Below are 142894 nucleotides of genomic sequence, written 5' to 3' on the forward strand. Positions count from 1 at the left end.
CATTTGACCATTTCATTTCAGAGAGCCCCCAGTCCATTACATTTCAGGCCAGCATTGCACCATTTCATCATTTCATTTCACAGAGTCCCCAGTCCATTTCATTTCAGGCCAGCATTGCACCATTTGATCATTTCATTTCAGAGAGCCCCCATACCGTTTCATTTCAGGCCAGCATTGCACCATTTGACCATTTCATTTCAGAGAGCCCCCAGTCCATTACATTTCAGGCCAGCATTGCACCATTTCATCATTTCATTTCACAGAGTCCCCAGTCCATTTCATTTCAGGCCAGCATTGCACCATTTGATCATTTCATTTCAGAGAGCCCCCATACCGTTTCATTTCAGGCCAGCATTGCACCATTTGATCATTTCATTTCAGAGAGCCCCCACTCCGTTTCATTTCTGGCCAGCATTGCACCATTTGATCATTTCATTTCAGAGAGCCCCCAGTCCATTTCAATTCTGGCCAGCATTGCACCATTTGATCATTTCATTTCAGAGAGCCCCCACACCGTTTCATTTCTGGCCAGCATTGCACCATTTGATCATTTCATTTCAGAGAGCCCCCATACCGTTTCATTTCAGGCCAGCATTGCACCATTTGATCATTTCATTTCAGAGAGCCCCCACAGCAGTTCATTTCAGTCCAGCATTGCACCATTTGATCATTTCATTCCAGAGAGCCCCCAGTCCATTTCAATTCAGGCCAGCATTGCACCATTTGATCATTTCATTTCAGAGAGCCCCCACACCGTTTCATTTCAGGCCAGCATTGCACCATTTGATCATTTCATTTCAGAGAGCCCCCATACCGTTTCATTTCAGGCCAGCATTGCACCATTTGATCATTTCATTTCAGAGAGCCCCCATAGCAGTTCATTTCAGTCCAGCATTGCACCATTTGATCATTTCATTCCAGAGAGCCCCCAGTCCATTTCAATTCTGGCCAGCATTGCACCATCTGATCATTTCATTTCAGAGAGCCCCCACACCGTTTCATTTCTGGCCAGCATTGCACCATTTGATCATTTCATTTCAGAGAGCCCCCACACCGTTTCATTTCAGGCCAGCATTGCACCATTTGATCATTTCATTTCAGAGAGCCCCCATACCGTTTCATTTCAGGCCAGCATTGCACCATTTGATCATTTCATTTCAGAGAGCCCCCACAGCAGTTCATTTCAGGCCAGCATTGCACCATCTGATCATTTCATTTCAGAGAGCCCCCACAGCAGTTCATTTCAGGCCAGCATTGCACCAATTGATCATTTCATTTCACAGAGCCCCCACTCCATTTCAATTCTGGCCAGCATTGCACCATTTGATCATTTCATTTCAGAGAGCCCCCAGTCCATTTCATTTCAGGCCAGCATTGCACCATTTGATCATTTCATTTCAGAGAGCCCCCACTCCGTTTCATTTCTGGCCAGCATTGCACCATTTGATCATTTCATTTCAGAGAGCCCCCAGTCCATTTCAATTCTGGCCAGCATTGCACCATTTGATCATTTCATTTCACAGAGCCCCCAGTCCATTTCATTTCAGGCCAGCATTGCACCATTTGATCATTTCATTTCAGAGAGCCCCCAGTCCATTTCATTTCAGGCCAGCATTGCACCATTTGATCATTTCATTTCAGAGAGCCCCCAGTCCATTTCATTTCAGGCCAGCATTGCACCATTTGATCATTTCATTTCAGAGAGCCCCCACTCCGTTTCATTTCTGGCCAGCATTGCACCATTTGATCATTTCATTTCAGAGAGCCCCCAGTCCATTTCATTTCAGGCCAGCATTGCACCATTTGATCATTTCATTTCAGAGAGCCCCCAGTCCATTTCATTTCAGGCCAGCATTGCACCATTTGATCATTTCATTGCAGAGAGCCCCCACACCGTTTCATTTCTGGCCAGCATTGCACCATTTGATCATTTCATTTCAGAGAGCCCCCATACCGTTTCATTTCAGGCCAGCATTGCACCATTTGATCATTTCATTTCAGAGAGCCCCCAGTCCATTTCATTTCAGGCCAGCATTGCACCATTTGATCATTTCATTGCAGAGAGCCCCCACACCATTTCATTTCTGGCCAGCATTGCACCATTTGATCATTTCATTTCAGAGAGCCCCCATACCGTTTCATTTCAGGCCAGCATTGCACCATTTGATCATTTCATTGCAGAGAGCCCCCACACCGTTTCATTTCTGGCCAGCATTGCACCATTTGATCATTTCATTTCAGAGAGCCCCCATACCGTTTCATTTCAGGCCAGCATTGCACCATTTGATCATTTCATTTCACAGAGCCCCCACTCCGTTTCATTTCTGGCCAGCATTGCACCATTTCATCATTTCATTTCAGAGAGCCCCCATACCGTTTCATTTCTGGCCAGCATTGCACCATTTGATCATTTCATTTCAGAGAGCCCCCATACCGTTTCATTTCTGGCCAGCATTGCACCATTTGATCATTTCATTTCAGAGAGCCCCCAGTCCATTTCAATTCTGGCCAGCATTGCACCATTTGATCATTTCATTTCAGAGAGCCCCCATACCGTTTCATTTCAGGCCAGCATTGCACCATTTGATCATTTCATTTCAGAGAGCCCCCATACCGTTTCATTTCAGGCCAGCATTGCACCATTTGATCATTTCATTTCACAGAGCCCCCACTCCGTTTCATTTCTGGCCAGCATTGCACCATTTCATCATTTCATTTCAGAGAGCCCCCATACCGTTTCATTTCAGGCCAGCATTGCACCATTTGATCATTTCATTTCAGAGAGCCCCCAGTCCATTTCATTTCAGGCCAGCATTGCACCATTTGATCATTTCATTGCAGAGAGCCCCCACACCGTTTCATTTCTGGCCAGCATTGCACCATTTGATCATTTCATTTCAGAGAGCCCCCAGTCCATTTCATTTCAGGCCAGCATTGCACCATTTGATCATTTCATTTCACAGAGCCCCCATACCGTTTCATTTCAGGCCAGCATTGCACCATTTGATCATTTCATTTCACAGAGCCCCCACTCCGTTTCATTTCAGGCCAGCATTGCACCATTTGATCATTTCATTGCAGAGAGCCCCCACACCGTTTCATTTCTGGCCAGCATTGCACCATTTGATCATTTCATTTCAGAGAGCCCCCATACCGTTTCATTTCAGGCCAGCATTGCACCATTTGATCATTTCATTTCACAGAGCCCCCATACCGTTTCATTTCAGGCCAGCATTGCACCATTTGATCATTTCATTTCACAGAGCCCCCACTCCGTTTCATTTCAGGCCAGCATTGCACCATTTGATCATTTCATTGCAGAGAGCCCCCACACCGTTTCATTTCTGGCCAGCATTGCACCATTTGATCATTTCATTTCAGAGAGCCCCCATACCGTTTCATTTCAGGCCAGCATTGCACCATTTGATCATTTCATTTCAGAGAGCCCCCAGTCCATTTCATTTCAGGCCAGCATTGCACCATTTGATCATTTCATTTCACAGAGCCCCCATACCGTTTCATTTCAGGCCAGCATTGCACCATTTGATCATTTCATTTCACAGAGCCCCCACTCCGTTTCATTTCAGGCCAGCATTGCACCATTTGATCATTTAATTTCAGAGAGCCCCCAGTCCATTTCAATTCTGGCCAGCATTGCACCATTTGATCATTTCATTTCAGAGAGCCCCCACTCCGTTTCATTTCAGGCCAGCATTGCACCATTTGATCATTTCATTTCAGAGAGCCCCCATACCGTTTCATTTCTGGCCAGCATTGCACCATTTCATCATTTCATTTCAGAGAGCCCCCATACCGTTTCATTTCAGGCCAGCATTGCACCATTTGATCATTTCATTTCAGAGAGCCCCCATACCGTTTCATTTCTGGCCAGCATTGCACCATTTCATCATTTCATTTCAGAGAGCCCCCATACCGTTTCATTTCAGGCCAGCATTGCACCATTTGATCATTTCATTTCAGAGAGCCCCCACTCCGTTTCATTTCTGGCCAGCATTGCACCATTTCATCATTTCATTTCAGAGAGCCCCCATACCGTTTCATTTCTGGCCAGCATTGCACCATTTGATCATTTCATTTCAGAGAGCCCCCATACCGTTTCATTTCTGGCCAGCATTGCACCATTTGATCATTTCATTTCAGAGAGCCCCCAGTCCATTTCAATTCTGGCCAGCATTGCACCATTTGATCATTTCATTTCAGAGAGCCCCCATACCGTTTCATTTCAGGCCAGCATTGCACCATTTGATCATTTCATTTCAGAGAGCCCCCAGTCCATTTCATTTCAGGCCAGCATTGCACCATTTGATCATTTCATTTCAGAGAGCCCCCACTCCGTTTCATTTCTGGCCAGCATTGCACCATTTGATCATTTCATTTCAGAGAGCCCCCAGTCCATTTCATTTCAGGCCAGCATTGCACCATTTGATCATTTCATTTCAGAGAGCCCCCACTCCGTTTCATTTCTGGCCAGCATTGCACCATTTGATCATTTCATTTCAGAGAGCCCCCAGTCCATTTCAATTCTGGCCAGCATTGCACCATTTGATCATTTCATTTCACAGAGCCCCCAGTCCATTTCATTTCAGGCCAGCATTGCACCATTTGATCATTTCATTTCAGAGAGCCCCCAGTCCATTTCATTTCAGGCCAGCATTGCACCATTTGATCATTTCATTTCAGAGAGCCCCCAGTCCATTTCATTTCAGGCCAGCATTGCACCATTTGATCATTTCATTTCAGAGAGCCCCCACTCCGTTTCATTTCTGGCCAGCATTGCACCATTTGATCATTTCATTTCAGAGAGCCCCCAGTCCATTTCAATTCTGGCCAGCATTGCACCATTTGATCATTTCATTTCAGAGAGCCCCCAGTCCATTTCATTTCAGGCCAGCATTGCACCATTTGATCATTTCATTTCAGAGAGCCCCCATACCGTTTCATTTCAGGCCAGCATTGCACCATTTGATCATTTAATTTCAGAGAGCCCCCAGTCCATTTCAATTCTGGCCAGCATTGCACCATTTGATCATTTCATTTCAGAGAGCCCCTATACCGTTTCATTTCAGGCCAGCATTGCACCATTTGATCATTTCATTTCAGAGAGCCCCCAGTCCATTTCATTTCAGGCCAGCATTGCACCATTTGATCATTTCATTTCAGAGAGCCCCCATACCGTTTCATTTCAGGCCAGCATTGCACCATTTGATCATTTCATTGCAGAGAGCCCCCACACCGTTTCATTTCTGGCCAGCATTGCACCATTTGATCATTTCATTTCAGAGAGCCCCCATACCGTTTCATTTCAGGCCAGCATTGCACCATTTGATCATTTCATTTCACAGAGCCCCCACTCCGTTTCATTTCTGGCCAGCATTGCACCATTTCATCATTTCATTTCAGAGAGCCCCCAGTCCATTTCATTTCAGGCCAGCATTGCACCATTTGATCATTTCATTTCAGAGAGCCCCCATACCGTTTCATTTCTGGCCAGCATTGCACCATTTGATCATTTCATTTCAGAGAGCCCCCATACCGTTTCATTTCAGGCCAGCATTGCACCATTTGATCATTTCATTTCAGAGAGCCCCCAGTCCATTTCATTTCAGGCCAGCATTGCACCATTTGATCATTTCATTGCAGAGAGCCCCCACACCGTTTCATTTCTGGCCAGCATTGCACCATTTGATCATTTCATTTCAGAGAGCCCCCATACCGTTTCATTTCAGGCCAGCATTGCACCATTTGATCATTTCATTTCACAGAGCCCCCACTCCGTTTCATTTCTGGCCAGCATTGCACCATTTCATCATTTCATTTCAGAGAGCCCCCAGTCCATTTCATTTCAGGCCAGCATTGCACCATTTGATCATTTCATTTCAGAGAGCCCCCATACCGTTTCATTTCTGGCCAGCATTGCACCATTTGATCATTTCATTTCAGAGAGCCCCCAGTCCATTTCAATTCTGGCCAGCATTGCACCATTTGATCATTTCATTTCAGAGAGCCCCCATACCGTTTCATTTCAGGCCAGCATTGCACCATTTGATCATTTCATTTCAGAGAGCCCCCAGTCCATTTCATTTCAGGCCAGCATTGCACCATTTGATCATTTCATTGCAGAGAGCCCCCATACCGTTTCATTTCAGGCCAGCATTGCACCATTTGATCATTTCATTTCAGAGAGCCCCCATACCGTTTCATTTCTGGCCAGCATTGCACCATTTGATCATTTCATTTCAGAGAGCCCCCATACCGTTTCATTTCTGGCCAGCATTGCACCATTTGATCATTTCATTTCAGAGAGCCCCCAGTCCATTTCATTTCAGGCCAGCATTGCACCATTTGATCATTTCATTGCAGAGAGCCCCCACACCGTTTCATTTCTGGCCAGCATTGCACCATTTGATCATTTCATTTCAGAGAGCCCCCATACCGTTTCATTTCAGGCCAGCATTGCACCATTTGATCATTTCATTTCACAGAGCCCCCACTCCGTTTCATTTCTGGCCAGCATTGCACCATTTCATCATTTCATTTCAGAGAGCCCCCAGTCCATTTCATTTCAGGCCAGCATTGCACCATTTGATCATTTCATTTCAGAGAGCCCCCATACCGTTTCATTTCAGGCCAGCATTGCACCATTTGATCATTTCATTTCAGAGAGCCCCCATACCGTTTCATTTCAGGCCAGCATTGCACCATTTGATCATTTCATTTCAGAGAGCCCCCACACCGTTTCATTTCTGGCCAGCATTGCACCATTTGATCATTTCATTTCAGAGAGCCCCCATACCGTTTCATTTCAGGCCAGCATTGCACCATTTGATCATTTCATTTCACAGAGCCCCCACTCCGTTTCATTTCTGGCCAGCATTGCACCATTTCATCATTTCATTTCAGAGAGCCCCCATACCGTTTCATTTCAGGCCAGCATTGCACCATTTGATCATTTCATTTCAGAGAGCCCCCACTCCGTTTCATTTCTGGCCAGCATTGCACCATTTGATCATTTCATTTCAGAGAGCCCCCATACCGTTTCAATTCTGGCCAGCATTGCACCATTTGATCATTTCATTTCAGAGAGCCCCCATACCGTTTCATTTCAGGCCAGCATTGCACCATTTGATCATTTCATTTCACAGAGCACCCATACTGTTTCATTTCAGGCCAGCATTGCACCATTTGATCATTTCATTTCACAGAGCACCCATACTGTTTCATTTCAGGCCAGCATTGCACCATTTGATCATTTCATTTCACAGAGCACCCATACTGTTTCATTTCAGGCCAGCATTGCACCATTTGATCATTTCATTTCACAGAGCACCCATACTGTTTCATTTCAGGCCAGCATTGCACCATTTGATCATTTCATTTCACAGAGCACCCATACTGTTTCATTTCAGGCCAGCATTGCACCATTTGATCATTTCATTTCACAGAGCACCCATACTGTTTCATTTCAGGCCAGCATTGCACCATTTGATCATTTCATTTCAGAGAGCCCCCACTCCGTTTCATTTCTGGCCAGCATTGCACCATTTAATCATTTCATTTCAGAGAGCCCCCACTCCATTTCAATTCTGGCCAGCATTGCACCATTTGATCATTTCATTTCAGAGAGCCCCCATACCGTTTCAATTCTGGCCAGCATTGCACCATTTGATCATTTCATTTCAGAGAGCCCCCAGTCCATTTCATTTCAGGCCAGCATTGCACCATTTGATCATTTCATTTCAGAGAGCCCCCATACCATTTCATTTCAGGCCAGCATTGCACCATTTGATCATTTCATTTCACAGAGCACCCATACTGTTTCATTTCAGGCCAGCATTGCACCATTTGATCATTTCATTCCAGAGAGCCCCCAGTCCATTTCATTTCAGGCCAGCATTGCACCATTTGATCATTTCATTTCACAGAGCCCCCAGTCCATTTCATTTCAGGCCAGCATTGCACCATTTGATCATTTCATTTCAGAGAGCCCCCATACTGTTTCATTTCTGGCCAGCATTGCACCATTTGATCATTTCATTTCAGAGAGCCCCCACACCGTTTCATTTCTGGCCAGCATTGCACCATTTGATCATTTCATTTCAGAGAGCCCCCATACCGTTTCATTTCAGGCCAGCATTGCACCATTTGATCATTTCATTTCACAGAGCCCCCACTCCGTTTCATTTCTGGCCAGCATTGCACCATTTCATCATTTCATTTCAGAGAGCCCCCAGTCCATTTCATTTCAGGCCAGCATTGCACCATTTGATCATTTCATTTCAGAGAGCCCCCATACCGTTTCATTTCTGGCCAGCATTGCACCATTTGATCATTTCATTTCAGAGAGCCCCCATACCATTTCATTTCAGGCCAGCATTGCACCATTTGATCATTTCATTTCAGAGAGCCCCCATACCATTTCATTTCAGGCCAGCATTGCACCATTTGATCATTTCATTTCAGAGAGCCCCCAGTCCATTTCATTTCAGGCCAGCATTGCACCATTTGATCATTTCATTTCAGAGAGCCCCCAGTCCATTTCAATTCTGGCCAGCATTGCACCATTTGATCATTTCATTTCAGAGAGGCCCCAGTCCATTTCATTTCAGGCCAGCATTGCACCCTTTGATCATTTCATTTCACAGAGCCCCCAGTCCATTTCATTTCTGGCCAGCATTGCACCATTTGATCATTTCATTTCACAGAGCCCCCAGTCCATTTCATTTCAGGCCAGCATTGCACCATTTGATCATTTCATTTCAGAGAGCCCCCAGTCCATTTCATTTCTGGCCAGCATTGCACCATTTGACCATTTCATTTCAGAGCGCCCCCATACTGTTTAAATTCTGGCCAGCATTGCACCATTTGATCATTTCATTTCAGAGAGCCCCCAGTCCATTTCATTTCAGGCCAGCATTGCACCATTTAATCATTTCATTTCAGAGAACCCCCAGTCCATTTCAATTCTGGCCAGCATTGCACCATTTGATCATTTCATTTCAGAGCCCCCACACTCCATTTCAATTCTGGCCAGCATTGCACCATTTGATCATTTCATTTCAGGCCAGCATTGCACCATTTGATCATTTCATTTCAGAGAGGCCCCATACCGTTTCATTTCAGGCCAGCATTGCACCATTTGATCATTTCATTTTAGAGAGCCCCCATACCGTTTCATTTCTGGCCAGCATTGCACCATTTGATCATTTCATTTCAGAGAGCCCCACTCCGTTTCATTTCTGGCCAGCATTGCACCATTTCACCTGGTCTCATTTCAGAGAGCCCCCATACCGTTTCATTTCAGGCCTGCATTGCACCATTTGATCATTTCATTTCAGAGAGCCCCCAGTCCATTTCATTTCTGGCCAGCATTGCACCATTTCACCTGGTCTCATTTCAGAGAGCCCCTACACCGTTTCATTTCAGGCCAGCATTGCACCATTTCACCTGGTCTCATTTCAGAGAGCCCCCACACCATTTCAATTCTGGCCAGCATTGCACCTTTTGATCATTTCATTTCAGAGAGCCCCCAGTCCATTTCATTTCAGGCCAGCATTGCACCATTTCACCTGGTCTCATTTCAGAGAGCCCCCATACTGTTTCATTTCAGGCCAGCATTGCACCATTTCACCTGGTCTCATTTCAGAGAGCCCCACACCAGTTCATTTCAGGCCAGCATTGCACCATTTCACCTGGTCTCATTTCAGAGAGCCCCCACATCGTTTCATTTCAGGCCAGCATTGCACCATTTCACCTCTTGTCATTTCAGAGGGCCCCCACACCACTTCATTTCAGGCCAGCATTGCAACATTTCACCTCTTGTCAGTCCAGAGAGCCCCCACAACCAGTTCATTTCAGGCCAGCATTGCTCCATTTCACCTGGTCTCATTTCAGAGAGCCCCACACCACTTCATTTCAGGCCAGCATTGCACCATTTCACCTGGTCTGATTTCAGAGAGCCCCACACCATTTCATTTCAGGCCAGCATTGCAACGTTTCGTCTTTTCGTTTCAGAGAGCCCCGCGTCGTTTCGTCAACAGAAAATCCTGCTAAAAATACCTGCTTTTTCTGTGGATAGTCAAGAGTATTACCAATTGCTACATAAGAAGCTTTGCAATTGCCCCCGTTGGATCTGTCCTGTTAAATACCAAGGCTTCCGTAATGTAAAAACGAATTCCAAATACGGTAACGCACGGCTTGAAAACATCTATGAAATGTGTAACGATTGCTCAGGAACGGGGGGTCTTCCTTTGTGCCGCGAGGGTCGTCGCTTTGCTTTGGGCTTTTTTACGTCATCTGGGATTTTTTGGCTCCTTAGTTTACATGCCGATAGGAACCGTTTTCCCCCTCGCCCGCCGATTGCGCAACACATACCCTACGACTGAAAACCGACTGAAAAAATAAAACAACTGTTTACATCGACAGGAAAGAATGGGATCGATTGCTAAGTAGATACTTCGCAGCCGCCGAGCCGAGCCGCGCCGAGCCGAGCCGCGCCGAGCCGAGCCGCGCCGAGCCGAGCCGCGCCGAGCCGAGCCGCGCCGAGCCGAGCCCAGCCGCGCCGAGCCCAGCCGCCGAGCCGAGCCCAGCCGCCGAGCCGAGCCGCGCCGCCGAGCCGAGCCGCGCCGCCGAGCCGAGCCGCGCCGCCGAGCCGAGCCGCGCCGCCGAGCCGAGCCGCGCCGCCGAGCCGAGCCGCGCCGCCGAGCCGAGCCGCGCCGCCGAGCCGAGCCGCGCCGCCGAGCCGAGCCGCGCCGCCGAGCCGAGCCGCGCCGCCGAGCCGAGCCGCGCCGCCGAGCCGAGCCGCGCCGCCGAGCCGAGCCGCGCCGCCGAGCCGAGCCGCGCCGCCGAGCCGAGCCGCGCCGCCGAGCCGAGCCGCGCCGCCGAGCCGAGCCGCGCCGCCGAGCCGAGCCGCGCCGCCGAGCCGAGCCGCGCCGCCGAGCCGAGCCGCGCCGCCGAGCCGAGCCGCGCCGCCGAGCCGAGCCGCGCCGCCGAGCCGAGCCGCGCCGCCGAGCCGAGCCGCGCCGCCGAGCCGAGCCGCGCCGCCGAGCCGAGCCGCGCCGCCGAGCCGAGCCGCGCCGCCGAGCCGAGCCGAGCCGCCCTTTTAGGGGAAGAAAACCCTCTCGTTTGCCTGAGAGCGCCGAGGCGACTCGCCCCGAGACTATAAATCCAACTACAATCCTCTCCTCTCTATAGACATATTCAGGAATGGTATTCATTGCGACGGTAAAGAGGCTCTGAAGTTACCCCCCCCCCCACCGGATCTCCTCTCTGAGATGCAAGTGATGCCGGAACGGAAAAGCGATTTGCGCGTAGAGCAAAGCCAATTTTGGCAACGTACCTACCAAAGGGGAATCGATTGAAAGCGGCGGACTTACGCTGAGCGGTCGGGGGGGCGTCTCTTGCCGCCGCGCGTGGGAAGCGCCCCGCCGGCCTCCGCTCGGCAGGTTTTCCGTTCCGAGAAAAACCAACCCGACGCCGAAACCGGTGAGTGTTCAAAAACCCTACAACGCAAAGGAAAATCCGTGAGCTGTTGTGTACTAGAGATACGCACTGTAAGTTTACGTCTTTCAGAACCCCATGCAGCGCATTTCAAAGCCTCTTTTCAGACAAATTAATACCAGACTGCTGCGCCTAGTTAAACAGCAGAGCTATGAAGTTGCAAGAGAGGGGTGTCAGGGTTAGCTGGCCTCTTAGGGATTTTAATCCCCTCCGAGAACGTGCAAGCGTTTCAAACGAGCTGCTACGTAAGAACCCCCGAGAGCGGCAGAGGCTGGCGCTTACCTGGAAGGGAGCCCGAGGAAACCGGGAAGAATCTGAGCGAGGAGCTGAGCCCCGCCAAGCCCCCAACGTGCCGGTTCCTTCCGCCTCGCCTCGGGGAGCCCCGCGCCGGTTCCGTCCGGTTCCGTTCGCCTCGGTTCGCCTCTCCTCGTCTCGGGGGGCCCCGCGGGTGAGCTGCCGCGGGGAGTTTGAGTCGCCGCCGGCTGAGGCGAGGAAAAATCTTTTCCTTCGCTGAAAGCGCTATGCCGACTCACCCTAAAACTGAAACTTTCCTGTTTACATGGATAGTAAAGAAGAGGGTCAATTGCTATATGAAAACCTTTGCAGTCTCCCCCATTGGAATGCTTAGTGGAACCCCCTGGTTCCACCCCGAGGGCTCTTACCTGTGGCAGCGATTTGCCTTTCTCCCTTGTGGGACGCCCCCTTAGGGCTTACACATTACCCCTTTCCCTTGCCAGCAGTCCTTTTCCTGCCTGAAGGCTCTTGTCTCTTCCTGGGGTGATCTGACTGAGTTAAAAGAGCTCTGCCTGAGAAGCCTCTAAGGGGGCGCCCGGAGAGGTCCTGCGCCTCGGCGGGCCCCGCGGCCCGACGGAGAGGGGTCCCGCCGCGGTCCTCGGAAACCGATCTGGGGGAAAAGACGAACGCCACGGCTCGGGTAACTGCCGGAGTTCTATAGGGCTCGCTACAGCCCTGGACGGCTGTGGGATCTCTCCTAAAGGTCTTGGAGCCGAGCGGTTTCACAAACTCACCTTACTTCTGTGAAAGAGGAGGTTGGACTATTTCCCAGAAGTCTGCTGCACGTTTTCCTGGTTTCTGCAGATAGTTTTCCTCCTTTTCTTACCAGCGACTTATGTGAAGTCTTAGGGCTTTTAATCCCCTCCTAGGACATTCAGGCGTATCGAACCTTCAGAGCACCTACACGGGAACCGCGGACAGCGACAGAGGCTGGCACTAACCTGGTGCGGAGCTCAGCCGGACGAAGGGAACCCACGGAAGCTAAAGGAAGACGAGCTGAGAGCAGACCTCGGCGGAGCCGGCTGGCGCCCGGGGGAGCCGAGCCCCGGCGCGCCTGGTGAGAGGCAGCCCGGCTGGGCGGAGCCGCCGTCTGTTCGGGGGAAGGAAATCCTCCGGCTTCACAGAGAGCCGAGCCGACTCGCCCTAAGACTGCCAATCTCTCCTGTTCATATAGGTAGTCAGGACTGGCACTAAGTGCCAGGTAACAAGGCTCTGAACTCACCCCCGCTGCGTCTCTTCCGTTACACACAAAGGCTGCTAGCAGGTAGAAGCCGATTGCAAGCAGAGCAAAGCAGTTTGAAAACAGAACTACGAAATGGGTCTCAAGGAATTAAAGAGGGGGAACCCTCCTCAGTGTGTGTTGGGGGGGGGGATCCTTTGTTTCTTTTGCCTTTATTCTTTGTCCTGAGGTTTCTTTGGGTTTTGGTCTCTTTAATTTGAATGGAAGTAACCTCTGAGGAGAGCCCAGCGAAGCCTCCCCCCACACACAGGGGTGAGAATCCCCTACCTGGTCAGTGCTGCCCCCGCTCTTAAGGGGCCTGCTAGCATCTAAGGTGGATCTGGGGGTATCAAAGGGGAATTCGGGCACACAGAGAGGTATATGGGGAGGCTCTGGAGGGGCTCCAAAAGGACCTTTCAGTTGGATCCAACTGAGGCCACCGCCACCAAGCCACGCCCCCCAAACTGAGGCCGCCGCCAAGCCAGCCCCTCCACCCACCCAAACACATAGGCCGCTGGCAAGACAAGCAACCCCCCCCCCCCCCCCCCAGCAACAGTAGCTGCCGCCAAGCCAGCCAAACCCCCACCCCAGCAACAGAAGCTGCCGCCGCCAAGCCGGCCACCCCCCAACCCCCCCCAAACCACAGAGGGCGCCACCACCAAGCCAGCCACCCCCAACCCCCACCCAATAACAGAGGCCGCCGCCAAACCAGCCACGCATCCCACCCACCCCAGTCACAACAGAGGCCGCCGCCACCAAGCCAGTCCCCCCCCCCCCCAACAGAGGCCACCGCCGCCAAGCCAGCCCCCCCCAACCACAGAGGCCACCGCCGCCAAGCCAGCCCCCCCCCAAACCACAGAGGCCACCGCCGCCAAGCCAAGCCAGCCCCCCCCCACGGCCCACCCAGTAACAGAGGCCGCTGCCAAAAAGCCAGCCACCCCCCACACACCCAAAAACATGGGCTGCCGCCAAATCAGCCACCACCCCTATCCCCCACCCAACAACAGAGGCCGCTGCCAAGGAGCCACGCATCCCACTCCCCGCCCAACAGAGGCCGCTGCTGCCAAGCCAGCCAAACCCCCAACCAACAAAAAATGCTGCTGCCACCAGGCAGCCAGCCCACCACCCCATAACAGAGGCCGCTGCTGCCAAGCCAGCCACCCCCCCACCCACCCAACGCCAACAGAGGCCACCGCCAAAAAGCCAGACACCACCCCCAACCACATAGGCCGCCGCTGCCAAGACAGCCACCCCCCCACTCCCCCACCCAATAACAGAGGCTGCCGCCAAACCAGCCACGCATCCCACCCCTCCCACCCAATAACAGAGGCCACCACCGCCAAGCCAGACACCCCCCCACTCCACCACCCAATAACAGGGGCCGCCACCAAGCCAAGCCAGCCCCCACCCCACGGCCCACCCAGTAACAGAGGCCACTGCCAAAAAGCCAGCCACCCCCCCTACCCACCCACAACCGAGGCCACCGCCAAAAAGCCAGCCACCCCCCCAACCAACCACAGACGCTGCTGCCGCCAAGCCAGCCAACCCCCCCCCACCCCAGCAACAGAAGCTGCCACTGCCGCACCAGCCACCCCTCAACCCCCCCAAACCACAGAGGGCACCGCCACCACGCCAGCCACCCCCCCAACCCCCACCCAATAACAGATGCTGACACCAAACCAGCCACGCATCCCACCCACCCCTGTCACAACAGAGGCCGCCACCGCGCCAGCCACAGCCCCCCCACCCAGCCACATAGGCCGCCGCCAAGACAAGCAACCACCCCATACCCCCCAGCAACAGAAGCTGCCGCCAAGCCAGCGACGCATCCCACCCCAGCAACAGAAGCTGCCGCCACCAAGCCGGCCATCCCCTAACCCCCCCAAAAAACAGAGGCCGCTGCCACCAAGCCAGCAAATTGCCCCACACCCCCCAGCAACAGAAGCTGCCGCCGCCAAGCCGGCCATCCACTAACCCCCCCAAAAACCAGAGGGCGCCACCACCACGCCAGCCACCCCCCCAACCCCCACCCAATAACAGAGGCCGCCGCCAAACCAGCCACGCATCCCACCCACCCCAGTCACAGAGGCCGCCGCCACCAAGCCAGTCCCCCCACACCCAACACAGGCCACCACCGCCAAGCCAGCCCCCCCCCCCCCCAACCACAGAGGGCACAGCCACCAAGCCAAGCCAGCATCCCCCCACGGCCCACCCAGTAACAGAGGCCGCCGCCAAAAAGCCAGCCACCCCACACACACCCAAAAACATGGGCTGCCACCAAACCAGCCAACACCCCTACCCCGTACCCAACAACAGAGGCCGCTGCCAAGGCAGCCACGCATCCCACCCCCCGCCCAACAGAGGCCGCGGCTGCCAAGCCAGCCAAACCCCCAACCAACAACAGACGCTGCCGCCGCCAAGGCAGCCGGCCCACCACCCCATAACAGAGGCCGTCGCTGCAAAGCCAGCCACCCCCCCACCCACCCAACACCAACAGAGGCTGCCGCCAAAAAGCCAGCCACCCCCCCCAACCACAGAGGACGCTGCCGCCAAGCCAGCAAATCCCCTCATGCCCCCCAGCAACAGAAGCTGCCGCCAAGCCAGCCAACCCCCCCTCCCCAGCAACAGAAGCGGACGCTGCCAAGCCAGGCAGCCCCCAAGCCCCCCAAAACACAGAGGCCGCCGCCACCAAGTCAGCCACAGCCCCCCCACCCAACCACATAGGCCGCCGCCGCCAAGACAGACACCCCCCCACTCCCCCACACCCCCAACCAATAACAGGGGCCGCCGCCAAGCCAAGCCAGCCCCCCCCCACGGCCCACCCAGTAACAGAGGCCACTGCCAAAAAGCCAGCCACCCCCCTACCCACCCACAACCAACAGAGGCCGCCGCCAAAAAGCCAGCCACCCCCCCAACCAACCACATAGGCCGCTGCCGCCAAGCCAGCCAACCCCCACACCACCCCAGCAACAGAAGCTGCCGTTGCTGCACCAGCCACCCCTCAACCCCCCCAAACCACAGAGGGCGCTGCCACCACGCCAGCCACCCCCCCAACCCCCACCCAATAACAGAGGCCGCCACCAAACCAGCCACGCATCCCACCCACCCCAGTCACAGCAGAGGCCGCCGCCACCAAGCCAGACACAGCCCCCCCACCCAGCCACACAGGCCGCCGCCAAGACAAGCAACCACCCCATGCCCCCCAGCAACAGAAGCTGCCGTCGCCAAGCTGGCCACCCCCCACCCCCCCCAAAAAACAGAGGCCACTGACAAGCCAGCCACGCATCCCACCCACCCCAGTCACAACAGAGGCCGCTGCTGCCAAGCCAGCCACCCCCCAGCCCCGCAACAGAAGCTGCCGCCACCAAGCCGGCCATCCCCTAACCCCCCCAAAAAACAGAGGCCGCTGCCACCAAGCCAGCAAATTGCCCCACACCCCCCAGCAACAGAAGCTGCCGCCGCCAAGCCGGCCACCCACTAACCCCCCCAAAAAACAGAGGGCGCTGCCACCAAGCCTGCCCCCCAAACTCCCACCCAATAACAATGGCCGCCGCCAAACCAGCCACGCATCCCACCCACCCACCCCAGTCACAACAGAGGCCACCGCCACCAAGCCAAGCCAGCACCCCCCCACGGCCCACCCAGTAACAGAGGCAACCGCCAAAAAGCCAGCCACCCCACACACACCCAAAAACATGGGCTGCCACCAAACCAGCCAACACCCCTACCCCCCACCCAACAACAGAGGCCGCTGCCAAGGCAGCCACGCATCCCACCCCCCGCCCAACAGAGGCCGCCGCTGCCAAGCCAGCCAAACCCCCAACCAACAACAGACGCTGCCGCCGCCAAGGCAGCCTGCCCACCACCCCATAACAGAGGCCGTCGCTGCAAAGCCAGCCACCCCCCCACCCACCCAACGCCAACAGAGGCCGCCGCCAAAAAGCCAGCCACCCCCCCAACCACAGAGGACGCTGCCGCCAAGCCAGCAAATCCCCTCATGCCCCCCAGCAACAGAAGCTGCCGCCGCCGCGCCAGCCACCCCCCAACCCCCCCAAACCACAGAGGACGCCGCCACCATGCCAGCCACCCCCCCAACCCCCACCCAATAACAGAGGCCGCCACCAAACCAGCCACGCATCCCACCCACCCCAGTCACAACAGAGGCCGCTGCCACCAAGCCAGTCCCCCCCCCTCCCAACACAGGCCACCGCCGCCAAGCCAGCCCCCCCCCCAACCACAAAGGCCACAGCCACCAAGCCAAGCCAGCCCCCCCCACAGCCCACCCAGTAACAGAGGCTGCCGCCAAAAAGCCAGCCACCCCACACACACCCAAACACATGGGCTGCCACCAAACCAGCCAACACTCCTACCCCCCACCCAACAACAGAGGCCGCTGCCAAGGCAGCCACGCATCCCACCCCCCGCCCAACAGAGGCTGCCGCTGCCAAGCCAGCCAAACCCCCAACCAACAAGACACTGCCGCCGCCAAGGCAGCCTGCCCACCACCCCATAACAGAGGCCGTCGCTGCAAAGCCAGCCACCCCCCCACCCACCCAACGCCAACAGAGGCCACCGCCAAAAAGCCAGCCACCCCCCCAACCACAGAGGACGCTGCCGCCAAGCCAGCAAATCCCCTCATGCCCCCCAGCAACAGAAGCTGCCGCCGCCGCGCCAGCCACCCCTCAACCCCCCCAAACTACAGAGGCCGCCACCAAGCCAGCCACAGCCCCCCCCACCTAGCCACATAGGCCGCCACCAAGACAAGCAACCACCCCATGCCCCCCAGCAACAGAAGCTGCCGCCAAGCCAGCGACGCATCCCACCCCAGCAACAGAAGCTGCCTTCGCCAAGCTGGCCACCCCCCACACCCCCCAAAACACAGAGGCGGCTGACAAGCCAGCCACGCATCCCACCCACCCCAGTCACAACAGAGGCCGCCGCTGCCAAGCCAGCCACCCCCCAGCCCTGCAACAGAAGCTGCCGCCACCAAGCCAGCCACCCCCTAACCCCCCCAAAAACCAGAGGGCGCTGCCACCAAGCCTACCCCCACCCAATAACAGAGGCCACCGCCAAAAAGCCAGCCACACCCCCACACCCAAAAACATGGGCTGCCGCCAAACCAGCCAACACCCCTACCCCACACACACAACAGAGGCCGCTGCCGAGGCAGCCACACATCCCACCCCCCACCCAACAGAGGCTGCCACTGCCATGCCAGCCAACCCCCCAAACAACAGACACTGCCACCACCAAGCCAGCCACCCCCCCACCCACCCAACACCAGAGACCGCCGCCAAAAAGCCAGCCACCCTCCCCAACCAACCACATAAGCCGCTGCCGCCAAGCCAGTCAACCCCCCCACCCCAGCAAGAGAAGCTGCCGCCCCCAAGCCAGGCGCCCCCAAAGCCCCCAAAAAAACAGAGGCCGCCGCCGCACCAGCGAATCCCCCCATACCCCCCAGCAACAGAAGCTGCTGCAGCCAGCCACCCCCCAACCCCCCCAAAAAATGGAGGGTGACGCCGCCAAGCCAGCGACCCCCCCATCCCCACCCAATAACAGAGGCCACCGCCAAACCAGCCACGCATCCCACCCCCCCAACCAATAACAGAGGCCACCGCCAGGCCAAGCCCCCCCCCCACACCCCACCCAATAACAGAAGCTGCCGCCAAAAAGCCAGCCACCCCCCCACACACACCCAAAAACATGGGCTGCCACCAAACCAGCCAACACCCCCCACCCAACAACAAAGGCTGTGGCCAAGCCAGCCACGCATCCCGCCCCCCACCCAACAGAAGCCGCCGCTGCCAAGCCGGCCAACCCCCCAACCAACAACAGACGCTGCTGCCGCCGCCAAGCCAGCCAACCCCCCCGCCCAATAACAGAGGCCGCCGCTGCCAAGCTGGCCAACCCCCCACACACACCAGAGGCTGCCAGCAAGCCAGCCCCCACTCCCCCCCCCCCAACTAACCCTAACCATCCAACTGAAGTGCCCCCAGGTGACCCTCCATTGGCTCCCACATGTCCCTGAATTCCTCTTTGATACCCCCCACACCCACCATAGATGCCCACAAACCCCCTGAAGTGGGGGGGGGACGCTGACCGGTCAGGGGGGGCATCTCCTCCGGGTGCGTGGGGAGCAACTCAGCTGGCCTCTCTTCAGAGGCCTTTCCATTCAAATTAAACAACTGAATATAAAACCAGTGGGGTCTCCTTTGTGTGTGTTGTGCGGTTTTAATTTGCCGCTCAGGGCCATTGGAAACCTTTTGGCGTACACGTTACTACTGCTCTGCAACCTCTGGAGGAACAGCATGGCTTTTCCTCCGCTACAATACCTCACGCTAATACTTACGTTTTGTCATGGGTTTCCGTCCCCTCCGGGAACGTTCGGGCAAGCAGTCCGCCGGCAGCGTTTGGGAGAGGCTGCCCCCGCCCCTCACTCGCCCGCTCCTCGGCTGTGTCGTCGCTGCAGCGATTTGACCCTTACCTGGGAGCTCAGAGCTTGGATGGTGTCGAGGCTGAGAATCTCTCTCCTGCTCCCCCCCTCCTCCCTCCCAACAGAGGGGGGAAAAAAAAAAAAGGAAAGGACCAAATCCAGCAAGAAATAATTTGGAGTCAGCTGGGAAGCAGAGAGTTTAGTAGAACACTCGCAAGCCCTCCACCCTGTCTTCAGAATGGGCGTTCACCCGCCACAAGCCACCCCTCCATTCCCCTCCCGCTCCCCTGTCACAGCCCTGTCATCCACTCTTGGCACGTGGTATTCGACTCCTCGAGGCGAGCCCCTGGTTATCCCGGCTCGTTCTCTCTCAGGGCAGTCTCTCTGGTGCTGGAACTGGGCAGGGATGTGGAGAAGAATCAGGAATCAGTCTGACTTTGAAAGGAAAAGAGGAAAAAAAAAAAATCAGGAACAGTCCATTGCTGCAGGGACAGCAGGAACAAGTACAGGTGGGATGACCCAGGAGCTCTGTGGGTTGCTGTGCAGTGCGTATGTTGAGTCCTGGACGCCAGGCTGGTGTTAAGCCAGGAGGGAAAGAGGTTAGACCGACTTCTAACTATTCGCACAGTGACTATAATGCATTGATGTGTGTTGCCCCCTCTGAGTTCATCCTCTCTCAGCCGGAGTCACATTCTGCTGCGGGATACGCTGAATGTCCCCAGTTTCCAACATGCTCCGCTAGGTGTGACCAAGCCTCTTGGCAGCAGCCGCCCCTGGGGTTGGTTTGCCCGGCGCTGGCAAGCCCTCCGCCCTGTTTTTGCAATGGTCTGTAACCCCCCCACAATTGCCCACCCCCACGTGGCATCGCGGTAGGAAAGACAGAGACAGCTGAGGGGCTGCCCTGCTTCTGATAGCCCCGACCCACGGACGCCCTTCTTGGTAGGGTTTGCGCCTTCGGGACGCAGCTGAGTTTTTGCTGCGCCTCTCTGTGAGAGCTGTTGCGTGGCTCTGCGTCTCCGAGCGTGTTCCCTGTTCCCCAGGATTTACTACGCCCCCATTGCCTTGCAGTCGGTGCATTTCTCCCTGGCCATCAACCAACCTCTAATGCCTGTTGCTCTCTAATTAAATCTTTCGATGGTTTCAGCTTTCTGAGCCTGTGTTCGTACGACTCCTGCTCAGGGCACCGCGAGAGAGACAAACCCTCCTTCTGTCCTGTGGTTCCGGGAAGGGTCCTGGCACTCGCAGGCAGGCACCAACGGGGTAGCGACTGTGAAGTGACATCAGCCTTGCTTGGTCGACCAAGTGGAAAGCAAAGAGTCAAACGGTAAGGAGTGGAGCAAAAAGCAAAGCTTAGCTCTCAGTTACTCACGTTGTAAAGCTGTGAGTAGGTTTCCCTGCACCCTAGAAAAACACTGCACAGGCATCTCATTTTTCTCTGGCATTCATTTAACTCGCAGAGCTGTGGGGGAGTTACTGGGAGACTTGGAAAGGCAGTGAGAGCACTAGGAAGGGAATTTGGAGTTACGGGGAGGAACACAAAGACGACAGGTGCCACGCTAGAAGAGCACTTACTGTTACCGGGAGAAGACCCCTCCTGACTCTTCCTGACTGCTGCTCGCCCCGGCCCTCCCGCTCGCTCGCTCGCCCCGGCCCGCCCGCCCGCTCGCCCCGGCCCGCCCGCCCGCTCGCTCGCTCGCTCGCCCCGGCCGGCCCGCCCGCCTGCCCGCCCGCTCGCTCGCCCCGGCCGGCCCGCTCGCCCCGGCCCGCCCGCTCGCCCGCCCCGGCCGGCCCGCCCGCCCGCTCGCCCCGGCCCCAGCCCCGGCCGGTAGTGCGCGAGTCCCCTGCCCCGTCGCGGCTCCCAAACGGTCCCGGCTCGGCTCCGGGAACCCCCCTGCAAGCAAAGCCAGAGTGCGGTCCTGCAGCTGCCAGAGGAAAGCCCCGGAGAGCTGTGGAGGCAGGCACTCACCTAGCACGGAGCGAGCAGGAACCCGATAGCCCCGGCGGGCCAGTGAGCGCCGTTTTAAAGCCGCCAGCCCCGTGCGCGCGAACAACCCTCGCTGCGACGCATGCGCTGAACCCATGGCAACGATCGCGACGCTATCGCCCTGGCGGGACTGGAGCCTCGCTGCGGCGCAGGAGTTGTACCCATGTCAGCGATCGAGTCAGGCTCTCTCTCCCTTTTCCCTTCTCCCCCTAACAACTTTCCAGCATTTCAAGCGTTCAGCGCGGTTCGCTGCAGCGCTGAGCGCCCTCGGGGCGGCACGCGCCGCGGCACGGCGGCGGTGCCGCCCGTGACGCACGCGGGGGCGGCCCTGAGCACTGCCCTGGGCGTGGGCAGCAGCTCGGCCCGGCCCCGTTCGGGATGTTTTGGCATTTAAATCGAAACCCTACACCGCGCGCAGGTAAAAGCCTCTGTTTATGATGGGTACGGCCGCAGGCTGTGCTTATAGCTCAAGCCCCTGTGTGACTTCATTACGATTCTCACAGCCTTTAAAACAGAGAGGGGAGACGGGGGGTCGTTTCCAAAGTTTTGTGACACAGCAGTCGCTCCAACTCCTCCCTCTCCAGCTGGAGAGGGTCTGCTCCACATCGCCTCTCACGGCACTGACGCTGTGAAATGTTCTGTGTTCCCCTCCGAGACTTGTCAGCGGTTTAGGGGGGTGCCCCCAGCCCTCACCTGCTCCTCTGCTGCAGCATCCCCCTGCCCCATGTCCGCCCAGAATCCCCCCGCTCCCTTTGATTCTCCCCCCAAAAGGCAGAATGTGAAGCAAACTGCCCGGCCAGCAGCTCGGTCCTTTCCTAGTCAGTTGTGTACACATCCCCTCTCCCCCCGAAGGGGAGCTCTGCTGCAGCAATGAAGGGGGGCAGGGAAGGGTCCCCCACAAACAGCTGCAGCTACTCCAGCCCCCGTGCTGCCGGCTGGTGGCTGCCCCACAGTGGGGAATGTGCCAGAGGTCGATGTCTCTCACACCCAGTTTGGGTTGGACCCCTGGGCAGCGATGCTCCACCCGAGGCCTCCATCGGAGGCCGCAGGCAGGTTCCTCGCTGCTGCCTTTGTGCCTCAGACGCAGCCGCCCTTGGATCCTCCTGAAGCCATGCAGCCTGCTGCGGTGCTCCGGTGCCCCACAGGCTACCCCGAAAGCTACTTCCTAGACTGACATGGAGCAGAAAGAGAGCAGAGTTTTCTCCTGCTAGGCACAGGAGACTCCCGTGTGGGAATGCATGCAGGGACCCCCCTGGTGCAGCAGGAATCATTTATTGGTGCAGCAGGAATCACTTACTGGTGCAGCAGGAATCATTTACTGGTGCAGCAGGAATCATTTATTGGTGCAACAGGAATCACTTACTAGTGCAGCAGGAATCATTTATTGGTGCAGCAGGAATCATTTATTGCTGCAGCAGGAATCACTTATTGGTGCAGCAGGAATCACTTACTGGTGCAGCAGGAATCATTTACTGGTGCAGCAGGAATCATTTATTGGTGCAGCAGGAATCACTTACTGGTGCAGCAGGAATCATTTATTGGTGCAGCAGGAATCATTTATTGCTGCAGCAGGAATCACTTATTGGTGCAGCAGGAGTCATTTATTGGTGCAGCAGGAATCACTTACTGGTGCAGCAGGAATCATTTATTGGTGCAGCAGGAATCATTTATTGCTGCAGCAGGAATCACTTACTGGTGCAGCAAGAATCATTTATTGGTGCAGCAGGAATCATTTATTGGTGCAGCAGGAATCATTTATTGCTGCAGCAGGAATCACTTATTGGTGCAGCAGGAATCACTTACTGGTGCAGCAGGAATCATTTACTGGTGCAGCAGGAATCATTTATTGCTGCAGCAGGAATCATTTATTGGTACAGAACAGGCAGTTTACAGAGGGGAAATCCAGCAGCCCGAGCACTTCCCTGGCACTCCTGCACCACTGCTGCTCTCTGAGTTTGCTCCATCGTTATCTTCATCCCGTATCAGGTTGATCTTCTCCAGCAGGGAGGCAAGCGTCCCCCTGCCTCACGCTTCAGGCTGTGTACTGCAGTCCGCTCTTTTTTATCACCAGGCCATCCTTCCAGTATCAGCAGCCTGTTGTTCTCCCTTGTCCTGAAACCCTCCTGGGACCCTTTCTGCTTTCCTACGCTCCCAGTGCCCTTCACCCCTCCCCCGGAGGCACTGCACAGAGCCGGCGCTCGGTCCCAGAGAGACTGTAGAGCACAGCTGGATGGAAGATGCACCGCAACACACCCAGCACTCCTTTCTCTGCAGGAACAAGCAACAACCTCTCGGCAAGACTCAAGATGCTTACACAAGTGGCTCCACGACGTGTCTCAGATCCATCTCACCTCATCACCTGACCTGTGGAGTCCTTGTGTGAGCCAGAAAGAGAACCAGCCTTGGCCAGGGAGAGCGAGAGCGTCTCTTTCCCCCCGGAGCGGACGGCGGCTTGCAGGCATCAGGGCTGCTCAGCAGCCTGCCAGGCGTCCAGGCCTGGGCTCTGAGAAGGAAAGGGGAAGGGAGAGGAGAAGAGGGGAAGGGAGGGGAGGGGAGGGGGCCTCAGGGATCGGCCAGTTCCAACCCCCCTGCCATGGGCAGGGATGCCTCACCCTGGATCGGGCTGCCCAGAGCCACCTCCAGCCTGGCCTCCAAATCGCCCAGGGGTGAGGCTACCACCACCTCCCTGGGCAACCTGTGCCAGAGCCTCACCACCCTGATGGGGAAGAGCTTCCTCCTGGCATCCAATCGGAACCTCCCCCCTTCTGGGTTTTGTTCCATGCCCCCCAGCCCTGTCACTCCCTGACACCCTTGAAGTCCCTCACCTGCCCCACTTCCCCTCTTCATCCCCTCAATCCATCGGCACCTGGGCTCAGCTGGAGTCTCCTCCCACCCCAGGTGTGGCCACCTGGCCCCTCCCACCCACTCCCCTATTTAATCCCCTCCCCCAGGAAGAGCAGCTCCCCTAGGATGAGCCTGCCTGGGCTGAGGATCCTCCTTGCATCCCTGGTGAGTGTCTCTGGTGCACGCTGAGTGATGGTGGTGGTGACAGAAGGTTGGGGTCCTGGCAGCCCCCTGGCTGTCAGGGCCAGGGGTGATGACCGCCCCAATCCCATCCAGGGGTGCTGGCTGGGGCTTCCTGCTGGGGCTGAGCTCCTCTGGGTGGTGTCCTGGCTGGTGAGGGCCTTGCCCCTGGTGCTGGGCTGGGGGCAGAAGTGGTGGTGGTGGTGATGGAGCAGGAGCTGTGATGCTAACCGCACGGCTCTGACCTGGAGGCCCCTGGAGTCTGCTCTCCTCCCTCCATAGCCCTCTGCTGCTGCTGTGCCTCATCTGCAGAGCCTCTCCTCCCCCTCACTGCCTCCCTCCAGAAAGAAGGGAAGGAGGGAACAGCCGTGAGGCAGATCTGGAACTGCTTCCCCTCACCTGTCAGCTCTGAGCAGGCAGCCCCCAGGAAGGGGTAGGGTGGGCAGGGAGAAGCACAATGCCGGCGAGAACAGCCAGGACAGGACTGCATCTCCCCCCCTGTGCTTCTGTTCAGGGGGGCAAATGCAGAGGGGGAAATAGTTCAGGCTGGCTGGGAAGCCTCTCTCACACCTCTGAAGAGGAGGAATCCCTGAGCAGAGAGACTGAGCAGGGAATCCCTGTCCTGAACACGCAGAAGCAGCACGAACCAGGCTGGGACGGGCCTTGGGGAGCGTCAGGTCCAACCTCCCACCCAGGGGAAGATGAAATAGGATGGGAAGAGAATTAATGAGGTTGGAAAAGGCCTCAGAGGTCCTCGAGTCCAACCTCCCACCCAGCCCCATCTGATCAACTCGACCATGGCACCAAGGGCCCCACCCAGGCCCCTCCTGGACATCTCCAGGGAGGGAGACTCCACCACACCCCCCTGGGCAGCACATCCCCAGGGCCAACCTCTCTTGCTGGGAAGAACTTCCTCCTCACCTCCAGCCTAAACCTCCCCTGGCACAGCTTGAGGCTGTGTCCTCTTGTTCTGGTGCTGGGTGCCTGGGAGGAGAGCCCAACCCCCACCTGGCTACGGCCTCCCTTCAGGTAGGTGTAGAGAGCAAGAAGGTCTCCCCTGAGCCTCCTCTTCTCCTGGCTAAGCAACCCCAGCTCCCTCAGCCTCTCCTCACAGGACTCTGTGCCCCAGCCCCCTGCCCAGGGCTCTGTGCCCCAGCCCCCTCCCCAGCCCTGCTGCCCTGCTCTGGACCCCTTCACCTGCACCCTGCTTACCGTGGCACCCCGCAGAAGGCTCTCTGGTGGAAGACTCCTGGGGGGATGGCTCCCAGCTGGTGAAGAGCATCTACAGCCCACACAGCTCCAGGCTTCTCAGGCTGTGCCTCTCTCTCTCCAGGAGTGAGGGCATCCTGTCCCCTAGGCAGGGAAGGAAACACAGCTGTGAAATCAGAGCAGTGGGGTCTGAGATCCCCAGGAGAACCCAAACTGAACCTTGGAGCTGGCCTCAGAGCTCCTCTGGGGGAAGCTGTCGCTGCTAGGAGCGCAGAGCCCCCCCGGCGCGGCTCAGCCCTCGGCCTCCTGGAGGCAGCACTCGCCGCTGCCCATCTGCAGTGCCGACCGTGACGCGCGGGGACAGCACTGAGCCACCAGGCGGCGGCACAGCTGCGCTGCTAACTGCTCGCGATGTGGCTGGGGGGGGCCCAGGGGGAGAGAGGGGTCCCGGGGGGGTCCCGGGGCTGCAGGGACGCCGAAAACCACAGTGAGACCTCCCCGAATCCTGCAGGACCCCAAAACCTCAAACCCCAGAGACCCCTAACCCTCACAGCCCCTCCCCAGCTCCTTTGGGACCCTCCAGAGGGCCCCCCCCAATTCCCCTTTCACGCCCCCGGGACCCCGGCGCCGGCATCCCCGGGAGCAGTGCCCATCCCACCTCCCCCCCTCTGCCCTCTCCCTTTTGAGGGTCCCTAAAGGACCGTGGGGGTCCTGAGGGGTCCCCAAGGGTCTGTCAGGGTCCTTGGCTGTCCGCAGGGTTCTGGGGGGGTCCGCAGGGTTCTGGGGGGGTCTGCAGGGGTCCCCTAGGGTCTGGAGGGATATGTGGGGGTCCCCAAGGGTCTGCAGGGGCCCGTAAGAGACCCCCGCGGACCCCTATGGACTCTTAAGGACCATTCCAGACCCCTGGGGACCCCCGCGGAGTCTGGCGGACCCCTGCAGACCCTTACGGACCTCCCAGAGCCCCCCCAGACCCAGCCCCTCCCCCCAATTCCCATCCCACCTTTTTCTGCCCTTCTGGGATCCCCTTCAGACCCTCCTGGGACCCCTCCCCAACCCTTAGGAGCCCCTCCTGGACCCCCTCAAACCCTTTTGACCCTCCCCCGCGCTCCCCCCCCAAAAACCATCCCCCTGGCCCTCCCCTCGCTGGGGTCCTCAGGGGTCCGCTGCAGCCAGCGAGCCAATGGGAGAACCCCAGGGGCTGCACCCCTGCCCCACCCCACGGGGACCCTGCCCCACGGATCCCCGCCCCCTAGCTCCTGGCCCTGCCCCCTAGCTCCTGGCCCCTCCCCTTCCTGCCCCCCGCCCCCCTCATTCACCGGCACCAGTTCGAGGCACTGGGAGCCGCTGGGAGGTACAGGGATGGGCTGGGAGGGGGATCAGGGGGACTGGGAGTGCTGGGAGGGGGACTGGGGGGGACTGGGAGCCCCTGGGGGGGTGGGGAGGGGGGACTGGGAGCACTGGTCCTAACCCCAACCCCCTAACCCCCTAAACCCTAACCCCTAACCCTCGGGTACTAACCCCACCCCCAAGCCCTGCCCCTAACCCCCCACCCTAACTCCCTAACCCCTAACCCCCTAACCGTTAACCCCAACCCCAACCCCCCCACCCTAACCCAACAGAATAGTTGCTTTTTTCAAAGTTTCATCCTACTTACTCCCTTACTTCAAAGAACTTACTTCTTTGTTAACTGCTTAATCTGTCAACGACTTAGATCTTACTAGTTCAAGTTTTCACACTTCACTCCTCTTACCAACAGAGATGACTTCATCAGGCCCAAATACGTCATACACAAGGATCAAGACACAATGATCTACAAACACAGCAAACCCTATCCTCACCACTGTCTTTTACAATATGCTTTAAAGGTATGTTACATCTTCTCTTGTCTAAGACGCTGAAAAATCCTAAGTTGTTTTATGTTAGCAAGATTCTCCTTGATCTATAAAGATAAAGCTGGCCAGGCTCCATCTCCATAAGTAAAGAAAAATCTTGCACGTAAACAGCAAAAGTGAAAAGGCTTCTTTGCCGGGTCAAAGGTGACATCTTGACTATTCACGGTTCTGCCCGGTATAAAATTGACCGTAACCTAACAATCCATCCTTACTCATCCTAACAATGCTGCTCTTTTGATACTTTGGTTTTGCTAAGGCACCGAGTCCTATAGATATTATCTTTGGCCTAATGTTGTTTGTTCTTCTTTCAAATTTCTCCTAGCTAAAACTTCCAGAATTCTTATATCCTCCATAAACTTTGTTAAATCACGCTTGAAACCGCACATGAAATGAAAGTTTGAGAATGTAGTATACTTTAGCCATTTTTTTGGGGGGGATGTAACACCTGAATTCTCCCTTGTTTTTTATAACCTAAAATGCAAATGTATTTTGTGTTATAATCAGACTAACTATTTAAAATTAATACAAACTGGTGAGTTAACATACAAGTCCATGACAACATATTCTCTAACCACACAACAATTAAGCAATTGTGATATTCAGTCCTAAGACACATAGCTTTATGGTACATTCTCCCGATTGATGCTTTTGACCTCAGATTATCGTAACAGACATTGTGACCTGTGTTAGGTAGGTCTGCTGATTTTCAGCTTCATGTGAAATGCTATTTGTCCCATCCTTGTGATTCTTGTGCTGTTGTTTGTTGAGATGATTGCGGTACTGCGTTGCAGAAGTGATGTTCCCGGGTGTTGACATGGGTTAGCTATTTTTTGCTGGCATTACTAAAACCTTAGTTATAAAATATGCATCCTTTTTGTTTTAATATATAATCCCTCTCTTAAAACGATTTTGAATACAAACAAAAAAAAAAATCTCATTCTATAATATCCCTATATCAAACTCTTATGCTAACACCAAAAATCTCTAAAGAACTGAAAGAACTATGTTAAAATTAAATTATCAAATCAATGTCTAAAAAGAAACTAATAAAAAGTTAGAGCTCTTTCAAAATGCCATGGCACGAAAAAAAAAAAAAGGTTTGAACCAAAAGTTAAAATTTGAACTCACAGAAAAACGAAAGTTTGAGCTCATTACTAAATGCTTATACCTTAGTACAATCACTAATTACTTAATACTTATAAATACTAAATACTTACTATTCATTATGCTTACAGGTAAAACAACTATTGAAAACAGAAAAAAAAAAAATCTCTAAAACACATCACAATCAGAAATAATGAAATAATGAAATAATCATTGTTGCTTTAAATCAGAACACAACTTTCATAGACTAGAGAGGTTATCAGAAGGGGGGGGGGAGAAATGGGGGGGGGGGAGGTGGCTGGCTAGCAAAGGCACCATAGGGACAAAGAGAGGGGGGGAAAAGGGGGGTGGGAAGAAAGCCACCGAATTCACACCAGCTGCCCTTCCAGGCAGCCTCCAGGTCAAATGTAGGATTCGCTGAAGGCATGGAGACTTCCATAGGAGGTGATAGCAGCAATTTTGAGCTACATTGATGTTTTTGAGCCTAAAACTCGAGGTGCTTGTAACAGATGCCACTGTCTCTTCTCCACTCCATATTGCTGGATGTCAGTGCATACAACTTGCAGCAGCAGTTCCTAAAGTACACAAAAGTATCTGGCAATCAGTGTTTCTTACAGGCTTCTAGGACAGTCATCTTCTCCCAAGTCATGCTTTTTGCCTAAAGTGTCCCTTCTGTCCACAATTGTGGTGGGTTTGGAAGGGTAAGGCCGAGAAGCCTCCTCCCTTCCCCCTTGTAAGGTAAAAGGGAAAAAAAAATTGAAGGGAAAGGAAAAAAAACATCACAAGCTGAATTAGCAAAGCAGTGGAGCTATATTTACAAAGCAATGTAAGGTATGCAGGGGAATGTTTACAAATTTACAATATCTACAATATATACAAAGATATACAACAGAGTAACACAGAAATGAGAGTAACCCCCCTCGGCAGAGAGGGGGTTCCCCACCTCCGCTCTCCCCTCTCTCCCCCCCCCTTCCCAGAGTGGGATAGAAAGAGAGAGAAAAGAGAGGAAAAAAAAAAATGTTAGAAGCAGTTTGTGTTAATTGGAAAGGAGTTAATACAGGCCTGGTATCTGGACTTCAAGGCCGAGGCCTTGGCAGAAAGCCCAGCACAGAGACAGAGCTGCTGCACCGTGGAAAGGCGGAAGCAAGACTGATAGAAAAGTCCTGGAAATGTCCAGTTCACTCCCAGTTCAGAAGGTGCTTCCTCCCACTCTTCCAATGAAATTAGTTTAGACTATTCCTTCCGTTTACCAGCTTCCGTCCACCATATTCCCTTTCTTAAGGGGGCAGCGTCAACCGGCCACAGTCCACCCCTTCTAAACAATTTCATTGGCTGTTCACACTGTCCATCCAATCCAAAATGATATTTACAGTTCGTGAGTAAAGTTCATAGTCCATTCCGGCTATGCTCAGATGTAGATGATTCAAAAGTCCAAGAAAATCAGAAAATGAGAAAAATGGAAAACAGTTCATTTCTTCACCGACGAAGCGAAGAAAAGGGAAACGGGGATTCTCAGGGTCTCTTAGTTGACTCAGGGCTCTCAGGGATCTCAGGGTTCGTGCACCGTAGATTCCTCGTTGATTCTTCCTTTGGACGCAATGTAGCTGTACAACAGTTTGAAATTAACCTCTTTCAGCTAAAGTTAAATTTCTTTGTGGAATACACTGAATTTCACCATTCTCTTGCATTACCCAATAAGTGTGACCCGGACCTTCAGCTGAAACCACCCCTCGGACAGGTTTAGCCTCTCCTGAGGGTGAAAATACCCAAACAGTTTTACCTAACAGATTCTTTTCTCTAACAACAGGAACTCTATCACCTTCTACTTTCCGTAGCAAATCTGAATGTGCAGGTCCAGCTTGGTTCACTGAACCTCTACTATTTACCAGCCAGGTTGCTTGTGCTAAATGTTTTTCCCGGTTTTTCAAAGATCCACCCCCCATGGCTTTAAGAGTGGTCTTCAACAAACCGTTGTAGCGTTCAATCTTCCCTGAAGCTGGTGCATAGTAGGGAATGTGGAATATCCACTCAATACCGTGCTCTTTTGCCCAGCTCTTTACAAGGTTGTTCTTGAAATGAGTTCCGTTGTCTGACTCGATCCTCTCTGGAGTTCCGTGTCTCCACAGGATCTGTCTCTCCAGACCGAGAATGGTGTTGCGTGCAGTTGCATGTGGAACTGGATAAGTTTCCAACCATCCAGTGTTTGCCTCTACCATAGTAAGCACGTATTGCTTACCAGAACGAGAATGTGGTAGAGTGATGTAGTCAATCTGCCAAGCTTCACCATACTTGTACTTGGACCATCTGTCACCATACCACAAGGGCTTAAGTCGTTTTGCCTGCTTAATAGCGGCACAAATGTCACAGTCATGGATGACTTGTGTGATAGCATCCATGGAAATGTCTATGGATCTGTCACGAGCCCATTGGTATGTCGCATCTCTGCCTTCATGTCCTGACGAATCGTGAGCCCACCGAGCTAAGAATATCTCACCTCGGTGTTTCCAGTCGAGATCAAGATTAGAGTCCATGTCTACTTGAGAAACTCTTGCAGCTAGATCTGCCTGATGGTTGTGTTGCTGTTCCTCAGTAGCTTTGCTCTTAGGAATGTGAGCATCGATGTGTCTCACTTTCACTGGAATTCTCTCGATTCGATCAGCAATGTCCTGCCATAGGTCGGCTGCCCAAATGGGTTTTCCTTTTCTCTGTCAACCACTCTTCTTCCAGTTCTTTAGCCAAACCCATAGAGCATTGGCTACCATCCATGAGTCGGTGTAGAGATAAAGCTTTGGCCATCTCTCACGTTGACCTACGTCGAGAGCTAGCTGGACAGCTTTTACCTCTGCGAACTGACTGGATTCTCCTTCTCCATCTTTCGCTTCTGCAACTCGGCGTGTTGGACTCCACACTGCAGACTTCCACCTTCGCTTGTTTCCAACAAGACGACAGGAACCGTCTGTGAACAAAGCGTATTTCTTTTCATCATCAGAGAGGTCATTGTAAGGAGGAGCTTCCTCAGCACGAGTTACTTTCTCCTCCGGAGGTTTAGCACAGTTGATACCTTCAGGCCAACTTGAGATCACCTCCACTAGACCAGGTCTTTCAAGATTTCCCATTCGAGCTCTCTGTGTTATCAGAGCCATCCACTTAGACCATGTTGAGTCTGTGGCATGATGTGGTGTGGAGCCTTTGCCTTTGAACATCCAATTCAAAACTGGTAATCTGGGAGCTAAGAGAAGTTGTGATTCAGTTCCAATCACTTCAGAAGATGCTTTCACTCCTTCATAGGCAGCTAAAATTTCTTTCTCTGTTGGAGTATAGTTAGCCTCTGAACCTCTGTAACCTCGACTCCAGAAACCAAGAGGTCGTCCACGTGTCTCACCTGGAGCTTTTTGCCACAAGCACCAGGTTGGACCATTGTCACTTGCAGCCGTGTACAAAATGTTCTTAATGTCTGGACCATCTCGGACGGGTCCCAGACCCATTGCTTGAATCACCTCTTGCTTTATCTGGTCAAAGGCTGCTTGTTGTTCAGGTCCCCAGTGGAAATGGTTTCTCTTTCCAGTCACATCATACAGAGGTTTCACAATCTGACTGTATCCAGGAATGTGCAGTCTCCAAAATCCCACTATCCCTAAGAAACGTAGGGTCTCTTGCTTGTTTGTGGGACTTGCCATGGTGGAGACTCTATTTACCACATCCACTGGAATGTGTCGACGTCCATCCTGCCAGCGCTCTCCCAGAAACTGAATCTCTGTGGTAGGTCCTTTCACCTTGTCTCGCTTGATGGCAAAACCTGCATTCAGAAGAATGTCAATGATTTTGTTACCTTTCTCGAAGACTTCCTCAGCAGTTTTACCCCAGACGATGATATCATCGATGAACTGGATGTGTTCTGGAGCACCGCCTTTCTCCAGAGCATCGTGGATCACTGCATGACAGATGCTTGAGCTGTGGATCCAGCCCATTGGCAGCCTGTTGAAAGTGTACTGGATTCCTCTCCAGGTGAAAGCAAACTGAGGCCTGCATTCTTCTGCTATGGGAATAGAGAAAAATGCATTAGCAATGTCTATGGTAGCATACCATTTGGCCTCTTTGGATTCCAGCTCATACTGTAGCTCCATCATGTCTGGTACTGCTGCACTCATAGGTGGTGTCACTTCATTCAGGGCTCGGTAGTCTACCGTCAGACGCCAGTCTCCATTCTGCTTCCGCACAGGCCACACTGGACTGTTGAAAGGCGAATGAGCTTTGCTGACGACTTTCTGACTCTCCAACTGACGAATCAGATTCTGAATGGGCAACAAAGAGTCACGGTTGGTTCTGTATTGTCTGTGATGCACAGTCTGAGAAGCAACCGGCAATTTAATGTCCTGTATCTTATGTTGTCCCACAACTGCAGATTCATCAGAAAGTTCAGGTCTGGCAGACAGCTTCAATTTTTGTCCATCAATTTCTATAGAAGCTACTCCAAAAGCCCATTTGTAACCTCTAGGGTCTTTGAAACGCCCTTCTCTCAGAAAATCAATTCCCAAAATACAAGGTGCGTCAGGTCCGGTCACAACTGTATGCTTCCTCCATTGTTTACCAGTTAAACTTATGTTAACCTCTACCTTACTTAACTCTTGAGATCCACCAGTGACTCCCAGAATAGTTATAGACTCTGATCCCTGATAATGTGATGGTATTATGGTGCACTGAGCTCCTGTGTCAACCAAGGCCCTGTACTTCTGAAATTGTGAAGTGCCAGGCCACTGGATGTACACATCCCAATAGATTCTATTATCTCTGTTATCCCTCTCCTCCCCCTGGCGGGAGGCAGGGCACCCCTAGTTATGGGGAACATGCGCACATGTGCATTGCACATAGTTTGCAGGGTTATAACTTTGCATGTTATAACTGGAGCCACTGTTGGAGCCATAAGAGTCGTTCTGGGGAACTGTGGAAGTAACAGCTACCCTTCTGGTATTGCTACCTTGGGTTCTGCCACTTTGCAATTCCCTCAGTCTCCTGAACAGATTAGAAGTTGGTTGGCCATCCCAGCGGTTCATGTTCTCACCAAACTGATCACGCAGAGTTATCCAAATAGTTCTACGTGATTGCCTTGGTGGTCTGTTTTGGAATGACCTGTTTTGGAATAACCTGTTTTGGAATGACCTCCTTGGAGGACGTGTATTCCTCACAGATGAAACTTGTATCCACCTGGAGGAAGAATTGAAATTATCCTTCTGTGCCAATTGGTATATGGAATCTTTCAGATCCTTCATGCAATTCTCAATTTTTCCAGACAGAGTTTCAATGGCTGAAACCAAAGAACCACGTGTCATGCTATCCTCCAATTGTCTCATTTGATCACTGAATTGGCCAACCGTAGGAGAAGCTCCACCATAACTTCTTGACACAATTCTGCTTGCCAGAATGTTTGTATAATTAGAAGGAGCAAGTTTGATGATCTTTTTAGCAAGACCAATACCCACAGGAATGTCGTCAGGATTCAGAGTTTCATGTTCACCATAGAGTAGCTCTCTAACAGCAAATTCTCTCAAGCGCTTAATTCCCTCATCTATGGTAGTCCAGGGTTTAGGGTTCCATGGAAGGTCATCGCGGGAAGGGTATCTCAGGGCAACCGCCATTAAAAGGCGTATCCACAGATTAACCTTACCGAGAGCTTCGCCTAGATGTCTATCTATTCCATTGTCCCTTGAGAGAGTTCCTAACTGAGCTGCTGACTTGTCTCCAACTGTTAGAGCTGAAGCACCTGTATCATAACACCTACTAAGCCAAGCTAGAACTGGCTCCTTATCTGCCCTGGTGAAATCTTTACGGACATTTCGCAATTCCTCCCGTGGTGATGAACAGTCTGTAATATCATCTTGTTCCTCATCTCCCTGAATTCTTTGTCCATATAATCCTGCTGTCATTCTCCTAAGGATCTCTTTAAGCTGAGAACCACCTTTGCCAGCTGCCTTCCTAACTTCATCTCTATCCTGCTTTGATCTCACTAGGTTAGCTAGATCTTTAAAACAAACCTTCTCTTCCTCCTGAGCAGGATCTTTTAGAGTAGAGGGCCCCTCACCAGGATCAGTCTCCTCCTCTTCTTCTCCATCTTTGGCCTTTCCACCTCTAGTCTTTAAAGGAGCCACCTTAACTGGAGCTGTGTTTGAATTTACAGCCACCTTAATAGAAGCTGACAGGTCCTGAGATAAATCAGCTGCTGGGGCAGTGACTTCCGGTCCCACCGAGGGAGTGGGCGGAAGTGATGTTGCTCCGTTAATGGTCGACGGAGAAGAAGAAGAAGGAGAAGGAGTAGGTGCCATGTTGATACCAGCCGATGCCCTTGGCTGCTTGCTAGAATCAGCAAAGTCATTTAGAGCTGCTTTACCAATTAACTTTTTAGCCTTCTTTTTAGCTGACACAGATTCTCCACAGTCCTCGTCACTAGATGACTCTGGGACTGATCGAGAGCCATGGCGTTTTCTTTTTGATCTAGTTTTAATAACAAAACAAGCTCTGGACACCTTTCTCTCCCGACACCAGGAATACAGAGAATACACATTAGTTATCACCAGCAGCACAATTATACACATGAAATAAATCACCTTTGGATCCCAGGCATCACCTAAAGTTACTCTTTCCTACGGTGGAATCTTAAAACCCTTTATCTCAAGTGGGAGAGTGGTGGAGGTAACATTCCTGTATCTCACTGGCCATAGGAAATTAATACATTTTCCATACCATAATTTAACTCTATACATAACCCACATATAAATTGTCCGCACCAAATATTTGCCCCGGTAATCCAAAATCAAACCCAAACAATATCTGTAAACCAGAGCCCCAAAAATTGAAAAGAATAATCGCTCCACAAACCACAATACCTTCATGTTTGCTAATTCAGCTAGAAAACACTAAATCAATCAAGTAATAAATTAAACTAATTATCTGCCGCACGTTGGGTACGCCAATAAAAAAATGTAGTGGGTTTGGAAGGGTAAGGCCGAGAAGCCTCCTCCCTTCCCCCTTGTAAGGTAAAAGGGAAAAAAAAATTGAAGGGAAAGGAAAAAAAAACTCACAAGCTGAATTAGCAAAGCAGTGGAGCTATATTTACAAAGCAATGTAAGGTATGCAGGGGAATGTTTACAAATTTACAATATCTACAATATATACAAAGATATACAACAGAGTAACACAGAAATGAGAGTAACCCCCCTCGGCAGAGAGGGGGTTCCCCACCTCCGCTCTCCCCTCTCTCCCCCCCCCTTCCCAGAGTGGGATAGAAAGAGAGAGAAAAGAGAGGAAAAAAAAAAAATGTTAGAAGCAGTTTGTGTTAATTGGAAAGGAGTTAATACAGGCCTGGTATCTGGACTTCAAGGCCTAGGCCTTGGCAGAAAGCCCAGCACAGAGACAGAGAGCTGCTGCACCGTGGAAAGGCGGAAGCAAGACATAGAAAAGTCCTGGAAATGTCCAGTTCACTCCCAGTTCAGAAGGTGCTTCCTCCCACTCTTCCAATGAAATTAGTTTAGACTATTCCTTCCGTTTACCAACTTCCGTCCACCATATTCCCTTTCTTAAGGAGGCAGCGTCAACCGGCCACAACAATTAAAACACATGGAAAAACTTTTAAGAGTTAGTGGGGGGGTGTCCAGCAGCAGGGGGGGAGTGGGCTGCTGTTGCTATTGGCCAGGTGCCAGTGACTGCAGCTCCACGGGAGCAGGTGAGCTTAGTGGCCATGGTGGGGGAGGGGGGCTGGGGGGCGTAGATGTCAAAGAGCTTTGTTCTGGTGAAATGGCATTACTATTCTAACAGCTTTATAATGCTCTGCTAATTGATCTAAAGAATCTTTAATTAGTCCCCGTGTTGTAAGGGAAGATGTAACAATTTTGTTTACTTTTGTTGCTGCCCTGAACGATGCCATCCCTCCCTGCTCCCATGTCTTTTCATTCTACTTTTTTTTTCCCTCCAAGATGTAAGTAAATGACTCTGAGTATCAAGTTATCTTCTTTTCTTCTTTGATTACCCATACGTGCTCCTCAACAGGAGGCACCGACCCTCAGTTTCCCCTGTCGCTTACCTCTGTCCGGGGTGACCATTAGTTGTAGTATCGATGTTTTACTTCGAGCAGTGCTTTTTGGGCCAGATGTAAGCAGCTGAAGACATTTATTACATTATACAGCAAAGTTATATAGTCTAATCAGAAGGCACACTTGGCACATCTCAATTGGGCATTTTCTACTGGCGTACGTGTAATTAAGGCATACAGTAGGTCGTAATAACAAAACTATTTTAACACGTCCAACCAAACTCTGCCCAGTTTCTCTCCTTCGGTTCCAAAGTGTTTACATTACTCTCAGAGTCAAAGGCAAAACATAGCTTTCTCTGACTCGAGCAAAGGCAAATCTTCCCCATAGTCTTCCAAAGCTATCCCAAAACACCTTCCCACATAATACTATTCTTCTACATCCACTTAAACAGGAGAGCTTCTGGAATGTAAAAGCAAATTCTAGGGAGAGCAAAACAGGGTTTCAAAGCAGAAATATAACATGTATCACATAAAAACAGTAGACCTTCCTTTTTGTCTGTCACGGGAGGGGGGGTTGCCCTTCTTTGTTTCTTTGGGGTTTTTTTCTTTTTGTTTCTTAGTTTTCAATACAAATGGAAAAACCTTCAAAGAGGGCCCCACTCAGCTGCTCCCCACACACAGGGGCAAGAGAAGCCCCTAACTGGTCAGTGTTGCCACCCCTCTTAAGGGGATCGGTTGGCACCTAAGGTGCACCTGGGGGTATCAAAGGGGAATTTGGGGGCACATAGAGGGATCAGGAGGGCCTCTGGAGAGTCTCCCAAAGGATTAGTTGGATATTTAGGGTTATTTGGACCCCCGCCACAAAGGCCACTACTGCAAAGCTTTCCCCCCACCACCACAACTAACCCTAACCATCCGACTAAAATACCCACAGGAGACCTTCCATTGGGCCCCACATGCCTCTATATTCCCCTTGACTTCCCATTCAAATTAAGAAACTAAAAATAAAACCAGTGATGTTTCTTTTGTGTGTCTTGTGGGGTTTTTTAGTTTGCAAATAAGAGTCATTTCAAAGCCTTTTTGTCATCCACATTACTACTGTTCTGCAATCTCTCGATTAAGAGCACAGCTTTTTCTCTGCTGGAATACCTCAGACTAACATTTTTTTCATGGGTTTTCATCCCCTCTGAGAGCATTCAGGCAGCTTTTTTGGGCAGCATCCCCCGCCCCTCACTCACCTGCTCCTCTCCTGCATCAGCACCCACCCCCATATGGTATCATGGAAGGAAAGAGACAGCTGAGGGGCTTTTTATCACCCTGACCCACGGACACCCTTCTGGGTAGGATTTGCACCTTCAGCACACAGCTGAGTTTTTGCTGCGCTTCCCTCCTCTGTGACAGCTGCTGCGCAGGTCTGCATCTCCAAGCGTGTCACACCTTCTGGGATTTACTACCCCAAAATCACCTTGCAGTTGGTGCATTTCTTGCTGGCAATCAAGCAATCTCTTCCATCTGTTGCTCTCATTGTTTTGTTTCAGCTTTCTGAGCCTGTGTCGGTACAAGTCCTTCTCAGGGCACCGCAAAAAGAGACAGACAGAGCTTCCTTTTCTCCAATAGTTCCAGGAAGATTTCTGGCATTCCTAGGCAAACACCGACAGAGTGACGGCTGTGAGGTGACATCAGCCTGGCACTGGAGCTGGGCATTCTGAGCAGATGAGGAACCCTGGGCAACACCTGCAGAGAAATCTTGGTTCCTCTGCAGAGAAGCACTGGCCTTAGAGACAAAGCTGTCTTTGATCTGGGCACCAGCTGCAGCCCAGAGTTCCAGGTATCTCTGGGTACAGTTGAGGCAGCAGCCGCCACCCCCACAGAGCCCCGCCAGCCGAACCCGGACACCCCCCGCCGGCCGCCACCTCCCCAAAGCCCCGCGCTGCCCCGCTGGCAGCCACCCCCAAAGCCCCGCGCAGCTCCAGCGGCTGCTATAGAGAAACCCCACAAAGCAGCAGAGACTAGCACTGACCTGGGACACAGAGGAGGAGCTCCGACCTCTACCAGCCACAACCCTGCACTGAGCCGTTTTAAAGCATCCGGCGCCATGTTGTTGAGGGCGGCGCTGCCACGCTGGGGGGGGCGGTGCCTGCGTTGTCACCTCACGCTCAGCTTTCCATGGGTTTTATTCCCCGCCAAGGCAACATGTTGAGTTCTGAGCACCTGAGGAGCCCTGGGGAACACCTCTACAGAAATGTTCCTCCAAGAGCTGTCAGAAAAACATTCGTTCCCCCAGCAGGCAGCTCTGGCTTCAGAGCAAAAGCCTTCTGTGATCATTCTGTTTAGCTCAGCACCAGCTGCAGCCGTCAGTATTACCAAACTACACAGTAATGGCCTCCTCCCGGTGCCCTCCCGGTCCCAACAGTTTCCTCCCACCAAAGGACTGGCAGAGAACTGGAAGCAACTGGGAAGAAACTGGGAGGGACTGGGAGGGCACGAGGTGGAATCTGGGAGGGAAGGAGGAGGAAACTGTCAGAGACTGAAAGAAAACTGGGAGGAAACTGGTAGAGACTGAGAGGTAGTGGAGGCTCAAGTGGGAGGCACTGGGGAGAACTGTGAGAGAGCTCCGAGGGAACTGGAAGGGACTGGGAACAACTGGGGAAAAAGTCCCAAAGAGGATCCTAAATGGGCCCAAATGGCCCCAAAGTAAACAGAGCCCAAACTGGGGCGATCTGGACCAATGGAGCCAGTGGAAGCACTTCCCACCTAAACTGTACTGACCAAAGGGAGCGCGGCTCTGCTTTCCCACTCCGGGAAATCTGCCACGCTGCAAGATGAGAAGGAGACTGGGAGGGATTGAGAGGAACTGGGAAAGGACTAGGAGAGACTGGGAGGGGACTGGGAGTGACGGGGATGGGACTGGGAGGAGACTGGGAGAGGATTGGGAGGGATGGGGATGGGGACAGGACTGAGAAGGGACTGGGAGAGACTTGGAAGGGACTGGAAGGAGATTGGGAAGGACCGGGAGGGACTGTGAGGAATTCCAAAGGGAATGGGAGGGAATGGGAAGGAAACGGGAGGAACTGGGATGGAAATTGGAAGGACTAGGGGTGACTGAGAAGGACTGGGAAAGAACTGGGAGGGACTGGGATACCACTGGGACCCTCACAAGTCTATGGCACCAGATGGGATCCATCCCAGGGCAGAGAGCTCTGGCAGATGAGCTCCTAGCCACTGTCCAACATTTGCCACCAGTCCTGCCCTAAAGGCTCGGGCCTTTAATCTAATCCTCAACAGCCACCAGTGACACCAGAATGGTGAGAAATGCCATTTCCCCAATAGATGGAGTCACCTGCTCAGACAGCAAAAAGCAGTCTCGGGGACAGGAGGCTCTTGGCAACAGCCAGCCTGCTCTTCTGACCCGAGTGCCACAGAAGGGTATAAGAGTAGATCACCTCGAAGGCCACCGCACGGACCGCAGAGGACATTCAGGTGCTCGTGCCTAACAGAAAAGATGTGTGAAAAGCAGGTGTTGCATCACTAACCTAATGTCCCTCTGTGACCAGGGGACCTTCATCCCAATCCCATCATGGGGTGGAAAAGATTTCCTGCTGGTCGCTGTAAGGCAGGACTTTAACGCTTTCCCTAGCAAGTTGCTCTGAAAAGAAAATGGGGAATGAGACTTGAAGGAGTAAGGAGGAGATGAAGAAGATGGACTGTAGCACAGGCCATCTCACCAGCTACAGACATTTTCCCCTGCCCATGTGCTCTGTGGACTAAGAAGAGTTCCCTTCTTTTGGCGTGAAAGCACTGGCTTCAATGAAAGAGCTGGCTCCTCCTGAAGGGCAAGTATGAATGGAGCTCTCAAAGTACCACACTTCAGAGCCTCCTACTTGCTAGCACTAAGACAACTGTTCATGTAGAACGACTGGCCACTCACTTCGACAAACCCCACAGAACTGGCTCCTATCAACTCTCCAGAAGACACTGCTGCACTAGCTTGGCTGCCTGACCGGCTCAGTTCAGGTGGCTTAGGATCTCACAGAGGGTACCACAATGTAGTGGTTTGAGCCTTAACTGAGAGTTAAAAGCTCAAATGGGGAAAAGGCTGAGAATCTCTTCCCCACTTCCCCCCCACCTCCTCCCTCCAAACAGGGAGAGGAGGGAAAAAAAAGGTAAGGAGCAAACCCACTAAGCAACAATCTGGAGTCAGCTTGGAAGTAGAGAGGCAAGTAATTTTTTTTTTTCCTTCAAAATATATATATATATATAGCAATAACAGGGAAAAAAGGTTCACAAGGGCAAGGAACAAAAATGGATGGGAGGGGGATAGAAAAAGAATAATACAAAACCAGTCTGTCTCTGAGAAGGCGCAGAGGCAGCAGGGAGAAGGATCAGGTCCGGCCACGTGGCTGAGGATCAGGGGAGCAGCTGCAGTAGCTCTCATCCAGCAGAGGCAGGAGCCAAAAAGGAGATCCAACAGCTATGAGGTCCTGCTTTTTTATACCCTTGCTGGGCAGGGAGGGGGAAGTGGAACATACTCAGCTCTCCTAGGGGGAGACGCCCTTCAGGGAGTGTAAAGTACCCGCAAGCCCTCCACCCTGCTTTCTTCTTTTGTTTTCAGAAAAAGGTGTTAACCCACCACAATCCACCCCTCTGTTCCACTTCCTCTCTCCTGCCACAGCCCCTTTATGTGATTTTGACACATGGTATTTGAATCCTTGGTGCAAGTCTCTTGCTATCCCGGCTTGCTCTCTCCCAGGGCAGTCTCTCTCTCTGCTGATGGTCACTGTAGGTGGTGCTTGAACTGGGCAGGCATGTGGAGAAGAATCAGGAATCAGTCTGTCTTTGAAAGGGAAAGGAAAAAGTCAGGAACAGTCTGTTGCTGTATGGACATAGGGAACAGTCCGTTGCTGTAGGGACATCAGGAACGGGTACAGGTGAGATGATGCTCTTTGGGTTGGTGTGCAGTGGGTACGTTGGGTCCTGGATGCTGGGCTGGTGTTAAACTAGGATGGAGAAACTTAGAACAACTTATAACTATTCACATAATTACATTGATGAGTGTTGCCTCCTCTGAGTTCATCCTCTCTCAGCCAGAGTCACGTTCTGCTGTGGGATACACTGAATGTCCCCAGTTTCTAACATAACCCAGTACGTGTGACCAGGCCCCTCAGCCGAGACCACCCCTCGGGTTGGTTTGCCCCCACCAGCAGCAGGGAAAACCCACACTGACTTCCCCAGCAGGTTCTTCTCAGCAATCACAGGAACTCCATCTCCATCCACTGTTTGCAGCAGGTCGGACTGGGCAGGACCAGCTCGGTTCACAGATCCTCTGCTGTTCATTAACCAAGTGGCTTGAGCTAGGTGCTTTTCCCAGTTCCTGAAGGTTCCACCCCCCATGGCTTTTAGGGTGGTCTTTAGCAAGCCATTGTAGCGCTCGACCTTCCCTGCAGCTGGTGCATGGTATGGGATGTGGTAAATCCACTCAATCCCATGTTCCTTTGCCCAGTCCCTTATGAGATGGTTCCTGAAGTGGGTTCCATTGTCTGATTCAATCCTCCCGGGGGTGCCGTGTCTCCACAGGATATGTCTCTCTAGGCCCAGGATGGTGTTGCGAGCAGTGGCATGAGGAACTGGATAGGTCTCCAGCCACCCTGTACTTGCCTCCACCATGGTCAGTACGTACTGCTTGCCACTGTGAGACCGAGGAAGGGTGATGTAGTCGATCTGCCAGGCCTCTCCATATTTATATTTCGACCATCTCCCCCCATACCACAGAGGCTTCATGCGCTTGGCCTGCTTGATGGCAGCACAGATGTCACACTCATGGATGACCTGTGAGATGGCCTCCATAGAGATGTCCACAGCTCTGTCCCGAGCCCACCGGTATGTGGCATCTCTCCCTTGGTGGCCAGAAGTGTCATGGGCCCAGCGAGCTAAGAACAGCTCACCCTTGTGTTCCCAGTCCAAGTCTATTTGGGAGATCTTAGCAGCCAGGTCTGCTTGGTGGTTGTGCTTGTGCTCCTCTGTGGCTCTGCTCTTGGGGATGTGTGCATCGATGTGCCGTACCGTGGTTGGCAGCCTGTCCAGGCGGGCGGCGATGTCTTGCCACAGGTCAGCGGCCCAAACAGGCTTCCCTTTTCTCTGCCACCCGTTCCTCCTCCATTCCTTCAGCCACCCCCACAAGGCGTTGGCTACCATCCAGGAGTCAGTGTAGAGGTACAGCACTGGCCAGTTCTCTCGTTCTGCTATATCCAGGGCCAGCTGGACAGCTTTTACCTCTGCATACTGACTGGATTCACCTTCTCCATCCCTTGCTTCTGCCACTTGCCTTGTTGGGCTCCAGACAGCTGCCTTCCATCTCCGCTTGCTTCCTACAAGCCGGCAGGACCCATCTGTAAATAAAGCATAGCCCTTCTCGTTGTCAGGGAGATCGTTATATGGGGGAGCCTCCTCAGCACGGGTCACTGTCTGCTCTGGTGGCATTCCAAAGTCAGCACCCTCTGGCCAGTTGGTGATCACTTCCACTATGCCAGGGTGTTCGAAGTTCCCCATCCGAGCTCGCTGAGTTATCAGGGCCATCCACTTACTCCAGGTAGCATCTGTGGCATGATGTGGGCTTGAGCCTCTCCCTTTGAACATCCAGGTCAGGACTGGAAGTCTCGGAGCTAGAAATAGAGGTGACTCAGTCCCAATTACCTCAGAGGCAGCCCGGACGCCCTCATAGGCAGCTAGGATTTCCTTCTCTGTCGCGGTGTAGTTGGCCTCAGAGCCTTTGTACCCCTTACTCCAGAAACCTAGGGGCCTGCCCCTGGTTTCACCAGGAGCCTTCTGCCACAAGCTCCATGTAGGACCATTCTCACCAGCCGCAGTGTACAGCACATTCTTGATCTCTGGCCCAGTTCGAACAGGTCCCAGAGCCATAGCATGGACCACCTCTCGTTTGATCTGGTCAAACGCCACCTGCTGCTCAGGTCCCCACACAAAATCATTTTTCTTCCTTGTTACATGGAAGAGAGGCTTCACAATTTGACTGTACCCGGGAATGTGCGTTTTCCAGAAGCCCACAAGCCCCAAAAACGACTGTGTCTCTTTCTTGTTCGTGGGCTGCACCATAGTGGCTACCCTGTTCACCACCTCCTGAGGGATGTGGCGACGGCCATCCTGCCATTGAACACCCAGGAACTGGATCTCCCTGGCAGGCCCTTTCACCTTGCTTCTCTTGATGGCAAAGCCAGCCTCCAGCAGGATGTCAATTATCCTCTTACCCTTCTGGTAAACTTCCTCTGCTGTCTCACCCCATACAATGATGTCATCAATGAACTGCAGATGCTCAGGAGCTCCACCTTTCTCCAAGGCAGTCTGGATCACCTCATGGCAGATGGTTGAGCTATGGACCCAGCCCTGAGGTAACCGATTCCATTGATACTGTGCTCCCCTCCAGGTGAAAGCAAACTGTGGCCGGCATTCTTCTGCAATGGGAATGGAGAAAAAGGCATTAGCAATGTCAATTGTGGCATACCACTTGGCCGCCTTCGATTCCAGCTCGTACTGGAGCTCCAGCATGTCTGGCACGGCAGCGCTGATCGGAGGAGTCACTTCATTCAGGCCACGGTAGTCCACAGTCAGTCTCCATTCCCCATTTGCCTTCCGCACTGGCCATATCGGGCTGTTGAAGGGGGAGTGAGCCTTGCTGATCACGCTATGGCTCTCCAGTCGTCGAATCAGTTGGTGTATGGGGTGCAGAGAGTCTCTGTTGGTCCTGTATTGCCTGCGATGTACTATGCGAGAGGCAATAGGTAACTTCAAATCCTGCACCTTATGGCTGCCCACTATGGAGGGGTCATCTGAGAGCTCGGGCATGGTGGACAGCTGTTCTTTGCCTGCAGTCTCCACAGCTGCCACCCCAAACGCCCACTTGTGCCCCCTAGGGTCCTTGAAGCATCCCTCCCGCAGAAAGTCAATGCCAAGAATGCAAGGTGCATCTGGACCAGTCACTATGTCGTGCTTTCCCCATTCATTCCCGGTCAGGCTTATCTCAGCTTGCAGTACAGTCAAGTCTTGTGAGCCTCCTGTGACTCCTTGAATGCTTATGGACTCAGCCCCTTTGTACCCCGATGGTATCAGGGTGCATTGGGCCCCTGTGTCCACCAGAGCTCGGTACTTCAGGGCTTCTGAAGTGCCAGGCCATTTCACGTACACATCCCAGTATACTCTGTTATCCCTGGCCTCCACCTGGCTGGAGGTAGGGCACCTCTAATGCTGGCGGCAATGTCCACACTTGTCACATGGTCCTGTGTTACTAGGGGAAGGGTCTCTTGAGCGAGAGCGACCACTCCAGGAAACTGGGGCAGCTCTTCTCCTAGATGAGTTATCCCCGTGGTGCCCACCTTGCAGTTCCCGCACCCTGTTCCAGAGGGCAGAGGTGGGTTGGCCATGCCAGGTGTCCATGTCCTCTCCATGGTCACAGAGGAACCTCCACAGAGACCCCCTTGACATTCCCCGATTGGCTTGGGGTGATCTCCTAGGGGAAGGTCGCCTGTTCCTGATTGCTGAAACCTGGACCCATTCTGAAGGAGAAGGGGAAAAGGAGGCATCGCTCCCCTTTTTCAGTTCAGACATGGAGGTCTTGATCTCTTTGACAATGTCTTTAGCCATAGTTTCTATGGCTGAGATCAGGAGTTTCTGATTTACGCTGTCCTCATGTTCCCTTAAATCATTGGCAAACTCACAGACAGTTTTAGGACTTCCATCCTGTCCAGTCAAGAGTATCCCTCCTAATGTGTGAGCATATTTCTGAGGAGCACTCTGGGTGAGTTTCTTTACAAAGGGCCGTCTCATGGGCACCTCATCTGGGTCCGAAGGGAGCTGGCCATCTCCATAAATTATTTCCATCACGGCCATCTGCCTCAGATACCGAATGCCCTGTTCCATAGTTGTCCATCTAACTGGGGCCCAGGGCAGGTCATCTCTTGAGCGGTACCGGCTCTTGATGGCGTTCAGAATCCGGGCCCAGAGAGTGTGTATTCCATCAAGTTTGGCTAACTCTTTGTCCAGACCAGCATCACGAGTCAGGGAGCCTAAAAGCTTTGTCTCCCTCTTATCCAGGTCCACTGTGTCCACCCCCTTGTCCCAGCATCTCAGGGCCCAGCTTAGTATTGGCTCACCCTCTTTCCTGGCGTAGTCCAGACGAGTTTGCCTTAGTTCCTTTCTGGGCAGCGATGTAACAGTTATTTCCTGGTCTGAATCATCTTCATCCACCGCTGGATTCTGTGAGGTGCTGGGGCCTGCTGAGATTCCTTCCTCACCATCCGTGCTTGGCGATGATTTTTGATTTCTTTTCCTGTGTGTGGTGACCGGTGCTAGAGAGACTGCATTGGCAGGAGCATCAGGGGTCAACTGTGGGACTGCTGGTGGTGGGGCAAACCCTTGTGCCTGGGGCTCAGGCTGAGAGCTGGCACAGTCATTACAACCCGACCCCTCCCTCTTTGTGTCTACAGAGTGCTTACAATGCCCACAGCAGACACGCCCCCAGTCATTAAAGAGCACAAAGGAGTGTGTTATCACCCTCCAAACAGCTCTTAATGGGTTAGCTAGTCCTCCACCCAACACGGTCCCAGCAAATGCCACTATAAGGATTACATTTAGGCATATGGAGCATATTGCAACGTAGAGCAATTTTCCATCACAGGCACTTTTATCTACACCATTGGTTTCATAACTTGCTTCAGGAAAGTTTCCTATGTTAGAAAAGTTACCACTGACAGTGAAATTCAATGGATTCAAGAGATACATGCCTAACTTAATTGGTAAAGTTTTTATCCACTTGATCAGCATCTCTATCATTAACCACACCACGTGGTAAGTTATTAATTTGTAGATGTGGGTCCAAAAGATCCAGCCAAAAGCCCATGAAAAGGCTTGGACCATCAGGTTCTTTAAAATTGCCATTTCTACTTCAAGCTCCTTTTTCAGAAAAAAAGTATTGCTTTCCCAATACAAGATCAATTTCCAAGCCCCACGTTGGAGGCGCCAAAAATTGTAGTGGTTTGAGCCTTAACTGAGAGTTAAAAGCTCAAATGGGGAAAAGGCTGAGAATCTCTTCCCCACTTCCCCCCCACCTCCTCCCTCCAAACAGGGAGAGGAGGGAAAAAAAAAAGGTAAGGAGCAAACCCACTAAGCAACAATCTGGAGTCAGCTTGGAAGTAGAGAGGCAAGTAATTTTTTTTTCCTTATATATATATATATAGCAATAACAGGGAAAAAAGGGTTCACAAGGGCAAGGAACAAAAATGGATGGGAGGGGGATAGAAAAAGAATAATACAAAACCAGTCTGTCTCTGAGGAGGCGCAGAGGCAGCAGGGAGAAGGATCAGGTCCGGCCACGTGGCTGAGGATCAGGAGAGCAGCTGCAGTAGCTCTCATCCAGCAGAGGCAGGAGCCAAAAAGGAGATCCAACAGCTATGAGGTCCTGCTTTTTTATACCCTTGCTGGGCAGGGAGGGGGAAGTGGAACAGACTCAGCTTTCCTAGGGGGGAGACGCCCTTCAGGGAGTGTAAAGTACCCGCAAGCCCTCCACCCTGTTTTCTTCTTTTGTTTTCAGAAAAAGGTGTTAACCCACCACAACCACAAACAGAGACAGACAAAGCTTCCTTTTCTCCAATAGTTCCAGGAAGATTTCTGGCACTCCTAGGCAAACACCAACAGAGTGACGGCTGTGAGGTGACATCAGCCTGGCACTGGAGCTGGGCATTCTGAGCAGATGAGGAACCCTGGGCAACACCTGCAGAGAAATCTTGGTTCCTCTGCAGAGAAGCACTGGCCTTAGAGACAAAGCTGTCTTTGATCTGGGCACCAGCTGCAGCCCAGAGTTCCAGGTATCTCTGGGTACAGTTGAGGCAGCAGCCGCCACCCCCACAGAGCCCCGCCAGCCGAACCCGGACACCCCCCGCCGGCCGCCACCTCCCCAAAGCCCCGCGCTGCCCCGCTGGCAGCCACCCCCAAAGCCCCGCGCAGCTCCAGCGGCTGCTATAGAGAAACCCCACAAAGCAGCAGAGACTAGCACTGACCTGGGACACAGAGGAGGAGCTCCGACCTCTACCAGCCACAACCCTGCACTGAGCCGTTTTAAAGCATCCGGCGCCATGTTGTTGAGGGCGGCGCTGCCACGCTGGGGGGGGCGGTGCCTGCGTTGTCACCTCACGCTCAGCTTTCCATGAGTTTTATTCCCCGCCAAGGCAACATGTTGAGTTCTGAGCACCTGAGGAGCCCTGGGGAACACCTCTACAGAAATGTTCCTCCAAGAGCTGTCAGAAAAACATTCGTTCCCCCAGCAGGCAGCTCTGGCTTCAGAGAAAAAGCCTTCTGTGATCATTCTGTTTAGCTCAGCACCAGCTGCAGCCGTCAGTATTACCAAACTACACAGTAATGGCCTCCTCCCGGTGCCCTCCCGGTCCCAACAGTTTCCTCCCACCAAAGGACTGGGAGAGAACTGGAAGCAACTGGGAAGAAACTGGGAGGGACTGGGAGGGCACGAGGTGGAATCTGGGAGGGAAGGAGGAGGAAACTGTCAGAGACTGAAAGAAAACTAGGAGGAAACTGGTAGAGACTAAGAGGTAGTGGAGGCTCAAGTGGGAGGCACTGGGGAGAACTGTGAGAGAGCTCCGAGGGAACTGGAAGGGACTGGGAACAACTGGGGAAAAAGTCCCAAAGAGGATCCTAAATGGGCCCAAATGGCCCCAAAGTAAACAGAGCCCAAACTGGGGCGATCTGGACCAATGGAGCCAGTGGAAGCACTTCCCACCTAAACTGTACTGACCAAAGGGAGCGTGGCTCTGCTTTCCCACTCCGGGAAATCTGCCACGCTGCAAGATGAGAAGGAGACTGGGAGGGATTGAGAGGAACTGGGAAAGGACTAGGAGAGACTGGGAGGGGACTGGGAGTGACGGGGATGGGACTGGGAGGAGACTGGGAGAGGATTGGGAGGAATGGGAATGGGGATGGGGACAGGACTGAGAAGGGACTGGGAGAGACTTGGAAGGGACTGGAAGGAGATTGGGAAGGACCGGGAGGGACTGTGAGGAATTCCAAAGGGAATGGGAGGGAATGGGAAGGAAACGGGAGGAACTGGGATGGAAATTGGAAGGACTAGAGCTGACTGAGAAGGACTGGGAAAGAACTGGGAGGGACTGAGATACCACTGGGACCCTCAGAAGTCTATGGCACCAGATGGGATCCATCCCAGGGCAGAGAGCTCTGGCAGATGAGCACCTAGCCACTGTCCAACATTTGCCACCAGTCCTGCCCTAAAGGCTCGGGCCTTTGATCTAATCCTCAACAGCCACCAGTGACACCAGAATGGGGAGAAATGCCATTTCCCCAATAGATGGAGTCACCTGCTCAGACAGCAAAAAGCAGTCTCGGGGACAGGAGGCTCTTGGCAACAGCCAGCCTGCTCTTCTGACCCGAGTGCCACAGAAGGGTATAAGAGTAGATCACCTTGAAGGCCACCGCACGGACCGCAGAGGACATTCAGGTGCTCGTGCCTAACAGAAAAGATGTGTGAAAAGCAGGTGTTGCATCACTAACCTAATGTCCCTCTGTGACCAGGGGACCTTCATCCCAATCCCATCATGGGGTGGAAAAGATTTCCTGCTGGTCGCTGTAAGGCAGGACTTTAACGCTTTCCCTAGCAAGTTTCTCTGAAAAGAAAATGGGGAATGAGACTTGAAGGAGTAAGGAGGAGATGAAGAAGATGGACTGTAGCACAGGCCATCTCACCAGCTACAGACATTTTCCCCTGCCCATGTGCTCTGTGGACTAAGAAGAGTTCCCTTCTTTTGGCGTGAAAGCACTGGCTTCAATGAAAGAGCTGGCTCCTCCTGAAGGGCAAGTATGAATGGAGCTCTCAAAGTACCACACTTCAGAGCCTCCTACTTGCTAGCACTAAGACAACTGTTCATGTAGAACGACTGGCCACTCACTTCAACAAACCCCACAGAACTGGCTCCTATCAACTCTCCAGAAGACACTGCTGCACTAGCTTGGCTGCCTGACCGGCTCAGTTCAGGTGGCTTAGGATCTCACAGAGAGTACCACAAGAACTGAGTGCCGCAAGAAGGGGCCGCTTATTCGACCAATTTGATCAGCGGAATCCAACTTTATTGAGCATCAGACACATCTTATATACAGTCTGCTATAATTATGCCCACTTGGCAACATACTATTGGTTGCTCTCTAAAAGGTTACATCATTGTTTTCACAACTCGGTGGAATTCTTCTATCAGGTCTAATTGCTCTCTTCCCCAGATCTCGCCTCCTCCTTATCTTGCTTGCCTCCCATCTCAGAGGCAGCAGGACTTCAGCATACCAAGCAATCAGCACTTTCTCACATCTCTTACTCCGCCACTATATTATCACAGAGAATTCTTCAAGGCCTGAATTGCACAGGCGTTCCTGGGACCCAAGGCCCCTCTTGCTCAAAACAATCCTCAACAACTCAGGGGACTGCAATCTTTGCAGCTTCAACTTTCCTTCTCTGCTACTTCTTTTTTCAGATGGATTTTTTTTCAAAGGGACTGCTGGACAGCAGAACAGGATGGATGGCTGGGCCCCAAGAGCAGTGGGGAACAGAGTTAAACCCAGCTGGTGGCTGGCCCGGCAGAAGTGGTGTTCCCCAGCACACAGAGGTGAGAGAGTGTCCCCAGAGAAGGGCCACAAAGCTGGTGAAGGGTCTGGATAACAAGTCTTATGAGGAGTGGCTGAAGGAACTGGGACTGTTTAATCTGCAGAAGAGGAAGCTAAGGGAATTAAGGTGTGGTCTGGCTTCAGCTCTCAACTAGTTCCACGTTGAACAAGAACAGCTTGTACTCACAGAAGGCACTGGCTGCTTGGGTTCAAGGTTCCTGTAGAGCTCAGGCTATCTCTCTTCTTTAGTGAGGTCATTCTCTCACCTAGGCAGAGAGAAGAAAATGCAGCTATAAAATTAGACCACTGGAATCGTGAGACTCGTTCTGTGTGCAACTCCAGGAGAATCCAAACCTAACCTTGGAGCTGCCCTTAAGAGCTCCTCTTTGGAAAACTCTCGCTGCCGGGCCCCACAAACCCCACACCCTCTGTCAGCAAACCGGATGTACGAGCTGAAGAGTGTCAACAGAAACCGTACGTGGACAGCTCAGGAAAATCCTGCCAGTCCCAGCACACCAGACCTGGAATGATCAAAGAAAGTCTGTTAACAACTGTCTGTGTGTCTGCTCATAGCTTGAGGAGTAACAGAGCAGGAACAATTCTCAAAAGGTTTTCACTGCATTCCTAGGGCACTTGAAGGATTGCCCTGGCTGTAGTTAATACCTAGAAATTCCTATCAAAATCTTTGCAGCACAGCAAGGAAACTAAAACAACCAACAAAGCACAGACTACTTTATATTATCAAGCAGGAACTTGAAATCCTACTGGAATTGTGGGGTTTTTATGACAAATTGTGATGAATATACTGGTGATCTATGTTTAAAATTATAAGACTTAGAGTGCCCTGGGATTAAGGGTCAGGATCTTGTGAGGCCTGTTTTGAGAGCAAAGGGAAAGAAACATATCTTGCAGACTTGCAAGGATACTGTCTGGTTAGTTGGAGACATCACGGCTGAGGCGGAGCTTATCTTAAAGATAAACATTCAGACCTAGGAATTTGTTTTCTTCAGATAAGAAGCCTGCAAAATTGTGCACGTGAGAAAATGGATACATTGACCCTTACCACCCGAATGTGGGGAGAAGGGATTTGACCGCCTACTCTAAGACTCATTATCACATGCCTGCCTTCTGTTTAGCATAAGTTTGCTTATGTAGATGATGTAACTATAGAAGATGAAGAAAACTATTGTAAGGCTGCTGTGGAGGTGGAGTTTTGTCCCCTCTCAAGCCCAGCGCGCTGCTTTGCTTGCCTTTTATTGCACTTTATTCCCTTTTTATGATCTTTTAGTGCCAATAAAACTGTTACCAAAAACTTTTACCTGGAGTCATCTATAACGCAAATTATTCCTGTTCTTTTTTCCTTCTTTTGGTGTCGTACCACCTAGTACACATTCACCACCTAACCGAACGTCACAGTTGTGATTCAAAGCCAAGCAAGACAAAGTGTATCGAGGGAAAGAAAAGAGAGAGAAAGCTAAAGAGTTCTCCTCCTCTTCACTTTTCCCCTTGAGAGATCCAACACTACAGGAAGGCAGGCCTGAATTTCATGAGCTCTGGGATTCAGATGAGCTCGGGAAATCATTTGGTTTGCACTTCACGGCTGTACACACACAGCTGTGTTCAGCTGTAGAACAACCTCCTTGCAACATGAAATACAGGCTTCCGAAACTGGAGCGTCTGTCCCACTGAGACTTCCACGACCCTGTGTCCAAACCCTACTGACATGTCAATTCAATTGTTCACAGCTTTTACCACAGGTCACTCTTAGCACCTGAGTTTCTGAGCCTAGATGAGACATCCTGCTGTCTGGCTCTGAGCTCAGGAGAACATGCCAAGCTGCTGGCTACCTGCAGACATCACATTGCTAGGACTGAATTGGCTCACCTTTATCTTTCCAACAGGCAGCGCCTCTCTGAATGCTGGATTCACATGAGTGTGCCTAAGGCAGATGACACAAGCAGGCTCTGTGGCCGGCACAGCCCTGAGGGCACTCGCCAGCTAGCAAACAAGCATCACACAGCAGGATGTGGGGGGAAGACAACTGGAAGGGGGAAAGTGAGAAAACTCAGGGGTAGGAATAATAGTAATACCAATAATAAGAGCAATAATAACAATAGCAGAAGTCCTAAGGAGGATAAGGAATGGAAATTAAGGCTATTGCTCACCATCAGCTGAGTGAGGTCAATCCAGTCCTGGAGAGTAGTCCACCGGCCAACCTGCCCTCCAGTCTTCTGGCTGAGCATGTGACATAGCCTTGCTAAATTAGAAAATCCTTGCTGAATATGCAATGCGCTCAGTGGGAATTAAAACGTCCCTGCATTATCAACGCTGTTTGCAGCACAAACCCAAACCCAAACCCACCCCGAGACACCCCAGCTCCCACGGGAGCCTGCAGAGACCTCCCAAAGGGTCCGTCGGAGGTGCCCAGCTGCCTCTCCACGACCCTTGATCCTTTCAGATGGCCCCACCAGAACTTTACATATCCCCAGACCCTTTTAGGTGCCCCCAGACCTCCTCCGTCACCCCCAAAAGCCCTGCCGATGGCCCCAGACCACCTTCAGACGCCGGAAGGAACACACCTGGGAGTCCCGGGCCGGCAGCGACACCGGAAACCGCACTGCAAGCTCCCTGAATGCGCCAGGACCCCTTGCCCCGCCAAAGGACGGCGGTTCGCAGGCACCCTGGGGCACAGAACGGCATCATGCGCCGAATCAGGGCTCTCCGCGACCGGTCCGGCTCCAAAGCTGCTCTGCACGGCGCCCGCCCCCCCGGCCAGAAAAGCGGGGCGCAGCCCGCGAGGAGGGCGCGTGCGCGGGACCGGACCCGCTGCGGCGCAGGCGCCGTATCCATAGCGACCACCGGGACGCTGCCCCCCTGGCGCGAGCAGAGCCGGGCTAGGGCGTAGGCGCTGGATCCATAGCGACGCTCGAGTCAAGCTCTCCGCTCTCCGCTCTTCCCCTAAGAATTTTCGAGCATTCAGCGCAGTTAGGCTGCAGAAATTAGCTCCCCCGGGGCGGCACACGCCGCGGCACGGCAGCACTGGCCTTAGAGACAAAGCTGTCTTTGATCTGGGTACCAGCTGCAGCTCTCAGCAGTGCCTAGCTGCAGAGCAATGGCCTGCACCTTCATCCTGATCCAGGTGGAGAGAGAACTGCCAGGAACACAGCTTCTCTGCTACGGTTGCAGCATCCCCAGGGGCCGAGCGCAGCCTTGCTGTTAGTGAGGAACACAGCCCCTGTGAGAAGCTTCTGGGGTCAGGGGACAAACAAGGGGTTTTCCACACTGGAAACAAGGGAAGTCTCTTTGCCACCCCCTTTGCCACCACCCCTAACCCTAACCCCCTAACCCCAACCCCCTAACCCTACGTCTGCCGGCCCCTGCACCCTCACCCTGGTGCTGTCCACGACGCAAACCCTAAACCCCCTGACCACCACACTATCGTTAACCCCGACCCCAAACGCAATCCTCACCCGGACCCTAAGTTGCCCATCCGCCCCTTTGCCCATCCGCCCCTTCCCCAAATCTCCGCCTGAATAATCTCTCCTCCCTACCTCCATACTCACAAATGCTATTACTGGGCATTTAGAAAGCTTTAGCTAGCACCCCTGTCCTTCTCCTCACTTACCTGCAAAGGCTTCTAGCATGTAAAAACAAATTGCACATACTACAACACACAGTTTAGAAATATGCCATGTTCTTCCCTTAGGCAGGGGACCTTCCTTCATTTGTTTTCAGAAGGATGTTGCTACTTCCTTGCCCTGCTTTTGTTTCTTAGTTTATTAGTACTAGAAACCATATACGCATCCTACACCAAACCACAATGAAGTGCAACAAGGACTAATGCTGCAGATTCCGTGACTGGCCGTGCTCCCATTGACACCTTTCGCTTCGTCCGTCTCTGGCCACGCTCCTTGCAAAGACGTGGAACCGCAGATCGGGACTCCCGCTCGCTTCGTAGCTATTTTCTACGTCTCAGTCGTGCCCGCTCTCACTCGCACGCTCAAAGCATCAACAGAGTGTCAAACATAGGAGGAACCTCCCCTGCCTCCACACAAGCCCTCCTACAATTCATTACGTCCCTAAGGGACACAGGCTTTAGGACCAACACAGTCAGTTTACAAGGTTCAGTGGCAACACTGTCAGTTCACAGGGTTCAACAGCAACACCATGAGTTTACAGGTTTCAGCAGCAACACAGACCGTTTACAGAGTTCAGCGGCAACACTTTCACTTTACAGAGTACAACGGCAACACAGTCTGTTTACAGAGTTCAGCGGCGACACTGTCAGTTTACAGAGTTCAGCGGCGACACTGTCAGTTTACAGAGTTCAACCGCCACACAGTCAGTTTACAGAGTTCAACCGCCACACAGTCCACTTACAGAGTTTGGCGGCAACACAGTCCGCTTACAGAGTTCAACAGCAACACTGTCCGCTCACAGAGTTCGGCAGCAACACTTTCAGCTTACAGAGTTCAGCGGCAACACAGTAGACTTACAGAGTTCGGCGGCAGCACAGTCCGCTTACAGAGTTCAGCGGCAACGCTTTCAGTTTACAGAGTTCGGCGGCAACACAGTAGACTTACAGAGTTCGGCGGCAACGCTTTCAGTTTACAGAGTTCGGCGGCAACACGGTTTGTTACCGCTGAGCGTGGGAAGGAGCTTAGCCAGCTTCTGTTCAGATGGCTTTCCATTCTAATAAAAGACAGAAAACCAGACACGCCCAAGTCAGTGAATACTTAAAAACCCTACAACGCATGCAAAGGAAAAAGCGTTCCTTGCATATTAGACAGACATGCTGCAAGCTTACGTATTCCGCAACCCCGTGGAGCTCGTTTCAAAGCCCCTTTTCGGGCAGATGAATACCACACTTCCACACCTCTTAAACAAGAGGGCCTTGGAGTTGGAGGAGAGGGGTCAGGGTTAGCTGGCCTACTAGAGGTCATAATCCCCTCCAAGAACATACAGGCATTTCAAACCTTCTAGGTTGATACAGAAGAACCCCAGAGAGCAGAAGAGGCTTGGACTTACCTGGAGGGGAACCCAAGGACATCCAAAAAGCCGAGCAGAGAGCCGACCTCAACGGAGCCGCCGAGGGGAACTGAGCCCGGCCGAGCCCAGTCTAAAGTAGCCGGGCTTGACGGAGCCGACATCTGTCTAGGGAAAGAAAATGCTCTCTCTTTACTGACCAGTCCTACGCATACAATTACTAGCCACACACCCATTCACAACTTTCGCTTCGTCCGTCTCTGGCCACGCTCCTCACGAAGACGTGGAACTGCAGATCGGGACTCCCGCTCACTTCGTAGCTATTTTCTATGTCTCAGTCTTGCACACGTTCCCATTGACAACTTTCGCTTCGTCCGTCTCTGGCCACGCTCCTCGCAAAGACGTGGAACCGCAGATCGGGACTCCCGCTCGCTTCGTAGCTACTTTCTACGTCTCTGCCGTGCCTGCTCTCACCCACACGCTCAAACATCAACAGGGTGTCAAACATAGGAGGAACCTCCCCTGCCTCCACACAAGCCATCCTACAATTCATTACATCCCTAAGGGACACAGAGTTCGGCAGCCCCACAGTTTGTTAGCTTACAGCGTTCGGCAGCCCCACAGTGAGTTTACAGCGTTCGGCAGCAACACAGTTTGTTACCGCTGTGCATGGGAAGGAGCTCAGACAGCTTCTGTTCGGAAGGCTTTCCAGTCTAATAAAAGAAAGAAAAACAGACACGCCCAAATCAGTAAATATTTAATAACCCTACAACACACGCAAAGGAAAAAGCACTCCTTGTGTATGACACGGACACGCTGTAAGCTTACGTATTCCAGAACCCCGTGTAGCTCATTTCAAAGCCTCTTTTCAGACACATGAATACCACACTTCTACACCTCGTTAAACAAGAGAGCTAGAGAGTTGGAGGAGAGGGGTCAGGGTGACCTGGCCTCCTAGGGGTCTTAATCCCCTCCAAGACCATGCAGGCATTTCAAACATTCCAGGTTGATACAGAAGAACCCCAGAGAGCAGCAGAGGCATGGACTTACCTGGAGGGGAACCCAAGGACATCAAAAAAGCTGAGCAAAGAGCCAACCTTGGCAGAGCTTGGCACCACCAAGCCCCACCGAGCCCGGTCTAAAGTAGCCAGGCTTGACGGAGCCACCATCCTTCTAGGGAAAGAAAATTGTCTCTCTTTACTGACCGGTCCTACACATACAATTACTAGCCACACGCCCGTTGACAACTTTCGCTTCGTCCATCTCTGGCCACGCTCCTCGCGAAGACGTGGAACCACAGATCGGGACTCCCGCTCGCTTCGTAGCTATTTTCTACGTCTCAGTCGTGCCCGCTCTCACTCGCACGCTCAAAGCATCAACAGGGTGTCAACCATAGCAGGAACCGCCCCTGCCTCCACACAAGCCATCCTACAATTCATTACGTCCCTAAGGGACACAGGGTTTAGGACCAACACTGTCAGTTTACAAGGTTCAGCGGCAACACTGTCAGTTCACAGGGTTCAACAGCAACACCATGAGTTTACAGGTTTCAGCAGCAACACAGACCGTTTACAGAGTTCAGCGGCAACACTTTCACTTTACAGAGTTCAGCGGCAACACTTTCACTTTACAGAGTACAACGGCAACACTTTCACTTTACAGAGTACAACGGCAACAGTCTGTTTACACAGTTCAGCGGCGACACAGTCTGTTTACAGAGTTCAGCGGCGACACAGTCTGTTTACAGAGTTCAGCGGCGACACTGTCAGTTTACAGAGTTCAACTGCCACACAGTCCACTTACAGAGTTTGGCGGCAACACAGTCCGCTTACAGAGTTCAACAGCAACGCTGTCCGCTTACAGAGTTCGGCAGCAACACTTTCAGCTTACAGAGTTCGGCAGCAACACTTTCAGCTTACAGAGTTCGGCGGCAGCACAGTCCGCTTACAGAGTTCAGCGGCAACGCTTTCAGTTTACAGAGTTCGGCGGCAACACGGTTTGTTACCGCTGAGCGTGGGAAGGAGCTTAGCCAGCTTCTGTTCAGATGGCTTTCCATTCTAATAAAAGACAGAAAACCAGACACGCCCAAGTCAGAGAATACTTAAAAACCCTACAACGCACGCAAAGGAAAAAGCGTTCCTTGCATATTAGACAGACACGCTGCAAGCTTACGTATTCCGCAACCCCGTGGAGCTCGTTTCAAAGCCCCTTTTCGGGCAGATGAATACCACACTTCCACACCTCTTAAACAAGAGGGCCGTGGAGCTGGAGGAGAGGGGTCAGGGTTAGCTGGCCTACTAGGGGTCATAATCCCCTCCAAGAACATACAGGCATTTCAAACCTTCTAGGTTGATACAGAAGAACCCCAGAGAGCAGAAGAGGCTTGGACTTACCTGGAGGGGAACCCAAGGACATCCAAAAAGCCGAGCAGAGAGCCAACCTCAACGGAGCCGCCGAGGGGAACTGAGCCCGGCCGAGCCCAGTCTAAAGTAGCCGGGCTTGACGGAGCCGACATCTGTCTAGGGAAAGAAAATGCTCTCTCTTTACTGACCAGTCCTACACATACAATTACTAGCCACACACCCATTCACAACTTTCGCTTCGTCCGTCTCTGGCCACGCTCCTCGCGAAGACGTGGAACTGCAGATCGGGACTCCCGCTCGCTTCGTAGCTACTTTCTACGTCTCTGCCGTGCCTGCTCTCACCCACACGCTCAAATATCAACAGGGTGTCAAACATAGGAGGAACCTCCCCTGCCTCCACACAAGCCATCCTACAATTCATTACATCCCTAAGGGACACAGAGTTCGGCAGCCCCACAGTTTGTTAGCTTACAGCGTTCGGCAGCCCCACAGTGAGTTTACAGCGTTCGGCAGCAACACAGTTTGTTACCGCTGTGCATGGGAAGGAGCTCAGACAGCTTCTGTTCAGAAGGCTTTCCAGTCTAATAAAAGAAAGAAAAACAGACACGCCCAAATCAGTAAATATTTAATAACCCTACAACACACGCAAAGGAAAAAGCACTCCTTGTGTATGACACGGACACGCTGTAAGCTTACGTATTCCAGAACCCCGTGTAGCTCATTTCAAAGCCTCTTTTCAGACACATGAATACCACACTTCTACACCTCGTTAAACAAGAGAGCTAGAGAGTTGGAGGAGAGGGGTCAGGGTGACCTGGCCTCCTAGGGGTCTTAATCCCCTCCAAGACCATGCAGGCATTTCAAACATTCCAGGTTGATACAGAAGAACCCCAGAGAGCAGCAGAGGCATGGACTTACCTGGAGGGGAACCCAAGGACATCAAAAAAGCTGAGCAAAGAGCCAACCTTGGCAGAGCTTGGCACCACCAAGCCCCACCGAGCCCGGTCTAAAGTAGCCAGGCTTGACGGAGCCACCATCCTTCTAGGGAAAGAAAATTGTCTCTCTTTACTGACTGGTCCTACACATACAATTACTAGCCACACGCCCGTTGACAACTTTCGCTTCGTCCATCTCTGGCCACGCTCCTCGCGAAGACGTGGAACCACAGATCGGGACTCCCGCTCGCTTCATAGCTATTTTCTACGTCTCAGTCGTGCCCGCTCTCACTCGCACACTCAAAGCATCAACAGGGTGTCAACCATAGCAGGAACCTCCCCTGCCTCCACACAAGCCATCCTACAATTCATTACGTCCCTAAGGGACACAGGGTTTAGGACCAACACTGTCAGTTTACAAGGTTCAGCGGCAACACTGTCAGTTCACAGGGTTCAACAGCAACACCATGAGTTTACAGGTTTCAGCAGCAACACAGACCATTTACAGAGTTCAGCGGCAACACTTTCACTTTACAGAGTACAACGGCAACACTTTCACTTTACAGAGTACAACGGCAACACAGTCTGTTTACAGAGTTCAGCGGCGACACAGTCTGTTTACAGAGTTCAGCGGCAACACAGTCTGTTTACAGAGTTCAGCGGCGACACTGTCAGTTTACAGAGTTCAACTGCCACACAGTCCACTTACAGAGTTTGGCGGCAACACAGTCCGCTTACAGAGTTCAACAGCAACGCTGTCCGCTTACAGAGTTCGGCAGCAACACTTTCAGCTTACAGAGTTCGGCAGCAACACTTTCAGCTTACAGAGTTCGGCGGCAGCACAGTCCGCTTACAGAGTTCAGCGGCAACGCTTTCAGTTTACAGAGTTCGGCGGCAACATGGTTTGTTACCGCTGAGCGTGGGAAGGAGCTTAGCCAGCTTCTGTTCAGAAGGCTTTCCATTCTAATAAAAGACAGAAAACCAGACACGCCCAAGTCAGTGAATACTTAAAAACCCTACAACGCACGCAAAGGAAAAAGCGTTCCTTGCATATTAGACAGACACGCTGCAAGCTTACGTATTCCGCAACCCCGTGGAGCTCGTTTCAAAGCCCCTTTTCGGGCAGATGAATACCACACTTCCACACCTCTTAAACAAGAGGGCCGTGGAGCTGGAGGAGAGGGGTCAGGGTTAGCTGGCCTACTAGGGGTCATAATCCCCTCCAAGAACATACAGGCATTTCAAACCTTCTAGGTTGATACAGAAGAACCCCAGAGAGCAGAAGAGGCTTGGACTTACCTGGAGGGGAACCCAAGGACATCCAAAAAGCCGAGCAGAGAGCCAACCTCAACGGAGCCGCCGAGGGGAACTGAGCCCGGCCGAGCCCAGTCTAAAGTAGCCGGGCTTGACGGAGCCGACATCTGTCTAGGGAAAGAAAATGCTCTCTCTTTACTGACCAGTCCTACACATACAATTACTAGCCACACACCCATTCACAACTTTCGCTTCGTCCGTCTCTGGCCACGCTCCTCACGAAGACGTGGAACTGCAGATCGGGACTCCCGCTCGCTTCGTAGCTACTTTCTACGTCTCTGCCGTGCCTGCTCTCACCCACACGCTCAAACATCAACAGGGTGTCAAACATAGGAGGAACCTCCCCTGCCTCCACACAAGCCATTCTACAATTCATTACATCCCTAAGGGACACAGCGCTCGGCAGCCCCACAGTTTGTTAGCTTACAGCGTTCAGCAGCCCCACAGTTTGTTAGCTTACAGCGTTTGGCAGCCCCACAGTGAGTTTACAGCGTTCGGCAGCAACACAGTTTGTTACCGCTGTGCATGGGAAGGAGCTCAGACAGCTTCTGTTCGGAAGGCTTTCCAGTCTAATAAAAGAAAGAAAAACAGACACGCCCAAATCAGTAAATATTTGATAACCCTACAACACACGCAAAGGAAAAAGCACTCCTTGTGTATGACACGGACGCGCTGTAAGCTTACGTATTCCAGAACCCCATGTAGCTCATTTCAAAGCCTCTTTTCAGACACATGAATACCACACTTCTACACCTCGTTAAACAAGAGAGCTAGAGAGTTGGAGGAGAGGGGTCAGGGTGACCTGGCCTCCTACGGGTCTTAATCCCCTCCAAGACCATGCAGGCATTTCAAACATTCCAGGTTGATACAGAAGAACCCCAGAGAGCAGCAGAGGCATGGACTTACCTGGAGGGGAACCCAAGGACATCAAAAAAGCTGAGCAAAGAGCCAACCTTGGCAGAGCCTGGCACCACCAAGCCCCACCGAGCCCGGTCTAAAGTAGCCAGGCTTGACGGAGCCACCATCCTTCTAGGGAAAGAAAATTGTCTCTCTTTACTGACCGGTCCTACACATACAATTACTAGCCACACGCCCGTTGACAACTTTCGCTTCGTCCATCTCTGGCCACGCTCCTCGCGAAGACGTGGAACCACAGATCGGGACTCCCGCTCGCTTCGTAGCTATTTTCTACGTCTCAGTCGTGCCCGCTCTCACCCGCACGCTCAAAGCATCAACAGGGTGTCAAACATAGGAGGAACCTCCCCTGCTTCCACACAAGCCATCCCACAATTCATTACGTCCCTAAGGGACACAGGGTTTAGGACCAACACTGTCAGTTTACAAGGTTCAGCGGCAACACTGTCAGATCACAGGGTTCAACAGCAACACCATGAGTTTACAGGTTTCAGCAGCAACACAGACCGTTTACAGAGTTCAGCGGCGACACTGTCAGTTTACAGAGTTCAACTGCCACACAGTCCACTTACAGAGTTTGGCGGCAACACAGTCCGCTTACAGAGTTCAACAGCAACACTTTCAGCTTACAGAGTTCAGCGGCAACACAGTAGACTTACAGAGTTCGGCGGCAGCACAGTCCGCTTACAGAGTTCAGCGGCAACGCTTTCAGTTTACAGAGTTCGGCGGCAACACGGTTTGTTACCGCTGAGCGTGGGAAGGAGCTTAGCCAGCTTCTGTTCAGAAGGCTTTCCATTCTAATAAAAGACAGAAAACCAGACACGCCCAAGTCAGAGAATACTTAAAAACCCTACAACGCACGCAAAGGAAAAAGCGTTCCTTGCATATTAGACAGACACGCTGCAAGCTTACGTATTCCGCAACCCCGTGGAGCTCGTTTCAAAGCCCCTTTTCGGGCAGATGAATACCACACTTCCACACCTCTTAAACAAGAGGGCCGTGGAGTTGGAGGAGAGGGGTCAGGGTTAGCTGGCCTACTAGGGGTCATAATCCCCTCCAAGAACATACAGGCGTTTCAAACCTTCTAGGTTGATACAGAAGAACCCCAGAGAGCAGAAGAGGCTTGGACTTACCTGGAGGGGAACCCAAGGACATCCAAAAAGCCGAGCAGAGAGCCGACCTCAACGGAGCCGCCGAGGGGAACTGAGCCCGGCCGAGCCCAGTCTAAAGTAGCCGGGCTTGACGGAGCCGACATCCTTCTAGGGAAAGAAAATGCTCTCTCTTTACTGACCGGTCCTACACATGCAATTACTAGCCACACGCCCGTTGACAACTTTCGTCGTCCGTCTCTGGCCACGCTCCTCGCAAAGACGTGGAACCGCAGATCGGGACTCCCGCTCGCTTCGTAGGTATTTCCTACGTCTCAGTCTTGCACACGCTCCCATTCACAACTTTCACTTCGTCCGTCTCTGGCCACGCTCCTCACGAAGACGTGGAACCGCAGATCGGGACTCCCACTCGCTTCGTAGGTATTTCCTACGTCTCTGCCGTGCCCGCTCTCACCCACACGCTCAAACATCAACAGGGTGTCAAACATAGGAGGAACCTCCCCTGCCTCCACACAAGCCATCCTACAATTCATTACGTCCTTAAGGGACACAGAGTTCAGCAGCCGCACAGCTTGATAGCTTACAGAGTTCAGCAGCCGCACAGTTTGATAGCTTACAGAGTTCAGCAGCCACACAGTTAGTTTACAGAGTTCAGCAGCCGCACAGTTTGTTAGTTTACAGAGTTCGGCAGCCGCACAGTTTGATAGTTTACAGAGTTTGGCAGCCGCACAGTTTGATAGTTTACAGAGTTCGGCAGCCGCACAGTTTGATAGTTTACAGAGTTCGGCAGCAGCACAGTGAGTTTACAGCGTTCGGCAGCAACACAGTTTGTTACCGCTGTGCATGGGAAGGAGCTCAGACAGCTTCTGTTCGGAAGGCTTTCCATTCTAATAAAAGAAAGAAAAACAGACACGCCCAAATCAGTAAATATTTAATAACCCTACAACACACGCAAAGGAAAAAGCACTCCTTGTGTATGACACGGACACGCTGTAAGCTTACGTATTCCAGAACCCCGTGTAGCTCATTTCAAAGCCTCTTTTCAGACACATGAATACCACACTTCTACACATCGTTAAACAAGAGAGCTAGGGAGTTGGAGAAGAGGGGTCAGGGTGAGCTGGCCTCCTAGGGGTCTTAATCCCCTCCAAGACCATGCAGGCATTTCAAACATTCCAGGTTGATATAGAAGAACCCCAGAGAGCAGCAGAGGCTTGGACTTACCTGGAGGGGAACCCAAGGACATCAAAAAAGCTGAGCAAAGAGCCAACCTTGGCAGAGCTTGGCACCACCAAGAGGAGCTGAGCCCCACCAAGCCCGGTCTAAAGCAGCCAGGCTTGATGGAGCCACCATCCTTCTAGGGAAAGAAAAATGTCTCTCTTTACTGACCGGTCCTACACATACAATTATTAGCCACACACCCGTTGACAACTTTCGCTTCGTCCATCTCTGGCCACGCTCCTCACGAAGACGTGGAACCGCAGATCGGTACTCCTGCTCGCTTCGTAGCTATTTTCTACGTCTCGGTCTTGCACACGCTCCCCGCACGCTCATAACATCAGTGTCAAACATTTAAAGTACTCTGAGGAACTTCCCCTGATTCCACACAAACCATCCTACAATTCATTAAGATCTCAAGGGATCCATTTCACAGAGCGCACCATTGTTTCACAGAGCGCACCATTGTTTCACAGAGCGCACCGTTGTTTCACAGAGCGCACCGTTGTTTCACAGAGTGCACCGTTGTTTCACAGAGCGCACCGTTGTTTCACAGAGCGCACCGTTGTTTCACAGAGCGCACCGTATGAGCCGCCACAGGGAACCGAGACACGCTGCCCTCTAAGACAAAAAATCAAAGTGAAAAAAAAAAGCCCTCTCTTTATAGATAGCCAAGAATGGTATTAATTGCTATGACAAAAGGCTTTGAAATCACCCCCACTGGATCTCTTCCATTAGATGCAAAAACTTCTAGAGTTGTAGAAGCACATTCTAAGTAGAACAAAACGGATATTGCAGACATACCTATAAAAGGTGTATGAATTAAAAACCAGGGACCTTCCCTTGTGTGTAATCAGGAAGGCATTTGTCATTTTTTTTTTTAATTTGTCGTGGACTTACTTGCTCTTTTGTTTTTACTTTGAACGCAAAGCCCTCTGAACAGAGCCCAGCAAAGCTGCTTCCCCATGCACGAAGGCAGGAGAAGCCCCTAACTGGGCTGCCACAATACCTTTCAAGGGGTTCTGATGGCATCTGAGATAGCGCCGAGGAGCCGAGCCGCCGAGCCGAGGAGCCAAGCAGCCGAGCCGAGCAGCCGAGCCGAAGAGCCGAGCCGAGCCGAGCCCCGCACCATTTCACTTCAGAGGGCCCCGCACCATTTCACTTCACATCAGCATTGCAGCGCTTCATCATTGCAGAGAGCCCCACACCATTTCATTTCACTTCAGCATTGCACCATTTCATTTCAGAGAGCCCACCGTTCCATTTCAGGTCATCGTTTCATCATTTCATTTCACAGGGCCCCACACCCTTTCATTTCAGGTCAGCATTGCAGTATTTCAGCATTTCATTTCACAGAGCCCCACACCATTTCATTTCACTTCAGCATTGCAGCATTTCATTTCACAGAGCCCCACACCATTTCATTTCACGTCAGCATTGCAGCATTTCATTTCAGAGAGCCCACCGTTTCATTTCAGGACATCGTTTCATCATTTCATTTCACAGAGCCCCACACCATTTCATTTCACATCAGCATTGCAGCGCTTCATCATTGCAGAGAGCCCCACACCATTTCATTTCACTTCAGCATTGCACCATTTCATTTCAGAGAGCCCACCGTTTCATTTCAGGACATCGTTTCATCATTTCATTTCACAGAGCCCCACATCATTTCATTTCACATCAGCACTGCAGCGCTTCATCATTTCAGAGAGCCCCACACCATTTCATTTCACATCAGCATTGCAGCGCTTCATCATTGCAGAGAGCCCCACACCATTTCATTTCACTTCAGCATTGCACCATTTCATTTCAGAGAGCCCACCGTTTCATTTCAGGTCATCGTTTCATCATTTCATTTCACAGAGCCCCACACCATTTCATTTCACTTCAGCATTGCAGCATTTCATTTCACAGAGCCCCACACCATTTCATTTCACGTCAGCATTGCACCATTTCATTTCGGAAAGCCCACCGTTTCATTTCAGGACATCGTTTCATCATTTCATTTCACAGAGCCCCACACCATTTCATTTCACATCAGCATTGCAGCACTTCATCATTTCAGAGAGCCCCACACCATTTCATTTCAGGTCACCATTGCAGCATTTCACCTCTTTTCAGTTCAGAGAGCCCCACACCCTTTCATTTCAGGTCATCGTTTCATCTCGTGACGTCCCACACCTGAGCCGCCGCATGTCGTCTGTTTCTTAGTTTTTAAATAGAAACCCTTTTCCCCTCCAAACGCACACCAAAACCAAATAAAACAACAATGACCGGTCCTAAACACACAAATAGTGGCCACGCTCCCATTCACAAGTTTCACTTTTAGGTTCTTTTAGCAACTTCCTCTGCTTCCCCACAGACAATCCTACAATACATTACGTTGTTACGGGATCCCCCGATCCCACACGCTTTACCCTTATTCCTCTTTTCTGCCGAGGGGAGCCGAGCCGCCTCTCGCGTCTCTCAGAGCGCTGAGGCAACTCACCCCAAGACTAAAAATCGAACTGAAAATCTCTCCCCTTTATATTGATAGACAATAATGGTATTAATTGCAATTTGAAAAGGTTTTGAAGTCATCCCCACTGGACCTCCTCTATTAGATGCAAATGCTTCTGGAATGCAGAAGCAAATTCTAAAGTAGAGCAAAACAAATGTTGAGAACATACCTACAAAAGGTGTATCAATTAAAAACAGGGGACCTTCCTTTGTGTGTATCAAGGGACATCTGTCTTTATTATTTCTTGTTTTATTTGTTGTGGAATTATTTGTTCTTTGTTTTTAATTTGAATGGAAAGCCCTCTGAACAGAGCTTAGCAAAACTCCTTCCCCCATACACAAGGGCAACAGAGGCCCCTAAGTGGGCTGTTAACACGCCTTTTAAGGGGTTCTGATGGCAACTGAGGTGGGTCTGAGGGTATCACTGGAGAATTTGGGGCCATATGGAGGGATGTGGGGAGCCTCCAGAAGGCTCCAAGAGAATCTTTTAGTCGGACCTTTAGGGTTACTTGCCGACAGCCAACCACAACAACCAGAACAGCTACTACTACTACGGTGCCTGCCACCAGACAACCACAATCACGACAACCACCACCACCACAACAAATACTATGGCACCTGCCGCCAGCCAACCACAACCACCGCAACGGTGCCTGCTGCCAGCCAACCACAACCACGACAACCGCCAGAAAAACAGCAACTGCTACGGCGCCTGCCGCCAGCCAACCACAGCAACCACCAGAAAAACAGCAACTACTACGACGCCTGCCACCAGCCAACCACAACCACGACAAATACCAGAACAACGACGACTACTACGGCGCTTGCCGCCAGCCAACCACAACTAGCCCTAACCATCCCACTAGAATACCCACTGGAGACCCTCCATTGGCATCCACACGCCCCTAAATTCCCTTTGGGTAGCCCCACACCCACCACAGATGCACAGAGACCCCCTTAGGAGAGGTGGCAACACTGACCAGTTAGGGGGCTATCTCATGCTGCTGTGCATGGGAAGCACCTCAGCCGGCCTCTGTTCAGAAGGTTTTTCATTCAAATTAAAAAAAAAAAAAAAAAAAACACACACACAAACAAAAAAAACCACAAACAACCAAGCCAATGAATATTTAAAAATCCTAGAACACACACAAAGGAAAATCCATTCTTTGTGTATTATAGATATACACTGCAAGTTTACGTAACACAGAACCCCATGTAGCTCATTTCAAAGCCTCTTTTGAGACTAATTCTGTATTTCTACACCTCGTTAAACAGGACAGCTATGGAGTTGGAGGAGGGTCAGGGTTAGCTGGCCGCTTAGGGGTTTTAATCCCCTCCAAGAACATGCAGGCATTTCAAATGTTCCAGGCTGATACAGAAGAGCCCCAGAGAGCAGAGGAGGTTGACACTTACCTGAAGGAGAGCCCAAGGAAGCCAGAAAAAAGCTGAGCAAAGAGCCATCCTCAGCAGAGCCGGGCACCACCGAGGGGAGCTGAGTCCCACTGGGCTCAGTCTGAAGTAGCCAGGCTTGCAGAGCCACCATCCTTTCAGGGAAAGAAAATGCTCTCGCTTTGCTGAAAGGTCCTAAACATACAATTACTGGCCACGCTCACATTTAAAATTTTCACTTCGTGTGTCTCTGGCCATGCTTATCACAGAACTGCAGGTCAGGACTCCAACTCGCTTTGGAGATTTTTTCCTACATCTCAACCGTGCCCACGCTCAGCTGCACGCTCCACACAAACTACGTTTCTAACATTTTAAGGTCTTTTAGGAACTTCCCCTGGTTCCACGCAGATAACACTACGATACCTTAAGTTCTCAGGGGATCCCCCTGTTCCCATATGCTTGGCCCCAGCTTCCATTTTGTATAATGCAACACGGTACCACCTTTTCAGCATAGAAAATAAGCAAAAAGCCCTATTATACACACAAAAGAAAATCCACTCTGTATTACGGAAGCACACTGTATACTTATATATTTCAGAACCCCATGTAGCTCATTTCAAAGCCTCCTTTCATACAAATCAATACTATTCTTCTACATCTACTTGAACAGGAGAGCTATGGAGTTGGATGGATTGAGACTCCCTCTCGCTTCATAGTTTTTTGGGTTTTTTTTCCTTCTGTGTCTCGATCGTGCACACTCAGCCACACGCTCTAAACAAGGTTTCTAACATTAAGTTCCTTAGGGAACTATCCCTGCTTCCCCACGGACAATGTCTACAATACTTTAAGTTCTTAGAGGATCTGCCGACCCCATACACTTAACATCTGTAATACTTCAAGTTAAGCAGTACCTGTAATAAAAGAATAACAGAAACAATGCTTATACTACTTTTGGAACTCCCTGGTTCTGACCCAAGAGCTCTTTTACCTCGGACAGCAGTTTGCCTCTCCCGTGTAAGGGGTCCCGTTACAGCTTATGCATTGCCCCTTTCCCTTCAAAGCATACGTTTTTCTGCCTGGTGGCCCTTGTCCGTTCCTGCGATGACCTGAGAGAGTTTAAGGAGCTCTGCCCGAGAAGCCTCGGAGGGGGCACCCGGAGAGATCCCGTTCCTCGGCAGGTCCCGCTGCGGTGGCAAGAAAATGATCTGTGGAAAAAGACAAACTCCACAACTCAAATGAGTTGGAGTTTTACATGCTTTATTACAGTGCTGGACAGACGTGGGATCTCTCCTGAAGCCATGTGCCAAACAACTTCACATGCTCAGGTTATTTCTATAATACAGGAAGTGGTAGTGTTTCAGTGCCAGAAATCTACTGCCTTTTTTTGTGTTTTCTGTGGGTTACTACGTATGTTTTTCATCTTTTTTTTAAAATCAGTCACTTAACTATCCCTTGTTGTTATTTTGCTCCTTCGATGCTCACAGTTTACCATTCTTATTTCATATAAAAGGTTAATCTTTTCCCATGTTAATTCTTATTTTATACAAAAAGGTTAATTTTTCTTATCAGGCTCAACCAGCCTCCGTTCAGAGAGTTTTCCTTTCACATAAAAAACAATCGACAACAAAATCGATACGTTTTAAAAAGCCACTCTTTGCATATTATAGATACACACTGCACATTTATATATTTGAGAACCCCACGTACCCCATTTCAAAGCCTCCTTTCTTACAAATTAACACTGTAGTATAGATGTTTTACTTACTTTGAGCAGTGCTTTCTGGGCCAGATGTAAGCAGCTGAAGACATTTATTACATTATACAGCAAAGTTATATAGTCTAATCAGAAGGCACACGTGGCACATCTCAGTTGGGCATTTTCTACTGGCATACGTGTAATTAAGGCATACAGTAGGTCGTAACAACAAAACTATTTTAACACGTCCAACCAAACTCTGCCCAGTTTCTCTCCTTCGGTTCCAAAGTGTTTACATTACTCTCAGAGTCAAAGGCAAAACATAGCTTTCTCTGACTTGAGCAAAGGCAAATCTTCCCCGTAGTCTTCCAAAGCTATCCCAAAACACCTTCCCACATCATACTATTCTTCTACATCCACTTAAACAGGAGAGCTTCTGGAATGTAAAAGCAAATTCTAGGGAGAGCAAAACAGGGTTTCAAAGCATAAATATAACATGTGTATCACATAAAAACAGTAGACCTTCCTTTTTGTCTGTCATGGGAGGGGGGGGTTGCCCTTCTTTGTTCCTTTGGGGTTTTTTTCTTTTTGTTTCTTAGTTTTCAATACAAATGGAAAAACCTTCAAAGAGGGCCGCACTCAGCTGCTCCCCACACACAGGGGCAAGAGAAGCCCCTAACTGGTCAGTGTTGCCACCCCTCTTAAGGGGATCGGTTGGCACCTAAGGTGCACCTGGGGGTATCAAAGGGGAATTTGGGGGCACATAGAGGGATCAGGAGGGCCTCTGGAGAGTCTCCCAAAGGATTAGTTGGATATTTAGGGTTATTTGGACCCCCGCCACAAAGGCCACTACTGCAAAGCTTTCCCCCCACCACCACAACTAACCCTAACCATCCGACTAAAATACCCACAGGAGACCTTCCATTAGTCCCCACATGCCTCTATATTCCCCTTGACTTCCCATTCAAATTAAGAAACTAAAAATAAAACCAGTGATGTTTCTTTTGTGTGTCTTGTGGGGTTTTTTAGTTTGCAAATAAGAGTCATTTCAAAGCCTTTTTGCATCCACATTACTACTGTTCTGCAATCTCTCGATTAAGAGCACAGCTTTTTCTCTGCTGGAATACCTCACACTAACACTTAAATTTTTTTCATGGGTTTTCATCCCCTCTGAGAGCATTCAGGCAGCTTTTTTGGGCAGCATCCCCCGCCCCTCACTCACCTGCTCCTCTCCTGCATCAGCACCCACCCCCATGTGGTATCATGGAAGGAAAGAGAGACAGCTGAGGGGCTGCCCCGCTTTTTATCACCCCGACCCACGGATGCCCTTCTCAGTAGGATTTGCACCTTCAGCACGCAGCTGAGTTTTTGCTGCGCTTCCCTCCTCTGTGACAGCTGCTGCGCAGGTCTGCATCTCCAAGCGTGTCACACCTTCTGGGATTTACTACCCCATAATCACCTTGCAGTTGGTGCATTTCTTGCTGGCAATCAACCCATCTCTTCCATCTGTTGCTCTCATTGTTTTGTTTCAGCTTTCTGAGCCTGTGTCGGTACAAGTCCTTCTCAGGGCACTGCAAACAGAGACAGACAAAGCTTCCTTTTCTCCAATAGTTCCAGGAAGATTTCCGGCACTTCTAGGCAAGCACCGACAGAGTGACGGCTGTAAGGGGACATCAGCCTGGCACTGGAGCTGGGCATTCTGAGCAGATGAGGAACCCTGGGCAACACCTACAGAGAAATCTTGGTTTCTCTGCAGAGAAGCACTGGCCTTAGAGACAAAGCTGTCTTTGATCTGGGCACCAGCTGCAGCTCCCAGCGGTGCCTAGCTGCAGAGCAATGGCCTGCACCTTCATCCTGATCCAGGTGGAGAGAGAACTGCCAGGAGCACAACTTCTCTGCTACGGTTGCAGCATCCCCAGGGGCCGAGCGCAGCCTTGCTGTTAGTGAGGAACACAGCCCCTGTGAGAAGCTCCTGGGGTCAGGGGACAAACAAGAGGTTGTCCACACTGGAAACAAGGGAAGTCTCTTTGCCACTCCCATTATACCCATCAGAGGACTTCTGCTTGCTTACCTACCTGCTCGGTTGGAGTCTACACTGGAAGAAGTTTCAGCTCCTCGGTAAAAGCGTGGACTGAGCAGTTTCTTTTTCAGCCTTTCCTTCCTGACTGACAGATCAAACCCTACCTGGAGCCCACACAAGCCAAGCAGGAGATCCCCTGCTAGGCTGGCAGGGCGAGGCTGTACCGTCGCAGCAGCCGTAGCCCTTGTGCCGACCGTGTCGCTGCTGCACGTCTTGCTTGCTCGGTTAATGAAGTGGAAAGCAAAGAGTCAATCTGTAAAGAATAAAGCAAAAAGCAAAGAACAGATCTCAGTTACTCACATTGTAAAGCTCTGAGGAGGTTAGCATGCATTCAATAAAAATACCACAAAATCATTTGTTCTCCCTTCAGCGTTCATTTAACTCACAGAGCTGTGAACTGATGCTGTCCCAAAACACACACTCAGCATCTGGTGGTACTTGGAGCACCAAGAAGAGAGTTTGGCATGCTGGGAGAATACTTCCCCACTGAGGGAAGATCTGGGGCCCCACTGGGAGACTTGGGAAGGCACTGGGAGCACTAGAAAAGGATTTTGGAGTTACTGGGAAGAAAAGGGAGAACACAGGGGCCATGCTGGGAGCAATCAGGAAAGCAGAATAGAATACAGACTTAACCAGGTTGCAAAAGACCTTCCAGAACACTGAGTCCAACCTATCACCCACCACCATCTAGTCAACCAAACCATGGTACTCAGTGCCTCATCCAGTCTTACTTTAAACACTTGCAGTGATGGTGACTCCATCACCTCCCAGGGCAGCTCATTCCTCATGAGTGCAACACAAAGCAGACTTACTTGTGGTCTTGTTCTCCAAAGCACAACGTATAGACTGCTCCTGATGTAGACATACACACACACCCCACATGTGGAGAACAGCAAGAGTCCTGCAGACAAGACTCCTAACAGGAGTGGGGAAACACTGGGTGTACTAGAAAAGAAAAAGAGATAAAGGGCCAATTCTGTTATCACTTACAGCTCCACACTTCCGTCATTATTGCATGCACTAGAAGCACAGAGTTACAGGTATCTCTAGGTACAGTTGAGGCAGCAGCCGCCACCCCCCCCAAAGCCCCGCGCTGCCCCGCCGGCCGCCGCCGCCGCGGCCAGCCCCCAAAGCCTCGCGCAGCCCCGCCTGGGGCCACCCCCACAAGCCCCGCGCAGCACCGCGGGTGGCCACCCCCCCAAAGCCCCGCGCAGCACCGCCGGCGGCCACCCCGCCAAGCCACGCGCAGCTCCAGCGGCTGCTATAGAGAAACCCCACAAAGCAGCAGAGACTAGCACTGACCTGGGACACAGCAGAAGAGCTCCAACCTCTACCAGCCACGACCCTGCACTGAGCCATTTTAAAGCATCCAGCGCCATGTTGTTGAGGGCGGTGCCACGCTGGGGGGTGGGGTTCAGGCTGGGGGGGGGCGATGTACGCTGAGGGGGCGGTGCCACGCTGGGGGGCGGTGCCACATGGGTGGAGGCGGTGCCGCGCTGGGGGAGGCGGTGCCGCGCTGGGGGAGGCGGTGCCGCGCTGGGGGAGGCGGTGCCGCGCTGGGAAGGGCGGTGCCGCGCTGGGAAGGGCGGTGCCACGCTGGGAAGGGCGGTGCCACGCTGGGGGGGGGGCGGTGCAACCCTGGGGGGGGGGGCGGTGCAATCCTGGGGGGGGGGGGGGCGGTGCCTGCTTTGTCACTTCACGCTCAGCTTTCCATGGGTTTTATTCCCCTCCAAGATTGTTGAGTTATGAGCAGCTGAGGAGCCCTGAGGAACACCTGTACAGAAATGTTCTTCCAAGAGCTGTCAGAAAAATGTGACTGAGAAGGACTGGGAAAGAACTGGGAGGGACTGGGATACCACTGGGACCCTCACAAGTCTATGGCACCAGATGGGATCCATCCCAGGGCAGAGAGCTCTGGCAGATGAGCTCCAAGCCACTGCCCAACATTTGCCACCAGTCCTGCATGACCACAGAGGTCCCAGGTGGCTGGAAGCTGCCAGTGTGATGCCATTCACGAGAAGGGCTGGAGGGAAGAACCTGGGAACTCCAGGCCTGTAAGCCTGACCTCAGTGCCTGGCAAGACTATGGAGCAGATCGTCCTGGGGGCAATCACAGCAAACCTGCAGGACGGGCAAGGGCTCAGGCCCAGCCAGCAAAGATTTGGTGGGAGGGGCAGGTCCTGCCTCACCAACCTGATCTCCTTCTATGCCCAGGTGACTGCCTGGTAGGTGTGGGGAAGGCTGTGGATGTAGTCTGCCTGGACTTCAGCAAGGCCGTTGACACTGTCTGCCACAACAACCACCTGGCCAAGCAGAACAGCCCACATCCTGGACAGGAGCACTCTGTGCTGGGTTAGGAACTGGCTGGAGTCCTGGGCCCAGAGAGTGGTGGTGAATGGTGCCACATGCAGCTGGCAGCCGGGCACTAGTGGTGTCCCCCAGGGATCAGTGCTGGGTCCCATCCTGTTCAATATCTGTATTGATGATCTGGATGAGGGGAGCGAGTCCATCATCAATAACTTTGCAGATGACACCAAGCTGGGGGCAGGAGTTGATCTGCTGGAAGGTAGGAGAGCTCAGCAGAGGGACCCTGACAGGCTGGACAGATGGGCAGAGTTTGGAAAGCATGCACGGACTCCCTGGTTGGTGAAGCAGGAATTGTTTAGTGGTACAGAACAAGCAGTGTATGTAGGAAAAATCAAGCAGGCTAAGCAATTCCCTGGCATTCTTGCACCACTGCTGCTAATTGAGTTTTCTCCTTTGATATGCAGCTCTCCATTATTATCTTCATCCCATATCAGGTTGAGCTTCTCCGGCACGGAGGCGAGCGTCCTTCTGTCTCGCGCTTCAGGCTGTTTACTGCAGTCAGCTCTTCTTTATCATCAGACCGTTCTTCCGTCGTCCGCAGCCTGTTGTTCTTTCCTGTCCTGAAACCTTCCATAGATACTTTCTGCTTTCCTCCAGGCAGAGTCCAAGGGCATGATATTGAACACATGCAAGTGCCAGGTTCTACACATTACCACAACAACCCCAGGCATTGCTACAGGCTGGGGTCAGACTAGCTGGAGAGGAACCAGGCTGGAAAGGGAGCGGTAAGGGAGTGGCAAAGGGCTGGGAGGGGCTCAGGACAGTACTGGGAGGTACTGGGAGGCTGTGGAAGGACTCTGGGGGGGAGGGTTACTGGGGGGGAGTGAGGAGGCACTGGGAAAATTCTAAGGGTTAACTGGGAGGTACTGGGAAGGGCTCTGAATGGCACTGGGAAGAACTCAGAGACTGTGGAAAGACTCTGGGGCAGTGTGGAGGGGCTGAGGGGGGCACTTGGGGTTATGAGGAGATACTCACAGTGCTCCCACTGCTCTCCCAGTTGTCTCCCAGTTGCTCCCAGTTGGGTTCCTGCTGCTTCCAGTTGTCTCCCATGGCTCCAGAACTGACTTCAGCTGCTGCAGGTATGGCTCCCAGTCCCTCCCAGTGCCTCTCAGCCCCTACCAGCTTCCTCCCAGACTGGGAAAGGACTGGGAGGCACTGGGAGGGGTTCAGGACAGTACTGGAAGGTACTGGGAGGCTGTGGAAGACCTGTGGTGGGGGTAAGGTTACGGGGGGGAGAGTAAGGGGACACTGGGAAAATTCTAAGGGTTAACTGGGAGGTACTGGGAAGGGCTCTACATGGCACTGGGAAGAACTCAGAGACTGTGGAAAGACTTTGGGGCGGTCTGGAGGGGCTCAGGGGGGCACTGGGGGTCATGGGGAGATACTCCCAGTGCTCTCCCAGTTGTCTCCCAGTTCCTCCCAGGGACCCCTAGTGCTCCCAGTTGGGTTCCTGCTGCTTCCAGTTGTGTCCCAGGGCTCCAGCAATGCCTCCAGCTGGTCCAGGCATGTCTCCCAGTGCCTCCTGGTCCCTACTGGTCTCCTCCCATACTGGGATAGGACTAGAAGGGATTGGGAGGTACTGGGAGGGACAGGAATAAACAGGGGGGGACTGGGAGGGGACTGGGAAGGGAGTGGGACAGTGTGGGAGGGGACTTGGAGGGACAGGGAGGGGACATAGTGGGAATGGACTGGGAGGCTGTAAAGGGCTGTGGGAGGGAAATGGGGGACTGAGGGGGGGTACTGGGAATTCCTGGGTCATGCTCCCAGTGCTCCCAGTTGTCTCCCAGTGGGGATGCTACTGCTTCCAATTGTCCACCAGGGCTCTTGCCAGGTAGTGCAGGTATGACTGGGAGGGGACTGGAAAGGGATGGGGAAGGCACTGGTTGGGGACTGTGAAGGGACTGGGATGGAATGGGAGGAACTGGGATGGACTGGGAGGGGCTGGGATGGACTGGGGGGGCACTGGGAAGAGACTGGGATGGGAGTGGGAAAGGACAGGGAGCAACTGGGTGCACTGGAATGGGAATGGGAGGGAACTGGGAGAGACTGGGAAGGACTGGGAGTGCACTGCGACGGGACTGGGAGGGGAGTGGGGAGCCAGTGGGAGGGGATTGGGAGGGAACTAAGAAGGGAATGGGAAAGGAAAAGAGTTGGAAGGGACTGGGAAGGGACAGGGAGGGGATTGGAAAACGACTGGGAGGGTACTGGAAAGGGCTCAGGACAATAGTGGGAAGGACTGGGAGGCTGTTAACAGCTCTGGAGGGGAATTGGGGGGGGCAGTGGGAGGCTGTGGAAGGATCTGGGGTAGGGAGGGTTACTGGGGGGGAGTGTGGGGGCACTGGGGAAGTCTAAGGGTTAACTGGGAGGTACTGGGAAGGGCTCTACATGGCACTGGAAAGAACTCAGAGACTGTGGAAAGACTTTGGGGCGGTCTGGAGGGGCTCAGGGGGGCACTGGGGGTCATGGGGAGATTCTCCCAGTTGTCTCCCAGTTCCTCCCAGGGACCCCTAGTACTCCCAGTTGGGTTTCTGCTGCTTCCAGTTGTGTCCCAGGGCTCCAGCAATGCCTCCAGCTGGTCCAGGTATGCCTCCCAGTGCCTCCTGGTCCCTACTGGTCTCCTCCCATACTGGGATAGGACTAGAAGGGATTGGGAGGTACTGGGAGAGACAGGAATAAACAGGGAGGGACTGGGAGGGGACTGGGAAGGGAGTGGGACAGTGTGGGAGGGGACGTGGAGGGACAGGGAGGGGACATAGTGGGAATGGACTGGGAGGCTGTAAAGGGCTGTGGAGGGAAATGGGGGACTGAGGGGGGTACTGGAAATTCCTGGGTCATGCTCCCAGTGCTCCCAGTTGTTTCCCAGTTGTCTCCCAGTGTTCCCAGTGGGGATGCTACTGTTTCCAATTGTCCACCAGGGCTCTTGCCAGGTAGTGCATGTATGACTGGGAGGGAACTGGAAAGGGATGGGGAAGGGACTGGTTGGGGACTGTGAAGGGACTTGAAGAGGACTGGGAGGGGCACTGGGAGGGGAGTGGGAGGGCCACTGGGCAGGACTGGGAGGGACTGGGGAGGAACTGGCAGGGACTGGCAAGGACTGGGAAGGGACTGAGAAAGGATTGGGAGGAAATGGGTTGAATGGGAGGGGATTGGGAAGGACTGGGGAAAACTAGGAAGGGACTAGTAGGGGACATGGAAGGGACTGGGATGGAATGGGAGGAACTGGGATGGACTGGGAGGGGCTGGGATGGACTGGGGGGGCACTGAGAAGAGACTGGGATGGGAGTGGGAAAGGACAGGGAGGAACTGGGTGTACTGGGATGGGAGTGGGAGGGAACCGGGAGAGACTGGGAAGGACTGGGAATGCAGTGCGACGGGACTGGGAGGGGAGTGGCAAGTGACTGGGAGGGGAGTGGGGAGCCAGTGGGAGGGAAATGGGAGGGAATTAAGAAGGGAATGGGAAGGGAAAAAAGTTGGAAGGGACTGGGAATGGAATGGGTAGGGAGTGTGAAGGGAGTGGGAAGGAACAGGGAGGGCACCGGGACAAACTGGGAGGGGACTGGCAATGGCACTGGGAGGACCTGAGTGAAATGGGAGGGGACTGAGAGGGAATGGGAGGAACTGGGAAGGATGGGGAGGGAACTATGAGGGGAATGGGAATGGACTGGGACAAACTGGGAGGGGACTGGTTGGGAAGTGGATGAACTGTGAAGGGACTGGGAAGTGACAGTGAAGGGACAGGAAGGGACTGGGAAGGGACAGGGAGGGCACTGGGACAAACTGGGAAGGGACTGGGGGGGGGGACTGGGAGGGGACTGCTTAGGCACTGGGATGGGAATGTAAAAGGGACAGGGAAAAGAGTTGGAAGGGACTGAGAAGGGACAGTGCGGGGAGTTTGAGGGACAGGGTGGACCAGGAGGGAATGGAAGGGACTGGGAGGGTGCTGGGAAGGGTCTGGAAAAAGCCTGGGAGAAACTGGGAGGGGACTTGGAGGGAACTGGGAGTGGACTGGGAGGGAATGGGAGGGCACTGGGAAGGACTGGGCAGACTGGGAGGGGACCGGGAGGGAATGGGTGGAACTGGGATGGAGTGGGAGGGAACTGGGAGGGCCTGGGAAGGGACAAGGAAGGGGAGTGGGAAGAGATTGGCACAAACTGGGAGGGGACTGGGAGGGAACTGGGAAGGGAAAAGGAGGGCAGTGCAAAGGGACTGGGAAGGGACAGGAAGGGACTGGGACGGGACTGGGAAGGGCCTGGGACAAATTGGGAGGGGACTTGGAGGGAACTGGGAGGACCCAGGAAGGGACAGGGAGGGGAGTGGGAAGGGACAGGGACGGGACAAGGAAGGGACAGGGAGGGGAGTGAGAGGGAGTGGGAGGGAGTGGGAGGGAACTGAGAAGGGAATGGGACGGGCCTGGAACTAAGTGGGAGGGGACTTGGAGGACCTGGGAGGGCACTTGGAAGGACTGGGAGGGCACCGGGAGGGAGTGGGAGGAAACTGGGAGTGCCTGGGAAGGGACTGGAAAGGGCCTGGGACAAATTGGAGGGGACTGGGATGGAACTGGGAAGGGAAAAGGAAGGGACAAGAAGGGTAGAAGGAGGGGACAAGGAGGGGACTGGGAGGGGAGTGGGAGGACAAGGAGGGTACTGAGAAGGGACAGGGACAAACTAGGAAGGGCCTGGAACGAAGTGGGAGGGGACTTGGAGGACCTGGGAGGGCACTTGGAAGGAATGGGAGGGGACCGGGAGGGAGTGGGAGGAAACTTGGAGGGCCTGGGAAGGGACTGGAAAGGGCCTGGGACAAACTGGGAGGGGACTGGGATGGAACTGGGAAGGGAAAAGGAAGGGACAGGGAGGGGACAAGGAGGGGACAAGGAGGGGAGTGAGAAGGGACTGGGAGGGGAGTGAGAAGGGACTGGGAGGGGAGTGAGAAGGGACTGGGACAAACTGGGAAGGGCCTGGAACTAAGTGGGAGGGGACTTGGAGGGAACTGGGAGGGAATGGGAGGGCCTGGGAAGGAACTGGAAAGGGCCTGGGAGGGACTGAGAAGGGACTGGGTAGGTCCTGGGACAAACTGGGAGGGAACTGGGAATGCACAAGGAAGGGCAGTGGGAAGGGACTGGGAGGGGATTGGGATGGGACTGGGAGGGACCTGAGAAGGGACTGGGACAAACTGGGAAGGGCCTGGGAAGGGCCTGGAACTAACTGGGAGGGGACTTGGAGGGAACTGGGAGGACCTGGGAGGGCACTGGGAAGGACCGGGAAGGAATGGGAGGGGGTGGGATGGAGTGGGAGGAAACTTGGAGGGCCTGGGAAGGGACTGGAAGAAACTGGGTGGACTGGGAGGGGACTGGAAGGGGACTGGGATGGAACAAGGAAGGGACAAGGAAGCGACACGGAGGCGACAAGAAAGGGACAAGGAAGCGACACGGAGGCGACAAGGAAGGGACAGGGAGGGGAGTGGGAAGGGACAGGGAGGGGAGTGGGAAGGGACAGGGAGGGGAGTGGGAAGGGAACTGAGAAGGGACAGGGAAGGGCCTAGAACTAAGTGGGAGGGGACTTGGAGGACCTGGGAGGGCACTTGGAAGAACTGGGAGGGGACCGGGAGGGAGTGGGAGGAAACTGGGAGGGCCTGGGAAGGGACTGGAAAGGGCCTAGGACAAACTGAGAGGGGACTGGGATTTAACTGGGAAGGGAAAAGGAAGAGACATGGAAAGGACAAGGAGAGGAGAAGGAGGAGACAAGGAGAACAAAGAGAGTACAAGGAGGGGAGTGGGAAGGGACTGGGAGGGGAGTGGGAAGGGACTGGGAGGACCTGGGAGGGCACTTGGAAGGACTGGGAGGGGACCGGGAGGGCCTGGGAAGGGACTGGGAGGAAATGGGTGGACTGGGAGGGGACTGGGAAGGGACAAGGAGGAGACAAGGAGGGAATTGGGGAGGGACGGAGGGGAGTGGGAAGGGACTGGGAAGGGACAGGGAGGGGATTAGGATGAGACTGGGACAAACTGGGAAGAGACTGGGACAAACTGGAAGGGGACAGGGAGGGAAGTGGGAGGGAACTGGAAGGGTAATGCAAAGGGACTGGGAGGGGAGTGGGAGAGACTGGGTGGAGTGGGATGGACTGGGATGGAACTGAGTAGGCACTGGGATAAACTTTGAAGGGACTGGGAAGGGCCTGGAACTAACTGGGAGGGGACTTGGAGGGAACTGGGAAGACCTGGGAGGGAATGGGAGGGAACGGGAGGGACTGGGAAGAGACGGGAAAGGGCCTGGGAGGAACTGGGTGGACTGGGAGGGGACTAGGACAAACTGGGAGGGGACTGGAAGGGAACTGGAAAGTAACAAGGAATGGACAGGGAGGGGAGTGGGAAGGGACTGGGAGGGGATTGGGAAGGGACTGGGACAAAGTGGGAAGGGACTGGGACACACTGGGAAGGGACTGGGACACACTGGGAGCAGACTTGGAGGGAAGTGGGAGGACCCGAGTGAAATGGGAGGGCACTGGGAGGGACTGGGAGGGCAGTGGGAAAGACTGGGTGACCACTGGAAAGGGAATGGGAAGAGACTGGGAGGGGCCTGGGAGGAACTGGGTGGACTGGGAGGGGACCGGGAGGGAATGGGAGGGACTGGTAGGAAACTGGGAGGACCAGGAAAGGGACTGGGACAAACTGGGAGGCGACTGGGAGGGCACTGGAAGGCTAATGGAAAGGGAGCGGGAGGGGAGTGAGAGGGTATTGGAAAGGGACTGGGAAGGGAGTGGGGGGGAGTGGGAGGGAATGGGTGGACTGGGTCAAACTGGGAAGGGACTGGGAAGGGCCTGGAACTAAGTGGGAAGGGACTTGGAGGGAACTGGGAGGGAATGGGAGGAATCTGGGAGGGCCTGGGAAGGGACTGGAGGAAGTGGGTGGACTGGAGGGGAATGGGATGGAGTGGGAGGACACTGGGAACGGCCTAGGAAGGCCCTGGAACTAAGTGGGAGGGGACTTGGAGGGAACTGGGAGGCAATGGGAGGGCCTGGGAAGGAACTGGAAAGGGCCTGGGAGGGACTGAGAAGGGACTGGGTAGGTCCTGGGACAAACTGGGAGGGAACTGGGAATGCACAAGGAAGGGCAGTGGGAAGGGACTGGGAGGGGATTGGGATGGGACTGGGAGGGACCTGAGAAGGGCCTGGGAAGGGCCTGGAACTAAGTGGGAGGGGACTTGGAGGGAACTGGGAGGACCTAGGAGGGCACTGGGAAGGACCGGGAAGGAATGGGAGGAAACTTGGAAGGCCTGGGAAGGGACTGGAAAGGGACTGGGAGAAACTGGGTGGACTGGGAGGGGACTGGAAGGGGACTGGGAAGGTCCTGGGACAAAATGGGAGGGGACTGGGATGGAACAAGGAAGGGACAAGGAAGCAACACGGAGGAGACAAGGAGGCGACAAGAAAGGGACAAGGAAGCAACACAGAGGCGACAGGGAAGCGACACGGAGGTGACAGGGAAGGGACAGGGAGGGGAGTGGGAAGGGACAGGGAGGGGAGTGGGAAGGGACAGGGAGGGGCCTGGAACTAAGTGGGAGGGGACTGGGATGGGAACGGGAAGGGAACTGGGAAGGGACCTGGGAAGGGAACGGGAAGGGAGTGGGAGGGAACTGGGAAGAGACTGGGACAAACTGGAAGGGGACTGGGAGGGAAGTGGGAGGGAACTGGAAGGGTAATGCAAAGGGACTGGGAGGGGAATGAGAAGGGACAGGGAGGGGAGTGGGAAGGGACAGGGAAGGGCCTGGAACTAAGTGGGAGGGGACTGGGATGGAACTGGGAAGGGAAAAGGAAGGGACATGGAAAGGACAAGGAGAGAAGAAGGAGGGAACAAGGAGAGGACAAGGAGAGGACAAGGAGGGGAGTGAGAAGGGACAGGGACAAACTGGGAAGGAAGGGCCAAGAACTAAGTGGGAGGGGACTTGGAGGACCTGGGAGGGCACTTGGAAGGACTGGGAGGGGACCGGGAGGGAGTGGGAGGAAACTTGGAGGGCCTGGGAAGGGACTGGAAAGGGACTGGGAGGAAATGGGTGGACTGGGAGGGGACTGGGAAGGGAACTGGGAAGGGAACGGGAAGGGAACGGGAAGGGACCTGGGAAGGGAGTGGGAGGGAACTGGGAAGAGACTGGGACAAACTGGAAGGGGACTGGGAGGGGACTGGGATGGAACAAGGAAGGGACAAGGAAGCAACACGGAGGAGACAAGGAGGCGACAAGAAAGGGACAAGGAAGCAACACAGAGGCGACAGGGAAGCGACACGGAGGTGACAGGGAAGGGACAGGGAGGGGAGTGGGAAGGGACAGGGAGGGGAGTGGGAAGGGACAGGGAGGGGAGTGGGAAGGGACAGGGAGGGGAGTGGGAAGGGACAGGGAGGGGCCTGGAACTAAGTGGGAGGGGACTGGGATGGACAGGGATGGGCTGGGATGGACAGGGAGGGGCTTGGAGGGACTGGGAGAGAATGGGAGGGGTCTGGAAGAGAATGGGAGGGGACTGGGAGTGCACTGGGAAGGGACTGGGAGTGCACTGGGAAGGGACTGGGAGTGCACTGGGAAGGGACTGGGAGGGGACAGGGAGGAAAGTGAGAATGGACTGGTAAGGGCCTGGGACAAACTGGGAGGGAACTGGGAGGGGAGTGGGAGGGACTGGGTGGACTGGGAGGGAATTGGGAGGGACAGGGCAGGACTGGGAGCTTGCTGGGAGGGACTGGAAAGGGCCTGGGCGAAACTGGGAGGGAACTGTGAAGAGACTGGGAAGGTATGGGGAGGGCACTGGGACGGACTGGGAGGGAACTGGGAAGGGACAGTGAGGGAGTGGGAGGGACTGGGTGGAACAGGAGGGAATGGGAGGGACTGGGATGGAGTGGGAGGGACTGGGAAGGGGCTGGGAAGGGACAGGGAGGGAACTGGGACAAAGTGGGAGGGGACTGGGAGTGCACTGGGAGGACCAGAGGGAAATGGGAGGGGACGGGGAGGGAATGGGAGGGCACTGGGAATGGACCAGGAGGGGACTGAGAGGGAATGGGAGGAACTGGGAATGACTGGGAGGGCACTGGGCAGACTGGGAGGGGACGGGGAGGGAATGGGAGGGGCTGGGATGGACAGGAATGGGGGGGGAGAGACTGGGAAGGACTGGGACGGAATGGGAGGGAACTGGGAAGGGAATGGGAAGGGACTGGGAGGGCCCGGGATGGAGTGGGATGGACTGGGATAGGACGGGGAAGGGACTGGGTGGGAATGGGATGGACTGGAAAGGACCTGGAGGGAACTGGCAAGGGACTAAGAAGAACTGGGAGGTAGTGGGAGAAATTGGGAGGGACTGGAAGGAAACTGGGAAGGGACTTGGCTGGGAATGGGAGAGTACTGCGAAGGGACTGGGATGCAGTGGGAAAGGACTGGGAATGAAACTGGGAAGGGACTGGGAAGGGACTGGGACAGTGTGGGAAGGGACTTGGTAGGGATAGCAAAGCGATTGTTACAGACTGGGACAAGCTGGGAGGGACAGGGACAAACAGGGAAGGGACTGGGAGAACACATTGCAGTACTGGGAGCCCTTGAGGGAGATCTTGGAGTTCCTGGGAGCACTGTTGTTGCTGCGAGGTCACCAAGAATAGGATCGGAGAGGTTTTACTGGCAGCACCGCGTGGGACAGGAGGTCACTCACTGCGTTCCTGGGAGCACTGGAGAGGGATTTTGCAGTTCCCGGGAGCACTGGCAGAGACTGGGAGGCGCTGGGTTCACCCTGGGATCGCTGGGCGAGTCTGGGGGCATTGGGGTCAGCCTGCAAGAGCTGGGAGAGACAGGAGAACAGCTCGTGAACTGGGAGCAGACTGCTCCTGACCGCGGCAAATCGACACCCACCCCCGCCCCCTCGCTGCTGCCCACCCCCAGACCCGTGGCAGAGTCCTGCAGCAGGGACAAAACAACTCCAGAGAGCAGCAGAGTCGACACTGAGCTGATGCGGAGCAGAGAAAGCAGAGGGGACGAGGGTTACGCTGGCTAGGTCAGAGCCGAGGGGGCGAGGGCGGCGCCATCTTGGGAAGGGCAGGCGCTGTCACGGGGAGGACGGCGCCATCTTGGGAAGGGCAGGCGCTGTCACGGGGAGGACGGCGCCATCTTGTGAAGGGCAGGCGCTGTCACGGGGAGGGCGGCGCCATCTTGGGAAGGGCAGGCGCTGTCACGGGGAGGGCGGCGCCATCTTGGGAAGGGCAGGCGCTGTCACGGGGAGGGCGACGCCGAAGGGAGCCGAGCCGAGCCGAGGAGCCGAAGGGAGCCGAGCCGAGCCGAGGAGCCGAAGGGAGCCGAGCCGAGCCGAGGAGCCGAAGGGAGCCGAGCCGAGCCGAGGAGCCGAAGGGAGCCGAGCCGAGCCGAGGAGCCGAAGGGAGCCGAGCCGAGCCGAGGAGCCGAAGGGAGCCGAGCCGAGCCGAGCCGAGGAGCCGAAGGGAGCCGAGCCGAGCCGAGGAGCCGAAGGGAGCCGAGCCGAGCCGAGGAGCCGAAGGGAGCCGAGCCGAGCCGAGGAGCCGAAGGGAGCCGAGCCGAGCCGAGGAGCCGAAGGGAGACGAGCCCAGCCGAGGCGCCGAAGGGAGCCGAGCCGAGCCGAGGAGCCGAAGGGAGCCGAGCCGAGCCGAGGAGCCGAAGGGAGCCCAGCCGACCCGAGCCGAGGAGCCGAAGGGAGCCGAGCCGAGCCGAGCCGAGGAGCCGAAGGGAGCCGAGCCGAGCCGAGGAGCCGAAGGGAGCCGAGCCGAGCCGAGGAGCCGAAGGGAGCCCAGCCGACCCGAGCCGAGGAGCCGAAGGGAGCCGAGCCGAGCCGAGCCGAGGAGCCGAAGGGAGCCGAGCCGAGCCGAGGAGCCGAAGGGAGCCGAGCCGAGCCGAGGAGCCGAAGGGAGCCGAGCCGAGCCGAGGAGCCGAAGGGAGCCGAGCCCAGCCGAGGCGCCGAAGGGAGCCGAGCCCAGCCGAGGCGCCGAAGGGAGCCGAGCCCAGCCGAGCCGCCGAAGGGAGCCGAGCCCAGCCGAGGCGCCGAAGGGAGCCGAGCCCAGCCGAGCCGCCGAAGGGAGCCGAGCCCAGCCGAGCCGCCGAAGGGAGCCGAGCCCAGCCGAGCCGCCGAAGGGAGCCGAGCCCAGCCGAGGGTTATATAAAAGGTTAATCTTTTCCCATGTTAATTCTTATTTTATACAGAACGGTTAATTTTTCCTATCAGGCTCAGCCAGCCTCTGTTCAGAGGGTTTTCCATTCACATAAAAAATAACCAATCGACAACAAAATCGATACTTTTAAAAAGCCACTCTTTGCATATGATAGATACACACTGCACATTTATATATTTGAGAACCCCACGTACCCCATTTCAAAGCCTCCCTTCTTACGAATTAACACTGTAGTATAGAGGTTTTACTTCGAGCAGTGCTTTCTGGGCCAGATGTAAGCAGCTGAAGACATTTATTACATTATACAGCAAAGTCATATAGTCTAATCAGAAGGCACACGTGGCACATCTCAGTTGGGCATTTTCTGCTGGCATACAATAGGTTGCAATGAAACTATTTTAACACATCCAACCTGTTATAAAATATGCATCCTTTTTTTTTTTAATATATATAATCCTTCTCTTAAAACGATTTTGAATACAAAGAAACAAAAATCTCATTCTATAATATCCCTATATCAAACTCTTATCCTAACACCTTAGTACCTTAGTACAATCACTAATTACTTAATACTTATAAACACTAAATACTTACTATTCATTATGCTTACAGGTAAAACAACTATTAAAAACAAAAAAAAAAATCTCTAAAACACATCACAATCAGAAATAATGAAATAATCATTGTTGCTTTAAATCAGAACACAACTTTCATAGACTAGAGAGGTTATCAGAAAGGGGGGGAGAAATGGGGGGGGGGAGGCGGCCGGCTAGCAAAGGCACCATAGGGACAAAGAGAGGGGGGGGAAAGGGGGGTGGGGAGAAAGCCACCGAATTCACACCAGCTGCCCTTCCAGGCATCCTCGAGGTCAAATGTAGGATTCCCTGAAGGCATGGAGACTTCCATAGGAGGCGATAGCAGCAATTTTGAGCTACATTGATGTTTTTGAGCCTAAAACTCAAGGTGCTTGTAGCAGATGCCACTGTCTCTTCTCCACTCCATATTGCTGGATGTCAGTGCATACAACTTACAGCAGCAGTTCCTAAAGTACACAAAAGTATCTGGCAATCAGTGTTTCTTACAGGCTTCTAGGACAGTCATCTTCTCCCAAGTCATGCTTTTTGCCTAAAGTGTCCCTTCTGTCCACAATTAAAACACATGGAAAAACTTTTAAGGGTTAGTGGGAGGGTGTCCAGCAGCAGGGGGGGAGTGGGCTGCTGTTGCTATTGGCCAGGTGCCAGTGACTGCAGCTCCAGGGGTGCAGGTGAGCTTAGTGGCCATGGTGGGGGAGAAGGGCTGGGGGGCGTAGATGTCAAAGAAGAGCTTTGTTCTGGTGAAATGGCATTACTATTGTAACAGCTTTATAATGCTCTGCTAATTGATCTAAAGAATCTTTAATTAGTCCCTGTGTTGTAAGGGAAGATGTAACAATTTTGTTTACTTTTGTTGCCGCCATCCCTCCCCGCTCCCATGTCTTTTCATTCTACATTGTTGCCCTTTTTTTTCCCTCCAAGATGTAAGTAAATGACTCTGAGTATCAAGTTATCTTCTTTTGTTCTTTCATTACCCATACGTGCTCCTCAACAGGAGGCACCGACGCTCAGTTTCCCCAGTCACTTACCTCTGTCCGGGGTGACCATTTGTTGTAGTATTGATGTTTTAATTACTTCGAGCAGTGCTTTCTGGGCCAGATGTAAGCAGCTGAAGACATTTATTACATTATACAGCAAAGTTATATAGTCTAATCAGAAGGCACACGTGGCACATCTCAGTTGGGCATTTTCTACTGGCATACGTGTAATTAAGGCATACAGTAGGTCGTAACAACAAAACTATTTTAACACGTCCAACCAAACTCTGCCCAGTTTCTCTCCTTCGGTTCCAAAGTGTTTACATTACTCTCAGAGTCAAAGGCAAAACATAGCTTTCTCTGACTCGAGCAAAGGCAAATCTTCCCCGTAGTCTTCCAAAGCTATCCCTTTATTAGAATAAACCTTTATTAGAATAAACCAAACCAGGTTGGAAGAGACCTTCAAGATCATCGTGTCCAACCCATCAACCAATCCAACCCACCCAAACAGCTAACCCATGGCACCAAGCACCCCGTCAAGTCTCCTTCTGAACACCTTCAATGACGGCGACTCCACCACCTCCCCGGGCAACCCATTCCATAGCGCAATCACTCTTTCTGTATAGAACTTCTTCCTAACATCCAACCTGAACCTCCCCTGGCGCAGCTTGAGACTGTGTCCTCTTGTTCTGGTACTGGGTGCCTGGGAGAAGAGACCATCATCAGCCTGTCTACAACCTCCCTTCAGGTAGTTGTAGAGAGTGATAAGGTCACCCCTAAGTCTCCTCTTCTCCAGGCTAAGCAGCCCCAGCTCCCTCAGCCTCTCCTCATAGGGCTTGTGTTCCAAACCCCTCACCAACTTTGTTGCTCTTCTCTGGACTCGTTCCAGCAAGTCAACATCCTTCCTAAACTGAGGAGCCCAGAACTGGACACAGTACTCGAGGTGTGGCCTAACCAGTGCAGTGTACAGGGGCAGAATGACCTCCCTGCTCCTGCTGGCCACACTGTTCTTGATGCAGGCCAGGATGCCATTGGCCCTCTTGGCTGCCTGGGCACACTGCAGGCTCATGTTAAGCCTACCATCAACCAGCACCCCCAGATCCCTCTCTGCCTGGCTGCTCTCTAGCCACTCTGACCCCAGCCTGTAGCACTGCATGGGGTTGTTGTGGCCAATGTGCAGAACCCGGCATTTGGATGTGTTAAATCTCATGCCGTTGGATTCTGCCCATCTGTCCAGCCTGTCCAGGTCTCTCTGCAGAGCCTCTCTACTCTCCAGCAGATCAACTCTTGCCCCCAGCTTGGTGTCGTCAGCAAATTTACTGATGATGGACTCAATGCCCTCATCCAGATCATCAATAAAGATGTTAAAGAGCACAGGGCCCAGCACTGATCCTTGGGGCACACCACTAGTGACTGGTTGCCAGCTGGATGTGGCACCATTCACCACCACTCTCTGGGCTCGGCCCTCCAGCCAGTTCCTAACCCATCGCAGTGTGCTCCCGTCCAAGCCATGGGCTGACAGCTTGGCCAGCAGTTTGCTATGGGGGACGGTGTCAAAGGCCTTGCTGAGGTCCAGGTAGACTACATCAACAGGCCTCCCCACATCCACCAGGCGGGTCACCTGATCATAGAAGGAGATCAGGTTGGTCAGGCAGGACCTGCCCTTCCTAAATCCATGCTGGCTAGGCCTGATCCCTTGGCCATCCTGTAAGTGTTGTGTTATTGAACTCAGGATGACCTGTTCCATGATCTTGCCTGGCACTGAGGTCAGGCTGACAGGCCTGTAATTCCCTGGCTCATCCAACCGGCCCTTCTTATGGATGGGCACCACGTTGGCCAGCTTCCAGTCCTCTGGGACCTCGCCAGTGAGCCAGGACTGCTGGAAAATTATGGAGAGTGGCTTGGCCAGCTCATCTGCCAGCTCTCTCAGCACCCTAGGATGACTCCCATCTGGTCCCATGGACTTGTGGGGATCCAAGCTGCTAAGGAGAGTTCCAACTACCGCCTCATGGAACATAGGGAAACTGTGCAGCTCCCTGGCTCCTTCTGCTAGCTCTGCAGACCAGCTGTCAGGAAGACGTTCTGCCCTTCTAGTAAAAATTGAGGCAAAGAAGGTGTTAAGTATCTCTGCCTTTTCCTTATCCTTGGTTACAATGTTCCCCTCCGTATCCACCAAGGAGTGGAGGTTTTCCTTCCCCTTCCTCTTACTATTAATGTATTTATAGAAGGACTTTTTGTTGTCCTTCACAGTAGAGGCCAGTTTAAGTTCCAAGTGTGCTTTTGCCTCCCTAATTCTCTTCCTACAAGACCTAGCAACATCCTTAAACATTCTGTGGGTTGCTTCCCCTCGCTTCCAAAGGTGATACACCCTCTTTTTTTCCCTCAGTTCCATTAAAAGTTCATGAACCATCCAGGCTGGCCGTCTGCCCCGGCGGCTCATCTTCTGGCACATTGGCACAGCCTGTCCCTGAGCCTTCAACAATTCTTCATTGAAGTAGGTCCAGCTCTCCTGGACCCCTTTATTATTGAGGGCTTTATCCCAAGGAACCCTCTGAATTAGTTCCTTGAGTAACCCAAAGTCTGCCCTCCGGAAGTCCAGAGTGGAGGTCTTCTTGCCGCCCCTCTTGGCTTGACCAAAAACCGAGAATTCAATTATCTCGTGGTCACTGGACCCCAAACACCCTCCAACCACCACATCACCCACCAGTCCTTCCCTGTTGGTGAAGAGGAGGTCAAGCATAGCCTTGCCCCTGGTAGGCTCTCGCAGCACCTGGGATAAGAAGCTGTCCTCCATGCATTCTAAAAACCTTCTAGACTGTCTCCTCTCTGCCGTGTTGAGTTCCCAGCAGATGTCAGGCAGGTTGAAGTCACCCACGAGAACAAGGTCCGGAGATCTTGAGACAGCCCTAAGCTGCCTATAGAATGCTTCGTCAACATCTTCCTCCTGGTTGGGTGGTCTATAACAGACTCCAACCAGGGTGTCTGCCCTGCTGGTCTTCCCTCTAATTCTTATCCACAAGCATTCAACCCGATCATCCCTAGCCTCCATCTCAATGGCATCTAGTGCCTTCCTGATGTAAAGGGCCACCCCTCCACCCCTTCTTCCTCGCCTGTCTCTCCTGAAGAGCTTGTAACCGTCAATTGCAGCGCTCCAGTCGTGTGAGTCGTCCCACCACGTCTCTGTGATGGCAACTATATCATAATTTTCCTGCTGCATCAAGGCTTCCAGCTCCTCCTGTTTGTTACCCATGCTTCGTGCATTAGTGTACATGCACTTCAGCTGGGCTGCTGGTTTCACCTCCAACTCTAGCTTGTCGCCCCCAGACTCTTGTCTGAGAGGACTCTCTTCAGCCCCTTCCCCCTTCGAAACTAGTTTAAAGCCCTGTCTATGAGACCTGCCAATTCCCTACCCAGGATTTTTTTATCTTTGGGGGACAGTCCGTTCTCATATACAGTGATCTTTCCCCTTCTCTGGGACAGATGTACTCTATCTGTTGCCAGCTGGCCTGGTGCAGTGGAAAGTTTCCCAATATCAAAAAACCCAAAATTCTTTTGACTGCACCAGCCTCTAAGCCACTTGTTAACTATAGCTGCTGACCTGTTCCTTACTGTATTCCCTCCTGCAGTTAAAGGTATTGATGAAAAAATTATTTGTGCCCCTGACCCCTCAACCAGGTCTCCCAGGGCCCTGAAGTCATCTTTGATAGCCCTGGGAGTTCTGGTTGCAACATCATCATTCCCTAACTGCATAACTAGTAAGGGGTAGTAGTCAGAGGGCTGTACCAGTTTAGGCAGCCTACTGGTAACATCATTAACTTGGGCTCCTGGCAGACAACAGAGTTCCCTATGAGATGGGTCAGGCCGACATATAGGGCCCTCCATTCCCCTCAGAAGGGAATCACCAATAACAACTACCCTCCTCTTTTTATTGAGGGAACAGGTCCTGATGCCAGCAGAAGACTGTTTGACCTTAGGCTGCTTTGCCTTAGGCTGTTTAATCTTAGGCTGCTTAGCTTTAGGGAGAACCCCAGATGGTGTGTCCTCCGGCATCAGGACCACCTCACCCTCAATTTCCAGTGCTCCATATCTGTTTTCTAAGAGCAGCGGGGAAGGTGAGGGGAGGCAAGGAGGTTTAACTTTGCGTCTTTTGAGAGTAACCTGCGTCCATTCACCTCTGCTTTTTGAATAACCAGCCTCTGCTGGGGGAGCCTGCAGAGCCTGCTTACTCCCATTCAACTCTTTCCTCTTCTGATTCTGATTCACCTCTTTCCTCCTTTGGTCCATCTCCTTCCTCCTCTGGTTCATCTCTTTCCTCCTCTGGTTCATCTCTTTCCTACATTTCCTTACATTTCTAAGGCTAGCAAACTTATCCCTCAGTCTGGCCACCATATTAAGTAGATAGTCAACCTGCTCACACCTTATACAAGAGTTGCCCCCACTACCCTGCGTCTCAAGGGCCAGGCTCCAGCATTCTCTACAGCCAGATACCTGGACAGCTACCTGCTTCTGTTCTACCTCCGTCTGGGTCGACACTGATTTTTTAAGGGAGATTTTGCTGCGAGTTACAACCATGGCTGTCCCTGGCCACAGCACCTACTGCCAATTTAAAAACAAAAACAAAAAAAAACAAAACAAAACAAAAAAAAAATGGGCGGCGCGTGAGCGTACAGGAGAATACGGGCTGCCCGACGAAGTGAACCCCCCGAGCCGCAGCACAGCCTTTTAAATTCAGCCGCTCCCGCCGCTGGGACCACGAGTCTGACCACGTGAAAGAGCGGCTGCTCCTTCCCCGCGGCTAAACTCGGCCGCGATGGCGATTCCCGCAGCCCGAAAAGGAGAGCAGCGGCTGGTCCCCAGCGGTTGCTGGTCTGGGTGCTGTCTCGAGGAAGCTGCCCGACGAAGTGAACCCCCCGAGCCGCAGCACAGCCTTTTAAATTCAGCCGCTCCCGCCGCTGGGACCACGAGTCTGACCACGTGAAAGAGCGGCTGCTCCTTCCCCGCGGCTAAACTCGGCAGCGATGGCGATTCCCGCAGCCCGAAAAGGAGAGCAGCGGCTGGTCCCCGGCGGTTGCTGGTCTGGGTGCTGTCTCGAGGAAGCTGCCCGACGAAGTGAACCCCCCGAGCCGCAGCACAGCCTTTTAAATTCAGCCGCTCCCGCCGCTGGGACCACGAGTCTGACCACGTGAAAGAGCGGCTGCTCCTTCCCTGTGGCTAAACTCGGCAGCGATGGCGATTCCCGCAGCCCGAAAAGGAGAGCAGCGGCTGGTCCCCGGCGGTTGCTGGTCTGGGTGCTGTCTCGAGGAAGCTGCCCGACGAAGTGAACCCCCCAAGCCGCAGCACAGCCTTTTAAATTCAGCCGCTCCCGCCGCTGGGACCACGAGTCTGACCACGTGAAAGAGCGGCTGCTCCTTCCCCGCGGCTAAACTCGGCAGCGATGGCGATTCCCGCAGCCCGAAAAGGAGAGCAGCGGCTGGTCCCCGGCGGTTGCTGGTCTGGGTGCTGTCTCGAGGAAGCTGCCCGACGAAGTGCAAAACACCTTCCCACATCATACTATTCTTCTACATCCACTTAAACAGGAGAGCTTCTGGAATGTAAAAGCAAATTCTAGGGAGAGCAAAACAGGGTTTCAAAGCATAAATATAACGTGTATCACATAAAAACAGTAGACCTTCCTTTTTGTCTGTCATGGGAGGGGGGGTTGCCCTTCTTTGTTTCTTTGGGGTTTTTTTCTTTTTGTTTCTTAGTTTTCAGTACAAATGGAAAAACCTTCAAAGAGGGCCGCACTCAGCTGCTCCCCACACACAGGGGCAAGAGAAGCCCCTAACTGGTCAGTGTTGCCACCCCTCTTAAGGGGATCGGTTGGCACCTAAGGTGCACCTGGGGGTATCAAAGGGGAATTTGGGGGCACATAGAGGGATCAGGAGGGCCTCTGGAGAGTCTCCCAAAGGATTAGTTGGATATTTAGGGTTATTTGGACCCCCGCCACAAAGGCCACTACTGCAAAGCTTTCCCCCCCACCACCACAACTAACCCTAACCATCCGACTAAAATACCCACAGGAGACCTTCCATTGGGCCCCACATGCCTCTATATTCCCCTTGACTTCCCATTCAAATTAAGAAACTAAAAATAAAACCAGTGATGTTACTTTTGTGTGTCTTGTGGGGTTTTTTAGTTTGCAAATAAGAGTCATTTCAAAGCCTTTTTGCATCCACATTACTACTGTTCTGCAATCTCTCGATTAAGAGCACAGCTTTTTCTCTGCTGGAATACCTCACACTAATACTTACTTTTTTTTCATGGGTTTTCATCCCCTCTGAGAGCATTCAGGCAGCTTTTTTGGGCAGCATCCCCCACCCCTCACTCACCTGCTCCTCTCCTGCATCATCACCCACCCCCATATGGTATCATGGAAGGAAAGAGACAGCTGATGGGCTTTTTATCACCCTGACCCACGGACACCCTTCTGGGTAGGATTTGCACCTTCAGCACACAGCTGAGTTTTTGCTGCGCTTCCCTCCTCTCTGACAGCTGCTGCGCAGGTCTGCATCTCCAAGCGTGTCACACCTTCTGGGATTTACTACCCCATAGTCACCTTGCAGTTGGTGCATTTCTTGCTGGCAATCAACCAATCTCTTCCATCTGTTGCTCTCATTGTTTTGTTTCTCTCAGGGCACCACAAACAGAGACAGACAAAGCTTCCTTTTCTCCAATAGTTCCAGGAAGATTTCTGGCACTCCTAGGCAAACACCGACAGAGTGACGGCTGTGAGGTGACATCAGCCTGGCACTGGAGCTGGGCATTCTGAGCAGATGAGGAACCCTGGGCAACACCTGCAGAGAAATCTTGGTTCCTCCACAGAGAAGCACTGGCCTTAGAGACAAAGCTGTCTTTGATCTGGGTACCAGCTGCAGCTCTCAGCAGTGCCCAGCTGCAGAGCAATGGCCTGCACCTTCATCCTGATCCAGGTGGAGAGAGAACTGCCAGGAACACAGCTTCTCTGCTTCGGTTGCAGCATCCCCATGGGCCGAGCGCAGCCTTGCTGTTAGTGAGGAACACAGCCCCTGTGAGAAGCTTCTGGGGTCAGGGGACAAACAAGAGGTTGTCCACACTGGAAACAAGGGAAGTCTCTTTGCCACCCCCTTTGCCTCCACCCTTAACCCTAATCCCCTAACCCCCTAACCCCAACCCTACGTCTGCCGGCCCCTGCACCCTCACCCTGGTGCCGTCCGCGACGCAAACCCTAAACCCCCTGACCACCACACTATCATTAACCCTGACCCCAAACGCAATCCTCACCCGGACCCTAAGTTGCCCATCCGCCCCTTCCCCTAATCTCCGCCTGAATAATCTCTCCTCCCTACCTCCCTACTCACAAATGCTATTACTGGGCATTTAGAAAGCTTTAGCTAGCACCCCTGTCCTTCTCCTCACTTACCTGCAAAGGCTTCTAGCATGTAAAAAAAATTGCACATACTACAACACACAGTTTAGAAATATGCCATGTTCTTCCCTTAGGCAGGGGACCTTCCTTCATTTGTTTTCAGAAGGCTGTTGCTACTTCCTTGCCCTGATTTTGTTTCTTAGTTTATTAGTACTAGAAACCATATACGCATCCTACACCAAACCACAATGAAGTGCAACAAGCACTAATGCTGCAGATTCCGTGACTGGCCGTGCTCCCATTGACACCTTTCGCTTCATCCGTCTCTGGCCACGCTCCTCACGAAGACGTGGAACCGCAGATCGGGACTCCCGCTCACTTCATAGGTATTATCTACGTCTCAGTCTTGCACACGCTCCCACTGACATCTTTCGCTTCGTCCGTCTCTGGCCACGCTCCTTGCAAAGACGTGGAACCACAGATCGGGACTCCCGCTCGCTTCGTAGCTATTTTCTACGTCTCAGTCGTGCCCGCTCTCACTCGCATGCTCAAAGCATCAACAGGGTGTCAAACATAGGAGGAACCTCCCCTGCCTCCACACAAGCCATCCTACAATTCATTACATCCCTAAGGGACACAGGGTTTAGGACCAACACTGTCAGTTTACACAGTTGAGCGGCAACACTGTCAGTTTACACAGTTGAGCGGCAACACCGTCAGTTTACACAGTTGAGCGGCGACACTGTCAGTTTACAGAGTTCAGCGGCGACACTGTCAGTTTACAGAGTTCAACCGCCACACAGTCCACTTACAGAGTTTGGCGGCAACACAGTCCGCTTACAGGGTTCAACAGCAACACTGTGCGCTTACAGAGTTCGGCAGCAACACTTTCAGCTTACAGAGTTCAGCGGCAACACAGTAGACTTACAGAGTTCGGCGGCAGCACAGTCCGCTTACAGAGTTCAGCGGCAACGTTTTCAGTTTACAGAGTTCGGAGGCAACACAGTAGACTTACAGAGTTCGGCGGCAGCACAGTCCGCTTACAGAGTTCAGCGGCAACGCTTTCAGTTTACAGAGTTCGGCGGCAACACGGTTTGTTACCGCTGAGCGTGGGAAGGAGCTTAGCCAGCTTCTGTTCAGAAGGCTTTCCATTCTAATAAAAGACAGAAAACCAGACACGCCCAAGTCAGTGAATACTTAAAAACCCTACAACGCACGCAAAGGAAAAAGCGTTCCTTGCATATTAGACAGACACGCTGCAAGCTTACGTATTCCGCAACCCCGTGGAGCTCGTTTCAAAGCCCCTTTTCGGGCAGATGAATACCACACTTCCACACCTCTTAAACAAGAGGGCCGTGGAGTTGGAGGAGAGGGGTCAGGGTTAGCTGGCCTACTAGGGGTCATAATCCCCTCCAAGAACATACAGGCGTTTCAAACCTTCTAGGTTGATACAGAAGAACCCCAGAGAGCAGAAGAGGCTTGGACTTACCTGGAGGGGAACCCAAGGACATCCAAAAAGCCGAGCAGAGAGCCGACCTCAACGGAGCCGCCGAGGGGAGCTGAGCCCGGCCGAGCCCAGTCTAAAGTAGCCGGGCTTGACGGAGCCGACATCCTTCTAGGGAAAGAAAATGCTCTCTCTTTACTGACCAGTCCTACACATACAATTACTAGCCACACACCCATTCACAACTTTCGCTTCGTCCGTCTCTGGCCACGCTCCTCGCGAAGACGTGGAACTGCAGATCGGGACTCCCGCTCACTTCGTAGCTATTTTCTACGTCTCAGTCTTGCACACGCTCCCATTGACAACTTTCGCTTCGTCCGTCTCTGGCCACGCTCCTCGCAAAGACGTGGAACCGCAGATCGGGACTCCCGCTCGCTTCGTAGCTACTTTCTACGTCTCTGCCGTGCCTGCTCTCACCCACACGCTCAAACATCAACAGGGTGTCAAACATAGGAGGAACCTCCCCTGCCTCCACACAAGCCATCCTACAATTCATTACATCCCTAAGGGACACAGAGTTCGGCAGCCCCGCAGTTTGTTAGCTTACAGCGTTCGGCAGCCCCACAGTTTGTTAGCTTACAGCGTTCGGCAGCCCCACAGTGAGTTTACAGCGTTCGGCAGCAACACAGTTTGTTACCGCTGTGCATGGGAAGGAGCTCAGACAGCTTCTGTTCGGAAGGCTTTCCATTCTAATAAAAGAAAGAAAAACAGACACGCCCAAATCAGTAAATATTTAATAACCCTACAACACACGCAAAGGAAAAAGCACTCCTTGTGTATGACACGGACGCGCTGTAAGCTTACGTATTCCAGAACCCCGTGTAGCTCATTTCAAAGCCTCTTTTCAGACACATGAATACCACACTTCTACACCTCGTTAAACAAGGGAGCTAGGGAGTTGGAGGAGAGGGGTCAGGGTGAGCGGGCCTCCTAGGGGTCTTAATCCCCTCCAAGACCATGCAGGCATTTCAAACATTCCAGGTTGATACAGAAGAACCCCAGAGAGCAGCAGAGGCATGGACTTACCTGGAGGGGAACCCAAGGACATCAAAAAAGCTGAGCAAAGAGCCAACCTCGGCAGAGCCTGGCACCACCAAGCCCCACCGAGCCCGGTCTAAAGTAGCCAGGCTTGACGGAGCCACCATCCTTCTAGGGAAAGAAAATTGTCTCTCTTTACTGACCGGTCCTACACATACAGTTACTAGCCACACGCCCGTTGACAACTTTCGCTTCGTCCGTCTCTGGCCACGCTCCTCGTGAAGACGTGGAACCACAGATCGGGACTCCCGCTCGCTTCGTAGCTATTTTCTACGTCTCAGTCGTGCCCGCTCTCACTCGCATGCTCAAAGCATCAACAGGGTGTCAAACATAGGAGGAACCTCCCCTGCCTCCACACAAGCCATCCTACAATTCATTACATCCCTAAGGGACACAGGGTTTAGGACCAACACTGTCAGTTTACACAGTTGAGCGGCAACACTGTCAGTTTACACAGTTGAGCGGCGACACTGTCAGTTTACAGAGTTCAGCGGCGACACTGTCAGTTTACACAGTTGAGCGGCAACACCGTCAGTTTACACAGTTGAGCGGCGACACCGTCAGTTTACAGAGTTCAGCGGCGACACTGTCAGTTTACAGAGTTCAACCGCCACACAGTCCACTTACAGAGTTTGGCGGCAACACAGTCCGCTTACAGGGTTCAACAGCAACACTGTGCGCTTACAGAGTTCGGCAGCAACACTTTCAGCTTACAGAGTTCAGCGGCAACACAGTAGACTTACAGAGTTCGGCGGCAGCACAGTCCGCTTACAGAGTTCAGCGGCAACGTTTTCAGTTTACAGAGTTCGGAGGCAACACAGTAGACTTACAGAGTTCGGCGGCAGCACAGTCCGCTTACAGAGTTCAGCGGCAACGCTTTCAGTTTACAGAGTTCGGCGGCAACACGGTTTGTTACCGCTGAGCGTGGGAAGGAGCTTAGCCAGCTTCTGTTCAGAAGGCTTTCCATTCTAATAAAAGACAGAAAACCAGACACGCCCAAGTCAGTGAATACTTAAAAACCCTACAACGCACGCAAAGGAAAAAGCGTTCCTTGCATATTAGACAGACACGCTGCAAGCTTACGTATTCCGCAACCCCGTGGAGCTCGTTTCAAAGCCCCTTTTCGGGCAGATGAATACCACACTTCCACACCTCTTAAACAAGAGGGCCGTGGAGTTGGAGGAGAGGGGTCAGGGTTAGCTGGCCTACTAGGGGTCATAATCCCCTCCAAGAACATACAGGCGTTTCAAACCTTCTAGGTTGATACAGAAGAACCCCAGAGAGCAGAAGAGGCTTGGACTTACCTGGAGGGGAACCCAAGGACATCCAAAAAGCCGAGCAGAGAGCCGACCTCAACGGAGCCGCCGAGGGGAGCTGAGCCCGGCCGAGCCCAGTCTAAAGTAGCCGGGCTTGACGGAGCCGACATCCTTCTAGGGAAAGAAAATGCTCTCTCTTTACTGACCAGTCCTACACATACAATTACTAGCCACACACCCATTCACAACTTTCGCTTCGTCCGTCTCTGGCCACGCTCCTCGCGAAGACGTGGAACTGCAGATCGGGACTCCCGCTCACTTCGTAGCTATTTTCTACGTCTCAGTCTTGCACACGCTCCCATTGACAACTTTCGCTTCGTCCGTCTCTGGCCACGCTCCTCGCAAAGACGTGGAACCGCAGATCGGGACTCCCGCTCGCTTCGTAGCTACTTTCTACGTCTCTGCCGTGCCTGCTCTCACCCACACGCTCAAACATCAACAGGGTGTCAAACATAGGAGGAACCTCCCCTGCCTCCACACAAGCCATCCTACAATTCATTACATCCCTAAGGGACACAGAGTTCGGCAGCCCCGCAGTTTGTTAGCTTACAGCGTTCGGCAGCCCCACAGTTTGTTAGCTTACAGCGTTCGGCAGCCCCACAGTGAGTTTACAGCGTTCGGCAGCAACACAGTTTGTTACCGCTGTGCATGGGAAGGAGCTCAGACAGCTTCTGTTCGGAAGGCTTTCCATTCTAATAAAAGAAAGAAAAACAGACACGCCCAAATCAGTAAATATTTAATAACCCTACAACACACGCAAAGGAAAAAGCACTCCTTGTGTATGACACGGACGCGCTGTAAGCTTACGTATTCCAGAACCCCGTGTAGCTCATTTCAAAGCCTCTTTTCAGACACATGAATACCACACTTCTACACCTCGTTAAACAAGGGAGCTAGGGAGTTGGAGGAGAGGGGTCAGGGTGAGCGGGCCTCCTAGGGGTCTTAATCCCCTCCAAGACCATGCAGGCATTTCAAACATTCCAGGTTGATACAGAAGAACCCCAGAGAGCAGCAGAGGCATGGACTTACCTGGAGGGGAACCCAAGGACATCAAAAAAGCTGAGCAAAGAGCCAACCTCGGCAGAGCCTGGCACCACCAAGCCCCACCGAGCCCGGTCTAAAGTAGCCAGGCTTGACGGAGCCACCATCCTTCTAGGGAAAGAAAATTGTCTCTCTTTACTGACCGGTCCTACACATACAGTTACTAGCCACACGCCCGTTGACAACTTTCGCTTCGTCCGTCTCTGGCCACGCTCCTCGTGAAGACGTGGAACCACAGATCGGGACTCCCGCTCGCTTCGTAGCTATTTTCTACGTCTCAGTCGTGCCCGCTCTCACTCGCATGCTCAAAGCATCAACAGGGTGTCAAACATAGGAGGAACCTCCCCTGCCTCCACACAAGCCATCCTACAATTCATTACATCCCTAAGGGACACAGGGTTTAGGACCAACACTGTCAGTTTACACAGTTGAGCGGCAACACTGTCAGTTTACACAGTTGAGCGGCGACACTGTCAGTTTACAGAGTTCAGCGGCGACACTGTCAGTTTACACAGTTGAGCGGCAACACCGTCAGTTTACACAGTTGAGCGGCGACACCGTCAGTTTACAGAGTTCAGCGGCGACACTGTCAGTTTACAGAGTTCAACCGCCACACAGTCCACTTACAGAGTTTGGCGGCAACACAGTCCGCTTACAGGGTTCAACAGCAACACTGTGCGCTTACAGAGTTCGGCAGCAACACTTTCAGCTTACAGAGTTCAGCGGCAACACAGTAGACTTACAGAGTTCGGCGGCAGCACAGTCCGCTTACAGAGTTCAGCGGCAACGTTTTCAGTTTACAGAGTTCGGAGGCAACACAGTAGACTTACAGAGTTCGGCGGCAGCACAGTCCGCTTACAGAGTTCAGCGGCAACGCTTTCAGTTTACAGAGTTCGGCGGCAACACGGTTTGTTACCGCTGAGCGTGGGAAGGAGCTTAGCCAGCTTCTGTTCAGAAGGCTTTCCATTCTAATAAAAGACAGAAAACCAGACACGCCCAAGTCAGTGAATACTTAAAAACCCTACAACGCACGCAAAGGAAAAAGCGTTCCTTGCATATTAGACAGACACGCTGCAAGCTTACGTATTCCGCAACCCCGTGGAGCTCGTTTCAAAGCCCCTTTTCGGGCAGATGAATACCACACTTCCACACCTCTTAAACAAGAGGGCCGTGGAGTTGGAGGAGAGGGGTCAGGGTTAGCTGGCCTACTAGGGGTCATAATCCCCTCCAAGAACATACAGGCGTTTCAAACCTTCTAGGTTGATACAGAAGAACCCCAGAGAGCAGAAGAGGCTTGGACTTACCTGGAGGGGAACCCAAGGACATCCAAAAAGCCGAGCAGAGAGCCGACCTCAACGGAGCCGCCGAGGGGAGCTGAGCCCGGCCGAGCCCAGTCTAAAGTAGCCGGGCTTGACGGAGCCGACATCCTTCTAGGGAAAGAAAATGCTCTCTCTTTACTGACCAGTCCTACACATACAATTACTAGCCACACACCCATTCACAACTTTCGCTTCGTCCGTCTCTGGCCACGCTCCTCGCGAAGACGTGGAACTGCAGATCGGGACTCCCGCTCGCTTCGTAGCTATTTTCTACGTCTCAGTCTTGCACACGCTCCCATTGACAACTTTCGCTTCGTCCGTCTCTGGCCACGCTCCTCGCAAAGACGTGGAACCGCAGATCGGGACTCCCGCTCGCTTCGTAGCTACTTTCTACGTCTCTGCCGTGCCTGCTCTCACCCACACGCTCAAACATCAACAGGGTGTCAAACATAGGAGGAACCTCCCCTGCCTCCACACAAGCCATCCTACAATTCATTACATCCCTAAGGGACACAGAGTTCGGCAGCCCCGCAGTTTGTTAGCTTACAGCGTTCGGCAGCCCCACAGTTTGTTAGCTTACAGCGTTCGGCAGCCCCACAGTGAGTTTACAGCGTTCGGCAGCAACACAGTTTGTTACCGCTGTGCATGGGAAGGAGCTCAGACAGCTTCTGTTCGGAAGGCTTTCCATTCTAATAAAAGAAAGAAAAACAGACACGCCCAAATCAGTAAATATTTAATAACCCTACAACACACGCAAAGGAAAAAGCACTCCTTGTGTATGACACGGACGCGCTGTAAGCTTACGTATTCCAGAACCCCGTGTAGCTCATTTCAAAGCCTCTTTTCAGACACATGAATACCACACTTCTACACCTCGTTAAACAAGGGAGCTAGGGAGTTGGAGGAGAGGGGTCAGGGTGAGCGGGCCTCCTAGGGGTCTTAATCCCCTCCAAGACCATGCAGGCATTTCAAACATTCCAGGTTGATACAGAAGAACCCCAGAGAGCAGCAGAGGCATGGACTTACCTGGAGGGGAACCCAAGGACATCAAAAAAGCTGAGCAAAGAGCCAACCTCGGCAGAGCCTGGCACCACCAAGCCCCACCGAGCCCGGTCTAAAGTAGCCAGGCTTGACGGAGCCACCATCCTTCTAGGGAAAGAAAATTGTCTCTCTTTACTGACCGGTCCTACACATACAGTTACTAGCCACACGCCCGTTGACAACTTTCGCTTCGTCCGTCTCTGGCCACGCTCCTCGTGAAGACGTGGAACCACAGATCGGGACTCCCGCTCGCTTCGTAGCTATTTTCTACGTCTCAGTCGTGCCCGCTCTCACTCGCATGCTCAAAGCATCAACAGGGTGTCAAACATAGGAGGAACCTCCCCTGCCTCCACACAAGCCATCCTAAAATTCATTACATCCCTAAGGGACACAGGGTTTAGGACCAACACTGTCAGTTTACACAGTTGAGCGGCAACACTGTCAGTTTACACAGTTGAGCGGCGACACTGTCAGTTTACAGAGTTCAGCGGCGACACTGTCAGTTTACACAGTTGAGCGGCAACACCGTCAGTTTACACAGTTGAGCGGCGACACCGTCAGTTTACAGAGTTCAGCGGCGACACTGTCAGTTTACAGAGTTCAACCGCCACACAGTCCACTTACAGAGTTTGGCGGCAACACAGTCCGCTTACAGGGTTCAACAGCAACACTGCGCTTACAGAGTTCGGCAGCAACACTTTCAGCTTACAGAGTTCAGCGGCAACACAGTAGACTTACAGAGTTCGGCGGCAGCACAGTCCGCTTACAGAGTTCAGCGGCAACGTTTTCAGTTTACAGAGTTCGGAGGCAACACAGTAGACTTACAGAGTTCGGCGGCAGCACAGTCCGCTTACAGAGTTCAGCGGCAACGCTTTCAGTTTACAGAGTTCGGCGGCAACACGGTTTGTTACCGCTGAGCGTGGGAAGGAGCTTAGCCAGCTTCTGTTCAGAAGGCTTTCCATTCTAATAAAAGACAGAAAACCAGACACGCCCAAGTCAGTGAATACTTAAAAACCCTACAACGCACGCAAAGGAAAAAGCGTTCCTTGCATATTAGACAGACACGCTGCAAGCTTACGTATTCCGCAACCCCGTGGAGCTCGTTTCAAAGCCCCTTTTCGGGCAGATGAATACCACACTTCCACACCTCTTAAACAAGAGGGCCGTGGAGTTGGAGGAGAGGGGTCAGGGTTAGCTGGCCTACTAGGGGTCATAATCCCCTCCAAGAACATACAGGCGTTTCAAACCTTCTAGGTTGATACAGAAGAACCCCAGAGAGCAGAAGAGGCTTGGACTTACCTGGAGGGGAACCCAAGGACATCCAAAAAGCCGAGCAGAGAGCCGACCTCAACGGAGCCGCCGAGGGGAGCTGAGCCCGGCCGAGCCCAGTCTAAAGTAGCCGGGCTTGACAGAGCCGACATCCTTCTAGGGAAAGAAAATGCTCTCTCTTTACTGACCAGTCCTACACATACAATTACTAGCCACACACCCATTCACAACTTTCGCTTCGTCCGTCTCTGGCCACGCTCCTCGCGAAGACGTGGAACTGCAGATCGGGACTCCCGCTCGCTTCGTAGCTATTTTCTATGTCTCAGTCTTGCACACGCTCCCATTGACAACTTTCGCTTCGTCCATCTCTGGCCACGCTCCTCGCAAAGACGTGGAACCGCAGATCGGGACTCCCGCTCGCTTCGTAGCTACTTTCTACGTCTCTGCCGTGCCTGCTCTCACCCACACGCTCAAACATCAACAGGGTGTCAAACATAGGAGGAACCTCCCCTGCCTCCACACAAGCCATCCTACAATTCATTACATCCCTAAGGGACACAGAGTTCGGCAGCCCCGCAGTTTGTTAGCTTACAGCGTTCGGCAGCCCCACAGTTTGTTAGCTTACAGCGTTCGGCAGCCCCACAGTGAGTTTACAGCGTTCGGCAGCAACACAGTTTGTTACCGCTGTGCATGGGAAGGAGCTCAGACAGCTTCTGTTCGGAAGGCTTTCCATTCTAATAAAAGAAAGAAAAACAGACACGCCCAAATCAGTAAATATTTAATAACCCTACAACACACGCAAAGGAAAAAGCACTCCTTGTGTATGACACGGACGCGCTGTAAGCTTACGTATTCCAGAACCCCGTGTAGCTCATTTCAAAGCCTCTTTTCAGACACATGAATACCACACTTCTACACCTCGTTAAACAAGAGAGCTAGGGAGTTGGAGGAGAGGGGTCAGGGTGAGCGGGCCTCCTAGGGGTCTTAATCCCCTCCAAGACCATGCGGGCATTTCAAACATTCCAGGTTGATACAGAAGAACCCCAGAGAGCAGCAGAGGCATGGACTTACCTGGAGGGGAACCCAAGGACATCAAAAAAGCTGAGCAAAGAGCCAACCTCGGCAGAGCCTGGCACCACCAAGAGGAGCTGAGCCCCACCGAGCCCAGTCTAAAGTAGCCAGGCTTGATGCAGCCACCATCCTTCTAGGGAAAGAAAAATGTCTCTCTTTACTGACCGGTCCTACACATACAGTTACTAGCCACACACCCGTTGACAACTTTCGCTTCGTCCGTCTCTGGCCACGCTCCTCACGAAGACGTGGAACCGCAGATCGGGACTCCCACTCGCTTCGTAGCTATTTTCTACGTCTCAGTCTTGCACACACTCCCCGCACGCTCATAACATCAGTGTCAAACATTTAAAGTACTCTGAGGAACTTCCCCTGATTCCACACAAACCATCCTACAATTCATTAAGATCTCAAGGGATCCATTTCACAGAGCGCACCATTGTTTCACAGAGCGCACCATTGTTTCACAGAGCGCACCATTGTTTCACAGAGCGCACCATTGTTTCACAGAGCGCACCATTGTTTCACAGAGCGCACCATTGTTTCACAGAGCGCACCGCATGAGCCGCCACAGGGAACCGAGACACGCTGCCCCCTAAGACAAAAAATCAAAGTGAAAAAAAAAAAGCCCTCTCTTTATAGATAGTCAAGAATGGTATTAATTGCGATGACAAAAGGCTTTGAAATCACCCCCACTGGATCTCTTCCATTAGATGCAAAAACTTCTAAGTTTTAGAAGCACATTCTAAGTAGAACAAAACGGATATTGCAGACATACCTATAAAAGGTGTATGAATTAAAAACCAGGGACCTTCCCTTGTGTGTAATCAGGAAGGCATTTGTCATCTTTTTTTTTTTTTAATTTGTCGTGGACTTACTTGCTCTTTTGTTTTTATTTTGAACGCAAAGCCCTCTGAACAGAGCCCAGCAAAGCTGCTTCCCCATGCACGAAGGCAGGAGAAGCCCCTAACTGGGCTGCCACAATACCTTTCAAGGGGTTCTGATGGCATCTGAGATGGCGCCGAGGAGCCGAGCCGAGGAGCCGAGCCGAGGAGCCGAGCCGAGGAGCCGAGCCGAGCCGAGGAGCCGAGCCGAGGAGCCGAGCCGAGGAGCCAAGGAGCCGAGCCGAGCCGAGGAGCCGAGCCGAGGAGCCGAGCCGAGCCGAGGAGCCGAGCCTCTTTTCAGACAAATTAATACTGCGCTTCTACACCCAGTTGAACAGGAGATCTATGAAGTTGGAGGGGGCGGGTGACAGGGTTAGCTGGCCTCCTAGGGATTTTAATCCCCTCCAAGAACATGAAAGCATTTCCAACAAGCTGAGAGCAGCAGAGGCTGGCACTTACCTGGAAGGGAGTCCAAAGAAACCAGGAAAAATCTGAGCAAAGAGCTGACCTCAGCAGAGCCGGGAACCACCGTGGTGAGCTGAGCCCCACCGAGCAAGGTCTGAAGTAGCCCAGCCTGACAGAGCCACCATCCTTTTAGGCTCTCTCACTTTGCTGACTGGTCCTAGGCATGCAATTACTGGCCACACACCCATTTACAATTTTCATGTGTCTCTGGCCATGCTGTCACAGAGACATGGAACCACAGATCGTGACTCCAACTCAGTTAGTAGATTTTTCTCTACGTCTCCATTGTGCCCACACTCAACATTGCATTCCAGTTCACCATTTCAACATCTCACCTCTTCATTTCAGAGAACCCCTCACCATTGCAGCGTTTCAGCATTTCAATTCAGAGAGCCCCACGCCAGTTCTTTTCAGGTCAGCACTGAAGCATTTCATTTCAGAGAGCCCCACACCATTTCACTTCAGGTCAGCATTGCAGCATTTCACCTCTTTTCATTTCAGAGAGCCCCACACCATTTCACTTCAGGTCAGCATTGCAGCATTTCATTTCAGAGCGCCCCACACCATTTCATTTCAGGTCAGCATTGCAGCATTTCATTTCAGAGAACCCCACACCCTTTCATTTCAGGTCAGCATTGCAGCATTTCATTTCAGAGAGCCCCACACCATTTCATTTCAGGTCATCATTTCATTTCAGACAGCCCACCATTTCATTTCAGGACATCATTTCGTTTCAGAAAGCCCCGCACCATTTCATTTCACGTCAGCATTGGAGCAGTTCATCATTTCAGAGAGCCCCACACCATTTCATTTCAGGTCAGCATTGCAGCATTTCATTTCAGAGAGCCCCACACCGTTTCATTTCAGGTCATGATTGCAGCATTTCACCTCTTTTCAGTTCAGAGAGCCCCACACCCTTTCATTTCAGGTCAGCATTGCAGTATTTCAGCATTTCATTTCACAGAGCCCCACACCCTTTCATTTCAGGTCAGCATTGCAGTATTTCATTTCACAGAGCCCCACACCCTTTCATTTCAGGTCAGCATTGCAGCATTTCATTTCACAGAGCCCCACACCCTTTCATTTCAGGTCAGCATTGCAGCATTTCATTTCACAGAGCCCCACACCCTTTCATTTCAGGTCATCATTTCATTTCAGAGAGCCCCGCACCATTTCATTTCACAGAGCCCCGCACCATTTCATTTCACAGAACCCTGCACCATTTCATTTCACGTCAGCATTGCAGTGCTTCATCATTTCAGAGAGCCCCACACCATTTCATTTCAGGTCAGCATTGCAGCATTTCACCTCTTTTCAGTTCAGAGAGCCCCACACCCTTTCATTTCAGGTCAGCATTGCAGTATTTCAGCATTTCATTTCACAGAGCCCCACACCCTTTCATTTCAGGTCAGCATTGCAGCATTTCTTTTCACAGAGCCCCACACCCTTTCATTTCAGGTCAGCATTGCAGCATTTCATTTCACAGAGCCCCACACCCTTTCATTTCAGGTCATCATTTCATTTCAGAGAGCCCCGCACCATTTCATTTCACAGAGCCCCGCACCATTTCATTTCACAGAACCCCGCACCATTTCATTTCACGTCAGCATTGCAGCATTTCACCTCTTTTCAGTTCAGAGAGCCCCACAACCTTTCATTTCAGGTCAGCATTGCAGCATTTCACCTCTTTTCAGTTCAGAGAGCCCCACACCCTTTCATTTCAGGTCAGCATTGCAGTATTTCAGCATTTCATTTCACAGAGCCCCACACCCTTTCATTTCAGGTCACCATTGCAGCATTTCTTTTCACAGAGCCCCACACCCTTTCATTTCAGGTCAGCATTGCAGCATTTCATTTCAGAGAGACCCACACCCTTTCATTTCAGGTCAGCATTGCAGCATTTCATTTCAGAGAGCCCCGCACCATTTCATTTCAGAGATCCCCGCACCATTTCATTTCACATCAGCATTGCAGTGCTTCATCATTTCAGAGGGCCCCACACCATTTCATTTCACATCAGCATTGCAGTGCTTCATCATTTCAGAGAGCCCCACACCATTTCATTTCAGGTCATGATTGCAGCATTTCACCTCTTTTCAGTTCAGAGAGCCCCACACCCTTTCATTTCATGTCAGCATTGCAGTATTTCAGCATTTCATTTCACAGAGCCCCACACCCTTTCATTTCAGGTCAGCATTGCAGCATTTCATTTCAGAGAGCCCCACACCATTTCATTTCAGGTCATCATTTCATTTCAGAGAGCCCCGCACCATTTCATTTCATAGAGCCCCGCACCATTTCATTTCAGAGATCCCCGCACCATTTCATTTCACATCAGCATTGCAGTGCTTCATCATTTCAGAGAGCCCCACACCATTTCATTTCACGTCAGCATTGTAGTGCTTCATCATTTCAGAGAGCCCCACAGCATTTCATTTCAGGTCAGCATTGCAGCATTTCACCTCTTTTCAGTTCAGAGAGCCCCACACCCTTTCATTTCAGGTCAGCATTGCAGTATTTCAGCATTTCATTTCACAGAGCCCCACACCATTTCATTTCACTTCAGCATTGCAGCATTTCATTTCACAGAGCCCCACACCATTTCATTTCACGTCAGGATTGCAGCATTTCATTTCACAGAGCCCCACACCATTTCATTTCACATCAGCATTGCAGCGCTTCATCATTGCAGAGAGCCCCACACCATTTCATTTCACTTCAGCATTGGAGCGGTTCATCATTTCAGAGAGCCCCACACCATTTCATTCAGGTCAGCATTGCACCATTTCATTTCAGAGAGCCCACCGTTTCATTTCAGGTCATCGTTTCATCATTTCATTTCACAGGGCCCCACACCATTTCACTTCAGGTCACCATTGCAGCATTTCACCTCTTTTCAGTTCAGAGAGCCCCACACCATTTCATTTCAGGACAGCATTGCAGCATTTCATTTCAGAAAGCCAGCCGTTTCATTTCAGGACATCGTTTCATCATTTCATTTCACAGAGCCCCACATCATTTCATTTCACATCAGCACTGCAGCGCTTCATCATTTCAGAGAGCCCCACACCATTTCATTTCAGGTCACCATTGCACCATTTCACCTCTTTTCATTTCAGAGAGCCCCACACCGTTTCATTTCACTTCAGCATTGGAGCGGTTCATCATTTCAGAGAGCCCCACACTGTTTCCTTTCAGGTCAGCATTGCAGCATTTCATTTCAGAGAGCCCACCGTTTCATTTCAGGTCATCGTTTCATCATTTCATTTCACAGGGCCCCACACCCTTTCATTTCAGGTCAGCATTGCAGTATTTCAGCATTTCATTTCACAGAGCCCCACACCGTTTCATTTCACGTCAGCATTGCAGCATTTCATTTCAGAAAGCCCACCGTTTCATTTCAGGACATCGTTTCATCATTTCATTTCACAGAGCCCCACACCATTTCATTTCACATCAGCATTGCAGCGCTTCATCATTTCAGAGAGACCCACACCCTTTCATTTCAGGTCAGCATTGCAGTATTTCAGCATTTCATTTCACAGAGCCCCACACCATTTCATTTCAGGTCACCGTTGCAGCATTTCACCTCTTTTCATTTGAGGGCCCCACACCATTTCATTTGAGATCAGCATTGCACCATTTCACCTCTTTTCATTTCAGAGAGCCCCACACCGTTTCATTTCACGTCAGCATTGCAGCATTTCACCTCTTTTCATTTCAGAGAGCCCCACACCCTTTCATTTCAGGTCACCATTGCACCATTGCACCTCTTTTCATTTCAGAGAGCCCCACACCCTTTCATTTCAGGTTATCGTTTCATCTCGTGACATCCCACACCTGAGCCGCCACATGTCGTCTGTTTCTTAGTTTTTAAATAGAAACCCTTTTCCCCTCCAAACGCACACCAAAACCAAATAAAACAACAATGACCGGTCCTAAAACACACAAATAGTGGCCACGCTCCCATTCACAAGTTTCACTTTTAGGTTCTTTTAGCAACTTCCCCTGCTTCCCCACAGACAATCCTACAATACATTACGTTGTTACGGGATCCCCCGATCCCACACGCTTTACCCTTATTCCTCTTTTCCGCTGAGGGGAGCCGAGCCGCCTCTCGCGTCTCTCACAGCGCTGAGGCAACTCACCCCAAGACTAGAAATCGAACTGAAAATCTCTCCCCTTTATATTGATAGACAATAATGGTATTAATTGCTATTTGAAAAGGTTTTGAAGTCATCCCCACTGGACCTCCTCTATTAGATGCAAATGCTTCTGGAATGCAGAAGCAAATTCTAAAGTAGAGCAAAACAAATGTTGAGAACATACCTACAAAAGGTGTATCAATTAAAAACAGGGGACCTTCCTTTGTGTGTATCAAGGGACATCTGTCTTTATTATTTCTTGTTTTATTTGTTGTGGAATTATTTGTTCTTTGTTTTTAATTTGAATGGAAAGCCCTCTGAACAGAGCTTAGCAAAACTCCTTCCCCCATACACAAGGGCAACAGAGGCCCCTAAGTGGGCTGTTAACACGCCTTTTAAGGGGTTCTGATGGCAACTGAGGTGGGTCTGAGGGTATCACTGGAGAATTTGGGGCCATATGGAGGGATGTGGGGAGCCTCCAGAAGGCTCCAAGAGAATCTTTTAGTCGGACCTTTAGGGTTACTTGCCGACAGCCAACCACAACAACCAGAACAGCTACTACTACTACGGTGCCTGCCACCAGCCAACCACAACCACGACAACCACCACAACAACAACAAATACTATGGCACCTGCCACCAGCCAACCACAACCACCGCAATGGTGCCTGCCGCCAGCCAACCACAACCACGACAACTGCCAGAAAAACAGCAACTACTACAGCGCCTGCCACCAGCCAACCACAACCACAACAAACACCAGAACAACAATGACTACTACGGCGCTTGCCGCCAGCCAACCACAACTAGCCCTAATCATCCCACTAGAATACCCACTGGAGACCCTCCATTGGCATCCACACGCCCCTAAATTCCCTTTGGGTAGCCCCACACCCACCACAGATGCACACAGACCCCCTTAGGAGAGGTGGCAACACTGACCAGTTAGGGGGCTATCTCATGCTGCTGTGCATGGGAAGCGCCTCAGCCGGCCTCTGTTCAGAAGGTTTTTCATTTAAATTAGGAAAAAAAAAAAAAAAAAAAAAAAAAAAAAACCACACACAAACAAAAAAAAAACCACAAACAACCAAGCCAATGAATATTTAAAAATCCTAGAACACACACAAAGGAAAAGCCATTCTTTGTGTATTATAGATATACACTGCAAGTTTACGTAACACAGAACCCCATGTAGCTCATTTCAAAGCCTCTTTTGAGACTAATTCTGTATTTCTACACCTCATTAAACAGGACAGCTATGGAGTTGGAGGAGGGTCAGGGTTAGCTGGCCGCTTAGGGGTTTTAATCCCCTCCAAGAACATGCAGGCATTTCAAATGTTCCAGGCTGATACAGAAGAGCCCCAGAGAGCAGAGGAGGTTGACACTTACCTGGAGGAGAGCCCAAGGAAGCCAGAAAAAAGCTGAGCAAAGAGCCATCCTCAGCAGAGCCAGGCACCACCGAGGGGAGCTGAGTCCCACTGGGCTCAGTCTGAAGTAGCCAGGCTTGCAGAGCCACCATCCTTTCAGGGAAAGAAAATGCTCTCGCTTTGCTGAAAGGTCCTAAACGTACAATTACTGGCCACGCTCACATTTAAAATTTTCACTTCGTGTGTCTCTGGCCATGCTTATCACAGAACTGCATGTCAGGACTCCAACTCGCTTTGGAGATTTTTTTCTACATCTCAACCGTGCCCATGCTCAGCTGCACGCTCCACACAAACTACATTTCTAACATTTTAAGGTCTTTTAGGAACTTCCCCTGGTTCCACGCAGATAACGCTACGATACCTTAAGTTCTCAGGGGATCCCCCTGTTCCCATACGCTTGGCCCCAGCTTCCATTTTGTATAATGCAACACGGTACCACCTTTTCAGCATAGAAAATAAGCAAAAAGCCCTATTATACACACAAAAGAAAATCCACTCTGTATTACGGAAGCACACTGTATACTTACATATTTCAGAACCCCATGTAGCTCATTTCAAAGCCTCCTTTCATACAAATTAATACTATTCTTCTACATCTACTTGAACAGGAGAGCTATGGAGTTGGATGGATTGAGACTCCCTCTCGCTTCATAGTTTTTTGGTTTTTTTTTCCTTCTGTGTCTCGATCGTGCACACTCAGCCACACGCTCTAAACAAGGTTTCTAACATTAAGTTCCTTAGGGAACTATCCCTGCTTCCCCACGGACAATGTCTACAATACTTTAAGTTCTTAGAGGATCTGCCGACCCCATACGCTTAACATCTGTAATACTTCAAGTTAAGCAGTACCTGTAATAAAAGAATAACAGAAACAATGCTTATACTACTTTTGGAACTCCCTGGTTCCGACCCAAGAGCTCTTTTACCTTGGACAGCAATTTGCCTCTCCCGTGTAAGGGGTCCCGTTACAGCTTATGCATTGCCCCTTTCCCTTCAAAGCATACATTTTTCTGCCTGGTGGCCCTTGTCCGTTCCTGCGCTGACCTGAGAGAGTTTAAGGAGCTCTGCCCGAGAAGCCTCGGAGGGGGCACCCGGAGAGATCCCGTTCCTCGGCAGGTCCCGCTGCGGTGGCAAGAAAATGATCTGTGGAAAAAGACAAACTCCACAACTCAAATAAGTTGGAGTTTTACATGCTTTATTACAGTGCTGGACAGACGTGGGATCTCTCCTGAAGCCATGTGCCAAACAACTTCACATGCTCAGGTTATTTCTATAATACAGGAAGTGGTAGCGTTTCAGTGCCAGAAATCTATTGCCTTTTTTTGTGTTTTCTGTGGGTTACTGCGTATGTTTTTCATCTTTTTTTTAAAATCAGTCACTTAACTATCCCCTGTTGTTATTTTGCTCCTTTGATGCTCACAGTTTACCATTCTTATTTCATATAAAAGGTTAATCTTTTCCCATGTTAATTCTTATTTTATACAAAAAGGTTAATTTTTCTTATCAGGCTCAGCCAGCCTCCGTTCAGAGGGTTTTCCGTTCACATAAGAAACAATCGACAACAAAATCGATACGTTTTAAAAAGCCACTCTTTGCATATTATAGATACACGCTGCACATTTATATATTTGAGAACCCCACGTACCCCATTTCAAAGCCTCCTTTCTTACAAATTAACACTGTAGTATAGATGTTTTACTTACTTTGAGCAGTGCTTTCTGGGCCAGATGTAAGCAGCTGAAGACATTTATTACATTATACGGCAAATTTATATAGTCTAATCAGAAGGCACATGTGGCACATCTCAATTGGGCATTTTCTACTGGCATACGTGTAATTAAGGCATACAGTAGGTCGTAACAACAAAACTATTTTAACACGTCCAACCAAACTCTGCCCAGTTTCTCTCCTTCGGTTCCAACGTGTTTACATTACTCTCAGAGTCAAAGGCAAAACATAGCTTTCTCTGACTCGAGCAAAGGCAAATCTTCCCCATAGTCTTCCAAAGCTATCCCAAAACACCTTCCCACATCATACTATTCTTCTACATCCACTTAAACAGGAGAGCTTCTGGAATGTAAAAGCAAATTCTAGGGAGAGCAAAACAGGGTTTCAAAGCATAAATATAACATGTGTATCACATAAAAACAGTAGACCTTCCTTTTTGTCTGTCACGGGAGGGGGGGTTGCACTTCTTTGTTTCTTTGGGTTTTTTTTCTTTTTGTTTCTTAGTTTTCAATACAAATGGAAAAACCTTCAAAGAGGGCCGCACTCAGCTGCTCCCCACACACAGGGGCAAGAGAAGCCCCTAACTGGTCAGTGTTGCCACCCCTCTTAAGGGGATCGGTTGGCACCTAAGGTGCACCTGGGGGTATCAAAGGGGAATTTGGGGGCACATAGAGGGATCAGGAGGGCCTCTGGAGAGTCTCCCAAATGATTAGTTGGATATTTAGGGTTATTTGGACCCCCGCCACAAAGGCCACTACTGCAAAGCTTTCCCCCCACCACCACAACTAACCCTAACCATCCGACTAAAATACCCACAGGAGACCTTCCATTGGTCCCCACATGCCTCTATATTCCCCTTGACTTCCCATTCAAATTAAGAAACTAAAAATAAAACCAGTGATGTTTCTTTTGTGTGTCTTGTGGGGTTTTTTAGTTTGCAAATAAGAGTAATTTCAAAGCCTTTTTGCATCCACATTACTACTGTTCTGCAATCTCTCGATTAAGAGCACAGCTTTTTCTCTGCTGGAATACCTCAGACTAACATTTTTTTCATGGGTTTTCATCCCCTCTGAGAGCATTCAGGCAGCTTTTTTGGGCAGCATCCCCCGCCCCTCACTCACCTGCTCCTCTCCTGCATCAGCACCCACCCCCATGTGGTATCATGGAAGGAAAGAGAGACAGCTGAGGGGCTGCCCCGCTTTTTATCACCCTAACCCACGGATGCCCTTCTCAGTGGGATTTGCACCTTCAGCACACAGCTGAGTTTTTGCTGCGCTTCTCTTCTCTGTGACAGCTGCTGCGCAGGTCTGCATCTCCAAGCATGTCACACCTTCTGGGATTTACTACCCCATAGTCACCTTGCAGTTGGTGCATTTCTTGCTGGCAATCAAGCAATCTCTTCCATCTGTTGCTCTCATTGTTTTGTTTCAGCTTTCTGAGCCTGTGTCGGTACAAGTCCTTCTCAGGGCACTGCAAACAGAGACAGACAAAGCTTCCTTTTCTCCAATAGTTCCAGGAACATTTCCGGCACTTCTAGGCAAGCACCGACAGAGTGACGGCTGTGAGGGGACATCAGCCTGGCACTGGAGCTGGGCATTCTGAGCAGATGAGGAACCCTGGGCAACACCTACAGAGAAATCTTGGTTTCTCTGCAGAGAAGCACTGGCCATAGAGACAAAGCTGTCTTTGATCTGGGCACCAGCTGCAGCTCCCAGCGGTGCCTAGCTGCAGAGCAATGGCCTGCACCTTCATCCTGATCCAGGTGGAGAGAGAACTGCCAGGAGCACAACTTCTCTGCTACGGTTGCAGCATCCCCAAGGGCCGAGCGCAGCCTTGCTGTTAGTGAGGAACACAGTCCCTGTGAGAAGCTCCTGGGGTGAGGGGACAAACAAGAGCTTGTCCACACTGGAAACAAGGGAAGTCTCTTTGCCACTCCCATTATACCCATCAGAGGACTTCTGCTTGCTTACCTACCTGCTCGGTTGGAGTCTACACTGGAAGAAGTTTCAGCTCCTCGGTAAAAGCGTGGACTGAGCAGTTTCTTTTTCAGCCTTTCCTTCCTGACTGACAGATCAAACCCTACCTGGAGCCCACACAAGCCAAGCAGGAGATCCCCTGCTAGGCTGGCAGGGCGAGGCTGTACCGTCGCAGCAGCCGTAGCCCTTGTGCCGACCGTGTCGCTGCTGCACGTCTTGCTTGCTCGGTTAATGAAGTGGAAAGCAAAGAGTCAATCTGTAAAGAATAAAGCAAAAAGCAAAGAACAGATCTCAGTTACTCACATTGTAAAGCTGTGAGGAGGTTAGCATGCATTCAATAAAAATACCACAAAATCATTTGTTCTCCCTTCAGCGTTCATTTAACTCACAGAGCTGTGAACTGATGCTGTCCCAAAACACACACTCAGCATCTGGTGGTACTTGGAGCACCAAGAAGAGAGTTTGGCATGCTGGGAGAACACTTCCCCACTGAGGGAAGATCTGGGGCCCCACTGGGAGACTTGGGAAGGCACTGGGAGCACTAGAAAAGGATTTTGGAGTTACTGGGAAGAAGAGGGAGAACACAGGGGCCATGCTGGGAGCAATCGGGAAAGCAGAATAGAATACAGACTTAACCAGGTTGGAAAAGACCTTCCAGAACACTGAGTCCAACCTATCACCCACCACCATCTAGTCAACCAAACCATGGTACTCAGTGCCTCATCCAGTCTTACTTTAAACACTTGCAGTGATGGTGACTCCATCACCTCCCAGGGCAGCTCATTCCTCATGAGTGCAACACAAAGCAGACTTACTTGTGGTCTTGTTCTCCAAAGCACAACGTATAGACTGCTCCTGATGTAGACATACACACACATCCCACATGTGGAGAACAGCAAGAGTCCTGCAGACAAGACTCCTAACAGGAGTGGGGAAACACTGGGTGTACTAGAAAAGAAAAAGAGATAAAGGGCCAATTCTGTTATCACTTACAGCTCCACACTTCCGTCATTATTGCATGCACTAGAAGCACAGAGTTACAGGTATCTCTGGGTACAGTTGAGGCAGCAGCCGCCGCTCCCCCAAAGCCCCGCGCTGCCCCGCCGGCCGCCGCCGCCGCAGCCAGCCCCCAAAGCCTCGTGCAGCCCCGCCGGCAGCCACCCCCCCAAGCCCCGCGCAGCTCCAGACCCTGACAGGCTGGACAGATGGGCAGAGTTTGGAAAGCATGCACGGACTCCCTGGTTGGTGAAGCAGGAATTGTTTAGTGGTACAGAACAAGCAGTGTATGTGGGAAAAATCAAGCAGGCTAAGCAATTCCTTGGCATTCTTGCACCACTGCTGCTAATTGAGTTTTCTCCTTTGATATGCAGCTCTCCATTATTATCTTCATCCCATAGCAGGTTGAGCTTCTCCAGCACGGAGGCGAGCGTCCTTCTGTCTCACACTTCAGGCTGTTTACTGCAGTCAGCTCTTCTTTATCATCAGACTGTTCTTCCGTCGTCAGCAGCCTGTTGTTCTTTCCTGTCCTGAAACCTTCCATACATACTTTCTGTTTTATTTCAGGCAGAGTCCAAGGGCATGATATTGAACACATGCAAGTGCCAGGTTCTACACATTACCACAACAACCCCAGGCATTGCTACATGCTGGGGTCAGACTAGCTGGATAGGAACCGAACTCAGAGACTGTGGAAAGACTCTGGGGCAGTGTGGAGGGGCTGAGGGGGGCACTTGGGGTTATGAGGAGATACAGTGCTCCCACTGCTCTCCCAGTTGTCTCCCAGTTGCTCCCAGTTGGGTTCCTGCTGCTTCCAGTTGTCTCCCAGGGCTCCAGAACTGACTCCAGCTGCTGCAGGTATGGCTCCCAGTCCCTCCCAGTGCCTCTCAGCCCCTACCAGCTTCCTCCCAGACTGGGAAAGGACTGGGAAGCACTGGGAGGGGTTCAGGACAGTACTGGAAGGTACTGGGAGGCTGTGGAAGACCTCTGGTGGGGGGAAGGTTACGGGGGGGAGAGTAAGGGGACACTGGGAAAATTCTAAGGGTTAACTGGGAGGTACTGGGAAGGGCTCTACATGGCACTGGGAAGAACTCAGAGACTGTGGAAAGACTTTGGGGCGGTCTGGAGGGGCTCAGGGGGGCACTGGGGGTCATGGGGAGATACTCCCAGTGCTCTCCCAGTTGTCTCCCAGTTCCTCCCAGGGACCCCTAGTGCTCCCAGTTGGGTTCCCGCTGCTTCCAGTTGTGTCCCAGGGCTCCAGCAATGCCTCCAGCTGGTCCAGGTATGTCTCCCAGTGCCTCCTGGTCCCTACTGGTCTCCTCCCATACTGGGATAGGACTAGAAGGGATTGGGAGGTACTGGGAGGGACAGGAATAAACAGGGAGGGACTGGGAGGGGACTGGGAAGGGAGTGGGACAGTGTGGGAGGGGACTTGGAGGGACAGGGAGGGGACATAGTGGGAATGGACTGGGAGGCTGTAAAGGGCTGTGGGAGGGAAATGGGGGGCTGAGGGGGGGTACTGGGAATTCCTGGGTCATGCTCCCAGTGCTCCCAGTTGTCTCCCAGTGGGGATGCTACTGCTTCCAATTGTCCACCAGGGCTCTTGCCAGGTAGTGCAGGTATGACTGGGAGGGGACTGGAAAGGGATGGGGAAGGCACTGGTTGGGGACTGTGAAGGGACTGGGATGGAATGGGAGGAACTGGGATGGACTGGGAGGGGCTGGGATGGACTAAGGGGGCACTGGGAAGAGACTGGGATGGGAGTGGGAAAGGACAGGGAGCAACTGGGTGTAGTGGAATGGGAATGGGAGGGAACTGGGAGAGACTGGGAAGGACTGGGAGTGCACTGCGACGGGACTGGGAGGGGAGTGGGGAGCCAGTGGGAGGGGATTGGGAGGGAACTAAGAAGGGAATGGGAAAGGAAAAGAGTTGGAAGGGACTGGGAAGGGACAGGGAGGGGATTGGTAAGGGACTGGGATAGAGTGGGATGGATCAGGGAGGGAATTGGAAAACGACTGGGAGGGTACTGGAAAGGGCTCAGGACAATAGTGGGAAGGACTGGGAGGCTGTTAACAGCTCTGGAGGGGAATTGGGGGGGCAGTGGGAGGCTGTGGAAGGATCTGGGGTAGGGAGGGTTACGGGGGGGAGTGAGGGGGCACTGGGGAAGTCTAAGGGTTAACTGGGAGGTACTGGGACGGGCTCTACATGGCACTGGGAAGAACTCAGAGACTGTGGAAAGACTTTGGGGCGGTCTGGAGGGGCTCAGGGGGGCACTGGGGGTCATGGGGAGATTCTCCCAGTTGTCTCCCAGTTCCTCCCAGGGACCCCTAGTGCTCCCAGTTGGGTTTCTGCTGCTTCCAGTTGTGTCCCAGGGCTCCAGCAATGCCTCCAGCTGGTCCAGGTATGTCTCCCAGTGCCTCCTGGTCCCTATTGGTCTCCTCCCATACTGGGATAGGACTAGAAGGGATTGGGAGGTACTGGGAGGGACAGAAATAAACAGGGAGGGACTGGGAGGGGACTGGGAAGGGAGTGGGACAGTGTGGGAGGGGACATAGTGGGAATGGACTGGGAGGCTGTAAAGGGCTGTGGAGGGAAATGGGGGGCTGAGGGGGGTACTGGGAATTCCTGGGTCATGCTCCCAGTGCTCCCAGTTGTTTCCCAGTTGTCTCCCAGTGTTCCCAGTGGGGATGCTAGTGCTTCCAATTGTCCATCAGGGCTCTTGCCAGGTAGTGCATGTATGACTGGGAGGGAACTGGAAAGGGATGGGGAAGGGACTGGTTGGGGACTGTGAAGGGACTTGAAGAGGACTGGGAGGGGAGTGGGAAGGCCACTGGGCAGGACTGGGAGGGACTGGGGAGGAACTGGCAGGGACTGGCAAGGGACTGAGAAAGGATTGGGAGGAAATGGGTTGAATGGGAGGGGATTGGGAAGGACTGGGGAAAACTAGGAAGGGACTAGTAGGGGACATGGAAGGGACTGGGATGGAATGGGAGGAACTGGGATGGACTGGGAGGGGCTGGATTGGACTGGGGGGGCACTGAGAAGAGACTAGGATGGGAGTGGGAAAGGACAGGGAGGAACTGGGTGTACTGGGATGGGACTGGGAGGGAACTGGGAGAGACTGGGAAGGACTGGGAATGCAGTGCGACGGGACTGGGAGGGGAGTGGCAAGTGACTGGGAGGGGAGTGGGGAGCCAGTGGGAGGGAAATGGGAGGGAACTAAGAAGGGAATGGGAAGGGGAAAAAGTTGGAAGTGACTGGGAATGGAATGGGTAGGGAGTGTGAAGGGAGTGGGAAGGAACAGGGAGGGCACCGGGACAAACTGGGAGGGGACTGGCAATGGCACTGGGAGGACCTGAGTGAAATGGGAGGGGACTGAGAGGGAATGGGAGGAACTGGGAAGGATGGGGAGGGAACTATGAGGGGAATGGGAATGGACTGGGACAAACTGGGAGGGGACTGGTTGGGAAGTGGATGAACTGTGAAGGGACTGGGAAGTGACAGTGAAGGGACAGGAAGGGACTGGGAAGGGACAGGAAGGGCACTGGGACAAACTGGGAAGGGACTGGGGGGGGGACTGGGAGGGGACTGCTTAGGCACTGGGATGGGAATGTAAAAGGGACAGGGAATAGAGTTGGAAGGGACTGAGAAGGGACAGTGTGGGGAGTTTGAGGGACTGGGTGGACCAGGAGGGAATGGAAAGGACTGGGAGGGTACTGGGAAGGGTCTGGAAAAAGCCTGGGAGAAACTGGGAGGGGACTTGGAGGGAACTGGGAGTGGACTGGGAGGGAATGGGAGGGCACTGGGAAGGACTGGGCGGACTGGGAGGGGACCGGGAGGGAATGGGTGGAACTGGGATGGAGTGGGAGGGAACTGGGAGGGCCTGGGAAAGGACAAGGAAGGGGAGTGGGAAGAGATTGGCACAAACTGGGAGGGGACTGGGAGGGAACTGGGAAGGGAAAAGGAGGGCAGTGCAAAGGGACTGGGAAGGGACAGGAAGGGACTGGGACGGGACTGGGAAGGGCCTGGGACAAATTGGGAGGGGACTTGGAGGGAACTGGGAGGACCCAGGAAGGGACAGGGAGGGGAGTGGGAAGGGACAGGGACGGGAAAAGGAAGGGACAGGGAGGGGAGTGAGAGGGAGTGGGAGGGAACTGAGAAGGGAATGGGACGGGCCTGGAACTAAGTGGGAGGGGACTTGGAGGACCTGGGAGGGCACTTGGAAGGACTGGGAGGGCACCGGGAGGGAGTGGGAGGAAACTGGGAGTGCCTGGGAAGGGACTGGAAAGGGACTGGGACAAACTGGAGGGGACTGGGATGGAACTGGGAAGGGAAAAGGAAGGGACATGGAAGGGACAAGAAGGGTAGAAGGAGGGGACAAGGAGGGGACTGGGAGGGGAGTGGGAGGACAAGGAGGGTACTGAGAAGGGACAGGGACAAACTAGGAAGGGCCTGGAACGAAGTGGGAGGGGACTTGGAGGACCTGGGAGGGCACTTGGAAGGAATGGGAGGGGACCGGGAGGGAGTGGGAGGAAACTTGGAGGGCCTGGGAAGGGACTGGAAAGGGCCTGGGACAAACTGGGAGGGGACTGGGAGGGGACAAGGAGGGGACAAGGAGGGGACAAGGAGGGGACTGAGAAGGGACTGGGAGGGGAGTGAGAAGGGACTGGGAGGGGAGTGAGAAGGGACTGGGACAAACTGGGAAGGGCCTGGAACTAAGTGGGAGGGGACTTGGAGGACCTGGGAGGGCACTTGGAAGGACTGGGAGGGGACCAGGAGGGAGTGGGAGGAAACTTGGAGGGCCTGGGAAGGGACTGGAAAGGGACTGGGAGGAAATGGGTGGACTGAGAGGGGACTGGGAGGGAACTGGGAAGGGACAGGGAAGGGGCAGGGAAGGGATTGGGAAGGGACAGGGACAAACTGGGAAGGGACTGGGAGGGAAGTGTGGGGGAACTAGAAGGGTAATGCAAAGGGACTGGGAGGGGAGTGGGAGAGTCTGGGTGGAGTGGGATGGACTGGGATGGAACTGAGTAGGCACTGGGATAAACTTTGAAGGGACTGGGAAGGGCCTGGAACTAACTGGGAGGGGACTTGGAGGGAACTGGGAAGCGACTGGGACAAACTGGGAAGGGACAGGAAGGGAACTGGGAAGGGACAAGGAATGGACAGGGAGGGGACTGGGACAAACTGGGAGGGGACTGGAAGGGAACTGGGAAGTAACAAGGAATGGACAGGGAGGGGAGTGGGAAGGGACTAGGACAAACTGGGAAGGGACTGGGACACACTGGGAGCGGACTTGGACGGAAGTGGGAGGACCCGAGTGAAATGGGAGGGCACTGGGAGGGACTGGGAGGGCACTGGAAAGGGAATGGGAAGAGACTGGGAGGGGCCTGGGAGGAACTGGGTGGACTGGGAGGAGACCGGGAGGGAATGGGAGGGACTGGTAGGAAACTGGGAGGACCAGGAAAGGGACTGGGACAAACTGGGAGGCGACTGGGTGGGCACTGGAAGGCTAATGGGAAGGGAGTGGGAGGGGAGTGGGAGGGTAATGGAAAGGGACTGGGAAGGGAGTGGGGGGGGAGTGGGAGGGAATGGGTGGACTGGGATGGACTGGGTCAAACTGGGAAGGGACTGGGAAGGGCCTGGAACTAAGTGGGAGGGGACTTGGAGGGAACTGGGAGGGAATGGGAGGAGTCTGGGAGGGCCTGGGAATGGACTGGAAGAAGTGGGTGGACTGGAGGGGAATGGGAGGGAATGGGATGGAGTGGGAGGACACTGGGAACGGCCTGGGAAGGGCCTGGAACTAAGGGGGAGGGGACTTGGAGGGAACTGGGAGGGAATGGGAGGGCCTGGGAAGGAACTGGAAAGGGCCTGGGAGGGACTGAGAAGGGACTGGGTAGGTCCTGGGACAAACTGGGAGGGAACTGGGAATGCACAAGGAAGGGCAGTGGGAAGGGACTGGGAGGGGATTGGGAGGGACCTGAGAAAGGACTGGGACAAACTGGGAAGGGACTGGGAAGGCCCTGGAACTAAGTGGGAGGGGACTTGGAGGGAACTGGGAGGGAATGGGAGGAGTCTGGGAGGGCCTGGGAATGGACTGGAGGAAGTGGGTGGACTGGAGGGGAATGGGAGGGACTGGGATGGAGTGGGAGGACACTGGGAACGGCCTGGGAAGGGCCTGGAACTAAGGGGGAGGGGACTTGGAGGGAACTGGGAGGGAATGGGAGGGCCTGGGAAGGAACTGGAAAGGGCCTGGGAGGGACTGAGAAGGGACTGGGTAGGTCCTGGGACAAACTGGGAGGGAACTGGGAATGCACAAGGAAGGGCAGTGGGAAGGGACTGGGAGGGGATTGGGAGGGACCTGAGAAGGGACTGGGACAAACTGGGAAGGGACTGGGAAGGGCCTGGAACTAACTGGGAGGAGACTTGGAGGGAACTGGGAGGACCTGGGAGGGCACTGGGAAGGACCGGGAAGGAATGGGAGGGGGTGGGATGGAGTGGGAGGAAACTTGGAAGGCCTGGGAAGGGACTGGAAGAAACTGGGTGGACTGGGAGGGGACTGGAAGGGGACTGGGAAGGTCCTGGGACAAACTGGGAGGGGACTGGGATGGAACAAGGAAGGGACAAGGAAGCAACACGGAGGCGACAAGGAGGCGACAAGAAAGGGACAAGGAGGCGACAATAAAGGGACAAGGAGGCGACACGGAGGCGACAGGGAAGGGACAGGGAGGGGAGTGGGAAGGGACAGGGAGGGGAGTGGGAAGGGACAGGGAGGGGAGTGGGAAGGGACAGGGAGGGGAGTGGGAAGGGACAGGGAAGGGCCTGGAACTAAGTGGGAGGGGACTTGGAGGACCTGGGAGGGCACTTGGAAGAACTGGGAGGGGACCGGGAGGGAGTGGGAGGAAACTGGGAGGGCCTGGGAAGGGACTGGAAAGGGCCTAGGACAAACTGAGAGGGGACTGGGATTTAACTGGGAAGCGAAAAGGAAGAGACATGGAAAGGACAAGGAGAGGAGAAGGAGGAGACAAGGAGAACAAGGAGAGGACAAGGAGGGGAGTGGGAAGGGACTGGGAGGGGAGTGGGAAGGGACAGGGACAAACTGGGAAGGGCCTGGAACTAAGTGGGAGGGTACTTGGAGGACCTGGGAGGGCACTTGAAAGGACTGGGAGGGGACCGGGAGGGCCTGGGAAGGGACTGGAAAGGGACTGGGAGGAAATGGGTGGACTGGGAGGGGACTGGGAAGGGACAAGGAGGGGACAAGGAGGGAATTGGGGAGGGACGGAGGGGAGTGGGAAGGGACTGGGAAGGGACAGGGAGGGGATTGGGATGGGACTGGGACAAACTGGAAGGGGACTGGGAGGGAAGTGGGAGGGAACTGGAAGGGTAATGCAAAGGGACTGGGAGGGGAGTGGGAGAGACTGGGTGGAGTGGGATGGACTGGGATGAAACTGAGAAGGCACTGGGATAAACTTTGAAGGGACTGGGAAGGGCCTGGAACTAACTGGGAGGGGACTTGGAGGGAACTGGGAAGACCTGGGAGGGAATGGGAGGGAACGGGAGGGACTGGGAAGGGACGGGAAAGGGCCTGGGAGGAACTGGGTGGACTGGAAGGGGACTGGGACAAACTGGGAGGGGACTGGAAGGGAACTGGGAAGTAACAAGGAATGGACAGGGAGGGGAGTGGGAAGGGACTGGGAGGGGATTGGGAAGGGACTGGGACAAACTGGGAAGGGACTGGGACACACTGGGAGCAGACTTGGAGGGAAGTGGGAGGACCCGAGTGAAATGGGAGGGCACTGGGAGGGACTGGGAGGGCACTGGGAAAGACTGGGTGGCCACTGGAAAGGGAATGGGAAGAGACTGGGAGGGGCCTGGGAGGAACTGGGTGGACTGGGAGGGGACCAGGAGGAAATGGGAGGGACTGGTAGGAAACTGGGAGGGCCAGGAAAGGGACTGGGACAAACTGGGAGGCGACTGGGAGGGCACTGGAAGGCTAATGGAAAGGGAGCGGGAGGGGAGTGAGAGGGTATTGGAAAGGGACTGGGAAGGGAGTGGGGGGAGAGTGGGAGGGAATGGGTGGACTGGGATAGACTGGGTCAAACTGGGAAGGGACTGGGAAGGCCCTGGAACTAAGTGGGAGGGGACTTGGAGGGAACTGGGAGGGAATGGGAGGGCCTGGGAAGGAACTGGAAAGGGCCTGGGAGGGACTGAGAAGGTCCTGGGACAAACTGGGAGGGAACTGGGAATGCACAAGGAAGGGCAGTGGGAAGGGACTGGGAGGGGATTGGGATGGGACTGGGAGGGACCTGAGAAGGGACTGGGACAAACTGGGAAGGGACTGGGAAGGGCCTGGAATTCACTGGGAGGGGACTTGGAGGGCACTGTGAATGACCAGGAAGGAATGGGAGGGGCTGGGATGGAGTGGGAGCAAACTTGGAGGGCCTGGAAGGGGACTGGAAAGGGCCTGGGAGGAACTGGGTGGACTGGGAGGGGACTGGGACAAACTGGGAGGGGACTGGAAGGGAACTGGGAAGTAACAAGGAATGGACAGGGAGGGGAGTGGGAAGGGACTGGGAGGGGATTGGGAAGGGACTGGGACACACTGGGAGCAGACTTGGAGGGAAGTGGGAGGACCCGAGTGAAATGGGAGGGCACTGGGAGGGACTGGGAGGGCACTGGGAAAGACTGGGTGACCACTGGAAAGGGAATGGGAGGGGCCTGGGAGGAACTGGGTGGACTGGGAGGAGACCGGGAGGGAATGGGAGGGACTGGTAGGAAACTGGGAGGACCAGGAAAGGGACTGGGACAAACTGGGAGGCGACTGGGAGGGCACTGGAAGGCTAATGGGAAGGGAGTGGGAGGGGAGTGGGAGGGTAATGGAAAGGGACTGGAAAGGGAGTGGGGGGGGAGTGGGGGGGAATGGGTGGACTGGGTCAAACTGGGAAGGGACTGGGAAGGGCCTGGAACTAAGTGGGAGGGGACTTGGAGGGAACTGGGAGGGAATGGGAGGAATCTGGGAGGGCCTGGGAAGGGACTGGAGGAAGTGGGTGGACTGGAGGGGAATGGGAGGGACTGGGATGGAGTGGGAGGACACTGGGAACGGCCTGGGAAGGGCCTGGAACTAAGGGGGAGGGGACTTGGAGGGAACTGGGAGGGAATGGGAGGGCCTGGGAAGGAACTGGAAAGGGCCTGGGAGGGACTGAGAAGGGACTGGGTAGGTCCTGGGACAAACTGGGAGGGAACTGGGAATGCACAAGGAAGGGCAGTGGGAAGGGACTGGGAGGGGATTGGGATGGGACTGGAGTGACCTGAGAAGGGACTGGGACAAACTGGGAAGGGACTGGGAAGGGCCTGGAACTAACTGGGAGGGGACTTGGAGGGAACTGGGAGGACCTAGGAGGGCACTGGGAAGGACCGGGAAGGAATGGGAGGGGGTGGGATGGAGTGGGAGGAAACTTGGAAGGCCTGGGAAGGGACTGGAAAGGGACTGGGAGAAACTGGGTGGACTGGGAGGGGACTGGAAGGGGACTGGGAAGGTCCTGGGACAAACTGGGAGGGGACTGGGATGGAACAAGGAAGGGACAAGGAAGCAACACGGAGGCAACAAGGAGGCGACAAGAAAGGGAAAAGGAAGCGACACGGAGGCGACAAGGAAAGGACAGGGAGGGGAGTGGGAAGGGACAGGGAGGGGAGTGGGAAGGGACAGGGAGGGGAGTGGGAAGGGACAGGGAGGGGAGTGGGAAGGGACAGGGAGGGGAGTGGGAAGGGACAGGGAGGGAGCGGGAGGGAGCGGGAGGGAGCGGGAGGGAACTGAGAAGGGACAGGGAAGGGCCTGGAACTAAGTGGGAGGGGACTGGGATGGAACTGGGAAGGGAAAAGGAAGGGACATGGAAAGGACAAGGAGAGAAGAAGGAGGGAACAAGGAGAGGACAAGGAGGGGAGTGAGAAGGGACAGGGACAAACTGGGAAGTGCCAAGAACTAAGTGGGAGGGGACTTGGAGGACCTGGGAGGGCACTTGGAAGGACTGGGAGGGGACTGGGAGGGAGTGGGAGGAAACTTGGAGGGCCTGGGAAGGGACTGGGAGGAAATGGGTGGACTGGGAAGGGAACGGGAAGGGAACGGGAAGGGAGTGGGAGGGGACTGGGACAAACTGGAAGGGGACTGGGTGGGAAGTGGGAGGGAACTGGAAGGGTAATGCAAAGGGACTGAGAGGGGAGTGGGAGAGACTGGGTGGAGTGGGATGGACTGGGATGGAACTGAGTAGGCACTGGGATAAACTTTGAAGGGATTGGGAAGGGCCTGTGACAATCTGGGAGGGGACTTGGAGGGCACTGGCAGGGGACTGGGGGGGGACTGGAATGAGACAGAGAGAAACTGGGAGGGAACTCTGAAGGGACTGGGAACGGACAGTGAGGGCACTGGGACAAACTGGTAGGGGACCGGGAAGGCACTGGGAGGGGACTGGGATGGAACTAAGAAGGGACTGGGAAAGGCCTGGGACAGAGTGGGAGGAGACTGGGAGGGGATTGCGATGGGACTGGGAAGGAACTGGGAGGGGATGGCGTACTCTGCAAAGGGTATGGGAAGAGAGTGGGAGGGCCTGAGTAAAATGGGAGGGGATTGGGAAGGGACTGGGATGGATAGCGAGGGGCTTGTAGGGACTGGGAAGGACTGGGAAAGCACTGGGTGGGGAATGCGAAGGGACTGGGAGGGGACTGGGAAGGGCCTTAGAGGGCACTGGGAAGGGAATGGGAACAGACCAGGAGGGGACTGGGATGGACAGGGATGGGCTGGGATGGACAGGGAGGGGCTTGGAGGGACTGGAAGAGAATGGGAGGGGTCTGGAAGAGAATGGGAGGGGTCTGGGAGTGCACTGGGAAGGGACTGGGAGTGCACTGGGAAGGGACTGGGAGTGCACTGGGAAGGGACTGGGAGTGCACTGGGAAGGGACTGGGAAGGGACAGGGAGGAAAGTGAGAATGGACTGGTAAGGGCCTGGGACAAACTGGGAGGGAACTGGGAGGGGAGTGGGAGGGACTGGGTGGACTGGGAGGGAATTGGGAGGGACAGGGCAGGACTGGGAGCTTGCTGGGAGGGACTGGAAAGGGCCTGGGCGAAACTGGGAGGGAACTGTGAAGAGACTGGGAAGGTATGGGGAGGGCACTGGGACGGACTGGGAGGGAACTGAGAAGGGACAGTGAGGGGAGTGGGAGGGACTGGGTGGAACAGGAGGGAATGGGAGGGACTGGGATGGAGTGGGAGGGACTGGGAAGGGGCTGGGAAGGGACAGGGAGGGAAGTGGGACAAAGTGGGAGGGGACTGGGAGTGCACTGCGAGGACCAGAGTGAAATGGGAGGGGACGGGGAGGGAATGGGAGGGCACTGGGAATGGACCAGGAGGGGACTGAGAGGGAATGGGAGGAACTGGGAATGACTGGGAGGGCACTGGGCGGACTGGGAGGGGACGGGGAGGGAATGGGAGGGGCTGGGATGGACAGGAATGGGGGGGGAGAGACTGGGAAGGACTGGGACGGAATGGGAGGGAACTGGGAAGGGAATGGGAAGGGAATGGGAAGGGACTGGGAGGGCCCGGGATGGAGTGGGATGGACTGGGATAGGACGGAGAAGGGACTGGGTGGGAATGGGATGGACTGGAAAGGACCTGGAGGGGACTGGCAAGGGACTAAGAAGAATTGGGAGGTAGTGGGAGAAATTGGGAGGGACTGGAAGGGAACTGGGAAGGGACTTGGCTGGGAATGGGAGAGTACTGCGAAGGGACTGGGATGCAGTGGGAAAGGACTGGGAATGAAACTGGGAATGGACTGGGAAGGGACTGGGACAGTGAGGGAAGGGACTTGGTAGGGATAGCAAAGCGATTGTTACAGACTGGGACAAGCTGGGAGGGACAGGGACAAACTGGGAAGGGACTGGGAGAACACATTGCAGTACTGGGAGCCCTTGAGGGAGATCTTGGAGTTCCTGGGAGCACTGTTGTTGCTGCGAGGTCACCGAGAATGGGATCGGAGAGGTTTTACTGGCAGCACCGCGTGGGACAGGAGGTCACTCACTGCGTTCCTGGGAGGACTGGAGAGGGATTTTGCAGTTCCTGGGAGCACTGGCAGAGACTGGGAGGCGCTGGGTTCACCCTGGGATCGCTGGGCGAGTCTGGGGGCATTGGGGTCAGCCTGCAAGAGCTGGGAGAGACAGGAGAACAGCTCGTGAACTGGGAGCAGACTGCTCCCGACCGCGGCAAATCGACACCCACCCCCACCCCCCCCCTCGCTGCTGCCCACCCCCTGACCCGTGGCAGAATCCTGCAGCAGGGACAAAACAACTCCAGAGAGCAGCAGAGTCTACACTGAGATGATGCGGAGCGGAGAAAGCAGAGGGGACGAGGGTTACGCTGGCTAGGTCAGAGCCGAGGGGGCGAGGGCGGCGCCATTTTGGGAAGGGCAGGCGCCGTCACGGGGAGGGCGGCGCCATCTTGGGAAGGGCAGGCGCCGTCACGGGGAGGGCGGCGCCATCTTGGGAAGGGCAGGCGCCGAAGGGAGCCGAGCCGAGCCGAGGAGCCGAAGGGAGCCGAGCCGAGCCGAGGAGCCGAAGGGAGCCGAGCCGAGCCGAGGAGCCGAAGGGAGCCGAGCCGAGCCGAGGAGCCGAAGGGAGCCGAGCCGAGCCGAGGAGCCGAAGGGAGCCGAGCCGAGCCGAGGAGCCGAAGGGAGCCGAGCCGAGCCGAGGAGCCGAAGGGAGCCGAGCCGAGCCGAGGAGCCGAAGGGAGCCGAGCCGAGCCGAGGAGCCGAAGGGAGCCGAGCCGAGCCGAGGAGCCGAAGGGAGCCGAGCCGAGCCGAGGAGCCGAAGGGAGCCGAGCCGAGCCGAGGAGCCGAAGGGAGCCGAGCCGAGCCGAGGAGCCGAAGGGAGCCGAGCCGAGCCGAGGAGCCGAAGGGAGCCGAGCCGAGCCGAGGAGCCGAAGGGAGCCGAGCCGAGCCGAGGAGCCGAAGGGAGCCGAGCCGAGCCGAGGAGCCGAAGGGAGCCGAGCCGAGCCGAGGAGCCGAAGGGAGCCGAGCCGAGCCGAGGAGCCGAAGGGAGCCGAGCCGAGCCGAGGAGCCGAAGGGAGCCGAGCCCAGCCGAGGAGCCGAAGGGAGCCGAGCCCAGCCGAGGAGCCGAAGGGAGCCGAGCCCAGCCGAGGAGCCGAAGGGAGCCGAGCCCAGCCGAGGAGCCGAAGGGAGCCGAGCCCAGCCGAGGAGCCGAAGGGAGCCGAGCCCAGCCGAGCCGCCGAAGGGAGCCGAGCCCAGCCGAGCCGCCGAAGGGAGCCGAGCCCAGCCGAGCCGCCGAAGGGAGCCGAGCCCAGCCGAGCCGCCGAAGGGAGCCGAGCCCAGCCGAGCCGCCGAAGGGAGCCGAGCCCAGCCGAGCCGCCGAAGGGAGCCGAGCCCAGCCGAGCCGCCGAAGGGAGCCGAGCCCAGCCGAGCCGCCGAAGGGAGCCGAGCCCAGCCGAGCCGCCGAAGGGAGCCGAGCCCAGCCGAGCCGCCGAAGGGAGCCGAGCCCAGCCGAGCCGCCGAAGGGAGCCGAGCCCAGCCGAGCCGCCGAAGGGAGCCGAGCCCAGCCGAGCCGCCGAAGGGAGCCGAGCCCAGCCGAGCCGCCGAAGGGAGCCGAGCCCAGCCGAGCCGCCGAAGGGAGCCGAGCCCAGCCGAGCCGCCGAAGGGAGCCGAGCCCAGCCGAGCCGCCGAAGGTTATATAAAAGGTTAATCTTTTCCCATGTTAATTCTTATTTTATACAGAACGGTTAATTTTTCCTATCAGGCTCAGCCAGCCTCTGTTCAGAGGGTTTTCCATTCCCATAAAAAACAACCAATCGACAACAAAATCGATACGTTTTAAAAAGCCACTCTTTGCATATGATAGATACACACTGCACATACCCCATTTCAAAGCCTCCCTTCTTACCAATTAACACTGTAGTATAGAGGTTTTACTTCGAGCAGTGCTTTCTGGGCCAGATGTAAGCAGCTGAAGACATTTATTACATTATACAGCAAAGTCATATAGTCTAATCAGAAGGCACACGTGGCACATCTCAAATGGGCATTTTCTGCTGGCATACGTGTAATTAAGGCATACAATAGGTTGCAATAAAACTATTTTAACACATCCAACCTGTTATAAAATATGCATCTTTTTTTTTTTTTAATATATATAATCCTTCTCTTAAAACGATTTTGAATACAAAGAAACAAAAATCTCATTCTATAATATCCCTATATCAAACTCTTATCCTAACACCTTAGTACCTTAGTACAATCACTAATTACTTAATACTTATAAATACTAAATACTTACTATTCATTATGCTTACAGGTAAAACAACTATTAAAAACAAAAATAAATCTCTAAAACGCATCACAATCAGAAATAATGAAATAATCATTGTTGCTTTAAATCAGAACACAACTTTCATAGACTAGAGAGGTTATCAGAACGGGGGGGAGAAAGGGGGGGGGGGGGGAGGCGGCCGGCTAGCAAAGGCACCATAAGGACAAAGAGGGGGGGGGGCAAAAGGGGGGTGGGGAGGAAGCCACCGAATTCACACCAGCTGCCCTTCCAGGCAGCCTCCAGGTCAAATGTAGGATTCCCTGAAGGCATGGAGACTTCCATAGGAGGTAATAGCAGCAATTTTGAGCTACATTGATGTTTTTGAGCCTAAAACTCGAGGTGCTTGTAGCAGATGCCACTGTCTCTTCTCACTCCATATTGCTGGATGTCAGTGCATACAACTTACAGCAGCAGTTCCTAAAGTACACAAAAGTATCTGGCAATCAGTGTTTCTTACAGGCTTCTAGGACAGTCATCTTCTCCCAAGTCATGCTTTTTGCCTAAAGTGTCCCTTCTGTCCACAATTAAAACACATGGAAAAAACTTTTAAGAGTTAGTGGGGGGGTGTCCAGCAGCAGGGGGGGAGTGGGCTGCTGTTGCTATTGGCCAGGTGCCAGTGACTGCAGCTTCAGGGGTGCAGGTGAGCTTAGTGGCCATGGTGGGGGAGAGGGGCTGGGGGGCGTAGATGTCAAAGAAGAGCTTTGTTCTGGTGAAATGGCATTACTATTGTAACAGCTTTATAATGCTCTGCTAATTGATCTAAAGAATCTTTAATTAGTCCCTGTGTTGTAAGGGAAGATGTAACAATTTTGTTTACTTTTGTTGCCGCCATCCCTCCCCGCTCCCATGTCTTTTCATTCTACTTTTTTTTTCCCTCCAGGATGTAAGTAAATGACTCTGAGTATCAAGTTATCTTCTTTTGTTCTTTGATTACCCATACGTGCTCATCAACAGGAGGCACCGACCCTCAGTTTCCCCAGTCACTTACCTCTGTCCGGGGTGACCATTTGTTGTAGTATTGATGTTTTAATTACTTCGAGCAGTGCTTTCTGGACCAGATGTAAGCAGCTGAAGACATTTATTACATTATACAGCAAAGCTATATAGTCTAATCAGAAGGCACATGTGGCACATCTCAGTTGGGCATTTTCTACTGGCATACGTGTAATTAAGGCATACAGTAGGTCGTAACAACAAAACTATTTTAACACGTCCAACCAAACTCTGCCCAGTTTCTCTCCTTCGGTTCCAAAGTGTTTACATTACTCTCAGAGTCAAAGGCAAAACATAGCTTTCTCTGACTCGAGCAAAGGCAAATCTTCCCCATAGTCTTCCAAAGCTATCCCAAAACATCTTCCCACATAATACCATTCTTCTACATCCACTTAAACAGGAGAGCTTCTGGAATGTAAAAGCAAATTCTAGGGAGAGCAAAACAGGGTTTCAAAGCATAAATATAACATGTATCACATAAAAACAGTAGACCTTCCTTTTTGTCTGTCATGGGAGGGGGGGTTGCCCTTCTTTGTTTCTTTGGGGTTTTTTTCTTTTTGTTTCTTAGTTTTCAATACAAATGGAAAAACCTTCAAAGAGGGCCGCACTCAGCTGCTCCCCACACACAGGGGCAAGAGAAGCCCCTAACTGGTCAGTGTTGCCACCCCTCTTAAGGGGATCGGTTGGCACCTAAGGTGCACCTGGGGGTATCAAAGGGGAATTTGGGGGCACATAGAGGGATCAGGAGGGCCTCTGGAGAGTCTCCCAAATGATTAGTTGGATATTTAGGGTTATTTGGACCCCCGCCACAAAGGCCACTACTGCAAAGCTTTCCCCCCACCACCACAACTAACCCTAACCATCCGACTAAAATACCCACAGGAGACCTTCCATTGGTCCCCACATGCCTCTATATTCCCCTTGACTTCCCATTCAAATTAAGAAACTAAAAATAAAACCAGTGATGTTTCTTTTGTGTGTCTTGTGGGGTTTTTTAGTTTGCAAATAAGAGTAATTTCAAAGCCTTTTTGCATCCACATTACTATTGTTCTGCAATCTCTCGATTAAGAGCACAGCTTTTTCTCTGCTGGAATACCTCAGACTAACATTTTTTTCATGGTTTTCATCCCCTCTGAGAGCATTCAGGCAGCTTTTTTGGGCAGCATCCCCCGCCCCTCACTCACCTGCTCCTCTCCTGCATCATGACCCACCCCCATGTGGTATCATGGAAGGAAAGAGAGACAGCTGAGGGGCTGCCCTGCTTTTTATCGCGCTGGGGGAGGCGGCGCCGCGCTGGGGGAGGCGGCGCCGCGCTGGGGGAGGCGGCGCCGCGCTGGGGGAGGCGGCGCCGCGCTGGGGGAGGCGGCGCCGCGCTGGGGGAGGCGGCGCCGCGCTGGGGGAGGCGGCGCCGCGCTGGGGGAGGCGGCGCCGCGCTGGGGGAGGCGGCGCCGCGCTGGGGGAGGCGGCGCCGCGCTGGGGGAGGCGGCGCCGCGCTGGGGGAGGCGGCGCCGCGCTGGGGGAGGCGGCGCCGCGCTGGGGGAGGCGGCGCCGCGCTGGGGGAGGCGGCGCCGCGCTGGGGGAGGCGGCGCCGCGCTGGGGGAGGCGGCGCCGCGCTGGGGGAGGCGGCGCCGCGCTGGGGGAGGCGGCGCCGCGCTGGGGGAGGCGGCGCCGCGCTGGGGGAGGCGGCGCCGCGCTGGGGGAGGCGGCGCCGCGCTGGGGGAGGCGGCGCCGCGCTGGGGGAGGCGGCGCCGCGCTGGGGGAGGCGGCGCCGCGCTGGGGGAGGCGGCGCCGCGCTGGGGGAGGCGGCGCCGCGCTGGGGGAGGCGGCGCCGCGCTGGGGGAGGCGGCGCCGCGCTGGGGGAGGCGGCGCCGCGCTGGGGGAGGCGGCGCCGCGCTGGGGGAGGCGGCGCCGCGCTGGGGGAGGCGGCGCCGCGCTGGGGGAGGCGGCGCCGCGCTGGGGGAGGCGGCGCCGCGCTGGGGGAGGCGGCGCCGCGCTGGGGGAGGCGGCGCCGCGCTGGGGGAGGCGGCGCCGCGCTGGGGGAGGCGGCGCCGCGCTGGGGGAGGCGGCGCCGCGCTGGGGGAGGCGGCGCCGCGCTGGGGGAGGCGGCGCCGCGCTGGGGGAGGCGGCGCCTGCTTTGTCACCTCACGCTCAGCTTTCCATGGGTTTTATTCCCCTCCAAGACAACACGTTGAGTTCTGAGCAGCTGAGGAGCCCTGGGGAACACCTGTACAGAAATGTTCCTCCAAGAGCTGTCAGAAAAACGTTCGTTCCGCCAGCAGGCAGCTCTGGCTTCAGAGCAAAAGCCTTCTGTGATCATTCTGTTTAGCTCAGCACCAGCTGCAGCCGTCAGTATTACCAAACTACACAGTAATGGCCTCCTCCCGGTGCCCTCCCGGTCCCAACAGTTTCCTCCCACCAAAGGACTGGCAGAGAACTGGAAGCGACTGGGAAGAAACTGGGAGGGACTGGGAGGGCACGAGGTGGAATCTGGGAGGGAAGGAGGAGGAAACTGTCAGAGACTGAAAGAAAACTGGGAGGAAACTGGTAGAGACTAAGAGGTAGTGGAGGCTCAAGTGGGAGGCACTGGGGAGAACTGTGAGAGAGCTCCGAAGGAACTGGAAGGGACTGGGAACAACTGGGAAAAAAAGTCCCAAAGAGGACCCTAAATGGGCCCAAATGGCCCCAAAGTAAACAGAGCCCAAACTGGGGTGATCTGGACCAATGGAGCCAGTGGAAGCACTTCCCACCTAAACTGTACTGACCAAAGAGAGCGCGGCTCTGCTTTCCCACTCCGGGAAATCTGCCACGCTGCAAGATGAGAAGGAGACTGGGAGGGATTGAGAGGAACTGGGAAAGGACTAGGAGAGACTGGGAGGGGACTGGGAGTGACTGGGATGGGACTGGGAGGAGACTGGGAGAGGATTGGGAGGGATGGGGATGGGGACAGGACTGAGAAGGGACTGGGAGAGACTGGGAAGGGACTGGAAGGAGATTGGGAAGGACCGGGAGAGGAATGGGAGGGACTGTGAGGAATTCCAAAGGGAATGGGAGGGAATGGGAAGGAAACGGGAGGAACTGGGATGGAAGTTGGAAGGACTAGGGGTGACTGAGAAGGACTGGGAAAGAACTGGGAGGGACTGGGATACCACTGGGACCCTCACAAGTCTATGGCACCAGATGGGATCCATCCCAGGGCAGAGAGCTCTGGCAGATGAGCTCCAAGCCACTGTCCAACATTTGCCACCAGTCCTGCATGACCACAGAGGTCCCAGGTGGCTGGAAGCTGCCAGTGTGATGCCATTCACGAGAAGGGCTGGAGGGAAGAACCTGGGAACTCCAGGCCTGTAAGCCTGACCTCAGTGCCTGGCAAGACTATGGAGCAGATCGTCCTGGGGGCAATCACAGCAAACCTGCAGGATGGGCAAGGGCTCAGGCCCAGCCAGCAAAGATTTGGTGGGAGGGGCAGGTCCTGCCTCACTAACCTGATCTCCTTCTATGCCCAGGTGACTGCCTGGTAGGTGTGGGGAAGGCTGTGGATGTAGTCTGCCCGGACTTCAGCAAGGCCTTTGACACTGTCTGCCACAACAACCACCTGGCTGAGCTGACAGCCCACATCCTGGACAGGAGCACTCTGTGCTGGGTTAGGAACTGGCTGGAGTCCTGGGCCCAGAGAGTGGTGGTGAATGGTGCCACATGCAGCTGGCAGCCGGGCACTAGTGGTGTCCCCCAGGGATCAGTGCTGGGTCCCATCCTGTTCAATATCTGTATTGATGATCTGGATGAGGGGATCGAGTCCATCATCAATAACTTTGCAGATGACACCAAGCTGGGGGCAGGAGTTGATCTGCTGGAAGGTAGGAGAGCTCAGCAGAGGGACCCTGACAGGCTGGACAGATGGGCAGAGTTTGGAAAGCATGCATGGACTCCCTGGTTGGTGAAGCAGGAATTGTTTAGTGGTACAGAACAAGCAGTGTATGTAGGAAAAATCAAGCAGGCTAAGCAATTCCCTGGCATTCTTGCACCACTGCTGCTAATTGAGTTTTCTCCTTTGATATGCAGCTCTCCATTATTATCTTCATCCCATATCAGGTTGAGCTTCTCCAGCACGGAGGCGAGCGTCCTTCTGTCTCGCGCTTCAGGCTGTTTACTGCAGTCAGCTCTTCTTTATCATCAGACCATTCTTCCGTCGTCAGCAGCCTGTTGTTCTTTCCTGTCCTGAAACCTTTCATACATACTTTCTGCTTTCCTCCAGGCAGAGTCCAAGGGCATGATATTGAACACATCCAAGTGCCAGGTTCTACACATTACCACAACAACCCCAGGCATTGCTACAGGCTGGGGTCAGACTAGCTGGAGAGGAACCAGGCAGAAAGGGACCTGAGGGTGCTGGTTGACACCAGCTGAACATGAGCCAGCAGTGTGCCCAGGTGGCCAAGAAGGCCAAATACATCCTGGCCTGCATCAGGAACAGTGTGGCCAGCAGGAGCAGGGAGGTCATTCTGCCCTGTGCTCAGCACTGGTCAGGCCACACCTTGAGTTCTGGGTCCAGTTCCTGGGCCCCTCAGTTTAGGAAAGATGTTGAGATGCTGGAAGGTGTCCAGAGAAGGGCAACAAAGCTGGGGAGGGGTCTGGAGCATAGCCCTGTGAGGCAAGGCTGAGGGAGCTGGGGTTGCTTAGCCTGGAGAAGAGGAGGCTCAGGGGAGACCTTCTTGCTCTCTACAACTACCTGAGGGCAGATTGTAGCCAGGTAGGGTTTGGTCTGTTCACCCAGGCACCCAGTACCAGAACAAGAGGACACAGTCTCAGGCTGTGCCAGGGAAGGTTTAAGCTAGAGGTGAGGACAAAGTTCATCCCAGAAAGAGGAACTGGCCATTGGAATGTGCTGCCCAGGGAGGTGGTGGAGTCCCCATCCCTGGAGGTGTTCCAAAAAAGAACTGGATGTGGCACCTGGAGCCATGGTTTAATTGTGAGGAGGGGATAGGGATGCAGACATAGGAGGGAATTGATGAGATCTGAGGTCTCTTCAAACCTGGTTGATTATGTGAGACTGGGAGGTACTAGGAGGAACTGGGGGTTACTGGGAAGTACTAGAAGGTACTGGGAGGCTGTGGAAGGACTCTGGGGGTGGAGAGTTACTGGGGGGGAGTGAGGGGGCACTGGAGAACTATAAGGGTTAACTGGGAGGTACTGGGAAGGGCTCTGAATGGCACTGGGAAAAACTCAGAGACTGTGGAGAGACTTTGGGGCAGTCTGCAGGGGGTGAAGGGGTCACTGGGGGTTATGGGGAGATACTCACAGTGCTCCCAGTGCTCTCCCAGTTGTCTCCCAGTTCCTCCCAGTGCTCCCAGTTAGGTTCCTGATCCTTCCAGTTGTATCCCAGGGCTCCAGAACTGACTCCAGGTGCTGCAGGTATGGCTCCCAGTCCCTCCCAGTCCCTCCCAGTGCCTCTCAGCCCCTGCCAGCCTCCTCCCAGACTGGGAAAGGACTGGGAGGCACTGGGAGGGGCTCAGGACAGTAGTGGGAAGGACTGGGAGACTGTGGAAGGACTCTGGGGGGGAATTGGGGATGCTCAGTGGGGTACAGAGGGTCACTGGGAGGCTGTGGAAGGACTTCCTTGGTGGAACTGGGAGGGCTCAGGGGGGCACTGGGGGTTACTGGAAGGTACTGGGAGGTAGTGGGGAGTACTGGGAGGCTGTGAAAGGACTCTGGGAGGGGAGGGTTACTGTGGGGGGAGTGAGGGGGCACTGGGGAAGTCTAAGGGTTAACTGGGAGGTACTGGGAAGGGCTCTGAATGGCACTGGGAAGAACTCAGACTGTGGAAAGACTTTGGGGCGGTCTGGAGGGGCTCAGGGGGGCACTGGGGGTCATGGGGAGATACTCCCAGTGCTCTCCCAGTTGTCTCCCAGTTCCTCCCAGGGACCCCTAGTGCTCCCAGTTGGGTTCCCGCTGCTTCCAGTTGTGTCCCAGGGCTCCAGCAATGCCTCCAGCTGGTCCAGGTATGTCTCCCAGTGCCTCCTGGTCCCTACTGGTCTCCTCCCATACTGGGATAGGACTAGAAGGGATTGGGAGGTACTGGGAGGGACAGGAATAAACAGGGAGGGACTGGAAGGGAGTGGGACAGTGTGGGAGGGGACGTGGAGGGACAGGGAGGGGACATAGTGGGAATGGACTGGGAGGGACTGGCAGGGACTGGGAGGGGACTTTCACAGCTGTCTCCCACTTTTGTCCCAGTTGGGTTCCTGCTGCTTCCAGTTGTCTCCCAGGGCTCCAGGTCTGACTCCAGGTGCTGCAGGTATGGCTCCCAGACTCTCCCAGAAACTTCCAGCCCCTACCAGTCTCCTCCCAGACTGGGAAAGGTGTAGGAGAAAATGGGATGGACTGGGAGGCTGTAAAGGGCTGTGGGAGGGAAATGGGGGGCTGAGGGGGGGTACTGGGAATTCCTGGGTCACGCTCCCAGTGCTCCCAGTTGTTTCCCAGTTGTCTCCCAGTGGGGATGCTACTGCTTCCAATTGTCCACCAGGCTCTTGCCAGGTAGTGCAGGTAGAACTGGGAGGGGACTGGAAAGGGATGGGGAAGGGACTGGTTGGGGACTGTGAAGGGACTGGGATGGAATGGGAGGAACTGGGAGGGGCTGGGATGGACTAGGGGGGCACTGGGAAGAGACTGGGATGGGAGTGGGGAAGGACAGGGAGGAACTGGGTGTACTGGGATGGGAATGGGAGGGAACTGGGAGAGACTGGGAAGGACTGGGAGTGCACTGTGACGGGACTGGGAGGGGAGTGGGGAGCCAGTGGGAGGGGATTGGGAGGGAACTAAGAAGGGAATGGGAAGGGAAAAGAGTTGGAAGGGACTGGGATAGAGTGGGATGGATCAGGGAGGGAATTGGAAAGGGCTCAGGACAGTACTGTGAAGGACAGGGAGGCTGTTAAGGGCTCTGGGGGGGCACTGGGAGGTACTGGGAGGCTGTGAAAAGATCTGGGGGGGGAGGGTTACTGGGGGGAGTGAGGGGGCGCTGGAGAACTATAAGGGTTAACTGGGAGGTACTGGGAAGGGCTCTGAATGGCACTGGGAAGAACTCAGAGACTGTGGAATGACTCTGGAGGGGGTCTGGAGGAGCTCGGGGGCACTGGGGGTCATGAGGAGATACTCACAGTGCTCCCAGTGCTCTCCCAGTTCCTCCCAGTGCTCCCAGTTGAGTTCCTGCTGCTTCCAGTTGTCTCCCAGGGCTCCAAACTGACTCCAGGTGCTGCAGGTATGGCTCCCAGTCCTTCCCAGTGCCTCTCAGCCCCTGCCAGCTTCCTCCCAGACTGGGAAAGGACTGGGAGGCACTGGGAGGGTCTCAGGACACTACTGGGAAGGACTGGGCGGCTGTGGAAGGTCTCTGGAAGGGAGTTGGGGGGGCACTGGGAGGCTGTGGAAGGATCTGGGGCAGGGAGGGTTACTGGGGGAGAGTGAGGGGGCACTGGGAAAATTCTAAGGGTCAACTGGGAGGTACTGGGAAGGGCTCTGAATGGCACTGGGAAGAACTCAGAGACTCTGGAAAGACTTTGGGGAGGTCTGGAGGGGCTGAGGGGGGCACTGGGGGTTATGTGGAGATACTCACAGTGCTCACAGTGCTCTCCCAGTTGTTCCCAGTGCTCCCAGTTGAGTTCCTGCTGCTTCCAGTTGTCTCCCAGGGCTCCAGCAATGCCTCCAGCTGGTCCAGGTATGTCTCCCAGTGCCTCCTGGTCCCTACTGGTCTCCTCCCATACTGGGATAGGATTAGAAGGGATTGGGAGGTACTGGGAGGGACAGGAATAAACAGGGAGGGACTGGGAGGGGACTGGGAAGGGAGTGGGACAGTATGGTAGGGGACTTGGAGGGACAGGGAGGGGACATAGTGGGAATGGACTGGGAGGGACTGGCAGGGACTGGGATGGAGTGGGATGGGACAGTAAGGGGATTGGGAAGGGACAGGGAAGGGACAGGGAGGGGATTGGGATGGGACTGAGTGAACTGGGAAGGGAATGAAAGGGACTGGGATTGACAGGGAGGGCAGTGGTAGGGAATGGGAGGGATGGGAGGGGACTGGGAAGGAACTGGGAAGGGCCTGGGTCAAACTGGAAGGGGACTTGGAGGGAACTGGGAGGACCTGAGTGAAATTGGAGGGGACTGGGAGGGAGTGGGAGGAAACTGGGAGGGAATTGGTAGGGAACAGTGAAGGGACTAGGAGGGCACTGGAAGGGTAATGGAAAGGGAGTGGGAAAGGACAGGGAGGAACTGGGTGTAGTGGAATGGGAATGGGAGGGAACTGGGAGAGAATGGGAAGGACTGGGAGTGCACTGCGATGGGACTGGCTGGCCACGCCCCCTCCCAAATAAGGGAGGGAGAGTGAAACGGAGGAGGGCGGCTGGCCACACCCACAAAGGGAGGGCAGTGAAGAAGCGAGGTGGGGGGCTGGCCACGCCCCCCCCCAAATAAGGGAGGGAGGGAGTGAAGTGGAGGCGGGTGGCTGGCCATGCCCCCTCCCCCCACCAAGCTAAAAGGGGGAGGGAGCTTCTGGCGCGGTGCGGCCAATAGGAGGGAGGGGAAAGCGCAAAGGCGGGAAAGGGGTTAGGGGTGGGCGGCAAAAGGGGAGGGGAGGGCGGGAAAGGAATAAGGAAGGGGAAGGGAGGGGAGAGGAAGAGAGGGGGGACCAGTAGGTACCAGTATGTACCAGTATGGAGCCAGGGCTAGACCAGTCTGGACCGGTTTGGACCAGTCTGGACTGGTTTGGACCAGTTTGGACCAGTCTGGACCAGTTTGGACCAGTCTGCACCAGTCTGGACCGTTTTGGACCAGTTTGGAACAGTATGAATCAGTTTGGACCAGTGTAGACTGGTTTGGACCGGTTTGGACCAGTCTGGAGTGTTTTGGACCGGTTTGGACCAGTCTGGACCAGTTTCAAGCAGTTTTGACCGGTCCGGACCGGTTTGGACCGGTTTGGACCGGTCCGGACCGGCTTGGACCGGCTTGGACCGGTCCAGACCGGCTTGGACCGGTTTGGACCGGTCTGGACCGGCTTGGACCGGTCTGGACCGGTCTGGACTGGCTTGGACCGGTTTGGACCGGCTTGGACCGGTCTGGACCGGCTTGGACCGGTCTGGACCGGTTTGGACCGGCTTGGACCGGTCTGGACCGGCTTGGACCGGTCTGGACCGGCTTGGACTGGCTTGGACCGGTCTGGACCAGGCTGGACCGGTTTGGACCGGTCTGGACCGGCTTGGACCGGTTTGGACCGGTTTGGACCGGTCTGGACCGGCTTGGACCGGTTTGGACCGGTTTGGACCGGTTTGGACCGGTCTGGACCGGCTTGGACCGGTCTGGACCGGTCTGGACTGGCTTGGACCGGTTTGGACCGGCTTGGACCGGTCTGGACCGGTTTGGACCGGCTTGGACCGGTCTGGACCGGCTTGGACCGGCTTGGACCAGTCTGGACCGGCTTGGACCGGTTTGGACCGGTCTGGACCGGTCTGGACCAGTCTGGACCGGTTTGGACCGGTCTGGACCGGCTTGGACCGGTTTGGACCGGTTTGGACCGGTCTGGACCGGCTTGGACCGGTTTGGACCGGTCTGGACCGGTTTGGACCGGTCTGGACCAGCTTGGACCGGTCTGGACCGGTTTGGACCGGTTTGGACCGGTCTGGACCGGTCTGGACCGGCTTGGACCGGTTTGGACCGGTCTGGACCGGTCTGGACCGGCTTGGACCGGCTTGGACCGGTCTGGGCCGGCTTGGACCGCTTTGGACCGGTTTGGACCGGTCTGGACCGGCTTGGACCGGCTTGGACCGGTTTGGACCGGTCCGGACTGGTCTGGACCAGTCTGGACCGGCTTGGACCGGTTTGGACCGGTCTGGACTGGCTTGGACCGGTCTGGACCGGTTTGGACCAGTCTGGACGAGTCTGGACCAGTATCGAGCTTGGGTGGCCACTAATGAGCTACGGTGGCCACTAATGACCCCCCCCAGCCTCTCCCTCCCTCCCCTCCTCCTCCTCTCCCCTCCCGTTATCCCTTTCCCGCGCTCCCCGTGGCCCACGTGGCGCAGCCGGCCCCACTCCACTCTCTGACATCACCGCGCGGGGCAGCCCTGGTGCCCTCCTCCCCCCTCCCACCTGGGTGCTCCGCCCCCTTGCTCTGACGTAATCAGCAGCCATCGCCTCTCTGCCCCAGCTGCTCAGGCCACGCCCCCCGTGACATAGTCTGCGCTATTCCCCGCCCCCCCATAGCCATCCTGCTGCCCTCCTCCAGCCCCGCCCCCTCCTATAGCCATCCAATTGTCGCCCTCCAGCCCCGCCTCCAGTCCTCCAGTCCCACCTCCTGCAACCTCCCTCAGCCCTTTCCCCGCCCCCTCCATAGCCATCCTATTTCACTCAAACCCCGCCCCCTTGTGACGCAGATGCCCTCTCGTTCCCGCCCCCTCCCTTAGCCATTCTATTGCCGCCCTCTAGCCCCGCCTCCAGTCCTCCAGCCCCGCCCCCCATAGCCATCCTATTGCCTTCCTCAAGCCCCGCCTCCAGTGACGTTACCTGCGCGGTCTTCCCCGCTCCCCCTCCCCTCTAGCTCCCTTCCCACCCTTTCCCTTTCCTATCCCTCACAGCGCCGCCGCCGCTTTCTCTGCTCCCCGCCCCTCCTTTGCGTGGCCCCTAATCACGTGACGATCGCTGGGCGAATCTGGGTGCTGCGGGGTTCACCCTGGGATCGCTGGGCGAGTCTGGGGGCATTGGGGTCAGCCTGCAAGAGCTGGGAGAGACAGGAGAACAGCTCGTGAACTGGGAGCAGACTGCTCCCGACCACGGCAAATCGACACCCACCCCCCCTCGCTGCTGATGTTTCTTGCCCCCCCCCTCGCTGCTGCCCACCCCCAGACCCGTGGCAGAGTCCTGCAGCAGGGACAAAACAACTCCAGAGAGCAGCAGAGTCTACACTGAGCTGATGCGGAGCGGAGAAAGCAGAGGGGATGATAGTTACGCTGGCTAGGTCGAAGCCGAGAAGGCGAGGGCGGCGCCATCTTGGGAAGGGCAGGCGCTGTCACGGAGAGGGCAACGTCATCTTGGGAAGGGCAGGCGCTGTCACGGGGAGAGCGGTGCCGTCTTGGGAAGGGCAGGCGCTGTCACGGGGAGAGCGGTGCCGTCTTGATGCCCTCACTTCCGTCTACATGCCCCCAGACCTCCTTTCTCACCCTCTAAGGCCCTTGAGGTGCTCGCAGCTCGCCTTGAGATGCCGGGGGAGATGTGGCTGGGGGGTCCTGGGACTGCAGGACACCCAATACCGGAGTGAGACCACCCCAATCTTGCGGGACCCCAAACCCTGGAACCCCCAGAGACCTCTAACACAACACCACCACTCCCCGCCCCCTCAGCTGCTTCAGGACCCTCCAGAGACCCCCCCGGAGACCCTCCAGAGGCCGCCAGACACCTCTCGATGCCCACAAAGCCCCTCTAGACGCCCCAGAATACCTCTCTGCGCCTCCCTTCAGAGGCCACTCACACCCTTGGCAGCAGGCGACAGCAAGCAGTACCTGGCCGTGCCCACAAGGTGGGAGCAGTGAGCAGAAGAGTCAGGGGCGCTAGGGACACCGAGACTCCAGCAATGCCACACAGCAACCCACACGCTGTGGGGACCTGACACAGAGACCCCGAAACCACACTGAGGCACAGACCCCCCCACTCCTCCGTGACCCTCCAGACATGACCCAGGAGCCCCTCCAGAGGTCCCCAGACACCTCTAGATGCTCCCAGAACCCTTCACATGCCCCCAAATTCCCCTTTCATACCCCCAAGCCCACTTCAGATGACAGCAGACCCTCCTTAACAGGCCCCCAACGCTCAGCAGGTCCGGTGCTGCTGTGCCTCGGGAGCAGATCAGCTGGTCTCCCTGCAGAGCTTTTTCCATTCAATGAAAAAACAGCACACCACACACACACATGAAAGACAATCCACTGTTTTAATTGAGAGACAGTTGCTATTTCTGTTTCAAACCACACCCCACACCCCCCCGTGGCTCTGCTCAGGATGTGCTTTTCTCCTCTAGAAGCCTTTCTACAGAACAGAGGGGGGGCACGTCAAGGCCTTTCTGCACACAAATCACTGCCCTTCTGCAATCTCTCAATAAGCAGCACCGCTGTTCCTCGGCTGGAACACCTCACACTCACTCTTACACTTTCCCGGGGCTTTCCCTCCCCTCCAAGAACGTCCTGGCATTTCAAACATTTGGCATTTCAGGTCTGCAAGCAGCCTTTGTGGGAGGCTGCCCTCACCCCTCCCTCACTGCTCCTCTGCTGTATCCTCGCCCACCCCCCTGTGGCATCACAGAAGGAAAGACAGCCGAGCGGCTACGCTCCTGTTCTTTTTATCACCCCGAGCCGGGGACAGCCTTCTGGGCAAGGTTTGCAGCTTCAGCACACAGCTGAGCTTTGCTCTCACCCATTAAACCCTTTGGTGGTTTCAGCTTCCCGAGGATGTGTCGGCACAAGTCCTTGTCGGGGCACCGCAAACAGGGAGAGACAAAGCTCCGAGATCCAGGAAGAGGACGGCTGAGCAGACACTTCTAAAAGAGAGAAACTTCATCAGCTGAACCTCACACTTCTCCCAGCTTTGCAACAGCAAAGAACTTTGTGAACAACACAGTGGTGCTCCTCAGGAGGTCACCAGCTTGCAAGTTACAGGAGAAATAAAAACCTTTTTATTACAGAAGCACTGGCAAAAATTTACGGACAGGAACAGCAGACGAGGAAATTCTGCAATTGAGCTAACGATAGACATCAGGCCTAGGATCTGGCTACCCTGACAAAGGATGCCAACAGGACAGAGTGAGGCCTCAGCAGCACTCCCAAAAAGCCCCACAGAGAGCCACAGGCTCTGGCCCGTGCCCCACCTACGGGTCGGCCCTCCTGGCAGCAGCGCAACACCACCTCTTCAGGAGCCCAGGGACTGACCTCAGCCCCCT

General features: G+C 53.7%; 1 protein-coding gene and 3 long non-coding RNA genes across 4 annotated transcripts; all 4 read right to left on the minus strand.

Moving 5' to 3' along the window:
- Window positions 1–11277: 11277 nt before the first annotated feature.
- Window positions 11278–13494, minus strand: LOC137459597 (uncharacterized). Its single transcript, XR_010992411.1, has 5 exons — window positions 12753–13494; window positions 12546–12676; window positions 12180–12421; window positions 11800–12068; window positions 11278–11519 (listed from the first exon to the last, which is right to left on the minus strand). It is a non-coding gene; the product is annotated as an uncharacterized lncRNA (long non-coding RNA).
- Window positions 13495–50744: 37250 nt separating this feature from the next.
- On the minus strand, window positions 50745–52717 carry LOC137459598 (uncharacterized). Its single transcript, XR_010992412.1, has 3 exons — window positions 52539–52717; window positions 52258–52414; window positions 50745–50894 (listed from the first exon to the last, which is right to left on the minus strand). It is a non-coding gene; the product is annotated as an uncharacterized lncRNA (long non-coding RNA).
- A 62103-nt stretch (window positions 52718–114820) lies between these two features.
- Window positions 114821–115815, minus strand: LOC137459599 (uncharacterized). The gene is made up of 2 exons (XR_010992413.1): window positions 115329–115815; window positions 114821–115111 (listed from the first exon to the last, which is right to left on the minus strand). It is a non-coding gene; the product is annotated as an uncharacterized lncRNA (long non-coding RNA).
- A 21419-nt stretch (window positions 115816–137234) lies between these two features.
- On the minus strand, window positions 137235–140103 carry LOC137459600 (uncharacterized). The gene is made up of 3 exons (XM_068170426.1): window positions 140062–140103; window positions 137534–138448; window positions 137235–137311 (listed from the first exon to the last, which is right to left on the minus strand). The coding sequence occupies exons 1-3, from the start codon at window positions 140101–140103 to the stop codon at window positions 137270–137272; spliced, it is 999 nt and encodes a 332-aa protein (XP_068026527.1). The 3' UTR covers window positions 137235–137269.
- Between the last annotated feature and the right edge of the window lie 2791 nt (window positions 140104–142894).

The sequence above is a fragment of the Melanerpes formicivorus genome, unplaced genomic scaffold, assembly GCF_026170545.1.
Source record: "Melanerpes formicivorus ecotype bairdi unplaced genomic scaffold, bMelFor1.0.p_v2 SCAF_380, whole genome shotgun sequence".
Taxonomy (NCBI): domain Eukaryota; kingdom Metazoa; phylum Chordata; class Aves; order Piciformes; family Picidae; genus Melanerpes; species Melanerpes formicivorus.

Bases quoted from the DNA above. Each gene is read 5' to 3' on its own strand.
- LOC137459600 (XM_068170426.1), bottom strand. From the start codon at position 140,103: ATGGCTGCTGATTACGTCAGAGCAAGGGGGCGGAGCACCCAG. The intron at 138,449-140,061 runs GTGGGAGGGGGG...TCCCCCTTTTAG, and splicing joins CAAGGGGGCGGAGCACCCAG to CTTGGTGGGGGGAGGGGGCA. The intron at 137,312-137,533 runs GTGAGTATCTCC...ACTCCCTTCCAG, and splicing joins GGGAGAGCACTGTGAGCACT to AGACCTTCCACAGCCGCCCA.